The 123,080-nt window shown below is 33.2% G+C and overlaps 7 protein-coding genes, 2 long non-coding RNA genes and 1 pseudogene across 14 annotated transcripts; 8 read left to right on the forward strand and 2 right to left on the reverse strand.

Moving 5' to 3' along the window:
• Positions 1 to 47,902: 47,902 nt before the first annotated feature.
• On the forward strand, positions 47,903 to 50,741 carry AN3 (SSXT family protein). Its single transcript, XM_078303913.1, has 4 exons — positions 47,903 to 48,152; positions 49,537 to 49,613; positions 49,874 to 49,958; positions 50,086 to 50,741. The coding sequence occupies exons 1-4, from the start codon at positions 48,060 to 48,062 to the stop codon at positions 50,476 to 50,478; spliced, it is 648 nt and encodes a 215-aa protein (XP_078160039.1). The 5' UTR covers positions 47,903 to 48,059; the 3' UTR covers positions 50,479 to 50,741.
• A 107-nt stretch (positions 50,742 to 50,848) lies between these two features.
• On the reverse strand, positions 50,849 to 54,662 carry LOC144555413 (Galactose oxidase/kelch repeat superfamily protein). The gene is made up of 3 exons (XM_078303734.1): positions 54,007 to 54,662; positions 53,028 to 53,357; positions 50,849 to 51,431 (listed from the first exon to the last, which is right to left on the reverse strand). The coding sequence occupies exons 1-3, from the start codon at positions 54,600 to 54,602 to the stop codon at positions 51,146 to 51,148; spliced, it is 1,212 nt and encodes a 403-aa protein (XP_078159860.1). The 5' UTR covers positions 54,603 to 54,662; the 3' UTR covers positions 50,849 to 51,145.
• On the forward strand, positions 51,440 to 52,384 carry LOC144555415 (uncharacterized). The gene is made up of 2 exons (XR_013512041.1): positions 51,440 to 51,817; positions 51,871 to 52,384. It is a non-coding gene; the product is annotated as an uncharacterized LOC144555415 (long non-coding RNA).
• A 4,429-nt stretch (positions 54,663 to 59,091) lies between the features above and the next one.
• On the forward strand, positions 59,092 to 65,242 carry LOC144555412 (CwfJ-like family protein). 3 transcript variants are annotated; one of them, XM_078303731.1, is made up of 9 exons: positions 59,092 to 59,381; positions 60,211 to 60,421; positions 60,860 to 61,011; positions 61,094 to 61,294; positions 61,470 to 62,000; positions 62,283 to 62,368; positions 62,729 to 63,083; positions 63,273 to 63,485; positions 64,752 to 65,242. In XM_078303731.1, exons 1-9 carry the CDS (start codon positions 59,337 to 59,339, stop codon positions 65,076 to 65,078), a joined length of 2,121 nt encoding a protein of 706 aa, XP_078159857.1. In that variant the 5' UTR covers positions 59,092 to 59,336; the 3' UTR covers positions 65,079 to 65,242. The 3 variants fall into 3 exon arrangements, with proteins under 3 accessions (XP_078159857.1, XP_078159858.1, XP_078159859.1); XM_078303732.1 differs by lacking the exon at positions 59,092 to 59,381 and having other exon boundaries at positions 60,301 to 60,439; positions 60,866 to 61,011; XM_078303733.1 differs by lacking the exon at positions 59,092 to 59,381 and having other exon boundaries at positions 60,313 to 60,439; positions 60,869 to 61,011.
• Positions 65,131 to 66,095, reverse strand: LOC144555416 (uncharacterized). The gene is made up of 2 exons (XR_013512042.1): positions 65,305 to 66,095; positions 65,131 to 65,272 (listed from the first exon to the last, which is right to left on the reverse strand). It is a non-coding gene; the product is annotated as an uncharacterized LOC144555416 (long non-coding RNA).
• A 2,001-nt stretch (positions 66,096 to 68,096) lies between these two features.
• Positions 68,097 to 71,210, forward strand: LOC144556022 (DNA repair protein XRCC4-like). Of its 4 annotated transcripts, none has more exons than XM_078304499.1 (5): positions 68,097 to 68,461; positions 69,214 to 69,342; positions 69,581 to 69,703; positions 70,249 to 70,550; positions 71,001 to 71,210. In XM_078304499.1, exons 1-4 carry the CDS (start codon positions 68,171 to 68,173, stop codon positions 70,513 to 70,515), a joined length of 810 nt encoding a protein of 269 aa, XP_078160625.1. In that variant the 5' UTR covers positions 68,097 to 68,170; the 3' UTR covers positions 70,516 to 70,550; positions 71,001 to 71,210. The 4 variants fall into 4 exon arrangements, with proteins under 4 accessions (XP_078160625.1, XP_078160624.1, XP_078160623.1 ...); XM_078304498.1 differs by lacking the exon at positions 71,001 to 71,210 and adding an exon at positions 70,725 to 70,975; XM_078304497.1 differs by lacking the exon at positions 71,001 to 71,210 and adding an exon at positions 70,728 to 70,975.
• A 4,969-nt stretch (positions 71,211 to 76,179) lies between these two features.
• On the forward strand, positions 76,180 to 77,703 carry LOC144555709 (transcription factor BHLH148-like). Its single transcript, XM_078304114.1, has 3 exons — positions 76,180 to 76,627; positions 76,749 to 77,036; positions 77,497 to 77,703. The coding sequence occupies exons 1-3, from the start codon at positions 76,223 to 76,225 to the stop codon at positions 77,686 to 77,688; spliced, it is 885 nt and encodes a 294-aa protein (XP_078160240.1). The 5' UTR covers positions 76,180 to 76,222; the 3' UTR covers positions 77,689 to 77,703.
• A 9,654-nt stretch (positions 77,704 to 87,357) lies between these two features.
• LOC144555496 (transcription factor BHLH148-like) lies at positions 87,358 to 89,039 on the forward strand. The gene is made up of 3 exons (XM_078303849.1): positions 87,358 to 87,846; positions 87,954 to 88,241; positions 88,646 to 89,039. The coding sequence occupies exons 1-3, from the start codon at positions 87,442 to 87,444 to the stop codon at positions 88,772 to 88,774; spliced, it is 822 nt and encodes a 273-aa protein (XP_078159975.1). The 5' UTR covers positions 87,358 to 87,441; the 3' UTR covers positions 88,775 to 89,039.
• Positions 89,040 to 93,584: 4,545 nt separating this feature from the next.
• On the forward strand, positions 93,585 to 96,263 carry LOC144555664 (uncharacterized; annotated as a pseudogene).
• Positions 96,264 to 108,125: 11,862 nt separating this feature from the next.
• LOC144555453 (protein WRKY1-like) lies at positions 108,126 to 110,841 on the forward strand. The gene is made up of 4 exons (XM_078303790.1): positions 108,126 to 108,266; positions 108,648 to 109,369; positions 109,637 to 109,762; positions 110,387 to 110,841. Exons 2-4 carry the CDS (start codon positions 108,648 to 108,650, stop codon positions 110,523 to 110,525), a joined length of 987 nt encoding a protein of 328 aa, XP_078159916.1. The 5' UTR covers positions 108,126 to 108,266; the 3' UTR covers positions 110,526 to 110,841.
• Positions 110,842 to 123,080: the final 12,239 nt, after the last annotated feature.

Genomic DNA, 123,080 nt, shown 5'->3' on the forward strand with positions numbered 1-123,080 from the left:
TTTACTGCAATAAAGACTTTTAATCACTAGGAATTTTTATTTTTTAGTCAACTACCAACAAATGAATGCCACGTGTCAAGTTTGCTTTATGAAGCATAATCTCAAATGTCAATTCTACAAATTTATCCTTGTGAAGTTTGACTCTCATGAAAAAAAAACCAAAAATTCTCCAAACAACAGTAATAACAACGGTCAGAAAAAAATATATATATATATCATAAATTTTTGTCATGTTATTATAATTATTCATATCAACTATAAGATTAGTAGCTGTTGACTAGCTTACAAGTTCAAACTGCAATTAAATAAATAAATGAATTAAATTTACACCTTTCTCCGTTAACCTCATATTGGAGATTAACTAAAGGGAAAAGAAAAATAATTAATTAATGCTTATACACAGAATTCATTTACAAGAGAGAATAAAATGAGAATTAAGCACATGATGGGATGAGATCTCATGGGCAATTACCGTTGGGATTACTAGGGTTATTGGTACAATTAGAGGGTCCACCCAAGGAACTTAACAGTTGACTAAGCGCCGACGACCAGAGTTGGACTGTGCGATTCTTTAAATTTGAAGTACTGTGTGATTGTGTGAGTAGAGAGATGTAAGAAAGGTTAATTGGTTTGGGATGGAGAGGAGAGATGCATGGGGAGAGGTATATATAAGAAATAAAATTAAGTTGGTATGTATAACCGTGTGAGCCATAAACGGGTCTTTGGTCTGATAGTTTGAAGTGTTTACTGTAAAGAACGAATTGGTCTGCGGTCTACACACAAGGTTGAAAGAGAAACCCACAGTACGGTTCGCTGTTTACATGTGTGTACCAGTACCATGATAAGATTAAACTATACGGATCAGTAACACATCCAACCGAATTCATAATCTCAAATTTTGAGTTTTCAGCTCGACCGTCAGATCTGTTTTGGCACGAATATTAAAGGAGTCAACTGATCTAGATTCTGATCGGACGGTCCGGATTTAAATTCAAAATTTGAGTTACTTTAGAGAACCCGGGCCCCTCCTCCGATTTTTTTTTGTTAAATAAAATTAAATTTAATATTTTCAACGAAATAGGTATCATTAATTTTGATTTTACAAAAACAAACTTACACCGATTCTGAGGCACAAAGATGTTTGCCCCACTGATATGCTGGATCGGTGGAGCCATTTTATGACCTATATATATACAATCTGATCACAGAAATCAATTGTAAATAGCTTCACTGATTTTGCAAATCAGTGAAGCAAATATTTTTGTGCCACCACCGATCATGTTTTTTTGTAAAAACGAAATTAATAGTGCTTGTTCTATTAAAATATTTAAAATAAAAAAAAATCCATCCACCGCCACAGACACAAAATAAAATAAAATCAAAATATATATGGGTTGTTATCCCCTTTAATTTTGTTTTTAATGATGTTACAAACCATCATCATTACTCTGTGATATGTCTTAAAATAGAAAATGCTCCAGGGCCAAAACCAATTTGAACTGTTGAAATGAAAGTAGAACATGTTATTAGTCAACAAAAATTTAGCTTGTAAAAAATGTATTAATGTCGGTAATTTTTAGACATTAATTTTTCAACATATTGATTCACAATTTCATATAAAAACAAAATTGAATGTGATAAATTTTTATGAGCACATAAAGAAAATAAAATATATCACATCTAACGGTTTTATTTTGACATTTATGATATAACTTTTGAGTTATTAAAGTTTTTAAAAATAAAGGCACGATGAAGATACAAAAAATGAAGACATTTGAACCCTCCTCATTTCAAAAAAGGAAGAAAAAAAAATGATAATGGATATTTTTATTTACATAACATTGCTGTAACATTGATCATAATTCATAATCCTTGCGCATTGTTAATCATCATTTTTAGTTAAATAGAAAAATTCAACCGTTGTAAACTTTTGCAATTTAAATAATATGTTTATTTTTCAAGCATAGTGAGCAGCCGCATAAAACTACTGACAAAAGACAGGCAACATGGAATTCTTGCTAAATTGTCGGATAATTCTCGGATACGGATCTAGATACGGTTGGATTAATATCCGATCCCTTTGCACCCCTAGTTCCATTTCTTTCTTTCCAGGCATTCAGGGGACAATTCAAATTGCATGCATTTGAATTTGAAACATCGTAATGCCAAAAAAGTTGAATATTAGTAAATTCAGTTTTATTAAAATTTAAGCGTTGACTGCCATAGTTTTGACAAATGAACTCTTTTTATAGAACTGGACTTTTATTCTGTTCAATTTTTTGTTTTGTTTTTGACCTGAAAACCAGGGCAAAAAGTTTTTTTTTTTTTTTTTTTTGGTTCTATGTTTTGAATAAATTGCGTTTGAGATACGAATGAGAAGCACGTACCGGTCAGTTCAAATTGCCTATTTCACATATACCATGATCTTTATAAACCACCTACTAAAATATTCAACCTTTAACATTGACCATTCATAACTTGACTTTATTATGTTTGAGGAAAGTACTAATCCGTACAGTCTAAATCAGGTAATAATAATATATATACATATAGAGTGTGACTAATATATTTTTGGTAGCACGTCGGCCGAAGTTCTATCGGTCTAAATTTTAAATTTTAAAATTTAAAAAGTCGATCTGAACCGTTAGATGTGATCTCCATATTGACATGTACTTGGAGACCAAATTTTACATTTTTCTAAATGTTTTAACTATTTATTAAGCCACTTTGAAAATCGCTGATCCAACGGTGGCTTCTGATTTTACTGTTTTGTTAAGCCACCGTTGGATCAGCAATTTTCAAAGTGGCTTAATAAATAGTAAAAAAATTCAGAAAATTGTAAAATTTGGTCTTCAAGTACATTTCAATATAGAGATCACATCTAACGGTTTAGATCGACTTTTTGAATTTTGAAATTTGAAATTTAGACATGTAGCACTTCGGCCAAAGTGCTACCGAAAGCATATTAGTCTCTCTCTCTCTCTCTATATATATATATATATAGGAGTTCGCTACGGTGCTATGCGTAGCATAGATGGCATCCGTGCAACGGCTCAATATTTGAGTTTTCAAAATCCTAACGGTCAATTTGAACCACTCAACATATTCTCCATATGAATATGTACTTACAAACCAAATTTTACATTTTTTAGAATTTTTTTACTATTTTTTTAGATATGTAGAAAATCACTAGATCTAAATGGTGCAGAATTTTCAGATCAAGTAATTTTCTACCTATATGAACCGTTACATGAGCTACGGTGAGCCATGGAGTAAAATGCGTTTGTACTCCACGCCGTATTTCCATTTTGAAAGTCCAAACAACCGATCCGAGCCGTTAGATGTGATCTCCATATTGAAATGTACTTGGAGACCAAATTTTACATTTTTTGGAATTTTTTTATTATTTTTTAAGATAGGTACAAAATCACTGTTTTTGACGGTTTAAAAACTGTGATTTTGTATCCATCTTAAAAAATAGTAAAAAAATTTCAAAAATTATAAAATTTCATCCCTCACCATATTTTAGTATAAATATTATGTTGAACGGTTCGGATCGATAATTTGGACTTCAAAAATGAAGATATAAAACATGAGGTATGATGAGGTATAATGAAGATGAGGCATTGGAACCTTCCTCATATATGTATGTATGGACTGACTTAGTTCCGATTTTTTTATTTATATCCAAAAAATAAATTAAATTTTAAAAATTAACCGAACCGGTTCCTAAATTTGAAATCTACCCAAACCGGTTAACCGTTAACCGGACCAAATTTCCGGTTAACGATTAACCGGATTCGTTGGTTCGCTTAACCGTTAACCGAACCCAATTTTTTTTTTTTTTTTTTTTACTTTTTTTAAAACAGAAATTTTTTTATTTTTTTATTTTTCTATTGAAAATATACATGAAAATTCGTATTTCGATTTATCAAATTTACACCAAAAATTTTGTAAATCAAATATGAAATTTAAAATTATAGAAAAATACACATACACGTACACATACACATATACATATACATATACATAAATAATATACGGTTACCAAATTTTTTTTTTTTTTTTACTTTTTCTTAAAACAGAAAATTTTAATTTTTTTTATTTTTGTATTGAAAATATACATGAAAATTCGTATTTAGATTTATCAAATTTACACCAAAAAAATTTGTAAATCAAATATGAAATTTAAAATTATAGAAAAATACACATACACATATACATATACATATAAATATACATATACATATTATTTTAAATTTCATATATAATATGTATATGTATATGTATATGTGTATGTGTATTTTTCTATAATTTTAAATTTCATATTTGATTTACAAATTTTTTTGGTGTAAATTTGATAAATCTAAATACGAATTTTCATGTATATTTTCAATAGAAAAATTAAAAAATTAAAAATTTTCTGTTTTAAAAAAAAGTAAAAAAAAAGTAAAAATAAAAAATAAATATATATATATATATATATATATATATATATATATATATATATATATATATATATATATATATATATATATATATATATATATATATATTGGGTTCGGTTAACGGTTAAGCGAACCAACGAATCCGGTTAACCGTTAACCGGATCCATGGTTTGGGTCCGGTTAACGATTAACCGGAAATTTGGTCCGGTTAACGATTAACCGGAAATTTGGTCCGGTTAACGGTTAACCGGTTTGGGTAGATTTCAAATTTAGGAGCCGGTTCGGTTAATTTTTAAAATTTAATATATTTTTTGGATATAAATAAAAAAATCGGGACTTAGTTGATTATCAAGAGAAAAATGTATCTTCAAGATAATGTCGCAAAAAAAAATTGTAGATTTAAAATATAGTTAAAGGATTATTTATATTATTTGAGATTAAAATTTTAATTCAATTTTTATTTAAAAAACAGAAAATTTTGATTAGTCGCTTCTGAATATCAATTAGTGATAAAATACAGGTGCATAATTAAGTATATATAATATGTTCATGATCATATCGACTTTTTAAGAAAAATTAAAACTTAGCAGTCATTTTTAATATTTAATTTATTATAATAATAGTTTTCTTTAAGTATTGTACGTATATTTTAAATAAAGTTGCCTCTAATATGTAGCAGATAGTGTTTTTCTTTCTTATGCTTGATATTTGACTAGAAGAAAAGTCTTTTAGTCACTAGATAGGAATTTTTATTTTTTTAGTCAGCTTTCATCAAATGAATGCCACATGTCAATTTTGCCATACGAAGCGAAGTTTGACGCCCATGAAAAAACAAAAATTCTCCAAACAACAGTAATGGCAACGGTCAGGACAAAAAAAAAATGTATCATAATTTTTTTTTTCATGTTATTATTTATATCAACTATAAGATTAGTAGTTGTTGACTAGCTTAATTACAAGTTCAAACTGCAATTGAATAAATAAATGAATTAAATTTACACCTTTCTCCGTTAACCTCATATTGGAGATTAACTAAAGGGAAAAGAAAAATAATTAATTAATGCTTATACACAGAATTCATTTACAAGAGAGAATAAAATGAAAATTAAGCACATGATGGGATGAGATCTCATGGGCAATGACCGTTGGGATTACTAGGGTTATTGGTACAATTAGAGGGTCCACCCAAGGAACTTAACAGTTGATTAATTGCCGACGACCAGCTTCCGGCCGACGGCCAGCTTCCGGCCAAAGGTCTAGCGGCTTCAAGTTGCCATGCATTCGACAACATCAGCACTAGCCATAGCATCAGAACGATGCACATCCTCTGATTCTTACTTAGCGCCATCTCGAATAATTCTCGATCGATCGGAGTCGGACTGTGTGGTTCTTTAAATTTGAAGTACTTTGTGATTGTGTGAGTAGAGAGATGTAAGGAAGGTTAATTGGTTTGGGATGGAGAGGAGAGATGCATGGGGAGAGGTATATATAAGAAATTGAATAAAGTTGGTATGCATAACCGTGTGAGTCATGCTAAAACGGGTCTTTGGTCTAATTGTTTGAAGTGTTTACTGTAAAGAACGAATTGGTCTACGGTCTACACACAAGGTTGAAAGAGAAAACCACAGTACGGTTAGCTGTTTACATGTGTGTAACACATCCAACCGAATTCATAATCTCAAATTTTGGGTTTTCATCTCGACCGTCAGATCAGTTACAGCACGAATATTAAAGGAGACAACTAATCTAGATTCTGATCGGACGGTCCGGATTTAAATCCAAAATTTGAGTTACTTCAGAGAACCCGGACCCGCTCCTCCCCCGGATTTTTTTTGTTAAATAAAATCAAATTTAATATTTTTAACAAAATAAGTATCATTAATTTTGATTTTACAAAAAATAACTTCCACCAATTCTGAGGCACAAAGATGTTTGCTCCACTGATCCGCTAGATCGGTGGAGCCATTTTATGACCCATATATATATAATCTGATCACATAAATCAATTGTAAATAGCTTCACTGATTTTGTAAAGCAGTTAAGCAAATATGTTTATGCATCCACCGATCATTTTTTTTTGTTTGTAAAACAAAATTAATAGTGCTTGTTCTGTTAAAATATTTAAAATTAGTTCTATTTCAAGCATTCAGGAGACAATTCAAATTGCATTCAGGAGACAATTCCACCATTTCTTTCTTTCCAAGCATTCAGGAGACAATTCAAATTGCATGCATTTGAATTTGAAACACCGTAATGCCAAAAAAGTTGAATATTAGTAAATTTAGTTTTATTCAAATTTAAGCGTTGACTACCATAGCTTTGACTAATGAACTCTTTTTATAGAACTGGACTTTTATGTTCAATTTTTTATTTTGTTTTTGACCTGAAGAACCGGGCAAAAAGTTTTTTTTTTTGGTCCTATATATGTTTTGAATAAATTGCGTTTGAGATACGAATGAGGAGCATGTACTGGTCAGTTCAAATTAACTGTTTCACATCCTATGATCTTTATGACCAAGTCCACCTACTAAAATATTCAACCTTTAACACTGACCATTCATAACTATACTTTGTCATGTTTGAGGAAGGTACTGATCCGTACAGTCTAAATCAGTTAATAATCTTTCTTTCTTTTTTTGCTTACTGGTAATAATACTACAAAGTGCAAACAAAGCGTGACATACACACACACACTGACACACACACACACATATAGAGAGAGTGACTAATGTGCATTCGTATGCATACGGTTCAAATTGAAATTTTAAAATTCAAAATGTTGATCCGAACCGTTCATCTTGTTCTCCATATTAATATGTGCTTAGAGACCAAATTTTACATTTTTCTGAATTTTTTTACTATTTATTAAGCCACTTCGAAAATTACTGATCCAATGGTGGCTATTGATTTTACTGTTTTGTTAAGCCACCATTGGATCAACAATTTTCAAAATTGTTTAATAAGTAGTAAAAAAATTCAGAAAAATGTAAAATTTGGTCTCCAAGCACATATTAATATGGAGAACAAGATGAACGGTTCGGATCGACGTTTTGGATTTTGAAATTTCAAATTTGGACCGTATGGATATCAGGCCATATGCATACGAATGCACATTAGTCACTCTGTATATATATATATATAGAGTGGCTAATATGAAAACGTTTGCACCACGCCTCCCGTGCAACCAAGTCATTTTCCGATTTTTAAAGTCCAAATGATAAATCTAAACCGTTAGATGTGTTCTCCATATTAAAATGTGCTTGGAGACCAAATTTTACATTTTTTGGAATTTTTTTACTATTTATTAAGCCACTTTGAAAATCGCTGATCTAACAGTGGCTGTTTGGAACAGTAAAATCAGAAGCCACCATTAGATCAGCGATTTTCAAAGTGGCTTAATAAATAGTAAAAAAATTCCAAAAAATGTAAAATTTGGTCTCCAAGCACATTTTAATATGGAGAACACATCTAACGGTTTAGATTTATCATTTGGACTTTAAAAATCGAAAAATGACTTGGTTGCACGGGAGGCGTGGTGCAAACGTTTTCATATTAGCCACACTCTCTCTCTCTCTCTATATATATATATATATATATATATATATATATATGAGGAGGGTTCAAATGCACCCTATCTTTCAAATTATTTTTCTCCATTTTCAAAGTCCGAATAGTCAATCCGAACCGTTAGATGCAATCTATATATTAACATGTGCTTGGAGACCAAATTTTACATTTTTTGGAAATTTTTTACTATTTATTAAGCCACTTTGAAAATCGCTAATTTTACATTTTCTGGACCATTGGATCAGCGATGTTCAAAGTGATTTAATAAATAGTAAAAAAATTCCAAAAAATGTAAAATTTGGTCTCCAAGCACATGTTAATGTATAGATCGCATCTAACGGTTCGGATTGACTATTCGGACTTTGAAAATGGAGAAAAATAATTTGAAAGATAGGGTGCATTTGGGTGCACAAAAATTTGGGTGCATTTGAACCCTCCTCTATATATATATAGAGAGAGAGAGAGATAGGTTAATGTGCTTTCGGTAGCATATGGGCTGAAATACACACGGCCCAAATTTAAAATTTTAAAATCCAAAAAGTCGATCTGAACCGTTCATCTTGTTCTCCATATTAATATGTGCTTGGAGACCAAATTTTATATTTTTCAGAATTTTTTTACTATTTATTAAGCCACTTTGAAAATTGCTGATCCAACGGTGGCTTAACAAAATAGTAAAACCGTTGGATCAACGATTTTCAAAGTGGCTTAATAAATAGTAAAAAAATATAGAAAAATATAAAATTTGGTCTCCAAGCACATATTAATATGGAGAACAAGATGAACGGTTCAGATCGACTTTTTGGATTTTAAAATTTTAAATTTGGACCGTGTGTATTTCGGCCCATATGCTACCGAAAGCACATTAGCCTATCTATATATACAGGATTTGGCTACGGTGCTACGGCTCAATATTTGAGTTTTCAAAATCCTAACGGTCGATCTGATCCATTTATCTTGTTCTCCATATTAATATGTCTTTGGAGGCCAAATTTTACATTTTTTGGAAAAAAAATTTAGATTTATTGAAAATCGTTGTTTTTCAGACAAATCTAGATCATAAAAAATGGCGATATTCAATAAATCTAAAAAAATAGTAAAAAATTTCCAAAAAATGTAAGATTTGGTCTCCAAACACATATTAATATGGAGAACAAGATGAACAGTTCAGATCAATCGTTAGAATTTTGAAAACTTGAATATTGAGTCGTAGCACTGTAGCCCTCTAAGCACAATTTAATATGGAGAACAACTTGAACGGTTCAGATCGACGTTTTGAACTTTGAAAATTGAAAAACGAATTGGTAGCACCAAAGCTCAGGAACTACCACTTTGATCTTAGCCAACCTCTATATATATATAGAGAGAGAGAGAGAGAGAGAGAGAGAGTTAGGCTGGGGTGCTATGGATAGCATAGTGGCCTCTATGCTACGGCTCAATATTCGAGTTTTCAAAATCCAAACGGTCGATCCGAACCGTTCATCTTATTCTCCATATTAATATCTGCTTGGAGACCAAATTTTATAATTTTCTGAATTTTTTTACTATTTATTAAACCACTTTGAAAATCGCTAATCCAACGGTTTTACTGTTTTGTGCAGCCAATCAACAATTTTGTAAAATACTTAATAAATAGTAAAAAAATTTAGAAAAATGTAAAATTTGGTCTCCAAGCAGATATTAATATGGAGAATGAGATGAACGGTTCGGATCGACCGTTTGGATTTTGAAAACTCAAATATTGAGCCGTAGCATAGAGGCCACTATGCTATCCATAGCACCCCAGCCTAACTCTATATATATATATATATATATATATATATATATATATATCTCTGATACTATCAACTTAGTCTGGTGTAAAACTAGACCAAGTCATTATATTATATTCTATGCAACTTCGCAAGTAAAACATAACACCATAGTACTAAGAGTTCCAGAAAAAATTGACCCACGTACAACATGCAATGCAAAATAAATGACTTACACGGTTTATACCAACTGAACCAGTTTAATTTCTTGTCCTCTCCAATTATATACACTAGTGGAGAACATACAATTAGTGTCGCCTTAAAAAGCCGACACTAATACTTTAGTATCGGTCGTTTACAAAAAGCCGACACTAATAATATTAGTGTCGGCTGTTTATAAATAGGCGACACTAATAACTGAGAATTAGTGTCGGCTGATTGTAAATAGGCGACACTAATGTATTAGTGTCGGCTGTTTATAAATAGCCGACACTAATTGTTAAGTATTAGTGTCGGTTGTTTATAAACAGCCGACACTAATATATTAGTGTCGCCTTTTTATAAACAGCCGACACTAATTCTCAGTTATTAGTGTCGCCTCTTTATAAACAGCCGGCACTAAAGCTGAAAAAATTTCATTTTAAGTCCCGCGCACCTCTTTCAAACGCACGCCTAGGATTTAAAACACAGCCTTGACTTCGCTTCACGCTTCTCTCCGATCTGATCTTCTCAAACCTAGCCGCTTCTTCTAGGAGAATACTAGAAGATGGCGCTGTTTCATTTCGTCAACTGTGCTCTCTCGCTACACCACCTCTCTCTCGCGACACCAAGTGTTGCCTAGATGAAGTTGCCTCTGTGGACTCTGCAGCGAAGTAGCGAAGAGGTGAAAAGAACGCTCTGGTTCACACCAAAACCTCAAACATGGCAGCAGTAAGCTTACTTCAACAACAATGTATTTTCTTGCATAATCCATCTATAAGAGTGTTAAAGGTCACGACATCAGGTTCATACCCTTTCACTAGTGGAAAATATGGAATCAGGATCGGTTATATACGCATATCAATATCGGAATACAACCGATCCTGATGAAGGCGATACTGATACTATCAGGATCGGTTTTTTATTTTTTAAAGAACCGATCCAAATAGCAACTATTAAGATCGGTTGTTTATTATAACCGATCTTAATAGCAGTTATCTGGATCGGTTTTTCTTAACGAACCGATCCTAATAGTTATATTCTGGATCGGTTCTTTAAAATAACCGATCCAAATTAATACCTATTAGGATTGGTTCCTTAGGTTAACCGATACTATTTTTTTTATATACCAACTTTGAAAATAAATAGTATTAGGATCGGTTTTTTATAAAAAACCGATCCTGATACTATTTTTTTTTTTTTGCAGAACCAACTTTGAAAATAAATAGTATTAAGATCAGTTGTTTATAAAAAAATCGATCCTGATACTTTTTTTTTTCAAAGTTGGTTCTGCAGCAAAAAAAATAAATAAATAAAAAATAGTATCAAGGTCGGTTTTTTATAAAAAACCGATCCTAATAGTATTTTTTTTTTTTGGAATTAGGATCTGGAAAAAAAAACTTTTAGGATCGGTTATTAAAAAATAACCGATCCTAATGTTTTATTGAAGCTAAAATTTTTTTTTAATTTATTTGACCAGCTTCCATATATATTTTGCTGGCCAGCATCCTAAATTTTTATTTTTGCACAGTAAGAAGCAATAATCAAATATCATATACACATCCTAAATTAAATATCATACACATCTTAAATTATTACAAAAAATTCATGTTCATACAAAGTTTTGTGAAGCATTACATATTATAACAAGAAATTTAAATCCAAAAAAAATTAATTAACAAACATACAAGTGACAAATTGAGTTATTTCTTCAATTAACACACATTTATGCAATTAATGTAAAGCACAACAATAAAAAATCAATAATTACCTCTTTTGCAATCACATCGCTTGAGATTAAAAAAGATCCTAAAAATAAAAACAAAGGTAACAATTAGATGGAAAAACATTTTACAATAAAAAATACAAAAAAAATGTGTTTTTAAAGTATAATAATGAGAAAATTAGATAAAGCTAATACCGTGATAGTTGATCGGCCGGAAGATTAAGTAACTTGAGCGAGATGTCCTCAAGACTGTAAAACAATATACAAACACCATTAATTAATTTTTGAAACAATAAAAAAAATTAAAAACTGACACAATTGAGCCGGAGGTGCGAGAGACTCAGCTTTGAGAGGAAGAGACGGAGAGAAAGAAAGAGAGAGACACGGAGGAGAGGGAGAGACGGAGACAGAGAGAGAGACACAAAGAGTACTGAGGATTTGAGAGGGAGATACGGAGACACAGAGAGAGAGACGCTAAGTTGAAAATGAGAGGCGCGAAATGAAAATAAGAAGAACCCTAAGCAGGTTATATAGGGAGTTAAGTATTAGGATCGGTTGTTTATAAAAAACCGATCCTGATACTAATTTTTTTTTTTTGCAGAACCAACTTTGAAAATAAATAGTATTAGGATCAGTTGTTTATAAAAAACCGATCCTGATACTATTTTTTTTTTTGCAGAACAAACTTTGAAAATAAATAGTATTAGGATCGGTTTTTTATAAAAAACCGATCTTGATACTATTTTTTTTTCAAAGTTGGTTCTGCAGCAAAAAAAAATAAAAAAAATAAAAAAATAGTATCAATGTCGATTTTTTATAAAAAACAGATCCTAATAGTATTTTTTTTTTTTTTGGAATTAACTGGAAAAAAAAACTTTTAGGATCGGTTATTAAAAAATAACTGATCCTAATGTTTTATTGAAGCTAAATTTTTTTTTTTAATTTATTTGACCAGCTTCCATATATATTTTGCTGGCCAGCATCCTAATTTTTTTTTTGCACAGTAAGAAGCAATAATCAAATATCATATGCACATCCTAAATTAAATATCATACACATCTTAAATTATTACAAAAAATTCATGTTCATACAAAGTTTTGTGAAGCATTACATATTATAACAAGAAATTTAAATTAAAAAAAATTAATTAACAAACATACAAGTGACAAATTGAGCTATTTCTTCAATTAACACACATTTATGCAATTAATGTAAAGCACAACAATAAAAAATCAATAATTACCTCTTTTGCAATCACATCGCTTGAGATTAAAAAAGATCCTAAAAATAAAAACAAAGGTAACAATTAGATGGAAAAATATTTTACAATAAAAATACAAAAAAAATGTGTTTTTAAAGTATAATAATGAGAAAATTAGATAAAGCTAATACCGTGATAGTTGATCGGCCGGATGATTAAGTAACTTGAGCAAGATGTCCTCAAGACTGTAAAACAATATACAAACACCGTTAATTAATTTTTGAAACAATAAAAAAAATTAAAAACTGACACAATTGAGCCGGAGGTGCGAGAGGCTCAGCTTTGAGAGGAAGAGACGGAGAGAAAGAAAGAGAGAGACACGGAGACAGAGAGAGAGACACAAAGAGTACTGAGGATTTGAGAGGGAGATACGGAGACACAGAGAGAGAGACGCTAAGTTGAAAATGAGAGGCACGAAATGAAAATAAGAAGAACCCTAAGCAGGTTATATAGGGAGTTAAGTATTAGGATCGGTTGTTTATAAAAAACCGATCCTAATAGTATCAGGATCGGTTTTTTATAAAAAACCGATCCTGATACTATATATGAGAAAAATCACTCAGGTAATGTAAGGTTTTCGGATACCACTTTTGGAGTTTCGCGGTAACCAAAATCCGTTTAGGCTTAAGCTGCGGAAAGAACGTAAAACAAAAATTTTTACTTCTAACTCAAGCCGTGAATTAAAAGGGATATGCTGGAAAGACCAAAGCAGAGTTCCTTCTGAAGTCTTTCATTGCAAGGACCCTTTTAATCCTTTTTACAGATCTACTCCATGATTGATTTCTAAAGCTTTAATCTACTTACAAATTAAATAGATTAATATAACATGTTTATACCTTGTTTCCAAATCACAGTTGGAATGCAGACCGAGCGAGTAGAGCCTCACCAGGGAAGGAATCGACTCGGAGTATCACACGTGTGATACCTCTATCGGTTATCCACCAGGACTAACCGGAGAGCGGTTTATTTCTTCTGCCATAAATACCGTAAACTGCGGAATTCTGCAAAAACACTATTCACGGGAATAAGACGAAAACCTGTAAACACGAATTTTCGGTTGCTCAGTTTCATCAATATGCAAAACTGACATACCGCGAAATTCGATAAAACACTATTCATCAATCCCGTAAATATTCTCCACAACAACCCGCAAGATTATACGTCAACTACGTATAACTTTCTTTTCTCAACCGAAACACTATTTGGGAGAGAAACCGGGAAAGAGAGAAAATACCGATTCGTTTCTGCACGAAAAGATACATGTGAATGTGCATATGTATATATGTGAATATATATTTCTCTCTCTACCCCTCCACCCCTATTTATAGTGTTTAGATTCGGTTGCAAAAGACCAAAATGCCCTCCAAGTTCGGCCTATTTACAAGATATGCCATTGACACCTCATCCTTTTATATGTGAAATGACCAAAATACCCCTTCCACACCCTTCCACATTCTTCTCCATGCTTCTACACATGCAAGGTGGCATAGGTGTGAAATGACCATTTTGCCCTTGTGGATAGGATTGATGACATGTCATCTGGATAGGATCAATGACGTGTCATGCGGATAAGCACGAATCTGAAAAGACCCGAATGCCCTCGTCCCGAACACAAATAATATTCGTATAATTATTCTGAACAATTATATATATATTTTTCTTTCGGTTATTTGTTTCGGTATCGATGACGTGTCATCTGGATAGGATCGATGACATGTCATGCGGATAAGGATGAATCTGAAAAGACTCGAATGCCCTCGGCCCGAATACAAATAATATTCGTATAATTATTCTGAATAATTATATATATTTTTCTTGCGGTTGTTGTTTCGGCAATTTATACAATGTGTCCTGCACATTTATAAATTAACCGGTTAACTTTTATACAACGTGTCAAACACGTTTATAAATTAACCAATGTTTTTGCTTGTTATTTTTACATAACATTTATAATTTAATTATAACACGTATAATTAATTATAACCATCTTATCATTGATCATAACCAATTTATAATCAATCAAAATAAGATTCTCCGATTAACTCCTATATGGTGTGACCCAATAGGATCTGTGTTATGTTGGTAAATAGAGTTAAAACTATTTTAACTTCTATAATCATGAGCGGCATCTGGCAACACATCATGACCATCCAATTACACAGATGATGCTGTACTGTACAATATCACGATCCAGTAAACAATTTACTTGTGTCTGTTCTTCTGTCTCATAGCTATCAGATCAGTTTCAAGGTAGATGTGTGTCATCCTTGCTAACTGAATCTTTTCTTGATCTTGAGCAGATTATCAAATATGATTACTCTTGTAATCATACCGCGCGCTGATAATCTTACTCTATCAAGGGGCCCAGTGCTATTTTCTAATATATGGCATATGGTTGTGCCAACGGTTTTACTGTTTATGGTTCAAAAAAAAAGTATCAGGATCGGTTTAGGGCCCAGATTATCAAATATGATTACTCTTGTAACCAATCCAGATGCTATTTTCTAATATATTTTAATGAGTTAGGCTGGGGTGCTATGGATAGCATAGTGGCCTCTATGCTACGGCTCAATATTCGAGTTTTCAAAATCCAAACGGTCGATCCGAACCGTTCATCTTATTCTCCATATTAATATCTGCTTGGAGACCAAATTTTATATTTTTCTGAATTTTTTTACTATTTATTAAGTATTTTACAAAATTGTTGATCCAACGGTGGCTGCACAAAACAGTAAAACCGTTGGATTAGCGATTTTCAAAGTGGCTAAATAAATAGTAAAAAAATTCATAAAATTATAAAATTTGGTCTCCAAGCAGATATTAATATGGAGAATAAGATGAACGGTTCGGATCGACCGTTTGGATTTTGGAAACTCGAATATTGAGCCGTAGCATAGAGGCCACTATGTTATCCATAGCACCCCAGCCTAACTCTATTTTAATTTGTTAAATGTATTTAAGTTATCTGGATCGGTTATTATGTATAGACCCGACCCAGATGCTATTTTCTGATATATTTCAATTAATAAGATTTATTTGAGATAAAAATAATATATAAGATTTATTTGAGATATTTCAATTATCAGGATCGGTTTTTTGGTAGAACCGATCCTGATACTATCAGGATCGGGTTTTATAAACAACCGACCCTGATAGTTGAATTATTAAGATCGGTTATTTAGAATAACTGATCCTGATAGTATCAGGATCAGTTCTAACAAAAAACCGATCCTGATAGTTCATAAATCAGGATCGGTTGACAATAAAACCCGATCTGAATAGTTTTTAAGATCGGTTTTTTTAAGAAAACCGATTCAAATACCTGTTAGGATCGGTTGGCTCATATAACCGATCCAAATAGGCCGATCCTGATTCCAGTTTTTACACTAGTGTTTACACATCATGTCATGTAAAAAATCCACTGCTGTCTCAATTTCACCATTCTTGTATAATCCATCTATAAGAAAGTTATAGGTTACGACATCAGGCTGATGCCCTTTAGAAATCATGTCATGTAGATAATCCATTGCCTTCTCAATTTCAACTTTCTTGCACAAACCATTTATAAGAATAACGATAAATGATATATGAGCAATTTAGATAATATTTTATTTAGTGAGTGTTATTTGTAAATTATGATGAATTATTTGATATCTTTGTTTTATATATAGCTCAGCAAAAATATATGAGCATCCCAGAAAAAAAAATTTCATTTTTGGAATTTTCTATAATTTATAGTGAATTTTTTTAATTTATTTTTTTTTTAAAAAAAAAGCATTAGTATCGGTTTTTTATTAAAAAGCCAACACTAATAAATATTAGTGTCGGCTATTTACAAAGTATTAGTATCAGCCCGATTAGTGTCGCCTAATATCTTACACTAATACTCATAAATAGCCGACACTAATTCCAAGTTCTCCACTAGTGATATGTACCTCTCTCGATGCATGCATCTCCACTTCCACAATACGAGGAAAATTAATTTAATTGAGAGAACCTTAATTAGTTTTACTACTACTTGTAGAATCATTTAACTTCCATGCATGATGGTGCTACTGCTATTAGTGCTGTAATGATGAGAACAACCTCTTATTGATATTGACTTTCTGAAAATTATTCATGTAATTCTCCTCTTTAAAGTGTAGAAACAGTAAATTAACCTCTTATTCTATATACTCATAACGGTTTAGAAATTGTATTTAAATTAAATTATCATCGTGAAAGAAAATTGGACTTTATATCAAAAAAAAAAATCCATGATATTGTATCCATAAAATAATTGTATTTAAATAATAATCCATGTCTGTTCTCAAGCATGCATACTCAAACAAAACAAATAATGAATATATATATATATATATAGAGTTAGGCTGGGGTGCTATGGATAGCATAGTGGCCTCTATGCTACGGCTCAATATTCGAGTTTTCAAAATCCAAACGGTCGATCCGAACCGTTCATCTTATTCTCCATATTAATATCTGCTTGGAGACCAAATTTTATAATTTTCTGAATTTTTTTACTATTTATTAAGCCACTTTGAAAATCGCTAATCTAACGGTTTTACTGTTTTGTGCAGCCACCGTTGGATCAACAATTTCGTAAAATACTTAATAAATAGTAAAAAAATTCAGAAAAATGTAAAATTTGGTCTCCAAGCAGATATTAATATGGAGAATAAGATGAACGGTTCGGATCGACCGTTTGGATTTTGAAAACTCAAATATTGAGCCGTAGCATAGAGGCCACTATGCTATCCATAGCACCCCAGCCTAACTCATATATATATATATATATATATATATATATATATATAGGATTTGGCTAATATGCTATGGGTTGCATAGAGGCCTCCCATGCTACGGCTCAATATTCGAGTTTTCAAAATTCTAATGGTTGATCCGAACCGTTCATCTTGTTCTCCATATTAATATGTGTTTGGAGACCAAATTTTACATTTTTTGGAAAATTTTTACTATTTTTTTAGATTTATTGAATATCGCTGTTTTTTATGGTCCAGATTTGTCTGAAAAACAATGATTTTCAATAAATCTAAAAAAATAGTAAACAATTTCCAAAAAATGTAAAATTTGGTCTCCAAACACATATTAATATAGAGAATAAGATGAACGGTTCGGATTGACCGTAAGGATTTTGAAAACTCGAATATTGAGCCGTAGCATGGGAGACCTCTATGCAACCCATAGCACCGTAGCCAAATCCTATATATATATATATATATATTTCAAGAATTGACTAGACAACCTGCAATATTTTTATTAAAATTAGTTTGTGTTAACTAGTGGAGTTGCTAAATTCTAACATGCTGACTAATTCAATAAATGTCACAATGATATATCATCTGGCTGCACTGTTGAATTTGAACTCTATAATCTGAGAAAAAATAATATCATTGAAATTGTTATTTTAAAAAATTGATATTTCAAAAGAGGAGGGTTCAAATGCCTCTGAGACATTTTTTGTGCCTCCATCATATCTCTATAATTAACTACTTTAATAATTCAAAATTTCAAACTTAAAAGTCAAAATAAAACCGTTAGATATGTCAACATCATTTTATCTATACACATGTAAAAAATTACAATATGTCAACTTTGTTTTGGTTATCATCAAAAACTTGTAAAAAATATACTAATGCTGATAATTTCTAGACATTGATTTTCACTTATTGATTCATATAAAAACAAAATTGAATGTCATACTTTTCTATAAGCACATAGAGAAAATAAAATAGATCACGTCTAACGGTTTTATTTTGATATTTATGATTTAAATTTTGAGTTAATAAATTTTTTAAAAACAGAGGCATGATGAAAACACAAAAAATGAAGACATTTGAACCCTCCTTATTTCAAAAAAGGAAGAAAAAAAAAAGATAATGGATCTTTTTATTTATTGAACATTGCAGTAACATTGATCATAATTCAAAATCCTTGAGCATTGCTAATCATCATTTTTAGTTAAATAGAAAAATTCAACCGTTGTAAACTTTTGTAATTTAATTAATATGTTTCTTTTTCAAGCATAGTGAACAGCCGCATAAAATTACTACTGAGTACTGACAAAAGACAGGCAACAGGGAATTCTTACTAAATTGTCGGATAAAGAGAATATTAGACAGGAATTGGTGTTTCCTGTAAAATCCTAAATGCTACCATATCTCTCCATTTTTTAAAATTTGGAGTTTCGACGGAGCGGAAAATATAATCGTGGAAACTGGATGTATCCATTTTGAAATTACTGGAGAGAACCCAAAACATGGAAGTCGTTACTCGTTAGTTCTTATGATCTGACCAAATCAAAAGGTCTGAAAGTTCAAACTTCTTGACCAATTTATGAAAAGTAGACTTGCACCCGCACCTATATATATACACACACATCTCTATCTCTCCATGCATCCTTCATCTCTCTCTCTCTATATATATAATTGATCTCAATAACTCACAAGCTAATACTATTTGTTCTACGTAAAAAGAACTTACGTATTTGTACGATTTGTTTGTGATGGCAAGGTTCAGTACTAATTAAAGACCTCTTGTCAAGCTGTTGTTGTTGCTAGTACTGGTGTTATTCAATATACAGTATCTCGATGCCGCAAGATTACTCGAGGGAAGCTGGCCGAGTAGTAGTCTTCTAAGCTCTTTGCCGAAAGGTGGGTCCGGCTCAACGCCCTCGAATTGTAGTAGCAACCCGAGCAACCCTGGCGGTTCGTGTTGATCAATTTAGACAGAATTTTAATTGGTATCAAAGACTTTGGATATAGAAAAGAGACATTAATTGTACAGGAAATCCATGTTTGCCTTCTAAGTATGAGAATATATACACATTAATTAGTTTGTACAGTTTTTTTTTACTTTTTTTCTCTTGTAAATTTGTTCATTCTTTGTAACTGGAGAAACAATAAATTTGTTCATTCTTTTAATTGAATGTATTTGTGTGGACATATATATATATATAGAGAGAGAGTACGGCTAACGCGCTTCCTCTAGCATATGGGCCGAAATGCTTCCGGTGGAAATTTAAAATTTCAAAATCCAAAAAGTCGATCTGAACCGTTCATCTCCTTCTCCATGTTAATATCTGCTTGGAGACCAAATTTTACATTTTTCTGAAATTTTTTACTATTTATTAAGCCACTTTGAATATCGCTGATCCAACGGTAGCTTAAAAAAACAGTAAAACCATTGGATCAACGATTTTCAAAGTGGCTTAATAAATAGTAAAAAATTTCAGAAAAATGTAAAATTTGGTCTCCAAGCAGATATTAATATGGAGAAGAAGATGAACGGTTCAGATCGACTTTTTGGATTTTGAAATTTTAACTTTCGAGTACGGCTAACGCGCTTCCTCTAGCATATGGGCCGAAATGCTTCCGGTGGAAAGTTAAAATTTTAAAATCCAAAAAGTCAATCTGAACCGTTCATCTTCTTCTCCATATTAATATCTGCTTGGGGACCAAATTTTACATTTTTCTGAAATTTTTTACTATTTATTAAGCCATTTTGAAAATCACTGATCCAACGGTGGCTTACCAAACAGTAAAAATCAGAAGCTACCGTTGGATCAGCGATTTTCAAAATGGCTTAATAAATAGTAAAAACTTTCAGAAAAATGTAAAATTTGGTCTCCAAGCAGATATTAATATGGAGAAGAAGATGAACGGTTCAGATCGACTTTTTGGATTTTGAAATTTCAACTTTCCACCGGAAGCATTTCGGCCCATATGCTACAGGAAGCGCGTTAGCCGTACTCTCTCTCTCTCTCTCTCTCTCTCTATATATATATATATATATATATATAGATGAGGTGGGCTACGGTGAGTTGCGAAGTAAAACGCATTTCTACTTCACGCCGTATTTTTATTTTGAAAGTCCAAACGACCGATCCGAACCGTTAGATGTTTAATCCATATTGAAATGTGCTTGGAGACCAAACTTTATATTTTTTGAAATTTTTTTACTATTTATTAAGCATTTTTTAAAATTACTGTTTTGCTGTGAACAGTAAAAAACAGTAAAATTTTCTGGACCATCAGATCAGCGACTTTCAAAATTGCTTAATAAATAGTAAAAAAATTCCAAAAAATGTAAAATTTGGTCTCCAAGCACATTTCAATATGGAGAACAAGATGAACGGTTCGGATCGACGTTTTAAACTTAAAAATTGCAAAATATGAGCGTGAAGTAAAATAGTCGCTTTACTTCGCAACTCACCGTAGCCCACCTCATATATAGATATATAGATATATAGATATATATAGATATATAGATATATAGATATATATAGAGAGAAAGAGAGTAAGGCTACCATGCTTTGCAAATTAAAGTGGGTCTTTTAATTTACGTTCATATCTCTAGTTTGAAAGTTCAAAATGTCGATCCAAATCGTTCAAGTTGATATCCATATTAAATTGTGCTTGGAGACCAAATTTTATATTTTTTTGAAATAAATTTACTATTTTTTAAGAATTTTTCAAAATATATCTACAATACTAAAAGAAAACTATTATAATAATAAATTAAATATTAAAAATGGCTGCTAAGTTTTAATTTTTCTTAAGAAGTCAATATGATCATGAATATATTATATATACTTAATTATCCACCTAAATTTTTGTATTTGATCACTAATGGATAAAATACAAAAAGACTTTTAATCACTAGGAATAAAGACTTTTTAAAAAAAAAATGGAATTAAGATTTTACTGCTTGATATTTGACTGCAATAAAGACTTTTAATCACTAGGAATTTTTATTTTTTAGATGATCACTAATTGATATTAAGAAGCGACTAATCAAATTTTACTCTAAGTGACTAAAAAACAGAAAGAAAAAAAAAATTAATTCCTAGTGATCAAGCAGTAAAATCACTGTTTTTGATTCAAAATCACTGCTTGATAGCAGATAGTGTTTTTCTTTCTCATGCTTGATATTTGACTGCAGTAAAGACTTTTAATCACTAGGAATTTTTATTTTTTTAGTCAACTACCAACAAATGAATGCCACGTGTCAAGTTTGCTCTATGAAGCATAATCTCAGATGTCAATTCTACAAATTTACCCTTGTGAAGTTTGACGCTCATGAAAAAACAAAAATTCTCCAAATAAGAGTAATAACAACGGTCAGAAAAAAAATATATATATCATAAATTTTTTTCATGTTATTATTTATATCAACTATAAGATTAATAGTTGTTGACTAGCTTACAAGTTCAAACTGCAATTAAATAAATAAATGAATTAAATTTACATCTTTCCCCTTAACCTCATATTGGAGATTAACTAAAGGGAAAAGAGAAATAACTAATGCTTATACACTGGATTCATTTACAAGAGAAAACAAAATGAAAATTAAGCACATCATGAGATGAGATCTCATCAGCAATGACCGCCGGGATTACTAGGGTTTTTGGTACAATTAGAAGACCCAGGTCCACCCAAGGAACTTAACAGTTGACTAAGTGCCGACGACCAGCTTCCGACCGACGGCCAGCTTCCGGCCAAAGGCCTAGCGGCTTCAAGTTGACACGCATTCGACAACACCAACACTAACCATAGCATCAGAACGATGCACATCCTCTGATTCTTACTTAGCGCCATCTCGAATTAATAATTCTCGATCGATCAGAGTTGGACTGCGTGATTCTTTAAATTTGAAGTACTTTGTGATTGTGCGAGTGGAGAGATGTAAGAAAGGTTAATTGGTTTGGATGGAGAAGAGAGATGCATGGGGAGAGGTATATATAAGAAATTGAATAAAGTTGGTATGCATAACCGTGTGAGTCATGCTAAAACGGGTCTTTGGTCTAATAGTTTGAAGTGTTTACTATAAAGAACGAATTGGTCTACGGTCTACACACAAGGTTGAAAGAGAAAACCACACTACGGTTCGCTGTTTACATGTGTGTATTCAAATTGTACGGATGAGTAACACATCCAACCAACCGAATTCATAATTTCAAATTTTGAGTTCATCTCAACGGGCAGATATGTTTTGGCACAAATATTAAAGGAGACAATTGATCTGGATTCTAATCGAATGGTCCGGATTTAAATTAAAAATTTGAGTTACTTGAGAGAACTCAGACCCCCCCCCCCCCCGATTTTTTTTTTGTTAAATAGATCAAATTTAATATTTTTTACGAAACAAATACCATTAACTTTGATTTTACAAAAAATGAATCCACCAATCCTGTGATGTTTGCTCCATTGATTCGCTGGATCAATGCAGCCATTTTATGACTCATATATACAATATGACCACAGAAATCAATAATAAATAGCTTCACCGATCCTGCGAATCAGTGGAGCAAACATGTTTGTGTCTCCACATGTCATCTCTTTTTTTGTAAAAACGGAATCAATAGATAGTGCTTGTTCAGTTAAAATATTTAAACCTTGTTCTGTCTAAAAAAAAAATTCCCCACTCCCACACAGACACAAAATAAAATTAAATAAAGATATATATGGGTTGTTATACCCTTTAATTTTGTTTTTAATGAAGTTAAAAATCATCATCATTAATCTGTGCTATGTCTTAAAATATAGAAAAGGTTCCAGGGCCAACACCAATTTGAACTGTTGAAATGAGAGTAGAATAGAACATGTTATTAGTCAACAAAAATTTAGCTAAAATAGGAACGGTAGGCGAGGCGCGCAGCACCAATGTCAAAATTCTTGGGTTATTAATAAAAAGGTAAATGATTAATTTATCCAAATTTGAAAATTTATTCACATTAAATTCTTCTTTTTAAAATCCACTAAAAGATTTAATGTAAAAAAATCCATTAAGATATGAAACATATTATAGTACTAATTAAATTGTCCAAATTAGTATGACAATATACGTACATGAAGTAGAGAGTTGGAAGCTATGTTGCATGGATACGGGTACGGGTGTCGTGTCGGACACGACACGGGTACGGCGACACGACAATTCTAAAAAATAGAGGACACGACACGTCTATTATATATTTATTATTTTTAATTATTTTATATATTGTATTTAAGATAATCATAACATAAAATAAATTTGTATAAATGATTAAAGACTTAACCAAAGAATATAATAAATATTATAACTACTAGATGACAACACAAGTGAAGCACTAGTGGAGTGGTAAATTATTTTGACACTCCCCAGCAAACCCCAGTTCGATTCACGCAAGGAGCAAAAAAAATTTCAATTTCACTGGTGGTGTATGCGCGGTGCACGGGTGCAGGAGTGGTTCACGGTCGCGGTCCACAGGCACGGGCGCGGCTCATGGTCCCCATGTGCGTATCCCGCCGTGTCCCAATCGTATCGGACGTTTCGGGCCGTATCGGTACGTTTCAACGCGGTGTCGGAGACCGTATCAACATGGTTGGGACACGCCAGCTCACCTGACGCGCCAGCTGGCGTGTCTGACACGTATCGTGGCCGTGTCAGAGGCGTGTCGGTGTCGGATACGTGTCGGACACGGGTACGATAGGTTTCTAGGAGTGTCAGGGTAACATAGGTTGGAAGAGATACACAATATCTGCTGTATAACAAATTATCTTGCCTTTATGGTAATGTGGAAAATTAAATACAATATCTTAGTTGCGGATTCAACTCTGTTGTTCTTCAAATAGAATAACAGGACTCTATTATTCTCCATTGGTCCACGGTTAAACGTATTTTGCGTTACATCTGTGGCTCCATCCACCATATATGGCGTTACCATATACTCAAATTCTTCACCATATATGGCGTTACCACATATGTGGCTCACTTGATGACCGCCGCTCCACCTCGGTTTTTTGCATATACCTTGGCCAAAATCTTATCTCTTGGAGTGCTAAGAAACAACCTACCGTTTCTTGTTCTAACATCGAGGCCGAGTATAAAAGTCTAGCCGTCACATGTGCCGAGATTCTATGGCTCCAATTTTTGCTCCATGAGATTCATGTCTCTCTTGACTCTCCTCCTACCCTATGGTGTGACAACCTAGGAGCCACCTTTCTTGCCACAAACCCAATGTTCCATGCACGAGTGGAGATCGACTACTACTTTGTGCGTGAACGAGTGGTTTCAAAGGAACTCTTTGTTCAATTTCCATACTCCAAGAACCAATTTACTGATATCTTGACAAAGCCCTTGCCTACTCCATGGTTTGAGTATCTTCGTTCCAAGCTGGCTGTGACAGAACTCAGTTCCGCTTGAGGGGGTGTAATAAGATACAAATGGATGTGTCCATTTTACCTTCACTTGAGACAACACGTGCTGATCTTCTCCCTGAGAACAACAGAAAATATTCCTTCTGTTTCTTATAACACATCTATTTACATTTTAACTTTTAGTACAGCTCATTGCAATTAGAATGTAATAAACGCAGCTTATTTATTATAAGGCATGTAATCTCTCTGTTGAAATTAATCCAAAGAAAAAGATCAAATACAAAATACTAAAAATGTCTCTTCTTGAATACTGGTAAATACCCCTTTTTAGAGAAGAAAAATAAATTTGCATAAACCACGCCGGAATTATGGCGGTTGCCACCTGCTAGCATAGTGAAAAAATTCACGTATTATATCCGAATTATGGGTAAGGCTACGGTGCTATGGGTTGCATAGAGAACTAGAGTGCTAAGGCTCAATATTCAAGTTTTCAAAATCCTATCGGTCAATCCAAACCGTTCATCTTGTTCTCCATATTAATATGTGTTTGGAGACCAAATTTTACATTTTTTGAAAAAATTTTACATTTTTTGAAAAAAATTTACTATTTTTTTAGATAGGTAGAAAATCAAATATCTGAATGGTGTAGAATTTTTTTTTAGATCAAGTGATTTTCTACCTATCTAAAAAATTAGTAAAAAAATTTTCAAAAAATGTAAATTTTGGTCTCCAAACACATATTAATATGGAGAACAAGATGAACGGTTCGGATCGACCGTTAGGATTTTGAAAACTCGAATTGAGCCGTAGCACCATAGCCCTCTATGCAACCCATAGAACCGTAGCGTTACCCCCCAAATTATATTCGAATAATTTATTTTTTTGGTGATGCCGAACCGAACGCTGAATTATTCAGTTGACCGAACTTTGACCGAACTTTGACCGAATTAAACAAGAATGATTCGCGAATTTTACAAACTTTTCCCGAATTTTTCCCATAATATATTTTTTTCTCTCTCTCTTGCATTACTGAGATCTCTGATTCAAATAATTCCGAATTATTCCTGAATCACGAATTTTTGACCTCGCCTAGCCGAACCCGAATAATTTATTTGTCACTATGCCTGCTAGTACATTCAATTTGCCACACAATAGACAACACCAACACTAGACACAGCATTAGAGCAATGCACTTTCTCTAATTTTTACTCTCAACGTTCACATCATCAAGATTTTTCAGTTATTGAACGAATATTAGCTCATATTTTAATTTTGATTGGATGTTTAACTTTTACTTAATTTTTATAACATCTGTTTGACTATATGTATAGATCTAAGTTAATATCTTTCTATATATACTTAATTAATGTACGGAGGAGTCAAAGGAAATATAAAGAAAACTTCATTTAACAAAAATAAAGAGGATTTTAATTAATTGAATCAAGAGAAATATATAAAGAGGAATTTGACTGCAAGAAAAACTTTTATTCATGCTTGAAATATATAAAGAGAAATATATAATAGTTTTCTTTCTCATGCTTGATATTTGACTGCAAGAAAGACTTTAGTCATCAGAAATTTTTATTTTTTTAGTCAACTACCAACAAATGAATGCCATGTGTCAATTTTGCTATATGAAGCATATAATCTCAAATGTCAATTCTACAAATTTACCCTTGTGAAGTTTGACACTCATGAAAAAACAAAAATTCTCCAAACAACAGTAATAGCAACGGTCAGAAAAAAAAAAAAAAAAAAAAAAAAAAACCCAAGATATCATAAAAAATTTTGTCATGTTATTATATATATCAACTATAAGATTAGTAACTGTTGACTAGCTTACAAGTTCAAATTACAATTGAATAAATAAATGAATTAAATTTACACCTTTCCCCGTCAACCTCATATTGGAGATTAACTAAAGGGTAAAGAAAAATAATTAATGCTTATGCACAGGATTCATTTACAAGAGAGAATAAAATGAAAATTAAGCACATGATGAGATGAGATCTCATCGGCAATGACCGCCAGTATTACTAGAGTTATTGGTACAATTAGAGGACCCACTTTTTGACAAGGAGCTTAACAGTTGACTAAGTGCCGACGACCAGCTTCCGGTCGACAGCCAGCTTCCGGCCAAAGGCCTAGCGGCTTCAAGTTGCCACGCATTCGACAACACCAACACTAGCCATAGCATCAGAACGATGCACATCCTCTGATTCTTACTTAGCGCCATCTCGAATTAATAATTCTCGATCGATCAGAGTTGGACTGCGTGATTCTTTAAATTTGAAGTACTTTGTGATTGTGCGAGTGGAGAGATGTAAGAAAGGTTAATTGGTTTGGATGGAGAAGAGAGATGCATGGGGAGAGGTATATATAAGAAATTGAATAAAGTTGGTATGCATAACCGTGTGAGTCATGCTAAAACGGGTCTTTGGTCTAATAGTTTGAAGTGTTTACTATAAAGAACGAATTGGTCTACGGTCTACACACAAGGTTGAAAGAGAAAACCACAGCATGGTTTGCTGTTTACATGTGTGTACCAGTACCATGACAAGATCAAACTGTACGGATTAGTAACACATCTAACTTCATAATCTCAAATTTTGAGTTTTGATCTCGACCGTCTGATCTGTTTTGGCACAAATATTAAAGGAGTCCTAGGTATTCTATCTCAGTTCGAATTGATCTGGATTCTGATCGGACGGTCCGGATCTGAATTGAAAATTTGAGTTACTTCAGAGAACCCGGCCCCCCCCTAGAATCAAATTTAATATTTTTAACGAAACAAGTACCACTAATTTTGATTTTACAAAAAACGACTGTGGATCGGTGGAGGCACAAAGATGTTTGCTCCACTGATCCGCTGGTTCAGTGGAGCCATTTTATGACCCATATAAATCAATAGTAAATAGCTCCCTCAATCCTGTTTTTTGTAAAAACGAAATCAATAGTGCTTTTTCTGTTAAAATATTTAAAATTAGTTCTATTTAAAAAAAAAAAAAATCGCTCCACCCCCACACAGAGACAAAATAAAATCAAATAAAGATTTATATGGTTGTTGTACCCTTTTATTTTGTTTTTAATGAAGTTAAAAATCATCATCATTAATCTGTGATAGGTCTTAAAATATAGAAAAGGCTCCAGGGCCAACACTAATTTGAAATGTTGAAATGAAAGTAGAACATGTTATTAGTCAACAAAAATATAGCTAAAGTAGGAACGGTAGGCGCAGGCTCGCAGCACAAATGTCAACAATTTGATCTGTTTTGGTACATATTTGGGGATAAAATAGCAATGAAAAGATATATGAGATTTTGCTAAGAGAGAGGAGATGAATTGCATGGAGGCCCAAGCCCATTTGGTGACCAATCAAGTTTAGATTTTGCTAAGAGAGAGGAGATAAATTGCATGGAGGCCCAAGCCCATTTGGTGACCAATCAAGTTTTAGATTTTACTAAGAGAGAGGAGATGAATTGCATGGAGGCCCAAGCCCATTTGGTGAGCACCTAGGCTTAATCGGAAAAGATAGTAGTTAGTGTATGAATGAAGTTATGGTATAAGATGCACATTAAGTTATCTTATGAATTTATATCTTTATTTTTTTAAAGTGTGTTTTTGCAAAGATTGGAAGTTGAACTTATGGCTTTTTATATGGAGAGCATTCTCTTTGTCACTAAATCAAATATCGGTTCTCTTTATTTTTTTAAGTTTAAAAAGTTGATTTTCCCATGAAAGTGTACTTGGAAAACAAATCATATATTTTAATTTTATTTTACTATATTTTAAATAGACAGAAAAGTACTACTTTTACATGGTTCAGAATTTTTTGATCAAGTGAATTTTTATCAATTTAAAAATAGTAATTTTTTTTATAAAAATATAAAATTTAGTCTCAAATTTCATTTTAATATAAAATTCACGTTGAGCAATTTATATTAACTATTTGAACTTTGAACGCGAAGAAATAAGTCTACGACATGATTTGTGAATTGCAAAGTATCATAGTCACATTCTTAGAATATTTGATGGGATACTAGTACTTATACTGTTTGTATATTTTTTAAGTAGAAGTAATAATATAATTGTTAAGTACTATAGAGTTATAAACTAATATGTTTGGTAATAATGCAGTAATGTCTGTTTTGTTAGCTGTCATGTGCTCATGAGTAAGTCCACGTCATGTTTCCAATTTTAGCATATATATATATATATTGAGCCGTAGCACCGTAGCCAAATCCTGTATATATAGATAGGCTAATGTGCTTTCGGTAGCATATGGGCCGAAATACACACGGCCCAAATTTAAAATTTTAAAATCCAAAAAGTCGATCTGAACCGTTCATCTTGTTCTCCATATTAATATGTGCTTGGAGACCAAATTTTATATTTTTCTAAATTTTTTTACTATTTATTAAGCCACTTTGAAAATCGCTAATCCAACGGTGGCTTAACAAAACAGTAAAATCAGAAACCACCATTGGATCAGCGATTTTCAAAGTGACTTAATAAATAGTAAAAAAATTCAGAAAAATGTAAAATTTGACCTCCAAGCACATTTTAATATAAAGACCAACTTGAACGGTTTGGATCGACGTTAATAATAATTTGTGTTGAATTACTTCTTATTTACATTAATAATAACTTGCCTTTGCTTTGTTTTTTGTTTTTTATAAAGAAAATCAATATTAATTTTGTTTAATTATTTAGATTCTTTGGTGAAAATGAGGAATATATTTTCTATTTGGAAACGCCAATTCTCTGAATTCACACTTTAAAAATTGAATTAAAAAAGTTGCAAAAGACAAACTTTATATCTTGAAAACAAGTCCAGGATGAAAATTCAGGCCGTTATTTGATAAAACAGCCCAAAATTCTATCTAGCCAATTTTTTAAATAACTGCATGCGTTTAAAAAATTTATCCTCGGCCTCTTTTCAAATAATAGTTTTCGTTAACTATTTAATTTTTTTATATACTAATTGAGATAATTAGCATTTTAAGACATTTTTTAACTCGATCACTCAGCACATCAAATAGTTCCGGCTCCTCTCGAATTTTCTTTTATTTTAAATCGTTTTATTCAATTAGAGTATGAAAATTAGTTGATTTATATTTTTAGAATTTTATTGAGTAAAATGCTGATTTAATTATTTAAAGTCCACCATGATATTATTGGAAAATATTCTACAAAAAAAAATACATAAGGAATGAAAACTATTAATTTATTTTATGGGTAAAATGGGAAAAAATATACTCAGAGATGTGAGTGTGGAAGTTTTCCATTTTTTTAAACCATTGTTTTCTTTACTCCAAAAAAAAAAAAGAAACCATTGTTTTCAACATTACACTTTTATTAGAATTGTTTTTTAGAAACCATAAATAAAAAAATAAATTTTACCAAACCAACTTGATTGCTTCGTTTTTTACAAAAATCATAAGAACAGAGATATCATTTTAGTCCCTCTTTTTTGACCAAATTGTCATTTCAGTCCTAGCCGTTTTCACATATTTCGAGAAAAAATATGTTGAAAAATTCTAGAAATACTAGGAACCGAATTGCCATTTCTGTCCAAAAAAAAGTAATCATGTTGGTTTCATAAAAAAAAAATTCTAATTATGGTTTATAAAAAAAATTATTTTTGTTACCTCCGTCACATTATGGATATTAAAATATTATCTATATGATCAAACTGGTACATTATAATACTTGTTATGCCTGAAAAACACTCGAAAAATTGAATTTCTAATTTATGGTTGATTTGAACCAAATTAAACATAACATTTGTCGCCTGATTAAGTGACTATTATTGATTATATTATTGATTACTGGGTGAATTTAAGAATCTTTCCTTTATATATTAATATCATTCAAAATTGAATTTTGAACAAATCTAATCTGCTACAATTTTATGTTATTTGTTTGATCGGTAAAGAGTAGTATAAAATTAGTACTATTTTGATGAAGTTGTGAAAGTAGTGTTAAAAATATTGTTAATATGAAATGTATAGAAAGAGTTATATTGTTATTCCGAAAATTATGAATCTTTTATTTTAAAAAATATTAGATTAACGAAATAGTAATATAACTAAATACAAACCATGACTAGCACCTGTATACATCTTATAAGAGCTTCAACATTCCATTCAGCTAAAGTGTTTTGACTTCAGAAAACATGTATACATATCTGTATTCCGTAATGTAATTTATCATTTTTCAAAATTCAAACAACTCAATCTACTTCCATGGATGACTGTATTAATTTCTTAGCATATCATGTTTAAATAATATTATTTTATTTTCATGACAATTTATAAAATATATAAGTATCAATTTCCACTAACATCTTATATAAGATGATTAGCACCGACCATCTATATATTATTTTTAAGCAGGCAAATCTCTTATAAGAAATTAAAATGAGAAAATTCTGACTAGATCATATACATGATGTTCACGAATTGGATATATAACTCATGTTGTTTGCATTTTTGGTACATTCAAAATCAAGTTTTTTTTTTTCTTCTCTAAAAATATATCATATGTTTTGTATTATTAAATAAAACACTCAGAGTCTGTTCGGTAACAACATTTCCCTTGAGAATTCTTAGAAAAAATGACTATAAAGGTAATATTACCAATGTAGTGTTCGGAAAGATGGTTAAAATAGTTATTTTCAAAATTTCAAGGGTTTTTTTCCTATTTGTTATGTTGTTGTTTGAGGGAAAATAACAACCACCTCCAACTCTATTTTTTTTTTCCCAAAAGCTGGAGCTCACAAAGTTCTTTACTTTTACTTTTCTAATGTTTAGTTTAATATTTTACTTGCAATAATTGTTATAACTACGTGATATATGATACGTCATATCTATATAATATATATATATGAAATCTATATGTGATGTTTATATTTTACTAAACAAGCATAATTAAACAAACACAATTTAAATAAGCACAAGACTAAATAAAATTAATTAAAAAAACAACATAATAATAATAATATAAGAAATTAATTAAACTAGCAACACTTAATTTTAATAAATTAAGCTAATTCTAATAGATTTAGCTAGCAACATAATGTCCAATTAGACTAATCATAATTAGTGACTAGTTTCAATATATTTTTAATAAAGTTTAATTTTAGTATGAGGAGGGTTCAAATGCACTCAAATGCTCCCTATCCTTTTTCTCCATTTTCAAAGTTCAAATAGTCAATCCGAACCGTTAGATGCGATCTATATATTAAGATGTGCTTGGAGACCAAATTTTATATTTTTTGGAATTTTTGTACTATTTATTAAGCCACTTTGAAAAATCGCTGATCCAATGGTCCAGAAAATGTAAAATCAGCGATTTTCAAAGTGGCTTAATAAATAGTAAAAAAATTCTAAAAAATGTAAAATTTGGTCTCCAAGCACATCTTAATATATAGATCGCATCTAATGGTTCGCATTGACTATTCGGACTTTGAAAACGGAGAAAAAAGATTTAAAAGATAGAGTGCATTTGGGTGCACAAAAATTTGGGTGCATTTGAACCCTCCTCTTTTAGTATTACATCTTCTATAAAATAAAAGAAAAAGTAAAACAACATCATACCAAATTTCCTATGCATTTGCCGAACACCTATATTCTAGAATTTCTCAGGTTAAATGACTTTGGTATTCGGAAATTGAAATTTCCATTCCTATTTGTAAAAATACCTATTCCCATAAAAAAAAAAATTTGCCGAACAGGCCCTCAATGATTATATGGAGTGGGTTGATATGGGCAATTTAATTGTTTGTATGGTCTACGTTAAAATTTAGTTAGATTACTTATTTCCGAGCTCTTTTGGGCTTAATTAGTTTATTAAATCAAAATTCTTCGGTTATTAACAAAAAGGTAAATGATTTATCCAAATTTTGAACATGTATTCACATTAAATTCTTCTTTTTAAAATCCATTAAAAGATTTAATATAAAAAAAAATCCATTAAGAGATGGAACATATTATATCACCGGTGAAATTGTCCAAATTAATATGACAATATACATGAAGTACAGAGTTGGAAGAGACCAGTGGCGGAACCAGGAATGATCGGTAGGGGGGGCCTAACCAGAAAATCCACGGTGGGAACAGTGGCGTAGCTAGAATTTTTATCAGGGATAGGCAGAAAAAATATTATTAATTTATTATTAATATTATTAATTAATTTATTAATTTTTTGATTGAAGCTATGGTAATTTTTTTAATTGAACAAAGTGTTGCCATAAACTTGGTGTAAATCTAAACTTGGTGAAATCAATAATGTACACAATACTGAGCTCTTACAGTAGTGTAAATAAGTATATTAACCTGCTTTAAGTATAATATTAACATTCAAAAATTTATTTTTTAAATTAGGATGAAATATTTTACTAATAAAATATACTAATATAGTAATTACAATCATTAAAAAAATAATAAAAACCTCTTGCATTATAAACTATTTAAATTAAATAAATTAAAAAGCAAATTCAAATTTTAATTGAAACAAAAAAAACAGTAGTCAAACTATGGCTAAAATTTAAAATGAAAACGTAAATTAAATAGTAAATAAGAAAAGGCCCAATTATCAATTGCAAGCTTCAACAAAAAAAATATGAGATCTTAGCAAATTCGGCCCATTCAATTGAATTACAGATTTTTTTACTATTTTTTTTATTGTGGTCCCATCATGTCATACCTTTCTCCCCCACATCTCTTTTCGTTCTATTTTCAAAACAGCACTCCATAAAATAAAAACTCACAGCCAAGTAGCCAACACAAATGAACGTTCCAAATCTTACAAAACTCACGAAATTAGACTGCGCTTCGACAGGGGTAGCCTGTAGCTCCGCCCCTTGGCGTGGAGAGAGACGGAGTCGGGGGTGCCAAGGGGACAATACAACAGAATAAATAGGAAAATGCCAATGGGGCTCTGTATATTTTTCTAGGTCAAGGGGGGCCGGGGCCCAGGCTGGCCCAGGCCTTGGTTCCGCCCCTGGAAGAGACAATGTCTGTAGAACAAATTAACTTGCCTTTATGGTAACGTGGCAAATTAAACACAATATCTCAATTGCGAATCCAACTCTGCTATTCTTCAAATGGGATAACAGGACTCTGTTATTCTAAATCTAACCGTTTATTTGTATTAAGATTCGCGCATGAAAAAAATCTAACGGCTAGATTTGAAATAACAGAGTCCTGTTATCCCGTTTGAAGAACAGTAGAGTCGGATCCATCAGTTACACATAAATGCATAAATTCGGTACGCGTCAATGCCCCTTTAGAGGCAAGGCACTTGCAGCAACTTCTCCAAGGAATGCAACATCACAATATTATCAGCAGAGGTGATAGATGTGTTCAGAGTAGGTTTGATGCTCATCAGACCTACTTTGGTTCGATAGGTGCAATGATTATCTAATTACATCAAGATTCATGCTCTCTATATTAAAATCCATGTGTGTTTTTATTAATTTATGTGCGCACAGATTTTAATGCTAATCGTACTGTGTTAGAGCTAATTTAACCTAAAAGTAGGTCACATGCCCATCCGACCTACTCCTATCTCATGATAGATAGATGCCGCATAGTATTAATAACAAGATCATTACAAATCTACTTACATCTAATTACCGTTGCTAATTGGGTTTTAAGCTAACTAAATTACAAGTTGAAAGCCTGAAATTTCAGATTCTATAAGTGGGCTTGCTGAGGTCGGATTTAGACAGTAGGGTCTATTTGACATAATTTGGGCCTGGGTGCATTGCATAAAAGAATCCGTACCATATATTCAAAAATGACAAGTAATTTGAAATTAATAGAATGGTTTGGAGCCGTAGTTATATGTGTTCTCTGCAATTAAGCAATCTAATTCATGCATATTACCAGAAGCACCGGTTGTTTGAAGAAAGAGGCTCTGATTAAAATTTCACTGTTTTTCATGTGCTGCGGTACATTTGGTATAAATGATATGCTCAGTGTTTCAGATGATGTTTATTTTGGAGGATAGATTGGATGAGTCCGTGTAAGCCCCCCCGGGAGAGTATTCTCTGCGGAGCTTTTAATCTGATCCGTTCGTTTTGATCGGACGGACCAGATCAAAGGGGCTCAAATTTTGAGATCTGATATAGTCCGTCCGATCAAAACGAACGGATCAAATTAAAAATTCCGCAGAAGATAGCATCCCCCCGGAGGTACAATTTTAAAAAATGAACAGTTTAGATTAATTCCATCGATATTCAACTCAATCCGGTTCCTATTATGATTGTAGGGTCTGCTTTGAGATTTGTGTCAAGTTAAAAGAACAGTTCGGATTTTCTACTTGCACCTAGGAGTGTTCATTGGATCCGGTTGTAATCGTTTTTGAACCGAACCGAAGTAGTTTGGATCAGACGATTCGGTTTTTTCGATTTAACGGTTCGGTTAAGTTTGTTTTTTAAAACCAAATTATAACTTCAGTTCGGTTTGGTTTGGAATTTTCAAAACCGAAATAACTTAACCAACCGAACTTTTATATATTATGAATTTGATCCACACCATCCCGGTTTATTTCTTAATTAATTGCTTTAAATACTTCGGTTTACTTCTTAATATCCCAATTTATTTTTTAATAACCCGGTTTATTTCTTAATATACTTCGGTTTATTATAAATCAATTGCTTTAAATAAAAAATATATATATATATTTCGGTTTGAACCAAATAAACCGAACAAACCGAAATAAAACTTTGGTTCAGTTCGGTTCGGTTGCAATACTAAATCGGTTTAGTTCAGTTCTATTTTTAAAACCAAATTATAACTTTGATTTGCTTAGTTTGATAAACCGAACCGAACCGATGAACACCCCTACTTGCACCTCAGGTATCTGGGGTGATACAGATTCAGATTGGATAGGGTGGTAAATTAAATAACTACAGAAGTTAATATTTGTACGGTAGAGGATCAGTTGTTTTCTATTATAATAACCTCATTTTAGTTTTATATGGAACTAATGCAGTAGAGTAAGAGACACATATTCAATTTTTAAAATTAATATCTAAAAGATGTTCAAATATACTTTAATAAAAAAAATTATTTGAAAATACAAAGATCAATTTGCTAATAACTCGAGGAACAATGTGATAGAATAAATCCATGTCACCTGAGGTAACGTAAATTTTGAGTTTAGATATGGATCATCTAATCTACTTGGGTACAAGTATTAAAGAGGTCCATACAATCCACTATGATTAGGATTGGTCTGAATTCAAATCAAATGGTTCGAGTCTAAACTCAAATATTATGTTAGTTCAGGGAATGCGCACTCTTGAAAGAATCCCCTTTGAAGTCATTATCTTCAAACACTTGCGAATCTTCTCCGTATTTATATATTTATGAATAAAAATAAAGTAAAGGAAAAAAATGTTCAAGGGATTTTAATTTTATACGGAATTAATGCATTAATGTAAGAGATACATATTTCATTTTCAAAACTAATATATAAAATAATATTGGAATGTATTGCCTGAGGTAACGTAAATTTCGAGTTTAGATATGGATCATCTAATCTACTTGGACACAAGTATTAAAGAGGTCCATACAATCCACTATGATCAGGATTGGTCTGAATTCAAATCAGATGGTCTGATCAGTCTAAACTCAAATATTATGTTAGCTCATAGAATACGCACTCTTGAAAGAATCCCCTTTGAAGTCATCATCTCCAAACACTTGCGAATCTTCTCCCTATTTATATATTTATGGATAAAAACAAAGTAAAGGAAAAAAATGTTCAAGGGATTTTAATTTTATACGGAATTAATGCATTAATGTAAGAGATACATATTTCATTTTCAAAAATAATATATAAAAGAATATTGGAATGTATTGCCTGAGGTAACGTAAATTTTGAGTTTAGATATGGATCATCTAATCTACTTGGACACAAGTATTAAAGAGGTCCATACAATCTGCTATGATCAGGATTGGTCTAAATTCAAATCAGATGTCCGGATCTAAACTCAAATATTATGTTAGCTCAAAGAATGTGTACTCTTGAAAGAATCCCCTTTGAAGTCATTATCTCCAAACACTTGCGAATCTTCTCCGTATTTATATATTTATGGATAAAAAATAAAGTAAAGGAAAAAAATGTTCAAGGAATTTTAATTTTATACGAAATTAATACATTAATGTAAGAGATACATATTTAATTTTTGAAAATAATATTGGAATGTATTGCCTGAGGTAACGTAAATTTTGAGTTTAGATATGGATCATCTAATCTACTTGGACACAAGTATTAAACTGTGATTTGGAAACAAGGTATAAATATGTTATATTAATCTATTTAATTGGTAACTAGATTAAAGTTTTAGAAATCAATCATGAAGCAGATCTGTAAAAGGATTAAATTGGGTTTTGATGCCAAAGGAATACTGAAGGTGGACCGCCTTGGAAAGTTTCCTGACATACCCCGTTTAATTCCGAGCTTAAGTTGGCCGTAGAAACTTTTGTTCTACGGTCATTCCGCAGCTTAAGCCTAAACGGGTTTTGGTTACCCCGAAACCCAACAGCACGGGCACGGGCGGACCGGTCCGGATTGAGCCTGTAGGGTTTTTTGCAAAACACTAGACCGAATGACCATAGTAACAAGGTTCGCGTTTTATTCGCGAATAAAACGTTTTTTAGATATTACCAAATCAATTCGCGAATAAAACAGTTGACCGAACTTTTATCGATTTATTCGCGAATAAAACGCGAATAAAACATTTTTTACGAATTATTCGCGTTTTATTCAAAAATTCATTACTCTGTAATTTGTGCTGTTGAGTTTTGAGACTCACGCTGAGGCACCACGTGGGTCATTGGGTGAGGCTGAGGCAGATTTTTTGAATTTTGAGACATGGACCCACCATGTGGCTTATACTTACTTTTGATTTTACGTGTCAACTACTTTATGTACCGTAATTTGTTTTTTTTTTTTTTTTGCAATTCTTGTAAATCAAGATTTCTGATTCAGATTCAACGTACGATCCCGAATCATTCCCGAATTATATCTGAATTATACCCGAATCATGAATTTTTGATCGTGCCAAACCTTTCCCGTATTATTGAGTTGTCACTATGCGAATGACTATAAAATATGTTTAAAAAATAGCTAAAAATATTTCTAATTTTGACCATGTCGGTCCCTGATGTCATCTTGCAGTCAAAACATCTAATCCTTTCAATTTGAACATAACAAGAGTCATTTGTTAAGTCAAACATATCGTACCAAATAAGGACCATTCCGGCATTAATGCTAGTAAGTAATCTATATAGTATAATGGTTGGAACCAAGTGTATAATTTGGAATATGGAAGAAATGGGAATTTTGGAACTTTAGAGACCAAAACCAAAAATGTGTTATAGTGAAATTGTTGTCCATACTTGTATTGAGTTCACCATTAGCTATTAAGCTAAGAAGATAGTCTGACATACCTTGACACTCTTCCACCTTTTATGATGCTGCCCAGTATTGTAGCCAAAGCCCTCGCGGAGAAAGATCCTAGAAAAAATAAAATGAATTCCACATTCGAACAACTATTGGTTCTCTAAAACAAATCCAAATCTCTGAGTAAGTAAGCAAATTCCATCCAGAGAAAGGAGGGTTTTGATACAAGCCATAGCAATACCATTGGATAAACTGTCGTCAACAAAGCAAAAAACATAACATTCAGAAATATAGATTGAATTCAATATTCCCCTAAAACTAGCATGAATAGTAGGAATAAGAACTTTTATAAGCAGCAACGAAACATAATCATATAGATACGATACCGGATAAAGTGCACCCGAGTAATGCAAAGTGGGGCCGCCTTCCTTCGGGATGAAACTCTAGGATGGTACTTATATCTTTGCTCACAAGCGTAAGGTCTGAAAAAGTGGGCTACCAAACTTTTCGCCAGCTATTATTAACTTTAATTCTTAAGAAAATATAGCTTCTATTAACTTTTATTCATAAAATAAAAATGGTTCATTAAAATCTGGACACTGAACATACGATCTCTCAATTCCTTTCACATGCCGAGAAACCAAAGATATTAGTAGCCTTTTGTTTTCTTCTAAAAACCAATAAGTAATTTATTAACTACACTGAGGCAAATTAATCGAATTCTTTTTAGTGGATATGATTATAGGAGTGGCAATGAGTTGGCTCAGACCGAGTTAGGCACTAGCTCAGTGTGTTAATTTTGGACCGAGCTACAGCCGAGCGAGCTAGATCTAAGACATCTGAGTTAAAATCTCAGTTTGAAATCATGACAATGTTAATTATGGACTGAGCTACAACCGAACGAGCTGAACCTATGACATCCGAGCTAAAATCTCAACTTGAAATCGTGACAAGCTAGTTCAAGCTAGCTCGCGAGCTAACGAGCTGGACCGAACTGAACCGAGTTAAACAGTATAAAATAAACACAAGTTCATATAAATTTACAAATTGATACATAACCGTGTTAGTTCACAAGCTGACGTGCAAGTTACATCCCAACTTAAACTTGTTAATTTTGAATCAAATTAGTATTAAATTGATTCGTTAAAAAGCTCAATCTAGTAACGAGCAAATGAGTTAACTACGAATCACGATTGAGCCGTGAGTTATGACCTTTTTTTTGCTACCCATACAGATAAGGACTTTTTTCATAAACCATAATTAATAAAACGTTTTTTAGGGAATCAATATGATTGATTTTTTTTTTTCAAAAACCATAAGGACCGTGGGGTTCCCACGGTCTCAAATTGATTTTTTTTTTTTTTTTTTTTTAAAACAGATTTTTTTTTCAGACCGTGGGGTTCCCACGGTCTCAATTTTTTTTTTTTTTTATAAAACAGATTTTTTTTAATTTTTTAATTTTTGTATTAAAATATTAGAAATGTTGAATATATTTCTTTGAAAATAGATGATATACAATATAATTTGATTTATTAGAAATACTGCAATAAATAACTCGGATCAATATTTTTCAGGTCGGGTTTTTCGCGGCTGTAAGAAAAATTAATATATTTCTTTATGTGTTATTAGAAAAAAAATAAAAATGCTTAGATTCTGAGTTATTGATCCCGGTTCAAAAGTCACTTCTAGGTAATCCAGAAAATATTGTGATCTTTCTAGTAAATTTAATTTATGAAAAGTTGTATCTATTTAAAAAAAAAACAATAACTTTTAAGTTATTTAATAATTATTATTCAAAAAGAATTCTCAAAATAGATATAACTTTTTATAAATTAAATGTCCTAGAAGGATTACAATATTTTCTGGATTACCTAGAAGTGACTTTTGAACCGGTATCAATAACTCAGAATCTATGCATTTTTATTTTTTTTCTAATAACACATAAAGAAATATATTAATTTTTCTTACAGCCGCGAAAAACCCGACCTGAAAAATATTGATCCAGGTTATTTATTGCAGTATTTCTAATAAATCAAATTATATTGTATTTCATCTATTTTCAAAGAAATATATTCAACATTTCTAATATTTTAATACAAAAATTAAAAAAAATTCTGTTTTATAAAAAAAAAAAAAATTGAGACCGTGGGAACCCCACGGTCTGAAAAAAAAAAATCAATTTGAGACCGTTGGAATCCCACAGTCCTTATGATTTTTGAAAAAAAAAAATCAATCATATTGATTTCTTAAAAAACATTTTATTAATTATGGTTTATGAAAAAAATTCTACAGATAAAGAAGAAAGAGAGAGAGAGAGAGTCGATTGCATTCCCCATCAATGACATGTGCTACAGGTACCTAAATGACAGCACCTTGATTTTTGTACCCAATTACAACTCCACATACTTTCTTTCTTTGTACCTCTATCAACAAATTCATTAATGGAATTGGAATGGATCATTATATTTTCTCCGCTGTTTTTCATGATTTCATCCCCTGTAATTGCATTTGCAGCCAGTACTGGACTACTGGTACAGTGAGTCAGTGAGAACAGCATATATGATACAAGGACCACTTTTGAACTATAGTCTGTTTATTCAACAACCATTAACTAAATTAAGGTCAAGATTATACAACACAAAATTCAGAATTGCTGAGCCAGCCAGCCTGAGCCTCCAATTGAACAGAGCTAAGAAATAACATGTTATAAAAAGAAGAAGAATCAAAAGACATGCCAAACAAGTCTCATCCATCCAACCCATATACATCCCAACATCCCATCATGTTCGAATAACCGGGAGCACCCTCTCTGTCTCTCTCTCTCTCTCTCTCTCTCTCTCTGAGTCGTTTTTAATGGCTCATGCACTAGTGTACTATATCAAATTTATATCATGCAAATTAAGATAGATCTCATGTGGTATTCAGAAAGCCACCGCACGCATATGAACGCATATACGAATTTTTAGGCAGACTTAAATATGCAAATTTTAAATGAGAATTTATATATATATAAACAAGTATACGGTAATATGTAGTATAAACTAATGTTAAAATACTCTAAAACAGTATTTTTATCACTGTTAATATACTCTAAACCATTAATATAATATAAATCAGTCTGTTAATATATTCTAAACCGATAATATGCTCTAAACCGCATATTTGTACCGAATATAGATTTCTATTCGGATTGCAACTGAATAAGAATATTTGACCGAATAGATCGAATATTACAGTTGGTGTACATATAGATAATTAAAAAACCAGTCGGTCATTTTTCTTTTTATGCATGAATGAAATAAATTTTTACACAAATATTGGTATGGCCTGAATTGCAGAGAATCCATGACTGATATCTGGCCCGCCTTGAAAAAGTTAATGTTGAGAGAGAGCTGAGATACTAGCTAGCTAGACTCTAGCTCTAGCTCCAGCTCTACTACAACCGCAGTAGCAGTAGCAATAGCAATAACCATAACCATAGTCAAATATTATTTTGATTTGGGGGTTCATGTCATGGTCATGCGCCCCTATCAATCAACTTCAGATGACCTATGCTACTCCTATCATGAGTTCAGACCTTACTGAGAAAGCTTCAGACTGAGGGGGGGGGGGGGGACCTTATAATGCTTGCACAGTTACTGTTAGTAATAGCTAGCCTCTACACTGTTGGTCAAAGATTCGGTCATTCTGTTCGCTTAATTGTCATTACAGATCTTCTGTGCCATCATCTACTCTACTTACCAATCATATAGTAGATGATGCCACAGAGGATCTGAAATAGGACGTCTCTTAGCTGGACCCTCACTTTGGGGCTTTGGGCTCTATTGGATTTATTAGGCTCCGCTCTTATGTCAGAAATTATTTTCTGGACCGGGTCTATACGTACGTCTTATTTCTCTTCTCTACCTCGTATTCTTTCTAGAATGTAGCATTTCATGCGGCGGGTCGGTCATTCTGCAATTTCATAGGTTCTTTATTTCTGGCACCATTAGTTGGGGTCCAGTGGTGCACTGGCTCCATGCGTGATTTTAGTACTGTCAATTGTCGTTGTGCATGTCATGCTATAACAGTTTCTCTGTTTATAAATTATTAAATATATCCTCGTTCAATTTTATGTTACTATATATCTATATATACTTTAGAGAGATTAGACTAGTTGTTATTTGGACTAGGTGTGATGTGACTGTTCGGGTCAATATAAAACATAGCGTATGTCAAATCGGATCGGAATACGAAATCCGAGGTATTATGGGCTTGTTGGGCCGACATTAATTTTGAATTATCCAATGAGAAAGAGAAATGAAATCTGATTGAATGATAGGACTCTAATGGCAGTACTTGCTTCTGCTCATTAACTAAAGTTTGAAGTGGTCAGCCTCTTTCATTGGCCGTTGTCGGATGCAATGTACGATGTCGGATCTAACCACTGTATACACAAACATGCAACTATTCAAGGGGGAATAAACAGGAATATAACTTGACACCATACATCAGAGCAAAAGCCCCTAATTGGAGTAGAACTAGGGTGTTCTTAAGCTCACCAAAGTGTTTGGTGAGCTTGACTCAAAAACCCGTCAAATCGGTTTCAAATGACAAATCCGAACCGTTGGAATCCGTCTATTTTACGTGTGATGCGTCTACATATTAAATTTTTAAACTTTCGAATTAGTTTAGTATAAAGTCAATTGGTCAAAATTATAAGGTTAATAAATTAATTTTAGTGCATTCATTTTTTGAACATGTTTTGACCGCTTGACTTTATACTAAACTAATTCAAAAATTTAAAAATTTCACATGTAGACGCATCACACGTAAAATAGGCGGGTTCCAACGGTTCGGATTCGTCATTTGAAATCGATTTAACGGATTTTTGAGTCAAGCTCACCAAACACTTTGGTGAGCTTAAGAACACCCTAGTTCTACTCCCCTAATTGTAATGATTTAAGTTATAGAGATAAGGCTATGTCAAGGTCCATAAGAAGAGGATGGTGCCATTTGTAACTAGTTGTAGGAGAATATGAGAGATCGTAACAAATTACATAAAACCAAAGTTTTAAGAGATATTTTTAGATAATATTTCTTAAAGTTTTCAAATATTTATATTCTAAAATGGCTGCCTAGATAATAATCTCACAGGTTGTTCGACAGCTAGAATTAAGGCTTAATCCGCTTTCTTTAGCTTCTTTAACTGCTTAATCCTGTCGAACACCGGTTTCCTAGTGCGGATTAAGAATACTTTATTTAGCCTCATTTTGTCCGGATTTTAATTATTTGTCCGAACCTTAAGACACCTCTACCCCTTCCTTTAGCTTCCCTGACTTTTTATCCACGGATTAAGACAACCGACCATCGGTTCCTTAGCGCTCTTAATCCTTTGTCACCGAACTGCCCCAGATAATCAAACCACTTAAAGAAAAGTCATGGCGATCCAAAATCCTCCCTCCTGCCCCATACATACCTCCTTATCCATTTCGTTTCGGTGTTTTTGTTTGGTGGATCTAGCTATCGTTTTTTGTGCTTTTGCCTAGTGAATTTGGGCACCGCTCATTGTTTCGCTGTCGTTTGAGTCGATGCTTCCTACTAGCGGATCTGACCATCGTTTCTTGATACTTCTGCTTTGTAGATCTGGTCATCTATCTTCGCATTTTCCTTAATAGGAGTTTTTATTCTCCAAGATAAGCGGTTCATTTTCTATTATCTTCTCTCGAGCTCTTCTTCCCTTTTTTGGCAATGAAAGAGTGGGTGGAACGAGTTGTACATAAAGTTACTCACTTTATATGTTTTTGTGCTAGGGTTTGTTTATGTGCTCTGGTTTATTTATGTGCTATCTTTCTTCTCCTCCTCTAATCCCTCCTCCCTTTTATGTTTTTCACACCGGTGGCTCTTCATTGGGACCTATGAGTGGTGACTGTCCCAGTCTGGTTGATTCATTGCCTTCATTGAGAATTCTTAGTGGTGATTGTCCTAATCCGGTTGATTTGGTTTCCGATCTGGTTTGATTAAGTTTCTTCTACAATAAAATCTGTCAACATGACAACTATGCACACATAGGAAACCATCGCTAGGCTCTTATCATTTTCATCAAGCAAGGATGATCAAATTGTGTCCACACGATGCACATAACGCTGTGCATTTTTAGTTTGTTTACAACTAAGTGCTTTTTAAGACATTGTTCGTCTAATCTTATGTATCAGTTGATTTGTAACTCTTTAAATTAATAAAATCACCTACAATTTTTACTGCTAAAAAAAATAGTTGTCTAGGTATCCTTTATATATAATTTAAGATATAGTATAACATTTAAATAGCAAACTTTTACTGCGTCGCTGGGTAATTTGAAATTTAAAAAGATTAAATCCCAGTTATATTAATTAGTTTGAGGTTTTGTAGTCTCGACTCGAGTAGAGTATCCTGGATGACACTACACTACACTACACAACACAATATTTTTTATTCAAATTTTTATCTCAGCAGGAGTATAAGCATCTTTTTTGAAAACTTTTAATCAGTTAGTAAAAATACAACTGTCTCTGTGAGAGATTGTGAGTTTGAAATTCTGATTATCATCCTTGTGCACAATAAATTTCAAAAGATATACCACCATTTTTCTCTAAAAATGAAAACAAATCATTGATAAATTACAATGTGGAACTGACTTTTGAAGTTACAATAGGTGAATATGAGAAACTTAAAATAAAAGTAAAAATAAAAAACCAAAAATGTATATATATATATTTCTCAGCATGAACAAAAAGTTCAAAGTCAGTGGCCTAGAGTCAAAAGAAGAAATCATTTGAACAGTTGCACATTTATGTTGTTTGTTCCTATCTTGTATAAATTTGTACTGTGTTGTCGCTGGTTGTTATCTATATTGGAATATCTGAGCAAGAGAATCAACAGTCAATAGACATGACATTTAATAATGAACCAATAATGTTTATATTATTAAGCTCATGACTTTGACTGGTTTACCACATTAACATTTACTTTCTAGAAAATATTAAATGGTTAGATATTCTGATTGCCTTATTTTTTTTCATTATTCACCTGTAGCTGGTAATTAAACATCTCTCCTGGAATTAATTTTTATTGCACTAAGTCCATTTAATCAATTAAGTTTTCTATTTATTTGATCAATTTTGAAAATTATTTATATCTACAATTAACACTTACGTTATCAATTTAAGTAATAGCGTAACGATACTAAATAATGATGTATGAGTGAGGCCATGGCACTTTGCAATGCGTGAATTGTTCTGTGCATTGAATTTATATCTCTGTCTGCTAAGTCCAAATAGTTGATTCGAACAGCGCAGACATTATTATTTTTTGAGACAATTAAGAAATCACTTGATCTAATAATTTGGATTCCGAAAGTAGTGATTTTCTACCTACAAAAAAGAATTAGTAAAAATATTTCAAAAAATATAAAATTTGATCTCTAAGTATATTTTCATACGATAATAATGCTGAACAGTTCATATCAATTATATAAACTATAAAGACAAAAATATAAATATAATGCACAAAACAAAACGATGCGTCACATTACAAATTACATAGCCTCACTCGTGATGTATCATGTAACAGTTGAAATGCACCATTCTTTACCTCATCCAAATCCAAAGGCACCACAAAAATATTAGCTAAAAGCAAAAGCAAAAGAAGTCCGGAGGTAGACTAAGACTAAGACTAGACAGACACGTTTCTAGAGCCACCCTAGCTAGCTAGAGGTCTATTACTTACCACGGCATGACTCATGAGGGATGAGGCTGTGGGCTGTGGCGCTGTGCTCGGCTAGCAAAAAATGTTTTACCGTTTTACCATGCAGGTAAAGGTAAAGGTAAAGGTAAAAGTGAAGATTTTTACAATTTAACCCTAGGCAAGTGGGTGAGTTCAAAATTGAGGCCAGGGGCAAGGCAAGAGAACATTTAGACCATAGAGCCCCTACACGCTACACAGATGGTTTTTGGCCTCTTTGTGGCTAATTAAATATAACGACAAATTTAAATTTCCCAACTCTTACAAACTCTCTGGATTCTCTGTAACAAATTCTGTATAGCTCTGCATTTGAACACAAGTGCCATTGTGGGTGGGACCTGTAAGTCAGTTACATACAACAGTTTACTTCAGAAATGTAACAGTTTTGGCGTAATAATCCTGGAAACATCATTCTGCCACGTTTCATCTTTAGCCGGTTCATACCGTACATTGTAGACAGAGAAAAATGAACAAGAAGATTACAACCCTTTTTTCATTTTCTGTTGAAGAAACCTAGTCCAGGTCTCCTGGGGTATGGATGCGGTGTTAGATGTACGGTATGAACCATATGTAATTGGAATATTTGGAGCTGAAACACCACACCGCCATAGACACGTGACTTTGGCTGTCCTTGAGGCACGACAAAAACCAAAGTAGAAGAGGATGTGAATACAGTCACACTTTGGTATGCTTACCTCCATTTTTAACTCTTCTTGCCTCCCCTTTTGAAACTTGTACACTTCCCAATACACCCCTCTAAATAACTAAATTTTCCATAAAAATATGTTTTAATGTTCTTCTTTGTGTTTTAGTTTTCATTGTATTTTTTTTTCTGAGGTTAGACCTCATCTTGATGTTGTTAACAATTGTATTAAATGATAATTTTTATTATAAAGATAATATGCTAAACACTTTTAGTAATTCTAGAAGCACGCGGTATATTTTAGGGTAGAGCCAGATTTTCAAATTATGGAGTTAGACGAGAATAGGGATCAAATATATAAAAAAATTCTACCGCGAGTAGAGGTCAAATGTACATTGTCTAAAGTATTTTACTCTTAACTATATATAAAATAGGATATAAATACAAATATTTTTTAAAATAAATGGAGGTCAATTGACCTCCCATTGCTTGAGGGTGGCTCCGCCCCTGATATATTCAAAAGAGTAATTCTATTTGCAAAGTTTGAGTCAATCAAAATTTTCATAAATATCTGTTCGTTTACATTTTATATTTGTCTTTGATATGTTGTAGACACTAGACAATGATCAATAAATATTTTTTAGATATTATTAGAATTTCTCACAAATCATATCATAGTACGTGGGCCATCTTATGTATGTGTTTATTTTAAAAAATTAGGAACCGACAATAATGAATATTTTGACGACTATGACATAGAAAATAACGATGAATTAATTACTTGCATTTAGCATATAAATCAACTAGAAAAAAAATATGAACCAAAAAGCTCGTTTAAAAAAGTACCAATTTATTATTTCATCTTGTTAGAGGGCTAGAATACAAAAAGAAAGATAGGAAGGAAATAGAGAACTAGAGAGAGTTGGCTTTTGTCTCTCTAAAACCCAAAACCCCAGCGAAGCTCAAAGGTGGCACCTTTTAAAGGCTTCTCTTCCCTCTTACCAACCCCTCAAGCAAAGACACACACAAACGCCCCCATAAAAGGAGAAAAGAGAAAGATAGAACAGAGAGAAACAGAGAATATATAAGACTAATCACACTACTAGAGAAGAGCTTTTAGAGAGAGAATGCAGGGACAGCATCTCATGCAACAGATGAACCAGAGTCTGATGGGAGGCTATGCCTCCCCTACTTCTGTCACCACTGATCTCATACAACAGGTCTCTATCTCTCTCTCTTTCTGCTTTCTCTCTCTCTTCACCTCTGTTTAAATCCAAAGTTTGTTCTTTTTTGAACTTTTTTCTATTCTATTTTGTTAGTTCTTGTGACTATGTTCCTGTTCATCCCATAGCTTTGTGTTGTTTATTCACCTACAGTTATAACTTATAAGAGAGGAGGGATAGGGATCATAAAGACTAGAGGCTGTAGCATTTTTAGATATTTTTAGATTAAAAGGTGCTATTTTGTCTTCCTTTTCTGCAATGATTTCACTTGTTGATGCAAATGAGACAATGGGACCTTCTTCAGATCATATCCAACATATTTTGTTTCCCTATATATATTTTTTATTTTTTATTTTTTTTTCCCATTCTTTTTTCATTTCATTGTTGGTCTTATGTGCAATGGAAGGAAAGTTCATATTTTTATGTTTGTAATATTTAATTCATTCATTCATGCATGATTATATATTTGGTTAATATAGTTACTAAACAGATTTAGTTTCAGATTAGGATTTTCTTTCAAGAACCAAATAAAGAAATCTGCTTTTTCCCCAAAATATTCAAGTCATTTTGTTAGAATCATGCCTTCCTCTAGAAATCACACCTAAACATTTTGCTTCAGATTTAAAACCAGCTGTTTGATCTCTAGTAGAAAAGAAGGGGCAGTTCAAAATTCAGAAGGATTTTCATTGATTTTTCAATAATCTTTCAGTTATTTTTTTTTCTACATAACCTCGAGTCCTTGACCAAACTAAAAACCTATTTTTCATATATATTGAAATAATATTATTTTTCTTAAATAGCATTTGTGTACATATGGAATTTTGAAAATATTCAGCACTAAATTGAGAGAAACCTTTGCATTGTACCATGAACTACTGTGACTTAATTTCAATATGGAATTCATTGGCAAGTAAATTGTCATTAAATTCACATGTATATTTGTGATGATAATTTGCACTGGCTCAGTTCATGGTATAATTTAATTGCTAATTAATAGCTTGATAATTACTTTAACAACTTCATTATTGGGTCCAATATCGCTAGTAAAAACATAATAGAAAATTTAACAGATAATCCATCTGTGGAACGATTAAATATGTAAAAATGTGAATGCCGCTCAGTTAATAAGCTACGGTCACTCAAAAACTAAAATCTTAGAATGAAAATATGTAGCCAAAAGTTGCTTGTAAGCACTCAAGAAAGTATTATTATTCTTGTGCCAGTACCTCAACAAACCCGATTGACTTGGTACCAGACTGGTACAGCATTGGAATAGTATATTTTTTTTCTTGCAATGTTGTGTAGCCATTTGGTTATAAATGTATGAGTAGCATAAGAAGAGCATCGTACTTTGTAATGAACCGTATTGCATAAATTGCAGTATTTAGATGAGAACAAACAGCTAATCCTGGCAATTCTAGACAATCAGAATAATGGTAAAGTCGAAGAATGTGCTCGGTACGTATCTATCTCTCTCTTATTTTTTCTCACAAGAAGATATTCTAGCATCAATAGAACTCTTAAAACAGTAAAATAAAATCAGTGTAAATAGACTGCTGGTATAGTCCACAGATTGTATATGTACTGGCCAGTTTATAAATGAACTGTAGCAAAACAGGGCATGGATAAAAGAATAATTAAATTGATTGACATATATAATAAAACAATTTGTAGGTTTGAAATAGTTTATTGTTTTATTTTACTTTTGATATCTTCAGGAATCAAGCAAAACTTCAACATAATCTCATGTATCTCGCGGCAATTGCCGATAGCCAGCCTCCGCAAGCTTCTTCACTTGCTCAGGTGCACCTTTTGTCACCATAATACATAATACCCTTCTTTTTTGTTTCTGTTTTTGCCCTCGTACATTTTTTTACAAGAAAAATTTAGTACATAAAATGACCATTTCTGATACCCTCTATTGGTACAGTACCCCCCAAATATGATGATGCAATCGGGAGGTTCACGATACATGCAGGCCCAACAATCTCAGTTAGTAGGCCAGGGAGCTCCGCAATCCCTCATGTCTGCACGAAACCCAATGCTGTACGGTCAATCCGGTTCTTCTATGTCCCCTCTTTCAGGCCAACCCTCTGGAATGAACCCAGGAATGACAGCTGGTCCCACCGGTGGTTTCAATCTTCTCCATGGAGACTCGAGCATGGGTGCCAGTGGCAGTGGTCTCCTTGGTTCTGGTATGTTCGCTGACTTTACCCGTGGTGGTACCAGCAGTACCGGACATGGCAAGCATGAAATTGGATCTGAGAAGAGCGGAGATGGTACCGATCCAATGTATCTCAAAGGGAATGAAGATGAGAGTTAAGTTGGGGTTCGGTTTAAGTTTAGGTTTGTAGCTCAAAGATTAAGTAGGGTTTAGGTTTCGTTAGGTTTTTATGGTTGTAGTTTTTTTCTTATAATTTGTTCTGGAACTTGACAAGGAATGTGACTATCTTCTCTCCTTACTAAGTTTTAAACTTAGGATTTTGGTTAAATATGAGAGAAGGTGGCTAATATATAAATCCAAAATGATGCTGCTCTTTTATGTTTAATGAATTCAATATGTTAGCTATTTTACAACTAAACTTATATTATGCCTACTCATTTATCTTGTAAATGCTAGATGTCAGTTATCTTGTCAGCAATTAAACTAAAAGAATATGGAACAACCCAAAAATATATATATGGAAATAAGTAACCCAATACATCAATATACAGAGACACTGTACTGGATACATCTGATGTAGCAAAGTAAAAAAAAAATAGTCTGCAATATAATACAACATTTACATGATCATTCACCAAATCTAGAAGAGGATATTTCATATTCTATGAACTGCTATATACATAGGCTAAAACTAAAATTGACTCCGATGTACCTCAATGCTCTCTCATTCATCACCCTTTTTACCATTTTTACACAAATGCAACTAGTAAGCAATCAAGGGATATAAGGTTTTGAAATTTTACAAGGGGCAGAGTAAAGATGCAGCCTAAATCTGAATAGTGCAAAGAATTGTCGATTTGAATTCGACTTGACGGTGCAAGGGAGGGTGAGCAGTGAAGAGTCTCCATTTCTTCTTATTCGGGCTGTACACCTGCACCTCCAAAGTAGGTCGCCTCTTGTATGCCCGCCTGAATTCTGAGCTTTCAGATTTAAGCATTGATGTCAGCACATAAAGATCACCGTTCATTGCTGCAAAGCCACATGATTCATCGTGCGCAATCTTTTTCTTCAGGCTCGTTTCCTTCAACCAGGTGTTAGAATCAAAATCATACCTGCAGGAAAATAAATAAATAATAAAACCTTATCATAATATACAAATGTAGAACTTGACCAGCAAGGCAGTAAGGTAACCCATTGTGACAGTGATGTGCATTATTATATTGAGTCTGTGTGCGGGGGGGTTATGTTGGTGGGGCCTCACAATTCCCATAAAGCATGTGGTTTCATGGATATGCTCACAACTCACAAGCATAGAGAATATCACATATATCCTCATAGAATATGATTATTATCCTATATGCACCTCTCAAGTCTGGTTTACTGTAAAAGATGCCGCCCCCTCCTCTGTAAGTTCCAGAGAGGACTGATTTTCAGCCATTTACTTGGGGACGCCAAAATAGGTTGGCCACTATATGATGAGCAGATTTTAACTACAGTAGTTGCAATACCAGTACAAAGTACAACTCCATTAACATTATAATTTAGAGACAGTAGACTTTCTTTTTCTTTCTTTGAACTGTAGAAACAGTTAGATTGGGACATGAGAAAACTCTAATAAATAATTTTCCTCAAACTACACCGTACTTTCGATATTTATTTTGTGTCCCCTGTAATGGTAAATTACCAATAAATCAAGAAAAATAATGTACAGACAACTACTTTGACTGTTTCAAGTACAAACAAAAATATATATGATAACTTGATTGAACAAGAAAGGGACCAAATTTCATTAAGCTTACACGAAATTGAGGTCAAATAGACTGAATTGGGAAAGGAATAGTGGATATTACATCAAAATTGGAAATAAGGACAGACCAATCTCAGAAATATCAATAAAAAAGTAATAGGATGGAAAAAGAGATGGGGGCAAGGAAAAGAAATGTGAATCTAAGGATCTAATCAGACATAGGTGAGTTATTATTTAATAATAAAATCAACCAGAAGTGTAAAAGAAGGGAATAAAGAAGATAACAAAAGGCAGACAGTGGAAAATAAAGAAACTAAATTTTTTTTTTTTCTGAAAGGTCTATGGATAGAACCGGAAGGGATCAACTGGAGAGAAGAATGACATGAGGTAACTTGGTTTCTAACTATCCACTTACCACATTACCCCTAAATCTTGGATGGGCACTGTGAATATCATTTTACAATTAACAATATAACAATCAAGAACAATCAATGCACCAAGTATTAAAAATAAGAAAAGAGTGAGGCTATGGTACTATGCATAGCGCGGATTGGTCCATACTATGGATCAATATCTTCGTTTTCGAGATTCAAATAATAGATCTGAACAGTTCAACATGATCTCCATATGAAATGTGCTTGCAGACTAAATTTTATATTATTTAGAATTTTTTTGCTATTTCATAGATAGGTAGAGAGAATCACTACTTTTGAATGGTCTAGAAATTTTTAGATCCAAGTGATTCTAACTATCTAAATAATAAAAAGAAATTGTAAAAAATGTAAAATTTAATCTAAAAACATATTCATATGGAGATCATGTTGAACGGTTTGATTGTTGGAACTTTGAAAACGGAGATATTGATCCATACAAACCAATCCGCGCTATGCATAATATCGTAGCCTCACTCATAAAAAAAAATATAAGAACCTCTAACCAGTAAGCAAAGCAGAATAATTACCTGAAGATCTCATTACTATCCAACATGAACACGGCCTCAGCCTTCCCATCGCTTCCCTCAGCCACTGCCAGTGGGCCCATGCGCGCCCTCTCTCCTTCCATCCACATATCCCCTACCACCTTCCACATACCGCTCTTCATCCCCAAAACCACAGCATCACTGTAATACACATCTGCTGGTACAACACCTGACAGAGTTTTGTAGTCACCGTACCCACCCATGACCCAGAACTCATCCTCCTTTGCACCCGTTCGTATAAACCCTGCACACCCAGCCCGGTACCCCGGAAGCGCCTCTAGATTGGTCCACTTTCCAGATGCCACGTCATACCTGCGGGTTTACATACTATACATGTTAGGTTTGAGTGTTTCTTTATAAACCATGGCTTTCAAGATTAAATTGGCAGTTTATATCTTTGTAACTATTTTATTTGAAGTACCTAACTTCTTTTGGACAGCAAACTTATGAACAGTAAGGTAAGTTAAAAGAACAACAAAATTGCACCCGACTTTTGCACCTCGACCCAACCAAAATGCTTGCCAACTATTGCAAACCAACTCCAATCCAGGAGACTGATCTTCTTGCTTGATTTAGCAAGATTTGGATTCAGGAAAAGTACAAGTGGCAAATTTATGAACAATTGATCATATTGCATGAATGTTGGTAGAGTTGTGAACATTATTTGCGAATCTAAATAGTTTTTGACTGCAACGGAATTAACTATGTTATGCCAATATCACTGCATGATGAGTGTAATATGCATAAACACCCTTAAAAAATGCCTGGTAAACAGAGAAATAATATGATTTCCATATCTGTACCGATTATGTTATGTAGTGCAAAATGAAATTATGATGGTTTATACCAACCAGTAACCAAGCAAGACATCCCATTTATCCATGTTTGATTATATTGTAATAAAAAGTTTTATAAGGATCAAGCCTCAATTGTGGCCTAAACAGCAAACAGAGATACTTACTTCTCAACAGAGCTAATCCGACTGCCATGAGATGGATAGACTGAATGGCGGGACCCACCGCCAGCCACCACAATCCCACCATTTCCAGTGATTGCACATGCGAAACTCCCCCTTGGCGAATTCATATCCTCAACCCGCTTCCACTGGATTGAATGGGGATTTCCAAGGGCTGATAGATCAAGCCTGAAGACAGCACCGGAAGGGGAGGGTTGGCCGAGAGGATAGGAGTGGGTGTCAAAGAGGGAACCGCCAATCAGGTAGAGAAATGGGGAGAGGAAGATGGGACTGAAGCGAGTTAGGTTATAGGAGAAAGGGGAGCACGGGAGAGGCGGGAGGATACGCCAGGAGAAGGAGAGAGGGTCAAAGAGGAGGGGAGGGATGATAGAAGGATCGGAAGGGAAGAGGCAGAGGAGTGGAAGGGAGGGGAGACGGAGAGCACGGCGAAGAGGGAAGGAGGAAGGTGGATAGAGGAGGCGTGACCAACGGCGACAAGTCTGGCGGAGGCGGAGTTGATGGGGAAGAGGGAGAGAGAGGAGGATCTGCGTGGAGACGTCGTCGGTGAGACCTGGTATTAGGGTTTCGGAGGAGGCAGCCATGGGATGTACAGAGAAACAGAGGAGAGTGAGAACAGAGAGATGGTGCGAGATAAATGTGGAAAGTGCCGATCACGAGAGAGAGGAATTCGCATCCTCTGAGATATCTCATAATTTGCGTGACTTTTTGGAAAATCTCAACCGTTCAAATACGTTCTGCACGAATCTTTAAGATCAAATAATACTGGTCCCTTGCGCAGTTGCGCTGTCCCCGAATAGAGACACGTCGGTCACTCAAAATATGAGATATCTCAGAGAGTACTTCCACACGAAATGGATGTAAGGAATTTCTGTGGATGAGCTATGTGCAATCGAGTATATTACATTAGTCGAACAATGTTGACTTGGGATATGGCGGTAATATTAACTTGGGATATGGCGGTAATATTAGTGCTATGATCAGTACGATCTGTGATGAAGGTGATTTTGTGATATGGCGGTGATATTAGTCAAAAATGTTGAAATATTTACTATAAACTTCCCAAAGTTAATTAGGAGTGTGACTAAATTGCTGTCGGCAACATTTCAGCCAAGTGTTGTCGAGACTATATTTTTATTATGTGATGTTCAAACAACAAATCCAAACCGTTAGATGTTCAATCTATATTAAAATCTATTTGGAGACCAAATTTTACATTTTTTGAATTTTTTTTATTATTTATTAAGCTGGTTTGAAAACCGCTGTTTTCAATGCTGCAGAAATTTATTGAAAATAACGGTTTTCAAACCAGCTTAATAAATAGTAAAAAAATTCCAAAAAATGTAAAATTTGGTCTCTAAGTAGATTTTAATATAGATTGAACATCTAATGGATTTGTTGTTTGAACATCACATAATAAAATATAGCCCCGGCAGCACTTGGCTGAAATACTGCTGGCAACAATTTAGCCACACTCTAGTAATTAGACTATATCTATGTAAGTGAATGTAACTGAGTGTTGCATTCAGGATATTTATTACTTGATAATTAATTATTTGTTGTTTTAATACAGCGGATGTTGTAATTAGTATGGAGCTGTTCGACAACAAAGGAATTCTTTAGCCGTTTAATTATGTCGAACACTGATTTTTTTAGTACGAATTAAGATCATATTTTTTAACATCCTTTTACTTGAATTTTAATTTTCTACTCGAACTTCAAGACACCTCTACTTCTACGTGTGTGCTATTAGCGCTCCTTAAGTGGTGTTGTCGAACAACCCCGTACATCTTTATAATTATAACTAGCATCGTACCCGTGCGTTGCAACGGAAACATATTATTTCATTATAAAATATTATAAAATGAAGAAGATTAAGCGTTTCATTATTTCATTATTTGCGTGACCTTTTTGAAAATCAACCGTTCAAATACGTGCTGCACAAATCTCAAAGCAATAATAATACTGATACGATACGATATGGATACGGTGATACGGCAATTTTCAAAAATGAAGGATACGATACGGCTATTAATATATATATATATATATATATATATATATATATAGAGTAAGGCTTGGGTGCTATGGATAGCATAGAGGCCTCTATGCTACGGCTCAATATTCGAGTTTTCAAAATCCAAACGGTCGATCCGAACCGTTCATCTTATTCTCCATATTAATATCTGCTTGGAGACCAAATTTTACATTTTTCTGAATTTTTCTACTATTTATTAAGTATTTTACAAAATTATTGATCCAACGGTGGCTGCACAAAACAGTAAAATCGTTGGATTAGCGATTTTCAAAGTGGCTTAATAAATAGTAAAAAAATTCAGAAAATTATAAAATTTGATCTCCAAGCAGATATTAATATGGAGAATAAGATGAATGGTTCGGATCGACCGTTTGGATTTTGAAAACTCGAATATTGAGCCGTAGCATAGAGGCCTCTATGCTATCCATAGCACCCAAGCCTTACTCTATATATATATATATATATATATATATATATATATATAGGACTTGGCTACGGTGCTATGGGTAGCTAAGAGGCCTCCCGTGCTACGGCTCAATATTCAACTTTTGAAAATCCTAATGGTCGATCCGAACCGCTCATCTTGTTCTCCATATTAATATGTGCTTGGAGACCAAATTTTACATTTTTTGGAAATTTTTTACTATTTTTTTAGATTTATTGAAAATCGCTGTTTTTTAGACAAATCTGGACCATAAAAAACAGCGATATTCAATAAATCTAAAAAAATAGTAAAAAATTTCCAAAAAATGTAAAATTTGGTCTCCAAACACATATTAATATGAAGAACAAGATGAACGGTTCGGATCGACCGTTAGAATTTTGAAAAGTCGAATATTGAGCCGTAGCACAGGAGACCTCTTAGCTACCCATAGCATATTAGCCAAATCCTATATATATATATATATATATATATATATATATATATTTTATTATTTTATATATGATATTTATATAATTATAATTTAAATCAAATTTGTAGAGAAAAATAGTTAAATACTATATTTATCTACAAGATAACACATGTGAACTCTAGTGTAGTGATAAGAATTTTGGCATCAACAGAACCCAACTGGGTTTGAATCCCGCTTTCAGCAGAAAAAAGGGTGCGCGGTGCACAGGCTTGGTTCGCAGGCGCCGTGCGTTGTTCAGAGGCGCGGTCCACGGGTGCGGCGTGCGGTCTACGGGTGCTGGGATCATATGCGGCGCGACCAGTGCATGCTTAAGTGTTGAAGCGCATAATTTGAAAAATTCATCTATGTGTGATCTGGAAATTCAAGGGCTGAGCATCCTCCAAAAAATAATCAGTAAATCAGGACCCTTGCAGAATCTAGACATTAAGCTCCTTAATAAGAAGGAGAAATATGATGAAGATGCTCTTAGCACACACTCATATTAATCAAGCTACATAATTTGTATGTCATATGATGTGTTTCTTTTTAGTTAAAAATTAATGTCAAGGTATATCACAGTGTTATAAATAACGGTATGTATTCGTCGGACGAACAGGGTACCGCTAAGTAATTAATCGATCATAATTGAAAATAATTGATCGATTAGTAAAAAAAAATTCATAATAGTTTGATCAATGCCAACAACTAATTGGCCTAAACGGTCTTTTTTTACAACACTGGTATGTCACGCAAACTGACTCTGTCATATGGTGCTACGTGATTACTTTTTTTCAGAATAATTTCTTTATTTAAATTTATTTTACATATTTTCTTATTTTTCTGTAAACTAACTTAAAATCAGAAAAAAAAAATTAAGTGTGATTACAGTGTAAGTACACAGAATATAATTATTTTATAATTTTAATCATGTGATGAATATAGAATTTTAGTTACCATATGTAGTCATGATATTTTAATCATGTTCCGTGACAATTTTTCTTTACTAATCTCCCCCGACATTTTTAAAAATATCTATTTTATAAAATATTTTAATAAAAATAACCATAATTGAGCTAAATTTATAAAAATACCCAAACTGTGGAATTTTTCCACAGCTTAGAATTTTAATTCCAAACCGTGAAAAATTTCAACGGTTTGAGTTTCTTTTTTTTTAATTCCAAACTCTTATCACTGCATTTTTATATTCAAACTCTTATCACTTATTACATGCATGGAGCCACATGGCTTGAATGCCACGGTTTTTTTCTTTATATATAGTTTTGCATTTTTACAATTTAGACATTCATATTATTCAATATCATAAATGAGTCCAAATAAATTTCATATAAATAAATAAGATTATCGGGTATTACAAAAATAGTACAAATTGCAGCAGAGATTATTGTCAAAGATCATAGAACATATTGTGCTCTTCTGAATTTGGGTATATGCAAATTTCCATCAAGGTTGGATAACTAATTAACTGTGCCCAAAAGGTGCATCTTTGATCAGCATCGCTGGTCTAAAATAAATTATTTTAGAATAATTTATTTATTTTAGAATAACTGTGCCCAAGAGGAGTTTGAAATAATTTATTTTAGATCAGCGCTACTGATCAAAGATGCACCTCTTGGGCACAGTTAATTAGTTATCAAACCTTGTTGGAAATTCGCATATACCCAAATTCAGAAGAGCACAATATGTTCTATGATCTCTGGCAATAATCTCTCCTGCGATTTTTACCATTTTTGTAATACCCGATAATCTTATTTATTTATATAAAATTTATTTGGACTTATTTATGATATTGAATAATATGAATGTCTAAATTGTAAAAATGCAAAACTATATATAAAGAAAAAAAAAACCGTGGCATTCAAGCCATTGGCTCCATGCATGTAATAAGTGATAAGAGTTTGAATATAAAAATGTAGTGATAAGAGTTTGGAATTAAAAAAAGAAATAAATCCAAATCTTGGAAATTTTTCACGGTTTGCAATTAAAATTTCAAGCCGCGAAAAAATTTCATAGTTTAGATATTTTTATAAATTCAGCTCAATTCTGATTATTTTTATTAAAATATTTTATAAAATGAGTATTTTTAAAAATGTCGGAATCTCCCCTCATGTAGTCGTGTTACCGAAGAGTTAGACAGAATCTGAATTCTCTGCATTACCTCAGCGTTTGAGTTTGTATACAGACCGTCCGATCAAAATCCGGACAATATGATCAAAATAAATTTGCATTCTCTGCGCCAAGTCCGGTTCTTTCCCGACACCTGAGACCTGACCTGACCTGACCGTCCTCTCTTTTCTCCTGTTTCTTCGCTATCTGAACTCGACGTCGGCTGTTCTCTCTGGTTTTCGAACCCCGTCGACCTCATTACCATGCTCTCTGGAATCAAGTTCGTTCCGAGAGATAGGCTTCAAAAGGTAACAAAACCTAACCAATTCTACTTGTTTCCCTCTTTTATTTGGTTGAATTGGGTGATTTGGTCAAATATTATTAACCAATAACGAAGAGAATCAGACAGAGAAATAAAGGTATAAGTACTGGTAATTTGGTTAACAAAACCTAACCAATTATACTTGTTTCCCTCTTTTATCTGGTTGAATTGGGTGATTTGGTGAAACATTATCAACCAATTATGAAGAGAATCAGACAGAGAAATAAAGGTATAAGTACTGGTAATTTTGGTTAACAAAACCCAACCAATTATACTTGTTTCCCTCTTTTATCTGGTTGAATTGGGTGATTTGGTAAACATTATTAATCAATTATGAAGAGAATCAGACAGAGAAATAAAGGTATAAGTACTGCTAATTTGGTTAACAAAACCTAACCAATTATACTTGTTTCCCTCTTTTATCTGGTTGAATTGGGTGATTTGGTGAAACATTATTAACCAATTATGAAGAGAATCAGACAGAGAAATAAAGGTATAAGTACTGGTAATTTTGGTTAACAAAACCCAACCAATTATACTTGTTTCCCTCTTTTATCTGGTTGAATTGGGTGATTTGGTAAACATTATTAACCAATTATGAAGAGAATCAGACAGAGAAATAAAGGTATAAGTACTGCTAATTTGGTTAACAAAACCTAACCAATTCTACTTGTTTCCCTCTTTTATCCGGTTGAATTGGGTGATTTGGTGAAACATTATTAACCAATTATGAAGTGAATCAGACAGAGAAATAACGGTATAAGTACTGGTAATTTGGTTTATTTCATTTTAATGGATTGTTTGAACTGGAACAGGGAGGAAGTGCTGATTCTGACTCGGATGGATCAGATGATAAGAGGAAGAAGGATCTGAAGAGAAAGAAAGAGAAGAGGAGAGGTAAGAAGAGGTACAGCTCAGATGAGGAATCTAGCAGTAGTGATGAAGAAGAGAAGATATCCAAGAGAAGAAGGGGAAGAGATAAGAGGGACAAGAGGAAGAAAAGGAAGCATTCTTCTGATGACTCTGGTATGATTTTTGGAACTTGTAATTTTTTTTCTTTTGAAGATCTACTGGATATGTAGTTAGCGCTTAGTTCAGTTCTGTTTTGGAAATCAAAATCTAGTATTTCTGACATTTGTTTGATGATAAAGTTTGTAATTTTGTGATGTGTTGAACTGTTGCTGTTTTTTTACAAAAAAGTAGTTGTAATAGGCTTAGTTGGTTGATGACTTTAGGGCTTAATTAGTCGGTTGAACTTTTGCTTATGCGTAGCTGATTGTAATAACTGTAGGGCTTGGTACATGGTCTGAAACTCTTTTAATTTCAATAAGAAATCGGTGGGGGTTACCCACTTTTGTCAAAAAAGAAGAAGATAGTACTCCGTGGATTTCTTCTAAGAAATTGAATCTAATTGGGGAATCTGTAATTTCATTGCTAATGTGTCTAATTTGTTGATTGGCCAAGATGAAGAAGAAGGGAAGGATTTGTCGGAGAAGACTAGCAATGATGTAGTGAGAAAAGAGATGGGTTTGGAATGGATGCTCAAGGCGGCAAGCAAAAGAGAGAACAATCCACTTAATGAGGAGAAGAAAGAAGAGGAACCTAAGGGTGAAGAGGTAATTTTTCATGATAAATTTTGTAATTTTGATATGCGAGTTTAAATAGGCAATTTTCAAGATTTTTTATTTTTGCTAATAGGTAAATAGGTCAAATCCAAGGGAGCTGAATCCTTATCTGAAAGATAATGGGAGTGGCTACCCTGAAGAAGAGAAATCGTCTCGGGAAGGTGACACATTCGTCGCACCACTGGCAGTTGGAGATGGGGGTGCAAGTTGGAGACTGAAAGCATTGAAGCGTGCAAAAGAGCAAGCGGTCCGTGAAGGACGCAAACTTGAGGAGGTATATATCATATGTCTTTTACATGCTTGGTTAAGTAGAAATATGAGTGCTGGTATGTAGAAATACAAATCTAAGTACCTTAATTTTACACAGTTTGTGCCTGGTTAGTACAGTAATTAGAACTTTTACTCATTATTCTGTTGGAGATTTTGAAAGGTGTTTGTATTTTATGTAGGTTGTCGGAGAGAGGTGGAGCTCTATAGGTGACCTAGCAGCATCAGTTGCAAACGCCCGGGCTGCTCCTTCTCATGCACACTTACGCGCAATCCGAGGGAGGAGAGCGGGCCAATCTGAAAACCCCGATGAAGTGTCCAAGAAGCACGAAAGGCGAGACTACTTGCGAGATGTTTCCTCTAGGCAGTCTGAAATGAGACGACCCCGACAGGAGAGCAACTTGAGCTGGAGAAGGGATAAGGGGCATAACAGTAAATTGTCATCTGAGAATAAAGTGCTTGTGTCTGAAGCCATAGCTGAGATCAATAAGTTCAACAATGATGGTAGTTTTCTGGAGAAGATTAGAAGTATGGAGTCTAATGTAACTGAGGTGTCTGGTGGGTCCCATGCAAGCGGAGATGACAGTGAAGAGAAGCAAAACGAGTTACCTGCTTTGGATCCTCGTGTAGAAGGGATGAGTGCAAATCAAATTGCAGCTGAGGTTCTAAAGCTACGATTGAAGGGGAAGCACGAAGAAGCTGATAAACTATCTGTGAGTATCTCTGTTATTATGCTTGGTAAATTATTGCATTTCAAATAGAACATTTGCAGCCAATATTGGTTTTGAATTATTTGGGATCCAGTTCTTAGTTTTGTGATGGATTTTTTTTTTTGTTGGGGACCATATTTGGCCTTACATTGAGTGATGGCATTTAAAGCCTTTTGTTTAGCTTATGATTAAGGGGTACCTTAAGTAATTTACTTGGCTGAAAGTACATTCAATATAGGGTGGTATTTGAAAAGAATCATTAGTTCTGTGATTTTTATTTTCCAGAAACAAATAGAAGTGATGGCAGGGAAAACAGAATCTCATGCTAATTCTGTAGTGCCCAGAGAAATATCTCAAGGACAGTCAGCCCGGTAAGTGTGCCGACAAAATTTAGTATTATGAATATTCAGTTCTTCATATTCAATTCAGTTCTACATTCTGATAAAAATGCTTGGAGATTTTATTAATGTGTGTATCTGTTGCTTTTTGGCGCAACAGGACACGTAGCATTTGCTATTTTGTCTGTTTCTTTTAGTTTTTTTAATTCTGTTTGGTCTTTCTATTCAAGTTAAATATTGTATCCAAAGGTAAGTTTTCTTTTGGTTGTTCTATCCACCTTTTTATGAAAATGTCAGAGAAGTCTGATATACAAAAAATTGAAAGCGAATGAGCTTTAGAATTTCTCTTTCAATGTTTATCTCGTCTAACTTAATTTTCCTCTTGTGTACAAGGGTTCTACCAGGAGAAAAGAAAAGAAGGGAAGACGACTCAGACATGCACCTTGCAAGAGGTATAATGCAAAACAAAAAATACAGCACTGCAGGAAGCATTGAGGATGAATACGATTATGATGGAGTTGCCCCTAGCAAGAAAAAGGGAAAAAGGAGGGGCGACGAAGGGGAGGCGGCAGAAAGGAGGGGCATAATGAGAAGGCCAATGATGACTCAGAAAGAGCGATGCATCTTTTGCTTTGAGAACCCTTCTCGGCCAAAGCACCTTGTGGTATCAATTGCGAATTTTACGTATCTGATGCTACCCCAGTGGCAGCCCGCTGTATCCGGGCACTGCATCATCCTTCCATTGCAGGTTAGTTTGGTCAAAACTTGTGTACCTGCCATCATGGACTCTGGTATCATGCTACTATTTTTTATTTCTTGATGTTCTGGTTTCCAATTTCTTACTGTTAATTGAGTCTTAGATGCCAAATTCTGGCCAAAATTAATTACTTCAATTAAAAGCCCTTTTTTTATTGTTTCTTTCTTTTAAAAAAAACAGCATGAAGCAGCAACGAGAAACGTAGACAACAACATATGGGAGGAGATACGCAACTTCAAAAAATGTCTCGTGAGGATGTTTGCAAAACAAGAAAAGGATGTGGTGTTTCTAGAGACTGTGATTGGCCTGTCAAAGCAGCGAAGACACTGTCTGATCGAGTGCATCCCAATTCCTTCTCATCTCTCCAATACTGCTCCTATGTACTTCAAAAAGGTTAATTTCTTCACCTTTTGATTCATTTTCTGTGCCTACACGGTTGAAAATGTTATATTTACACACCTTAATGAGCAGAATTATGTTGCTTCTCTCTTTAAAATGTGGTAAATGGAAAACAGAAGTCATGCTTTCCTACAAATTTTAGTAAAAAGGACTAGAATATGAGGGATTTTTTTTATTTAGAAAAGGTCAAATCAGTTCAAATGGAAGAAGCAATCTTTGGAGTGAAATTTGGAAAAACATCCCGACCATATCAATGATACGGAGGAAGATGGAAGGCCTCATTTATTTGTATGCTTCAATGAAATTTGGAAAAGAGGCCTTCCATCTTCCACCGTATCATTGATATGGTGGTGATGTTTTTCCAAATTTCACTCCACGGGTTGCTTCTTCCATTTGAACCGATTTGACCTTCTCTAAATAATAAAAAAAAATCGAATATGAGCGAGGCTATGGTACTATGTATAGCGCAGATTGGTCTGTACTATGGATCAATATTTTCGTTCCCAAAGTCCAAATTGTCAATCTGCACTGTTCAATGTGACCTCCATATGAAAATAAATGCAGACTAAATTTTACATTTTTTATAATTTTTTTACTATTTTTTTAGATAGGTAGAAAATCACTACTTCTGAATGGTCTAGAATTTTTAGATCAAGTGATTTTCTACCTAACTATAAAGATAGTAAAATAATTGTAAAAATGTAAAATTTGATCTACAAGTACATTTTATGTGGAGATCATGTTGAACAGTGCAGCTTTATTGTTTGGACTTTCAAAAAATGGAGATATTGATCGATATTCCTGACCATTATGTGCTTGAATAGTACCAGAGCCAAACTCACTAGAATATTATCAATTTTATTTTTCTTCAAATTGTGTGTGCTTTTGGGGTGGGGGTATCTGACATCTATTCTTTGAGTGCATGCACAAGGATACTGTTAAGTCCATGTATTTTAATGGACATAAATTACAAGGAGTACAAGATATTTTGAAAGGTTGTCTGCTTCTTGCAAAGTTAATATATTTCTCCATGTCAGCATTCATTTATTCACTGAGACCCCGTAATATCCCTGCTCTAATTATCACCCCAACATCACCTGGTTTTGTTTCACAAATTGTTAAGGTTGTATACAGATATATCATGTGAAAATTATCTGGACTATAGTACGTACACAAAATCTTCAAGCTATTATTACAAAATTAGAATACTAGCAGATTTCCAATGGAAGATTAAAAAATCATTATATTATTTTATTATAGGCAATTGATGAAGCAGAGGATGAGTGGGCCCAGCACGACGCAAAGAAACTGATACCAACAACTGGTAACCTGCGCCAGGTCATCCCAGCCAACTTTGCGTACTTTCATGTGGAGTTTGGCATGGATCGTGGGTTTGTCCATGTCATCGATGATGAGGCTAACTTCAGTAGCGGTTTTGGCCTCAATGTTATACGCGGCATGCTGCAGTTGCCAGAGGAGGACATGCACCGCAAGAGACAATATGAAACTGTCGAGAAACAAAAACAGGCTGTGGCGAGTTTTGCAAAAGACTGGGAGCCGTTCGATTGGACTCGGCAGCTTGATTAGTTTTTATATGGTGATCCTGTTGTTATTTTGGAGAAGTTTAATTGTAATCCTCTTTTATATATATATATTTGTAAGATATGATATTTCCTAGATCAATATTTTGTTAATCTTAAAAAAGTTTCTGGGATTACCCTTCTGACCAAATTAATAAATCATTTTTGAAAGAGATAAGCTCTATGCCCACCTGGTTGTATCTGCTGTTACTGGTTAAATCTATTATTAATACCAGTTGTGAGATGTTCCTGTTGTTGAAAGCTCTCAAACGAAAAAAGGAAGAAAAAAAAAATGCGAACTCCTCTCATAATGACATTTGCATCCTCAAAACCTCAGTTAGAAAATGATAATACATTATATATGGAGATCTGATTGCTTTGCAAATGATAAGCTGTTACAGACCAGTAGAACAGAACCTGGTGCTGAATTTTGCATTGGGGTAGGGGTTGGAGGTGAGGTTCGTTTGTTCTTGGAAAGAATTTTTATGTTCCTGATAGAAAAAAAAGCACAATTTGATTGCATTTTTCGATAACTTTTATAGAGTTATGCCAACATAATTTAAAATTTATTATTAGAATCATGATAAACTGCGCCAAAAGGACGCCAAATTGATGTAGCTTTCTGCTTAAAAACTTTGGACTGAAGGATTAGTGTGGGAAATAAAAAACCATGATTTGATAGCATATAAAACTTACCTTCTCCAATGGTGAAGCCTTAGTGAGAGACCATGCATATTCTCTAATTATTTGAGAAAATTATACAAAAATTATACACTTACTAGAGCCAAGCAGAGATGCATTTTGAAGGTGTAGGAAGACTTTAAGTATTTCATGAGACAAGGGGAATGAAGCCTGGTCCGAACTCATTCATGTCAGGCGCAATCAAACGGGTTCGAACCAGACTTCACACTCCTCAGCAATCATGAAAAGGTACGCTAGCTAGCTAGTTGTGTCATGCATAAAGCACATGAAATGAGAAGGCACTGATCGAGTACTAACAGTAGTTCACCTTTGTGTGTGTGTATGTGTGTGTGTGTGTGTTGTGTTTGTGGGCTTCATTGCTTCAAGTTATAAGCATGGGAAAAGCTCTTTGGAGGTGTCTCCCATTTGAGGGTTATATGTAACCTCATGTTTATAGTATATAGGTTTTGGATAGTCAAAGCTAGTGCTTAAAGTAGATACCTAATTAAGGTATTAATTAACTATTCTGAACACCTAGATGATTTCCACCTTTATTCACTAATCTATGCATTTACTTTAAATAAAATACTATTTGTTTTGTAGTCAACCCTTGCTCTAGAATCTTAGCCTGGCACTTATCAGTTGATTATTGGAAAATCTTTTTTATGCTGCCACCAACATAAATTTGTATATTTTTTTTACTATTAATATTCTTTTGTATATTTTTCTGATAAGAATAGAACCAGTATTTTTAATTTTTCTCAGTGCAGAATTCTTATTCCTTTTCTCCCTACCGCTTAAAATTAAAGTCGAAACGACAATTATGATATCGCAACAACGAAAAATATGATGACATATTCTTAGCTATGATTAAGATTTGGGTATTGAGATATATTCTTTACACTATGACATAATGAGAGGGGATATATCCTATGAAGAAAAAGGGGCTTCTCTTTTGCTCTCCACTTGACAAAAGAGAAGAGAGAACCTTACCAAATGGCAAAAACACTTGTTATTCCAAGCTTCAGAAGAAAGCAAAACAAAATCTCAAAATCTATCTTGCCACCCCAATCTCTCCTTTAAATGCAGTAAAGACTAAAGCATTGCCACATTTTACTGATATGCTGGTATCATTGCCATCGCAAGCAAGCGTACCTTCCTTTTTTGTTGTTGAAATTTCAGAGAATATGTTCCAACTGTTCTTATTCCAAAATTATTCCAAGCTTCATTTACCAATAACCTAGTTCATGGTGTGATTATTTATTTTTTTCTATTTGGTATATAACATTGTTATTTTTTTCTATTTGTTCATCCATTTACTTAATTTGGGAAAAAAAATATATCATTTATATTTTATAGCCATGTTATGTACTCATTTCTTGAGCAATTTAAAATCCATTTGGAAATGATAAGATGTTTTATACAATTTTATTCTGGTAAAAAAGCAAAAGCAGAGCACCATCATCAGATACCAGTGTTGTAACTTGTAAAAGCAATCGTTAAGGCTGACTATTTTATTGAATATGAATAGTTGTATATATATTCGCTTTAAATCTTACAAAGCAATGTGGCATTCTATCGCTTTTCTTTCTTTGAAGAATAATTTTGGAATATATTATATCTGAATTTCGGGCTTGCGTTGGGCTTTTCTAGTTCTCAATTTTTAGACAGGCCTTAAAAAGCCCATCCTTGCCTCTGTCCTAATTTATTAATAAACCTAGCACTTGTCAAATCAGGCCTATATTGGGCTCTATAATATACATCGTCTAAACCCGACCCAAAACAGAATCCGTATCAGTACCTGAGGTACAAGTGTCAAATCTGAACCGTTCTTTTTACATCACACGAATCTCAAAACAGACCCTATAGTTCTTAACTTCGGGTATCGGATCGAATTTGGCCCAGATGAGATTAATGTGGATCGTCCGTTTTGTTAGATTGTACCTCAGGTACCTAAGGGGACACGGACTCTCAAAAACAGGAATCAAATTACTTGAGCAGTGTTGTAAAAAACTTTTGTTCGATTAGTCGTTGAGTGATCAAATTGTAATGTATTTTTTTGATTAATCGGTTGATTATTTTCGATTATGGCCGATTTTTTCTGATTATTCCTGATTAATTGCTTGGCGGTGCTCTATCCGTCCGAAAACCGCATACCGTTATTTACAACAATGCACCTGAGTTAACTCAAATTTTTAGTTTAGATCTGGACCGTCAAATCTCCTCTGCACGAATATTAAGGGACCCCGTGCACTACACCTTTCGGCCCGAATTGTGATCGGACTGTCAGAAGATAAACTTAAAATTTGCGTTACTTTAAAGGATCCGGACTTCACAAAACATCCGGGGTTCAAAAAAAGAAACGAGATCGCCTAGTCAGCGCCACCGCCTCTCTCTCTCTCTCTCTCTTTCTCTGCCATGGCAGTGCGCCACAGTTGTGCAAAGGTAGAGCTAGCTGTAGAAGATCCGAAGGAAGAAACGGGAACCATCTTCGTGAAGGCCACGTGGTATCCCACGAAGTTCTCCCTTGCTTTGACCGATGGACAGGACGCCTGGTTCTGTCATGCGTCGGACGGAGAGGTGAAGCTCCGTGCTGAGCAGTGGGACCAACCTGTCAGTGAATACCTCGATCTCGTTGAGAGATACCTTGGCCTACAGCAGCCTGGCTCGAACTACTCCTTTGAAGATGCTGGCAATGGCCAGAGAAGGGTTTGCTATTTTCCTTTAATAATTTCAAGTAGGTTTTGTGCTCAATTGCACTTAGGGGTGTTCAAACGGTCGGTTCGGTTGAAACAGAACTAAAATAATCAAACCAAATTTTTCTTAGGTTTTCAAAAATAAAACTGAAACTATTAAACTTATAAACCGATTAAGAACCGAACCGAATAAACCAAAATAAATTTCGGTTTATTCGGTTCAAACCTAAGTAAACCTATTGATTTTATTATTAACGAAAATTACACATGTTCATACATAAGTTGTTCAATTCCATACAAAATATGTAGATGTTCTAAAAAATTTAACGAAAATGAAAGAAATGAAGCAATGATTGAACCAAACGAAATATAAACCATACTAGAACCAATATAATTCAGTTGGTTCGGTTAAATCGGTTTTGAAAGTCTAAACCGAACCGATCCATTTAAAACCGAAATTGTTCGGTTCGGTTGAAAACCGAACAAACCGAACCGTTTGAACACCCCTAATTACACTACTAACTATAGAAAATAGAAATATATTTGGCTCAAATTGCTGCAAGATTGGATAAAGTTTAGGCATAATTGTGCAGAGAATGCTTATTTGGGGCTTAATTGAGGCTAAATTAATTAATTCAGGCTGAAATTTGCTTTCTACTATGCATAAAGAGGAAGTATTTTTCTTTTCTGATATTTATATATATTGAGATAGAGGTCTTGAATATTTGTTTTTCTTCTTATTTCAATAACTTAACATTGTTGTAGCTCTCATGGACATTTGAAAGAAAAGGGACTAAATTGGAATGGCGCTGGAAGTTGCAACCTTCACCAAACAAAAAGAAAACCACGGCCGAAGTATTGGATTTTCTCTTGGATGCAAATATAAGATTGAGTGTATGGCTTTCTCTTTTTCCTTTTCCATATTTGGTGGCATTTTCAATTTTCATTCAAATATACCTCTATGTAGCATACGTATGAGATGCTTCTCTTGTATATTGTAAGGCTTTTTTTTATTTTTTTATTTTGGGACACATAAAAAGGTTTTGCATACATGCCAAGAGAAACATAGCTAAACTAGAAGCATGCTCTCCAAATTTTGCAAATTTATTCTTCCTTTGATTTAATTACACAGGACGAAGTTGTGAGAAAAACCCAAGCATTTGAAAAATTAAAGCAAGAAGCAGAGAGATGCTTACAGCAAAGTGAGAGATTTCAGAGTGAAAAGACCGAGTTTGAATCTGCCGTTTATTCCAAGGTAATCCTGCTATACCTGAGTGCATCTTTGTCTTGTACATTCTTTCTAAATTCACATTTAAAAAAAAATACAATTGTGTATTCTTGAACAATTGAAGAACTTGTAGACCTTGTTTAGATGGTGAAATTTTTGTTAGTATAGGAAATTAGTCACGCTGTGACCGGTTCCGTCATAGCATGTCACAGGTACGTCACATGATGTGACTCGCATGTCGCGTGATGTGTCTCCCTTCGATCGAAAATGACATGTCAGGCGTGTCAGGTTACTGATTTTTACAACATTGTTTCTTTGTTTTTTTAATTGTTTTGCAATATTTTCTTATTTGTTAACATTTTTTTTTCTTTCTATGAACTAACTTAAAATCTAAAAAAAAAGTGATTATTCTCATGACGTGATAATTAAACGTGGTCACGGCATGTTAGTCGCGTCATGTCATGATTTTCCTCCACTAATTTTAGTGTTAGGATACAGTACAAGATGTTGGGTATGGCAAAAAAATAAAATAAAAATATATATATATATACTTATCGCTCTCTACTTGTTAGTTTGTGGCAGTACTGAACTCGAAGAAATCCAAGCTAAGAGATTTAAGAGACCGAATTGCCAAGATAGAGTCCAAAGGCAAATCTCCAGTTAAGGCCGAAGAAGAAGAGGATCTCGACAGGTCCAGTGAAAACACAGAGCTATACGAAGGCACTGATGAAGAGGCTATGCAAATAGATCCCGAAGAAAAAGAAGAAACGAGTGATGCAGTAACATCAAGAAAAGGTGCCACCTCACATGGGCGCGGTCGTAAAAAAGCACGCTCTTAAGCAAGCTACGAGAGTGATTGCCCTGCAATATATGGGTAATCTGCTTGAATTTGATCTCTCAGACTTTCACTTTCTGCAATGACACCCCTGAACTTTAAAATTTTCCAGCACTCTTTCAGGCGATCAATTAGGTCCCTGAATTGTTCAAAAATATTATATAGTCCTTTAGTTTCATATTATCAGTTTTGAGTTTTGACTGCCCATTTTAGCAGGAACTTGCACCATGCAATCAGTTTGAATTTAGTCAAAACGGCCACCTCGACACTCTTTTTAATATTTAACAAACGGTGAAATTGTTTTCTCTTGAGATAGCTCAGGAACGTTGCTTTTGTTTTAAATTGTTCAAGTAAAATACACTTTAGTCTTCTCTCAAGTTTTGCTGGTAACTGTTTAGTTTCAGAATACTACATGTGCAATTATATCCTGAATGTGGTTTCCATAGACCGGGGTTCTTTTTTTTTTTTTTTGGTACTACTTGATGAAAGAGTTGGTGGATGGTGGATAGCAAAAAGTTTCGAAGTTTGGTGGTGTTTTCAAAATTAGAAGGTTGGTCATGAGCTTCAAACCTGGACAACATGGTGATTTCTTGTTAGTTGTAACTATTATAAATTTATAATCAACAATTTTGTATATGTTTGGGACAAGTGTATTTCTCATGTTAATATTCGAGATTTCTTTCAGTGATAGTCTTGTGCCTTGTGATCTCAACATCAACAGCAAAAAACTTTTGAAACAAAAACCTGAATAGATTTCAATCCATCACTTGGTTTGGAAGCTGCTTTTTTATTTTTTTGAGAAACATGTAGTCTAGAAACTTGTATAATTAAATTTTTAGGAAATAAGATAGAGTAAAGTGCACAGCTTATTTCTAATCTTTTGCATATTTTAGTGTTTGTAGCTTCCTGCTTTAAAAAGGAGAATATATATATAGAGAGAGGGGTTGGCTACTCTACTTCCATAAGCATATGAGGGTATCTGTTTATAAGTCATTTTTTTGTTTTCAAAATTCAAAAGGTCAATTTGAATCGTTAGATGTGATCTCTATATTGAAATGTGTTTGGAGACCAAAGTTTACATTTTTCTAAATTTTTATTTATTAAACCACTTTGAAAATCGCTGATCTAACGGTGGCTTTTGATTTTACTGTTTTGTTAAGCCACCGTTGGATCAGCGATTTTCAAAGTGGCTTAATTAATAGTAAAAAAAATTCAGAAAAATATAAAATTTGGTCTCCAAGTACATTTCAATATAGAGATCACATCTAACGGTTCAGATCGACTTTTTGGATTTTGAAAACGAAAAAATGACTTATAAGCATATACCCTCATATGCTTATGAAAGTAGAGTAGTCAACCTCTCTCTCTCTCTCTATATATATATATATATATCTCTCTCTCTCTATATATATATAAATTTGGTTTGCAAGTACATATTCATATATAGATCACGTTGAACGGTTCGGATCGAACGTTAGGATTTTGAAAACTCAAATATTGAGCTATTGCACGGAGGCCCTTTATGCTACGTGTAGCATATTAGCATTTTCCATATATATATATATGAAACTTCAACACACTCCATTTGTATAGTGTCAAATACTAAAAAAAATTGAATAGGTCGCTAGAGTAAAATATATATATATCCTCTAATCTTTTTTTGTCAGCTTGGGAAGTATTTTTTTCAAGCTGATTTTCCCAAAAAGAGAAAAAAAGATGTGGATATATATATGGTTTAATTCTTTGACTGGAGATTCAGGTCAGTGATATAAATTTTGAGGCAATTGTGATTGAGACTGATAAGTACACCATACAATGCTCTAAATGAAAACACACAAATGAAAGCAACTAAGAACAGAAGGTACCAAAAATATACGGAAATGTACGGAAAGAAAAGCAAAGAGCTACAACAATTGTGCCTCTATCACCTGTTGAGGTTCCAGCTATGTTGCATGGATACGGATACGGGTATCGTATCGGATACGATACGGTAATTTTCAAATATCTAGGATACGATACGTCTATTATATATATATTATTTTTTATTAATTTATATATTACATTTGATCTAATTATTTAAAGAACCACAAAAGTCTAATTAATAAGTGAATATATTACAAAAATCTAATTTGCTAAATGAAGCTATAATTTATAAGAATACGTTAAGTATTATAGTTACTCAGATATAACATGAAACAAATTTTGGTGGAGTGGTAAAGTGTTTTGCGCAGGATGAGCCTTCCCAAGATCGAATCCCGCTACCCGCAGAGAAAAAACTCAATTTCCTCTGGGCGGTGTTTGCGCGGTGCACAGGGTCGAAGTCGCGGCTCACGGCTGCGGGGTCGCGGTTCACGGGTACGGGCGCGGTTCATGGGCGCTGATGGCCGTATTCAGCCGTATCCAGACGTGTCAACGGAGTATCGGAGACCGTATCGACTGAGTAAGGATACGCCACGTCAGCCGATACGCCAGCTGGCATATCGGATACGTATCGTGGCCGTATCGGACGCGTATCGGTATCCGATACGTATCCGATACGGGTACGGCGCCTAAACTGAAGTATCGGAGTAACATAGGGTTCCAGATATGTCAAGTGGTTTCAAGCTTTCAATGAATATTCATTAAACGAATGGCCTTGTGTCAAGATGGAGGATAATCATTTATTGAGAAAAGCAAGTGTTCTTCTTTGTTTGTATTCATGATACATGCAATTATCCAATTACGTCCTTAGTATAATATAAATTCTTTAAACTTTGGAGAGGATTTGAAACAGTAATACTATATACTTAACAATGTTACTCAGACGACCTATTCAAAAAGTTAAAAACTTCATGACAACAGAATTCTCAGGCCCGGCCCTAACCCAGGGCTACCAGGGCGATGGCCCTGGGCCCCAACAACCAAAAGGGCCCCCAAAAAAATTATATATGTTAAAAACCAACAGGGCCCAAACAATTGTTGTTCATGTCGCTGGCCCATGAAGATTGGTCCTTCATTAAACCTGATACAGAGATCCCACGTCAAGCGATTGAGGGAATTGAGAATCAAATAACATTCAACAGGGCCCAACGGTTCACATTCAACAGGGTCCAAACAAAAAAAAAGCCATTTTTCTCTGTAAAACGACAAACGAGAAGGAAGAAAAAATATTCAAAAACCTAGTTTGCCGTTTCTAAGAAAGAAATTAGGAGAGATTGAGGGAAATTAAAAAAAAATTAGAAAACGAGGAATCCAGGGATTGAGAGAAATTAGAAATCTAGTCTGTCGTTTCTAAGAAATAAATTAAAAAACGGTTTCTTCTATGTAAATCAACAAACGATAGATTGAGGAAGAAAGAAATTAAAAAACTTAGATCTTCTAACGAGTCATAATTTTGTTCTGTGATAGTGAGTGCGAGGCGGAGACGGCATCTGGTTAGAGTGAGGCCGACACAGTGACACATCAATACAGACTAGGTGAGACGAGGTGTCGATCGCAGCCTCTGGATTTGACTACCGGCAGCTCAGCGATGCATCTAGTCATCTGCTTCAGGTTTTATCCTTCTATTACTTTGTTTTATTTTTAATTTAAAACAATATTTCCTTAAAATATGCATTAGGTAGCAAAAAAATAAACAAAAAAAGAGAGGAAGAAAAAAAAACATCAAAAAAGTTATATTCAAAAGCTTTGGAAAAAAATTGAAATACAAAATGAGTATTTGGAAAACCAAGTTAAAAGTGAAATGCATGAAGAAATAAAAAATAATATATCTGAAAACTAAAATGAGAAAAATGAAGATGAGATAAATCAATAAACAACAAATATGTCTGAAAATAAAAAAAAACTTTGAGAGATATTGGTTTTATGTCCCCCTATTTTGTATGATCTATTGACATATTAAAAAAATGTACATAAAAGATGCAAAAAAATTTCCCGCCCCGGGCCTCAAAATCTTCAGGACCGGCCCTGAGAATTCTGTCTCTGTTTTATCAGAACATCATTTGAGAAAATAAATATCAAAGGATTTGTTCGGCAAGCATGAAAAAGAGGATTAGAGGATCTATTCCCCTCGAACAAGAAGAGAAGTGGAATTGTGGAATTGAGAAATAAAGTAGAATCGGTTTTGAATTTTTAAAATCAAATTCCTACTTTTTACACTTTGATCCCCTCTATTCCTATTCCATGAAAATTGTACGAAATATAAATCTATTCCAAATTTCATTTTTCCTCCATTCTTTCACTATTTCATTTTTCCAAACTCAAATTTTGAGTTACTTTAGGTGATATGACTTCTGTTATATGTTACCTAGAAGGCTAGAAGTCTAGAACCGCTGTTTGAACTTTGAACTGCTACGTCTCAGTATCAGTTATCACTATAGTCACAAGATTCGTGAATAATTCATTTTTTTTGTAATGTCGAACTAAACGTCGAATTATTCGAGAATAATTCACAAATTTTACAAATTTTTTCTGAATTTTACAAATTATTCACATATTTTTTCCAAATTTTTCCTATATATATATATTTTGCTTCCTTGTAGGACTGAGATATTTGGTTCGAATAATTTCTGAATTATACCCAAATTATTTCCGAATCACGAATTTTTATCCTCACCGAACCAAACCAAATAATTCATTTGTCACTATGGTTATCACAATTACAGCAACACAAGGATTAATTAAGGTACCATAAGAAGAACACTTGCTGGATCTGTTTGCTTATCTTTTCGTACATTACCGTATCTTTTTTGGTACCTGGGGTGATACGGATTCCTGTTCTTAGTTGCTTTCATTTGTGTGTTTTCATTTGAACATTGTATGGTCTGCTTATCAGTCTCAGTCATAATTGCCTCAAAAATTATATCACTGACCTGAATCTCCAGTCAAAGAATTAAACCAGACACACACACACACACATCTACATCTTTAGTGTTTTTTATTTTTCTCTTTTTGGGAAATTAAATCAGCTTGAAAAAAGTCTCTTTTTAGGACCTACGTACAGATCATCCAATAAAAGAATTAAGTGCTTTGTTTGTTTGCTTAAAATAAAATTACGTACAGAGGCTTGTTCTTTATTTGTGCCCACTTCATAGATTGAATTGACAGAAACGATATGGTCAAGAAATAATGCACATCTCCAGTTTCCATTGACCAAAGAACGGACCTAATAAGAAAGTCTTAGTCTCGTCGCGTCTTATATAGCTAGCTACTTTATTATATAAAAGCCACCTATCAAATATTCAAATTACATATTATAATATGTTATATATATATAAGATAAGAGTTCAAATCTCTTTGTTTGTAATATAATATGTATATTGCACCTTCCAGGCAGCTTCTATATATATCCGGGTGGGTCCTTTTTGATGGCATCTGACGCCTTAGATCGCTTGACCTGGTCGGATCTAACGGCCCAGATTAATTTACCCGTTGCTATTGCGACGTAACGCGTATTATATATATCCGATGTATCGTGGACCGTAGAACACTCGGTCTCGGAGAATTTGCCCACTTAAAACATGTTAAAATTTAAAATAACTCACCCATTTAAAACATGTGTTTTCTTTCATTATCTTGAAATTTTGACCGTTCACGGAATACTCGTTAATTATTATATTATTATTGCGTCACCAAAACAAACTATAAATTGGATGCGATCATTTATACATACAACCTCTTACATAGAGAGAAGAAAAGGAATTGAGACTGAGGCAATTAAGAGAGATACAAAGATGTTAATGGACCCCTCCAGTTCTTTCTCCTTCCAAGACGATATCTTTGCCGGAGAAATGACACCGATGCCTATGTGGTCGCTTTCTCCGGAGGTGAATTTCGATCTAACCGGGTTTGAATTCTTACCCGACCCAGTTGAGCCGCCTCATGTGGTTCCTCATAGTGCATTTGAGAACTATGTCAGACCGAGCGGGGGTGTTCAACCGGTTTCGAGCAATACATGCGGAAATAATATACATATACGTGTTATTGCAATGTTGAGAAACATGAAGAAAGATAGGAAGGAGAGTCAAGCGGCCGAGTCGAGCTGCGGGTTTAGGCATATGATTAGAGAGAGACAGAGGAGAGAGAAACTAAGTCAGAGCTATGCTGATTTGTATGATACTCTCTCATGCAGATCAAAGGTGAGTTCTTGATTAATTCTAGATTATACCCCCCCCCCCCCCCCCCCCAAAAAAAAAAAACTTGATTGATGAATTACATTCAATTAATTGTTGGATTTCTTTTTATTTTTAATTTTGATAGGGAGATAAGAACTCGATTGTGCAATCCGCCGCAATATACATTTGCGAACTAAAAGGAGTAAAGGATGAATTGCAACGAAAAAACGAAGAGCTAAAGGCGAAGATACTCGGCATTGATGGCTGCACCGATGGGATCAAGGTCAAATTCGAGGTAGCAAATCCCGACTCAGGTCTGGATTCCATGATTGCTGCGCTTCGACGCTTGAAAAACATTGATGTGAAGGCGAAAGCAATCAGGTCCGATCTTTCGCACAGCGGTTTGTCGACCACCATGACCATTCAAACGAAGGTGCGTGTGTGTGTGTAATCAACAACTTATTTATCCTCTTCTTGCATCTTTAATGAACTCTAGGTTGATGTACTTTTATATTTTTAATCAAACGAATTTCACTTCTTCTTTTTTAAAAAACATATTCGATGTGAAGGCATACAAGGAACAATAATTTGAAAATTTTCCATGCGTTTCCTAAAAGAAATTTTAATTTTATTATATAGTTAGTCGTCAAATGGAGCTTATTGGTATAATTTGGTTTAAGTTGATTCTGGTCAAATTAAATCACAATTGGCCACATAAAAAGATTCACTTTTAGATACCAAAAGAATTTATTATTTTAGTATCTGCCTTTAACTTTGACCTTCATAAACCCAAAATGTGTGGTTTTTAATCATCAAGTCAAAAAATTTAAATCATGATCAAATGAAGAAGATTATCTAATCATTTTCTTTTGTTTGTTTTTTTTTTTTTATAGATGGCGGCTTGTGAAGTAGAGAGAGAGATAGAAGAAGCATTGAATGCTGGCATAGAAAGAGACTCTCATTCCCTCTTTCCTAGAAACAACACCTGGTCTCACAATTCCCACATGGGAAATGTTTTTCAAAGTGAAAGACTGCCATGCATGAAGAATTTGGAGCACTCGACAGAAAAAAGGCATAGGAGATAGTGCCACTACCAGCAAGAAAGAAGGTTGTTGGGGTGCAAGTGGATCTTCATAGTAAAGCAAAATTCAGACGGAAAGGTTGAGTGATACAAGGGACGACTGGTGGCAGAAGGTTATAGTTAGACTTATGACATCGATTATGACAAGACCTTTGCACCACTGGCGAAGATGAGCACAGTCAGGACACTGATATCTCTTGCAGCGAATGATGGATGAAAACTACACTAGTTTGATGTGAAAAATGTATTCCTTCATGGAGATTTGTTGGAGGAAGTGTATATGGAGATATCACCAGGTTTTGGTACATACCAGACAGTGGACAAGGTGTACAGAATGATAAAGTAGGATAGAGTAATTAAATTTTAGGAAATAAGATGAAGTGCACAGCTTATTTATAAACTTTTGCATATTTTAGTGTTTGTAGCTTCCTACTTCAAAAAGGAAAAATAAAATATATATGAAACTTCAATACACTCCATTTGTACAGTGTAAGTACTAAAAAAAATTAAGTAGGTCTAGAGTAACATTGTTAAGTATTTAAAGATAGTTCCCCTCTCGTTTTCTAGCTCTCCCTAGAGTAGGAAAAATGGCACGGCGGAGCTGGCTCTGTCACAGAATGGCATGGTTATGGTACAGAACTACACGATATGTGTGTCGGTTACGTGCCCTGACCATTTTTAGAAAATTTAACACAGAACACCACATCACACGAAAGATTTAGGCATGGCACGACACGTGGTCATGCGAGTCACGTGTAATTAGAATCGTTAGATCTTGATCAAATAGAATGGTGAATCTTGAAGAAACTAACATAAATTTATGATTAAATGGTCACAGCACGTTTAGGCACGGCGTGACTCATGTAGCGTGACCATCGTGTGTCGTGACCACCCCTTGTCATTTTGATCAAGACACGTCAAGTGAAAAATTAACTTGATCATGGCATAGTACGGCACGAGACCAAAATCACGACACAACACGTTTTTTCCACTCTAGATCTCCCTCAAAATTTCTGTTTCTAAAACGAGTAAACATATTTGGTCAGAACTAGTCACCCCACCATTTCCTTCTGTTGAGAAATAGAAGATTTGCCTCAGAGAATCATCATAGGCATTTTAAAGAACAAAATCAATCTAGCATCATGCAATAGCTGTCAAGCTAAATATAGTACCTAGCAAGATTTGAGTATTTGCATATTCAGAAATTGTAATTTCGGCAAGTAGGCAACAGTTAGAGGAATTGTAATTTAGGCAACTAGGCAACGGCTACATGACCTCTCCTCAATTATAAAGAGGCATGATATGCATTGTAAAATCAGAACAATTTATATAATTCATTCTTCATTTCAAAAATCTTCATGGTATCATAGCCACAAAATCTGTACCAGTAATCGGTACAGAACAATATTCCGCAACAACAAACCAATAACAACAACAGAGCAATCATGACAGAATCAGCAACCAAAGAAGTATCAACCATGATTGATGCCAATACCTCCCTGAAGCTAACTCCCATGCTACTCAAAGGTAAAAATTACCAGTTATGGTCCAAAGGGGCAACAGTTTCTCTCAAAGGCAAAGGCAAATACGGGCACATCACAGGCGACAAGAAAAAACCAGCAACAAATCTAGCAGAATGGGAGATTCATGACAACCTGATAATGTCATGGCTCCTAAACTCCATGGAGCCCCAAATCAGCGAACTTTTCATGATTGGTGCCGAAACCTCAGCAAAGCTGTGGACCGAGATCCAGAAAATGTACGGTAAACAAAACAATTTTGCCCATATTTTTCAAATCAAACACGATACTACTCAAATTAAACAGAATCAGAGATCAATCACACAATATTTTGGGGCAATGAAAGCAAAATGAGATGAATTAGACATCCACCAACTAAATACCATAGATCCAGAAAAAATCAGAGAAAGAAAAAACCAAGATAGAACCTTTCAGTTTTTGGCAAACCTGGACCCGAGCTATGAACAAGTATGAACCCAAATCCTCTTTGGAACCAACCTTCCCCCTCTTGAATCCATTGTTGCAACCCTAGAACAAGAAGAATCAAGGAGAAGCGCCATGAACACTGATACTCAATCCGGCGACCAACCAGAGGGCCAAGTGTTTGGCGCGTTCACCAAGAATCAAAACCCTAACTTGCACAAGGGCAAGAACCAACAGCCAAACAGTAACAAGAAATGTGATAACTGCAAGAAAATGGGGCATACAAGGGAGAGATGCTGGTTTCTACACCCGCATCTTTGGCCGAAGAAGTGGAAAGGGGGAGGCGGTGATCGGACCGAAGAAAGAAGAAAGGGGAAGAACGAAAAAGGATTCGCTGGTTCAGAGGGATGCACTGGTTCAACAGCTCAAGGACTCTCTAGCGCTTCACAGACAAAAACCAGTTGGATGCAAATGGGTGTACAAAACAAAATATAATAGTGATGGTACCATAGAAAGATATAAAGCTAGATTGGTAGCCAAATGATATACACAAACATATGGTATTGCCAAATTTTTTATTTATATCCAAAAAAATAACCAAACCTCTTGTTTATTTCTAAAACTACCCAAACCAGAAAAAAAATTTCGATTTCAACACCAATTTCCGAAAAAAAAAATTTTGGTAAATGGATATTAAAACCGGAATAATTTTTTGCGGTTTTAGGATTTTTTTTTTTAGGAAATTTTTTCTTCCGAATTTTTTTTTTCATTTTTTATAATTTATTTATTTTTTGTATTGAAGTATTACAAATATTTAATATTTTTTAAAATAGATGGAATACTATATAATTTGATTTATTCGAAAGACTACTACAAATAATCCGGATCAACATTTTTCATGCCGGATTTGAAAATAATTTGAAAATACCGATCATTGAATGCCCACCGTTGAACGAAAACTTAAACTGAATTTTTGAGGCACTAAACGACGTTTTTTTGAATGATCTACATGCTGGTGTAATCACTTTTGCAGTTTGATCCTTGTATCAGTCCAGATTTGCTGATTTACCAGCAGATGTCAAATTTGATATATATACACATATATATATAGAGGAGGGTTCAAATGCCTCCATTTTTTGTGCCTCCATCATGCCTCCATTTTTAAAAACTTAAATAACTCAAAGTTTAAAACTTAAACGTCAAAATAAAACCGTTAGATGTGATCTATGTAATTTTCTCTATATGCCCATAAAAAATTATCACATTTTGATTTTTCTTTTATATGAATCAATAAGTTGAAAAATCGACGTCTAAAAATTATCCACATTTGTATATATTTTTATAAGCTCAAGATGACAATCAAAACAAAGTTGAAATGCCATAATTTTTTAAATGTGCATAGATAAAATGATATAGTTCATATCCAACAGTTTTATTTTAAATTTTAAGATTTAAATTTTGAGTTATTAAAGTTTTTAAAAATGGAGGCATGATGGAGGCACAAAAAATGGAGGCATTTGAACCCTCCTCATATATATATATATACATCTATTATATTATATATACATATATATACATATATTATATTATATATACATATATATACATATATTATATTATATATACATAGAGGAGGATTCCAATGCCTCATTTTTTTCATACCTCATCATATCTCATATTTTATATTTTCGTTTTCAATGTCCAAATTGTCGATCCGAACCGTTCAACAAAATATTTATACTAAAATATGCATGGACATGAAATTTTATATTTTTTGGAATTGTTTTGCTATTTTTTAAGATAGGTACAAAATCACTGTTTTTGAACCGTTCAAAAAACAGTGATTTTCTACCCATCTTAAAAAATAGTAAAAAAATTTCAAAACTTATAATATTGGAACCCTCGTTTAGTGCCTCAAAAATTCAGTTTAAGTTTTCGTTCTACGGTAGGCATTCAACGATCGGTATTTTCAAAGTTTTCAAAGTCCAAACAGTCGATCCAAACAGTTCAACATGATGGATATAAAATTTGATATGCAAACGCATTTTAACATATATATTATATTATATTATATATACATGTATTATATTATATTATATATACATGTATTATATTATATTATATATACATGTATTATATTATATTATATATACATGTATTATATTATATTATATATACATATATTATATTATATTATATTATATATACATATATTATATATACATACACATATACATATATTATATTATATTAATTTTTCTTACGGCCATAAAAAATCCGGCATCAAAAATGTTTATCCGGATTATTTGTAGCAGTCTTTCGAATAAATCAAATTATATAGTATTCCATCTATTTTAAAAAATATATATTAAATATTTGTAATACTTCAATACAAAAAAATAAATAAATTATAAAAACTGAAAAATGAAAAAAAAATCCTAAAACCGGAAAAAATTATTCCGGTTTTAATATCCATTTACCGGAAATTTTTTTTTCCGGAAATTGGTGTTGAAATCGGAAATTTTTTTCCGATTTGGGTAGTTTTCGAAATAAACAAGAGGTTTGGTTAGTTTTTTTAATTTATATTTTTTTTGGATATAAATAAAAAAATCGGGGTATTGATTATCATGAAACCTTTGCTCCAGTTGCAAAAATGAACACTGTTAGGATTTTATTCTCAGTAGCAAAAAATAATGGTTGGAACCTTTACCAAATGGACGTGAAAAAAGATTTTCTTCAAGGAACACTTGAAGAAGAAGTTTATGTGAACCCACCACCCGGTCATGAGAGAGAGACAGATTCTAATCTTGTTTGTAGGTTAAAAAAAATCCATATATGGTTTGAAGCAATCTCTAAGAGCGGTATGGAAAACTCAGTTTTTTTCTTAAATCATGTGGTTTTACAATTAGCAGCGCTGATAATTCTGTTTTCACCAAACACGGTAATGGCAATATTGTTATTGTATTAGTTTATATAGATGACATAATTATTACAGGAAATAATCAAACAGAGATTAACATGATTAAATGTCACTTGAAGAAAAATTTTGATATAAAAGATTTAGGAATATTGAAATATTTTCTAGGCATTGAAGTAGCTCATTCAATCAAAGGTTTATTTATCTCTCAAAGAAAATATGCACTAGACCTTCTTAAAGAAACAGGTAAGATAGGATCAAAACCTGCTTCAACACCTATTGAATATAAATGCAAATTAAATATCGAGGATGGAGAACCATTAGAAGATATAAATCAATTTCAAAGACTTGTAGGAAAATTGATATATTTAACACTAACTAGACCTGACATCTCATTTGCTGTTAGTCAAATTAGTAAGTTCATGCATTCACCAAGAACACCACATTTAGAAGCAATAAATAGAATTCTAAGATACATAAAAGGATCACCTGGAAAGGGAATATGGATGAAAAATAATAATTCTAACAAATTGTGTGGCTATTCCGATGCAGATTGGGCAGGAAGCTTCGATAGAAAATCAACTACTGGCTTTTGCACATTTGTAGGTGGAAATCTAGTTACTGTTGTTCGTACAATAATCTTTTACGTCTATTTGACTAATTTGCAAAAACATACAATTATTGAATTTTACGATTTCTTCTATTTTGAGATTATGTAGGTTCAAGAAGAGTAAGAACTGCAGTATAATATGCTTGGATTGAAGAAATCACGAAGACTTTTATCAAGAATACAAATTGTAAAATCAGAAACTTGGTAAAGTATGTGTGAGGTTGATTAAATTGGGATAAAACGTTGGTAACGTTTTCAAAACGTTGTAACGTTTTATATTGGTAAGAAACAATAAACTGATCAAAAGAAGAATCAAGTTATAACATTATAACGTTATACAACCGTTGTGACGTTTTACAAACGTCATAACGTTAAACAAACGTTGTAACGTTTAATAGCTACAGAACTACTGAAGCACAGCTGTACTGTACCAACATGAAACGTTGTAACGTTTATAAAACGTTGTAACGTTTCAAGTATATTTAAGCTTCAAATAACTTCTATTTTGATCAAGTTTTTACAGGTTAAAACGTCATAACGTTTTGCAAACGTTATAACGTTTTGCTAAGCTGTCAGAAAATTAAAACCCTAAAATCGCATTTGAATTAAACGTTATAACGTTTTATATAACGTTGGTAACGGTTTATGTCAAACAACTCATTTTTGAGCTGACACTATAAATAGAGTGATGGGATCTCTTCCCAAATTATCTCAGCCGACCCTAATCAGTTTAAAAGCGATTTTCTGAGAGCTTAGCCTACTCCATTGTTGTGAGAGCTTAAAACTTCAAAATCCCTTAAGCAACCTCAAACCTACTTCACTAATCTTGATATAGATTATATTAGAGTGATCTATTGAGTGTTTCTCTTGTGTTTCTAGACAATCGAGACCTTGTTCTCATCTCTTTGAGTTGGCCGTTTGACTTCCCGTTTGGTGTGTAAGGGCTTAAAGGTTCACAAGTTGTAATCCTTTCGTATTGGGTAATAGAAAGGCGCACCATATAAGGTTGCGAAGCCCCGGAGACGTAGGCCTTTGTTTTGCCGAACTCCGTTATCATCTCGCGTGTCAAATTTCTCTAAACTCATCTACTTACTTTCAATTGCAATTTAATTTCAGTTTTTGAGCAATTAGAGGTGCCCCTAAGTTCAACAGTTACATGGAAGAGTAAGAAGCAAAATGTCGTAGCAAGATCAAGTGTTGAGGCAGAATATCGAGCTATGGTATCAACCGCTAGCGAACTAACTTGGGTTAGACAAGTGCTAACCGATTACAAATCATGAACCTATAAAAATGTTTTGTGATAATCAAGCGGCTAGACACATTGCATCTAATCCAGTTTTTCATGAAAGAACCAAGCACATTGAAGTCGATTGTCATTTTGTGCGAGAAAAAACTCAAGCAAAAGAGATCGAAACACCATATGTGAAGAGTCAAGACCAACTTGCTGATATCTTCACAAAAGGGCTAGAACCAGGACCATTTTATAAAATTACAATCAAGTTAGGATTGATTGATATTTACAATCCTAACTTGAGAGGAAGTGTTGAGAATAGAAGATTTGCCTCAGAGAATCATCATAGGCATTTTAAGGAACAAAATCAAGCTAGCATCATGCAATAGCTGTCAAGCTAAATATAGTACCTAGCAAGATTTGAGTATTTGCATATTCAGAAATTGTAATTTAGGCAAATAGGCAACAGTTAGAGAAATTGTAATTTAGACAACTAGACAACGGCTACATGACCTCTCCTCAATTATAAAGAGGCATGATATGCATTGTAAAATCAGAACAATTTATATAATTCATTCTTCATTTCAAAAATCTTTACCTTCCCTCTCCTTCCTTTCTTTCAATGTACCACTTCTAGAGCACACTCTAACTATGCTATACATCGGTTTTAAATTAAAACTTCATATAACAAAAGAATTCTGCGTTTCTGTTTAATCAGAACATCATTTGAGAAAATTAAAAAGAAAGATTGCTTATGACTCTAGGTATGTACCTTTTGTTATATGTGAATCCGGATAGTATGAGATAACTCAAGTTTTGAGTTTGGATCCGAACCGTCTGATTTAGGGGTGTCAATGGGTATGGTACGGGTCGGGTGAAGACATTTTCATATCCATACCCATTAAAATGACTTTATCCATACCCATTAAAAATTGATCTTATCTTACCCTATCCTTACCCGTTAATATAATCGGGTAACGAAACGGTAGCGGATGAATAACGGATAATACTAGTATAATAATTCGTTTTATTATATTTTACAAATTAAACATCAAAAACTCATTCATTTCACATATACATAATTGCATTTCTAATAAAAAAAATAAAAAAAATATGCAATCAATTCCAACTATATTATTTTTTATAAAGAATAAAAATTCAAAAACACGAATATACATTTAAGTGGGTTGGAAATTGAATTGAATATACATTTAAGTGGGTTGAAAATTGAATTGAATATATATTTAGACACTACAACAAAGTAGACACTTTTTGCGAGAGAAAAATCGTTTTTACGACGGTCTTTCATCGCTAAAAGTACCGTCGCAAAAAGAAAAAGCTGAACAATGAGAGTAGTCCGTCGCAAAAAGTCATTTTTTTATCCTCGCGAAAAGTGTCTCATTCTTGTTGTGTAGATTTTATAATTACCCATACCCTTACTCATTTATTTAATGAAAAAAAATTCTTACCCATAACCATACCCAATAAGCTAACAAAAAAAAATCTTACTCATACCCGCTTTATCGAATACAATACAGGTCGGGTAAACAACTTAAAATGTACCATTGACACCCGTAGTCTGATTATAACTCAAACAAATCCGGTCCGAAATGGAATGCATGGGGTCCTTTAATATTCATACCAAAGCAGATCCGACGGTTGGAATCCAAACTCAAATTTTGAGTTACTTGGATGATATGACTTCTGGTATATGTTACCTAGAACCTCTGTTAGAAGTTAGAACTGCTACATCTCAGTATCAGTTATCAGTTATCAGTTATAACCATTTCAGCTAAAAAAGTATTACGGTACCGTATACAAGAAGGGCACTTCTTGTTGTTTGCTTATCTTTCCGTACGTACCTTTCCGTATATATTTTTGGTGCCTTGTGTTCTTACTTCTTAGTTGCTTTCATTTGTGTGTTTTCATTTAGAGCATTGTATGGTGTACTTATCAGTCTCAATCACAATTGCCTCAAAAATTATATCACTGACCTGAATCTCCAGTCAAAGAATTAAACTGATGTATTTTTTTTCTTTCTCTTTTTGGGAAATTAAATCAGCTTGAAAAAAAGTCTCTTTTTAGGACCTACGTACAGATCATCCAATAAAAGAATTAAGTGCTTAATTAATTTGTTTGTTTGCTTAAAATAAAATTACAAAGGCTTGTTCTTTATTTGTTCCCATGCACTTACTCCATAGATTCACAGATATGACCAAAGAATGGACCTAAGAAACAAAGTCTTAGTCTCGTCGCGTTTGTTGTGACTTTATTTGTTCCCACTTACTCCATAGATTCACAGATATGACCAAAATAAAATCTCTTTGTTTGTTGTGACTTCATTATATCTTTATTTTTCGAACTGTAATAATCTTTATATATGATCTATAAGTAAATTTTCTATGTATATTCTGAACTTTGATGTTCCTATTTATTCATTAATATAAAATTAAAATTGAAAAGTGATAATTTTTTATGTCCATGCAGCGAAACACATATAACGAGTATTTAAAAATATTATTATTAAAATATTGAAATGTACATGTAGGTCAGATGAAGGTATTTAAATCCAACTCTATATGTAATATAATATGTATATTTCACCTTCCAGGCAGCTTCTATAACCGGGTGGGTCCTTTTTGATGGCATCTGACGCTTTAGATAGCTTGACCTGGTCAGATCTAACGGCCCAGATTAATTAACCCGTTGCTATTGCCCCGTAACGCGTATTATATATATATATCCGTTGTATTGTTGACCGTAGAACACTCGGTCTCAAAGAATTTGAGCACTATTATAACACGTGATATATTAAAATTTGAAATAACTCACCCATTTAAAACATGTGTTTTTTTCTTTCATTATCTTGAAATTTTGACCATTCACATCCAAAGCGGAATACTCGTTAATTATTATATTATTATTGCGTCACCAAAACAAACTATAAATTGGATGCGATCATTTATACAGCGGATAGATTCATAGCTAGAGAGAGAGAGAGACAGAGATTGAGACGAAAAGGGTTTGAGACTGAGGCAATTAAGAGAGATACAAAGATGTTAATGGACCCCTCCAGTTCTTTCTCCTTCCAAGACGATATCTTTGCCGGAGAAATCTCGCCGATGCCTATGTGGTCGCTTTCCCCGGAGGTGAATTTCGATCTAACCGGGTTTGAATTCTTACCCGACCCGGTTGAGCCACCTCGTGTGGTTCGTCGTAGTGCATTTGAGAACTATGTCAGACCGAATGGAGGCGTCCAACCGGTTTCGAGCAGTACATGCGGAAATAATATACATATGCGTGTTATTGCAGTGCTGAGAAACATGAAGAAAGATACGAAGGAGAGTCGAGCAGCCGAGTCGAGCCGCGGGTTTAGACATATGATTAGAGAGAGACAGAGGAGAGAGAAACTAAGTCAGAGCTATGCTGATTTGTATGATGCTCTCTCATGCAGATCAAAGGTGAGTTCTTGCTCAATTCTAGATTATATATACCCAAAAAAAAAAAAAAAAACTTGATTGATGAATTACATTCAATTAATATTTCTTTTCATTTTTAATTTTGATAGGGAGATAAGAACTCGATTGTGCAATCCGCCGCAATATACATTCGCGAACTGAAAGGAGTAAAGGATGAACTGCAACGAAAGAACGAAGATCTAAAGGGGAAGATACTCGGCATTGATGGTTGCACCGACGGGATCAAGGTCAAATTCGAGGTAGCGAATCCCGACTCAAGTCTGGATTCCATGATTGCTGCGCTTCGGTGCTTGAAAAACATGGATGTGAAGGCGAAAGCAATCAGGTCCGATCTTTCGCGCAGCGGTTTGTCGACCACCATGACCATTCAAACAAAGGTATATATATCATCTTCTTGTATCTTTAATGAACTCTAGCTTGATGTACTTTTAATTTTAAATCAAACGAATTTCACTTCTTTTTTTAAAAAAAATTTGATGTGAAGCCATACAAGGAACAGTAATTTGGAAATTTTAATGGAGCTTATTGGTTTAATTTGGTTTAAAGTTGTTTCTGATCAAATTAAATCACAATTGGTCACATAAAAAGATTCATTTTCAGTAACCAAAAGAACTTATTATTTTAGTATATGCTTTGATTAATTAATAATAATAAAAAATTAACTTTGACCTTGATAAACCCAAAATGTGTGGTTTTTAATAATAATGTCAAAAAATTCAAATCATGATAAAATGAAGAAGACTATCTAATCATTTTCTTTTGTTTGTTTGTTTTTTTATAGATGGCGGCTTGTGAAGTAGAGAAAGAGATAGAAGAAGCATTAAATGCTGGCATAGAAAGAGACTCTCATTCCCTCTTTCCTAGAAACAACGCCTGGTCTAACAATTCCCACATGGAAAATGTTTTTTAACAATTAGTGGGGCCCACTTGTCATTCTCAGCCTATTAGGAAAATAGTATATTTTGTTCATTTTTTTTTTCTTTTTGGCCACGTGTTTTTTTTGTGTTTTTAGGTTTTTTTCCTTCCCAAAAATTGAGAAATTCAATTGACCAGCCTCCAAAAATAGAAGTCATTGACCACCATTGATTTTCATTCATGGATAATTTTTTTTGGGTCAATTTGCAAAAGCGCACGTGAGCTTTATAATTGGTTATCCATTTTTTTTTTGGTAAAATATAAAATTCATTGTAGAACTTCATGGTCAAATATATATATATATATATATATATATAGAGTACGGCTAACGCGCTTCCTCTAGCATATGGGCCGAAATGCTTCCGGTGAAAAGTTGAAATTGCAAAATCCAAAAAGTCGATCTGAACCGTTCATCTTCTTCTCCATATTAATATCTGCTTGGAGACCAAATTTTACATTTTTCTGAAATTTTTTACTATTTATTAAGCCATTTTGAAAATCGCTGATCCAACGGTAGCTTCTGATTTTTACTGTTTGGTAAGCCACCGTTGGATCAATGATTTTCAAAATGGCTTAATAAATAGTAAAAAATTTCAGAAAAATGTAAAATTTGGTCTCTAAGCAGATATTAATATGGAGAAGAAGATGAACGGTTCAGATCGACTTTTTGGATTTTGCAATTTTAACTTTCCACCGGAAGCATTTCGGCCCATATGCTAGAGGAAGCGCGTTAGCCGTACTCTATATATATATATATATATATATATATATAGAGAGAGAGAGAGAGAGAGAGAGAGAGAGTTAGGCTGGGGTGCTGTGGATAGCATAGAGACCTCTATGCTACGGCTCAATATTCGAGTTTTCAAAATCCAAACGGTCGATCCGAACCGTTCATCTTATTCTCCATATTAATATCTGCTTGGAGACCAAATTTTACATTTTTCTGAATTTTTTTACTATTTATTAAGTATTTTACAAAATTGTTGATCCAACGGTGGCTGCACAAAACAGTAAAACCTTTGGATTAGCGATTTTCAAAGTGGCTTAATAAATAGTAAAAAAATTCATAAAATTATAAAACTTGGTCTCCAAGCAGATATTAATATGGAGAATAAGATGAACGGTTCGGATCGACCGTTTGGATTTTGAAAACTCGAATATTGAGCCGTAGCATAGAGGCCTCTATGCTATCCATAGCACCCCAGCCTAACTCTATATATATATATATATATGAGATGGGCTATGGTGCATTGCAATGCATAGACCATGGTGTGCATTGGACCATAAATTACCGATTCAAAGTTCAAATGACCGATCCAAACTGTTCATCTTGTTCCCCATATTAATATGTGCTTGGAGGCCAAATTTTATATTTTTTGGAATTTTTTTACTATTTATTAAGCCACTTTGAAAATCGCTGATCCAACGGTGGCTTCTGATTTTACTGTTCCAAACAGTCACCGTTGGATCAGCAATTTTCAAAGTGGCTTAATAAATAGTAAAAAAATTCGAAAAAATATAAAATTTGGCCTCCAAGCACATATTAATATGGAGAACAAGATGAACGGTTCGGATCGGTCATTTGGACTTTGAATCGGTGATTTATGGTCCAATACACACCATGGCCTATGCATTGCAATGCACCATAGCCCATCTCATATATATATTTAACACGTTTTCAAAGTGTTTCTTGTTTGGTTCATGTATTTGCTCTTTTAAAATATGTCAATTATTGTTCCATTAGTCAAAGACAGATTGGTATAGATATCTAAATAAGTTCATTTTTTATACAAACGAATACCCATTATTTATTTATTTATTGTCTTTATATTATCGATCCATGTCATGAATAAATTTATTAAATTTCAAGTGGTGCACCCCCATCATTATAAATTATAATAAAACTCATCCAAACCTGCAGAAATAATCAAAAAAACAAATTAAGTCGATTAAATGGTTAATTTAAATTTTGGATCTCTGGTATTAAGTTTTTGTTAAAAAGGTTTAATGAATTTGGACAGTGAACTGAATTAAGCGTCGAAAACCATTATTTTAACAGTGTTTTTTATAGATTTTTTTTTAATTATCCAGGAATTAAGATTGCAAGGTCTACATTAATTGAAAAGTTATTTTGTAAACTGATTTGTATCCAGAATTGATATATATTTTTTATGTTATTAAGAATAATGTGTTGCTTGTAACTTAGACTTTATAAAATTAAAAAAAGAGTATAAAATGATTTTTAATTTCTCCCCCTGAAAGAGAAAAAAAATATTAGAGGAATTTAATTTTTAAATTGAAATAATTATGCAACATCAAATAATATATAAAAACTTTTATAGATAATCACAAGGTAAAATAATTATTTTGTACATTAAATTAAGTTTACCCCACACATTGACATATATATTTATTATTGAATAAATATATATTTTAAGCGAGAAAATTTAATTTGACAATAATTAATAATTAATATATTATTGCAAATACTTGATGAATTGGTACATTTGTGAAAGGCTCGATAGAATTGAAAATAGATTTTGAGTTGTTCATGATATTATTGTAAAACGAGTCCATTTCTAAAGGTCCAATTTGAGAATAATAAACTGAAAATATTGGGCCGTATTGATAAATTGCATATAACATAACTGAAGTACAAGCAAAGGTTGGTCTTTTAATTTATTCCTTGGGCTTTAAATTTGTTCCTGGACTTTTAACTTATTTATGGGCTTTTAATTATTTATTGGGCCTTTAATTAGCTCCTTGGGCTTTTAATCAGAATCAAGATCAAGCATGGCAGAATTACAATTTGATTGATGCAGTTCTACAATGAAGTCTGCTAAGACAAATTTTGTGCACAGAGACAACAATCAGACTCCTATCATTTTTATCAAGCAAGATGATTAAATTTGTATTCACATAATGCATATATTTTTGTGCATTTTTTAGTTTGTTTACAGCTATATGTTTTCTAAGACATTTTTTGTCTAATGTTATGCAACAGCTGCTCTGTAACTTTTCAAATAAATAGAATTGCCTATGAACTTTACACCAATTTTTTTTTTTTTTGTCTTTTCTCCTCCCAGAACTTTGATGGAAATCTGGTAATTCCAATCTAAAATAAAATAACTACTGAGTGCTAACTATTAAGACTTGGTCAAGATTGCTATGGATCGTCCGATCCGAATTCAACGAACAAGATTGAAGTGTAAACATATGACGAATGCGCACTATAAAAAGGGCATAGAAGGAAATTGGTTTTTGATGAATTGAGTGCTCTCTGGTGCTGGTCTGAGATCTTATCATGATTCATGATCTGATCCTTCAAGTGGAGAACACACCATAAAAAGGAGCTATATTTATATATATTTTATTTACAACACACCATATAGCATGTATGTAGCATTACATTCAGTCAAGCACTAAAGAATAAATTATTCTCTCCAGTTATTGGCAATGGATGTATCCTTTTCATTGGTCATTGTCAGATGACTTGTCAAGTAAATGGCCTTTAAGAGGTCATTTTCAACTTTTTACATTAAATAAGAAGCAGTGGAGCTTCACCTTTTAAGTTAAAGGGAAAATTATGTCTTATCTCTAAACAATTCACAGTCTGAATTAATTAATTCACAGTAATTCGTAACCCTTTAGTCATATATGTAAAACTTAATTACTGCATACCCTGCTAAAAATACTGACTATGCCTCTAATAATCTTAATAATATTTTTTAAGCTCATACAAAATAACATTAATCCAAAATTTTAAGATATGTCATTAAATATTAACATGTTAATAGTATGTATATAAACTTTAATTTCATCCAGGTTAATAATATTTGTTAATATATTAAGGTCGGAAAATTTATTTTAAATTAATAAATAGAAAAACATTCATCGTATCGCTCGCTAATATCGATATGTTATTTGACCTATTTGTTGGAACAACAAATTAGCTATTTTAGTACTATTTCAATCTTGTCTTTTAAAATAAAAAAAAATATCAATTTTGTCCTTTATTTTTTTCTTTTTTAAAAAAAAATATTATTATCTACCTCATAAAATAAAATTATATAACACTTATACATTTATCTCTATCTCAATTTTCTGATTTCACCCAGCAAACGTGTTTTTTATATTTTTGTTGTGATGGTTATTATATTAGTAATGTTTAAATATTGTAAATATTTCTCTCTTTTTTTAATTATGATAATGATAGAAATAATTTGTTAAAAATCGAGAACTTTAATGATCAAAATGATAAATGAGTGATACTCAGGGCCGGCCCTGACCCAGGGCACCCAGGGCACCCAGGGCGATGGCCCCGGGCCCCAAAAGCCAGGGGACCCAAAAAAAAAAGTATGTATAGGGTTAAAAAAAAAAATTATGTCTTGTCTTCCAAGTTCACACCTCCGTCCTCCGGATATCTGGTGCCAAATTATCGCCTCTTTACTTATTTGTTCTATCTCCCTGACTCCGCAAAACGAGAAAAAAAATAAAGTAAAACCTAACTTTAGCCCCGCCTCCTCTGTGAAACGAGAAAAAAAATATATAATCTAATTAACTCAACTGTGTTCTCTGTGTGAAACGACAAAAAAGAAGAAATCTAAATACTAAAGTAAGGCACTAACTCTTCTAAGCATCATTTGGGATTTACATCTGTTAATGAAACGATAATTTTTGTTTTCTTTTCTTTTCTCAATCTATATACTAACTCTTTCAAACTATGCAGCGGCAGCGACGCAGCGACATCGACGCAGCAGCATCGACTCTGCCTCCTTACCTAGGTGTTATCCTTCTATTATTTTATTTTATTTTTTAATTTAAAACAATGTTTCCTAGAAAACATGCATCAGGTAGTGAAAAAAGAAACAGAAAAAGAGAGGAAGAAGAAAAACTAAAACCTCAAAAAGGTTCTATTCAAAAACTTTGGAAGAAAATTAAACCGCAAGATGAGTCCTTGGAAAACCAAGTTGAAAGTGAGGTGTGTGAGGAAACAAAAAATGTATCTGAAAATGAAAATGAGGTAAATCAAGAAACAACAAATGTGTCTGAAAATGAAAATGAAAATGAAAATGAAGTAAATGAAGAAATAACAAATGTGTTTGAAAATGAGACTAGTGGAAATAATGAAGAAATAAATCACATGTCTGAGTGCTTAGATTCTTCGTTATCTATAAATATATATGATCCTAGAGTGTGGGATGGCTTAGATTCAAAATTGAGAGATTTGCTTGTTGAGAATGGTCCTATTAGAGATTCTAATATTATTTTTCCTAAGGATAATTACAATAGGGGGTTCTCTACATATTATTTTGATCAAAAATTAAGAAATGGAGAAGTTATTGATAGAAAATGGTTGGTTTACTCAAAAGATTTAAATAAAGTGTTTTGTTTTTGTTGTAAAGTTGTAAGACATGTTTGTTTTAAAAGTCAAATAGCAACTACAGGTGTTGATGATTGGAAACATCTAAGTGAAAAAATTAAACTACATGAAGATAGTAGTGAACATTTTACTAATCTTAGAGCTTGGGTTGAACTAAGAGTTAGATTAAGAACAAATCAAACTATTGATAAAGAATTACAAGAACAAATCAAGAAAGATACAAAACATTGGAAACAAGTTATGATTAGAATAGTTTCTGTTGTTAAACGTCTTGCAATGAATAATTTGGCATTTCGTGGAACGAATAAAAAAATTAATGAGGATTCTAATGGAAATTTTTTAGGCTTTCTAGAATCTATTGCCGAGTTTGATCAAACAATGAAACATCATTTTCGACTTATTCAAGATAAAGAGATTCATCATCATTATCTTAGTCACAAAATACAAAATGAATTAATTGCCATGTTGGCATCAAGTGTCAGGAATGCAATAATAAATAAAATTAAGGAAGCTAAATATTTTTCTGTGATTCTTGATTGCACTCCTGATGCTAGTCACATAAAACAAATAACTTTGATAATTAGATGTGTTGATGTTGCAAGCTGCCCAATAAAAATAGAAGAGTATTTTTTAGAGTTTTTAAATGTAGAAAACACATCTGGGTTGGGTCTTTTTGGTGAATTACAAACTGCTCTTAATTCTCTTGATTTAGATATTAATGATGTAAGGGGACAAGGGTATGATAATGGTTCTAATATGAGAGGAAAACATCAAGGTGTCCAAAAAAGATTGCTTGACATAAATCCTAGAGCTTTTTATATGCCATGTGGTTGTTATTATCTTAATTTAGTACTTTCTGATATGGCAAATTCTTGTTTGAAAGCAAAATCTTTTTTTGGAGCATGTTAGGCTTTGTATAATGTGTTTGCTAATTCAACAAAACAATGGAACATTTTACTTCAATATGTGGATGATTTAACTTTGAAGTCTTTGTGTGTAACAAGATGGGAAAGTCGTATAGAAAGTGTAAAAGCAATAAAAAATCAAGTTCCCAAAATAAAAAAGGCTTTAACAAAATTAGCTGAAGTTTCTGATGATCCAAAGATAAGTTGGGATGCTGATAAATTAGTATCAAGTGAATTGTCAAGCTTTGAATTTATTTTGAGTTTGGTTATTTGGCATGAAATATTGTTCAAAATAAACTTAGTGAGCAAAAACTTACAATCTAAAGATATGCATCTTGATGTAGCCATCGAAAGTTTGAAAGAGTTAGTTTCTTTTTTTTAAAAAATATAGAGAAAATGGGTTTACTTCTGCTATGATTGATGCTAAAGATATTGCTGATGAAATGGAAATTGAATCGGTGTTTCAGGTAAAACGTAGGGTTATAAGAAAGAAACATTTTTGATGAAAATCCTGATACAGATAGAGAGCAACAATCTGCTCAAGAAAATTTTAGAACAGACTATTTTCTTGTTTTAGTTGATATGGCAATTTCTCAATTGAAAATTAGATTTGAACAAATTGAACTTTTTGAATCTATATTTGGTTTCTTGTTTGATGCATCACGATTAATTTCATTAGATGATGAAGAAATGAAAAATCATTGTTTGAAACTTGAAAATGCTTTGACACATGGTGAGAACTGTGATATTGATGCACAACGTTTATTTTCAGAATTACAAATATTACAGGTAATGTTACCCGATGAAGCGTGTCAATATGGAAATGCATGGAACTCCATTAAAGTTATGGAGTTTGTAAAAAAGATGGACATGTTTCCAAATGTTTTGATTGCTTATAGAGTTTTATTAACTGTACCTATTACTGTGGCATCTGCAGAAAGAAGCTTTTCAAAATTAAAGTTGATAAAATCTTATTTACGAACAACTATGACTCAAGATAGGTTGAATGGATTAACAATATTAAGTATTGAAAAAAAATATGTTAAAAACTATTGATGTTGAACATATAATTGATGATTTTGCTTCTAAAAATGCAAGGAGGGGTCATTTCAGATGACATGTGGTTTATACGTGTTTTTTGTGCAGGTACATCATACAAAGAAAATTTGAGAATTGGTTTATCAAGAAGCAAGAAGCAAGAAGCATGAAGAATGAAGCATGACGTGAGTATGTTAGTCATTTACTCAACTGTATATGTTTTATTTTAAGAGGTATTGGTTTCATGTCCCCCCTATTTTGATCTATTAACATATTAATAAAAAAATTATGTATATTAAGGTCTCAAACTTTTTTCTCGCCCTGGGCCTCAAAATCTTCAAGACCGGTCCTGGTGATACTTCAATAAACCAAAATTGATATTTTTGAAATTTTAATTATTAAAATGATAAATAAGTGATGCATTAACTACCAATATAATAGTTTCAAAATTTTAAAGATTAAAATATTAAAAGTATACGTTAAAGGACTATTTATGACATCCTATTCCTCGTATACCCTCTCAGCCTCTCACAGGAGAGAGTAGAGTGGCAACGAGCTGGGCTCAGCTTGAACTTGTTATGAACTGGTTCGTTCGAGTCACGAGCGAGCTGATTTTAAGAGTCTGAGTTGAAATCTTAACTTGAAATCATCACGAGCAGGACCGAGCTAACTCGTGAGCAGTCGAACTGACTTGCTAAGTCTGACTAGAATTTGTTTTAAGAAAAAAATAATTTTACAAACTTTTTGAACGGAGCTGGACGGAGCTGAATAGTATAAAATGCACACAAATTCATACAAATTCACAAATTAATACCTAGCCAGTAGCCACACTAGCTCGCAAGCTGACGAGCAAATTAGGTCCTAACTTGAACTTGTTAATTTTGATTTGAACTAGTAACGAATTAACTCGTTAACAATTCAGTGCAATAACGAACGAACTATCAATGAACGAATCAAGTGTGAGTCACGCTCAAACCACGAACTACCTCTAAGAGGGGCAATAAAGTATATAACGAAGCAGACAACAAAAATGCATTCGTGCTTCTCCTAAGAAATAAAATCGGCTGAAATTCTTGAGGATTTCAGGACCTGAAATTCTAAATCCAACCATTTAAGTTTTTTCCATATACGAATTTCAAAACAGACATAATTTTATGTACAAATCACGAAATATATAGATGGTTGGATTGAGAGGATCCCTGAAATCCCCATAAATTTCAGCAGATTTGTTTCCGTCCCCTAAGAGAGGGGCAATAAAGAATATTAAAATTTGTTTCCTATTCCAAATGGAAAAATTTTCTTATCTATATACAAAGATTAATGGTAATCAATCAAGGCCCAAAAATGCATAGAAAAGGTTTGATAATGACATGGATGAAATTTTTTGCCACCATGACTTCATTAAGAACCTCAATTTAAATTGAGGCCCCATATTTTTGGACTTTATTGTATGATGTTGCTTTTATGCAAGGGTGTATTATTAACCAAACAAAATCTATGACAAATTGTTTGGTGTATGATTTAGCTTGGAATGATTGAGACCTCGAATTTAGAATTAATGAAGTATACATAACATAACATTATAAAATTTGAAGGATGATTAAACGAAAAGAGACGCATGTATGTGGATTATTGTCTGTTTCATTTGGAATTTGCATGGATTATCAAATTTTGTTGAAGATAGAACGCAATCAGGGGCGGACCCAGCATGTAACGGAGGGGGAGGGGGAGGGGGGTGGATTTTGAGTTTTATTGATGATCTATCGGTATTGATTGATTTTATTCCTTTGAAAAAAAATTTGCTCCCCTCTGGATATTTGATTTATAATTCTGATTATATTTAGTATTAAAATCAAAATAAATTTCTTGAATTATGATTAGTAATTAGAATTATAAGTTAAAACATCAGAAATTACAAGTCAGAGCATTGTTTATTTATCGAGTACCCAATTAGTTAATGGATTTAAATCCGATTAGTTATTTAAACTCGATTCAATATTTTTTTGTCCTCCCCTGACGAAAATCCTAAATCCGCCCCTGATTATTCATATTTACATGTCTACATAATTTTATTATTTTTTTAGAAAAAACAATTAAATTTCAAAGATTTCATGTAGGTTATTCTTGATAATTTCTAATTAGTCAATATCGATCAGACATCAAGGATAGTAGTTTTCTTTCACCGCATAAAATACTAATGCATGTAATAATGTACATATTACTTTTATTAGTTCTACTTCTTAATTTTAAATATCTACAAGATAAAGGAACCGTATACAGAGCTCGTTGTATGTAGATCGTACGATCAAAATTCAATGGTCAAACGATGTGCTATGGCCGTCTTTATGTTGTCCATTGGGAATCATAAAAACTCGTTAATAATCATTTTCTTTAAGAAATTACAAACTACTTGTTGATGCTTAATTGGTAACAAAATTCTGACTCAAGAAGTCCTCAAATTTAGAGGATACCCGAGACAACCGGGGTGCCAATTATGCTCAACAAATATAGTGGAAATAAGATACCATATTATGTGAGATGTGAAACTTCGATAATGCGACAAGATTCTGGAGAAAATTAATGGCGCAATACAACTTCTCAATTTAAGATAGAGATAACATACTATAATTATTAAGTTTGAAGTTGTGGACAGATTATTTTTTTTGTTAGTTGAAATTCATTAATTATGAGATTTATGACAAAATCAGTTACTTAAAATATTACAACTGAAACCTCTTTACAAATGTAGACAAGAAAAATAAAATAGAACCAAAAGTTACTACGTTCAAATTATGTAGATAGTGAGTCTGCAGAATTTTCTGTGCTCGTGCTCAGATTGGTAGGTTGTGAGCCTACATAATTTCTTGTCGTTACCACAAAGCAGTGTTGTTGTAATCAATGCAATGTAGGAGTATCCAGGAGAACCTTCGTGCTCAGATGAGTTTGTGCTTGAGTTATTTAAAGGAAACACAGAGGAAGGAAATAGGAAGAATAAAGATGAAGAAGAGAGGAAGGATAGTGCATTGTCGTCATTATTAATCTTAAACATAACTTATTTATACATAGATATAGTACATATAACTTATTTATATGTAGGAGTATCCAGAAAACCTTTGTGCTCAGATGAGTTTGTGCTTGAGTTAATTGGTTACATTTATATTTTAACCTTACTTGTTTTTAGCTTTTAAATTAATTATGTCTTCTCAATTATATAAAGAGTGCGGATGAGATACAGTTAATTAGAGTTTGTAATTATTTTATTTTGTTATCAATACATTTGTTGATAATTTACCAACCATCATCAATAAAAAAAAAACAAAGAAACTACAAACTACTAATTTGTTAAAATCTTTTACAATAAAAATATTTGGATGGACTAAGAGAAAATATATATCTTTTCTCCCAGAAATTTTTTTAGAAACCATAAATAAAAATAATAATTATCAAACCAACTTGATTGCTTTATTTTTTTACAAAAATCATAAGAACTAAGATGTTATTTCGATCCGAAGTATTTTTTTTTTTTGACCGAGATGTTATTTTGGTCCGAGCCATTTTCACATATTTCAAAACAAAAATTGTATAATTGTTGGGGTAAAACTTGTGAAAACACCTCAGACCGAAATGACATCTCGGTCCCGGAAAAAAAAACACTTTGGATCGAAATGACATCTCGATTCTTAGAATTTTTTGTAAAAACTAAAGCAATCAACTTAATTGATTTGGTAAAAAATATCTCCATTCTTATATTATGCACGTAGTTGTCCTGATCCGCCAACGGCTGAGATTGAAAGATGAATTTTCAAATTGAATATCAACCCTTCAATTACGTAATTTGTCTTCTTTTGATTAAATACATATATTTTATGTGTAGAAATCTAAATTTAGTTAAAGCATACCCGCCACATATATTACTACATTGTTTATCACTTTATCATATTAAAATTGAATAGATCTTTAGCGATCTGTTTCCTTATTTTTCCTTACAACTATTTTTAATTGTTGCAATTAAATTATTTCCTTATTTTTTTCATTTCCTCCTTTCATTTCTCCTCTTCCTCTATAGTTGTAACAACAAAGATAGAAACAATTATATTTGTTTAAATCTATTGTATCTTTGTGGAGAGCAGTTGGTCCGAAGCTATTGGGACCATCTCAGTCTAAAAAAATTGTTAAACCAGGCGATGTAATTATTTGAACTGGGATTTACTGAACGTGCATATAGAAAAAGAATACTTCTTGCTATTTCTGCTATTACAAATCTAATTAACAATATTCTTTTCAAATCTCCAATAACTTTATAAATGGAGATCTCCAATACCTCTTCTATTAGTTTAAACTTTAAATCGTAGCAAATGCCGATGAATACTAATTGACAAACTAAGTTCATTAAATTATTTATTGTTAAAATTCTATAAACACTTCCGTATATATATGACTCTTTACTTAAATCTAAATGAAACATATATCATTATAAGTTAGAAATATAAAAAAAAAAAGCACCAAAGGAGTCTTAATTTGTCATCCAAATGAAACTTAACAAATTCGGATGAAAAGGAGATTAAAAAGTATGCTTTGGAATTGTTCTATTAACTTTTATGATCATAAATTACTATTATAAATTACTTAATGAACAGTGGAAGGAACTGGAAGGTTCCGGTTTTTGTTATTAAATTTAACTAATAAATATGATCCGAATATTTTCATTTTAATTAAAACAAAAGTCCAAGCATCGTCTTTGTTAATTAAAACAAAGTTAAATTGGACGGTTCAGTAATCTCTTTGGACAGCGATGCTCTGAAGAGCTTCAGACCTAGAAACAATCATATCTTTCTGATTTGGAAAGATAATGAAGAATACTTAGAACTCATGTAGAAAAATTTTCATCAAGAATATATATATGTAGAGAAAAATCTTATTTGAATCATTTAATCATATATTTTTCTAATTTTGTTTCTTTACATATTATTTCTTCTCTAAATCGTTTAATGAGCGGTCTTGCTTGTGGAAAGAATTAGATAATAAATCGCAATGTTACTTCAAGAAATTTTTTCATGTTATACTTGATCCCTTTTTATTAATTTGTTGTTGTTTCTTTTATTGTCATTTATTATTTGAATTTCTGTTTTTTTTTTCATTTGTCTTTTATTTTCTTTATATATTTTTTTTTGTTTTGTTTTGCATGAATGTCAAACAAAAAAAATCTCTTCATATTCTATTCAATCTTATAATATGTCTCCGTGGCAACGCACGGGCACAATACTAGTATATATATATATATATAGGACTTGGCTACGGTGCTATGGGTAGCTAAGAGGCCTCCCGTGCTACGGCTCAATATTCGACTTTTCAAAATTCTAACGGTCGATCCGAACCGTTCATCTTGTTCTCCATATTAATATGTGCTTGGAGACCAAATTTTACATTTTTTGGAAATTTTTTACTATTTTTTTAGATTTATTGAAAATCTCTGTTTTTCAGACAAATCTGGACCATAAAAAACAGTGATATTCAATAAATCTAAAAAAATAGTAAAAAATTTCCAAAAAATGTAAAATTTGGTCTCCAAACACATATTAATATGGAGAACAAGATGAACGGTTCGGATCGACCGTTATAATTTTGAAAAGTCAAATATTGAGCCGTAGCACGGGAGGTCTCTTAGCTACCCATAGCATATTAGCCAAATCCTATATATATATATATATAGTTTTAAAAAAGAAATCTTTCTCCCAGGCTGGATGCCTAGATCCTATCTATATTGGCCAGCACATATAGAGGCGAATAAATGGAATAATGGCCATTGCCATGTGCTATTATTAGCTACTTTATTTGCACCATCCCCAATTTCTTCATATATTACGGTCCAGCTCAACAACAACAACAACAACAATATTTATTAATACTTTTATTATAATTGTAATTATATTAAGTGCGGAAACAAATCTGATATCTCGGCCACCCGATTTAATTAATAATAATAATATCGACTTACGTAGCAATGTAGCATATTAAAATAAAGAGTTAATATTCTGTCGCGACTTATATAAAATTATATTGGTTTATATATAGTATGTTGGATGTCTAGAATCCGCTCTGTTATTATTATTTTTTTTCTTTGAGAGAAAAAATTAGTCTAAGCCCTCAAGTTCTATTAATAATTGACACAAAAAGTGTCCAGTTACATAGTTTTTGAGAAAACTAAAAAATGATATAAATAAAAGATGAGGAGGGTTCAAATGCCACCATGTTTTTGTGCCTCCATCATGCCTCCATCTCTCTCCATCATTTTCAAAGTTCAAATAGTTGATCCGAACCGCTCAACCTAACCTCCATACTAAAATATGTTTGGAGACCAAATTTTATATTTTTAGGAATTTTTTTACTATTTTTTTAGATATGTACAAAATCAGTAAATCTGAACCATCTAAAAACAGTATTTTTGTACCTATCTAAAAAAATAGTAAACAAATTCCTAAAAATATAAAATTTGGTCTCCAAACATATTTTAGTATGGAGGTTAGGTTGAGCGGTTCGGATCGACTGTTTAAATTTTGAAAATGATGGAGAGAGATGGAAGCATGATGGAGGTACAAAAACATGGAGGCATTTGAACCCTCCTCATAAAATATACTACATGTAGCTACTAATTGAAATTTTATTTGAAATGTAAACTAGATATCTCATCTTCATGTTTGTAATTCCGTCTGATGGGAATAGAGAGTGACACTTCTTGTTAATACTCTTACAGCTCTCTTTTTAATATTACAACTCTACTGCTCAATTATCTAACATCCAAGATTACTGTTCTACTAATAATATCCTACACCTCCAAATTACTACAACACTCTTCTTCTCGATTTGCTCTCTTATTTTGGTTGGATTGTTTTTTTGCTTGAATGAATCAAAATGAGAAACACGGTATCCCGACATTTTTATTTTTACCCATTTTTTAATATATTTTATTAAAAACAACCAAGATTTTGAAAATAAAAAATAAAAATGCCCAAGTCGTAGGATTTTCCTGCGACTTGGGATTTAATTTTTTTTTTTTTTTGCACTATAAAAATGCCCAAGGCCTTTGAATTTTGAAAATAATAATAATAATTATCGTGTTAAGAACATATATTGAACAATCATAGATATAGTGCCTTGTGACATATATAGGAAAAATAGATATAAATAAAAATGTCGGCAAGGTATCTTATTTATAGTTGCCATAAAAACCTCTAGAACGCCATTAAAATATCTAAAATTATATAGGTTTCCAACTCACTAGTAAATTCACTAACCTTCATGTACTAACTTGATTACTCTAGAACTTTCCTATCAATTCTAGTTATATATTTTGGGTTTGGGTTGGGCTTGACAGCGTTGCCACTCTCAATATACCGTCTCTTGCCTTGTGACATATAGTGATATTGTCCAAAGAAGTATTCCATTGTTTCTTCTTTTCTCTTACTCATCTGACATCTAGCTACATTTGGATGAAACAAGGAATAGAGTAAGAATAGAGCTAATTCTAAGTTTGATAATAGTTGTTAATTTAACTTTTGCTTGAGTTAGTAGAATAGTGAGCTAACTCATATAAAACAAACAAAAAATAATAAATTAGTGCTATTATTGCTCCATTCAAACATCGAAGCTCAAAAGAATAATGATATGCTCAAAAGAGTACTATTCTTGCTCCATTCAAACGCAATCTTAATAATTTGCATCTTGGTAGTCACTACAAAAGATTTTTTTTTTTTTTTTTTTAAAAAACATCTGTTGATTAGGTGCCAACTTCTTTTTCTTAGGTTGTGTACTGTCAGAATTCTGTTCTTGAGCATCAATCAAATGAAAATAACCACGTACCCTTGTTGGCGATTTGATTTTCCATATGGTCCTTGTTAGTTGTTATGTTTGTAAAGGTTGGTCCCATTACCATAGCATCGTATGCAAATTAATTTGACCGTGTACTATCCCGTTAGTCGTCCAATTTCATCTTATCTCGTGCGGTGTGTTTGTCTCAATTATTACATTTATCAGAGCATCTACAAGAATAGAACAGTATTCGCAAGAGATATTATTAGTATATAAGAGTATCAATGACACCTGTATATTCATTTACTATACTCGTATCGTATTTGATAAGATGGGTATGGATAAGATTTTTTTTCGTTAACTTATTAGATATGGGTATGGGTAAGGATTTTTTTCGTTAAATAAACGGGTATGGGTACGCGTAAAGATTATTTCGTACCCGTTGGATAATGGATAGTTATATAAAATAAATTATATCATAAGAAGAATATTATGCTAAATATTTTACTTTTTTTATTTGAATGTTAATTTATTATTTAGTTAAGGAATTGAATTTGTTAGAAGAGATATTTGTAAATTTATATTTTTTGCTTAATAAAAAACTATTACTTATAACTAATTGCATATTTATATTTTAATTTTATATTAATAATTGTTATTGCATATGTATGACATTATACGTTTTGATGGTTTATTTGTAAAAATAATAAAACTATTATATTTGTATTATTCATTATTCGCTCACTACCGTTTCGTTACCCGCTAATCTTAACAGGTATGGGTAGGGTAGGGTAAGAAAAATTATTAACGGGTATGGATAGGGTATAGATAAGGTCAATTCTTAGTGGGTATGGGTATGAAAATGGTTCCACCCTACCCGTATCGTACCCATTGACACCCCTATCGGTATACCCTCGCAGATACTTTCATCACAAATAGAAAAAGCACTTTTATATCAGTGTACCCTCGCACATAATTACTTTTTTTCCTCGCGGATATCGCGGATATTGTTCCATTCTTGTAGCCAGTGTAAATATGTGTTGTCTAGGATTTAGATTTAGGGTTATATTTAAAACAGATACAAAACATCTAGCCGACTCATTTCTAATTAACTATTTAGATAGTTTGAGAAGTTAATTTGATTCAACAGAACACCGACTTTTTCTAAAAAGGAAAAATTAAGAACAATCATTTTTTTTTTTTGCAATTTAAATTATGAATTTGAAACATTAAGCTCGTGCTTATCTACGAGTAATCGATCTGTGTAAAAGTAATATAATTTTGTGTGTTTATTGATAGAAAGGTGAGATTATTTGACAATGATTATTTTGATAATTTTAAAATACCATACATGCAAATGTTAACAAGTATGCACATCATCAATAAAATCATTCATCTTACCAAATTGCTAATAAAATATAATTGAATTATTTGTAAAAAAAAAAAAATGGCTACATAGCAAATTTAATTCTGTTCATAAAATTTAAATCTGACCCACAAAAAAACTGAATTTTTTTTATAAACCATAATTAAAAAAAAAAAAAGATTTTTATGAAACCAACATGATTACTTTATTTTTTTACAAATCATAAGAACTAAAATGTCATTTCTGTCCCGTCTTTTTTTTTGGGACTGAAATGGCATTTCGGTCCCAACCATTTTCACAAATTTCGAGAAAAAAATACGTTGAAAAATTGTAAAAATATTTGAGACCAAATTGCCACTTCGGTCCCAAAAAAAAAATATTCGGGATCGAAATGACATTTCGGTTCTTATGGTTTTTAAAAAAAAGAAATAATCATGTTGGTTTTATAAAAATCTTTTTTCTAATTATGGTTTATAAAAAAAATTCAAAAAAACTTGCTAATGATTTCACCAATTGTAATTTAATCATCATGATTAAAGTAGCAAAGAATCAGCATAATTTTTCTCAAAAAAAAAAAAATCAGCATAATCATAATTACATGGTATGAATACAATCCCTAGAGCCTAAGACCCGTACCTGTTCTTAGTTCTTTAATCAATACTCGTGCAATAATAATATTACACTGTCGAACGAATCAAAACCACATGATGACCCAATTAACCTACTCATTAGATAACCAAGGTTTTTTACATGCACACATCACGACACAAAAAAAAACCAGACCGGGAAAGAAAACAGTGGTCTAAACAGTCAACCTAAATGTTGACTGCTAGGGGGCCCACACGTACCCCAAAAGCAGAGCTCTTTCCCTCCACGTGGCGTCTCACCAATGGCTGTCTCAGCAACGGCTTCTCGAGCCACAGCACGCGTCCCCCCGTGACGGATCTCCTATTCTTTATTCGTGTAATAAATCGTGTGGCGGGTTAAAATGGTTGATTAAAAGCTCGTTTTAAAATTAGATATAGGAGGAGATATTCAACGAATGATTGTGATGTGAGAGGAGCGCGGTAACCGATGCGGGGCCCACGTGTCTGACAAGCACCTTTGACGAACCGGGCGGAGAAAAAAAGAGTAAACAAATCAGTATATAAGTGTAATTAAAGCGGGATCAGAGAATAACGAGGTCTATGCGTGGGACCCACTGTCTGATGTACGACAAGAACAAATGGCCCCGCGCTTAGCTGCGCACCCGACCCACTTTCTAGCCTGGTAATCTCTTTTTAACCGTCCGATTGAGGGACCAATTCTTTTTGTCAAATAATCAACGGTTCTGACGAGAGAAGTACAGCGACAGAGTTGAGATTTGAACGTACCGAACAGATTTTGATTTTCTTTTGGAGTTTTCTTATTTGACCCTCTGTAGAAGAATATGTTTATGCTTGTACACCCGTACTAGTTTGGTTTTTACCAAGTACACTAGCAAAGTAGGTTTGTTTAGAATATTGTAAATAACGACTTTTATTCCAATCAAGTCCTTTCTCTCACAAAATCCAAATTAGTTCTTTTTTAATATAATTTGAGTTTTAGAACAATATTAATTAAATATATTGATGACAATTAATAAATAACAATGGTAGTATTATTTTTAGGGAAATAAAAGCAATATTGATAGCAACTACAATAACAACAACAACAACAACAATTTTAACAGTAATAATGATAAATTACTTTGAACATCTCAAATTTAGAATTCTTGATTTTGTGTTGAAATAGCGAGGTTATTTTACAATTTTTTTACTCTAGCAGTTGTTAAATGAGCCAAAGAACTTGTCATAATAATATTAAGAGTAAGGCTTGAGTGCTATGAATTGCATAAGGACTTCTGTACTACGGCCTCAAAAATCTATCGTATAAACTTCAAACTTCAATTTAAGTAGTTCAATAAATTAGTTATATAATAAGCTTGTAGAATACTAATTTTTTCTATTTTTAAATTTTTTTTTACTATTTTTTATGATTTATGAAAGATGGTAAAAAATAGCCTAAAATATTGACAATTTTCTTTTATTTTTAGGCCATCTTTCATAAATCATAAAAAATAGTAAAAATTAGTAACTTACAAGCTTATTATGTAACCAATTTATTGAGCTACTTAAATCAAAGTTTGAAGTTTATACAATAAATTTTTGAGACCATAGCACGGATGACCTTATGCTATCCATAGCACCCAGGCCTTACTCTAATATTAATATTTTGGCGACCATTAAAAATTTACCTAATTAAAAATACAAGAAATTAAAATGCACCTCTTTGACAAAATAAATATGAAAATATGTTTAAACCAGTATAAAAAAATGTAATATTCAAAACTCGTACCACAAACTAAAAATTTACCCTTACTCTAATGGAGCTGTTCAGCAACACATGGGGATTAAATATTAATCTGTTCTAAGGAGGGGTTGTTCAGTAAGCTAAAGAAAGAGACAAGGAATTAAGATAGCTAAAAGAAACTAAAGGAGGGGGATGTGCCTTAAGAAAGGGACATGAGATTAAGATCCGGACAAAAGAATATTAAAGGAGGTGATCTTGATTCTCGCTAAGGAACCGGTGTTCGATAAGATTAAGCGGCTAAAAAAATTAAAGAAGGCTTAAGGAGACTCTTGCCGAACAACACAAGTTTCAATAATTTTTTGCAACTCAGTAGAAAACATTCTCTTTTCGTTGAAGTAAAACATTTTTTCAATATAATAAATTGAAGGGGGCAGACCGATTAAAGTTCCTCACTTTCTAGGTTTGACTCATATATAGATTTAAGCAGGGTATGATTGTAAATTGGTTTTCCTTAAAGGATTATTTCCTCATAATAGTTTGGTGTTTCTTCTCATTCACACTCACTCGATTGCACACACAAGCACACCAGCACACACGGGCGCTATAGTTTCTCGGCCATTTTCGTGTGCTTCTTCTCGCCCTTCTAGGGTTTCCTAAGGTTCGTCTCTCTCTCTCTCTCTCTCTCTCTCTCTCTCTAGCACTGTCTGATCAGATAGATATTCATCGATTCGCTGGATTATCTTCATTTCTGTTTGGATCATAAATTATGGCGTATATTACAATATCTTTTTGTTTTCCCCTCATTTGATTAATTGATGGAGATTTCCGATCTCTTATACAGATTTGATTTTTTTTTTACTTTTTTTTAAATCAAGTTGTATCAAAAATAATTTCCTTTTTGGATAGTTGATCCTGACATAACTGGTAAGGTATATTTATTTTACCAACTAGATCTCAAAATCTGAAAGTGACTGACATCTTTCTCCAAATAGAAATCAATTACAAAGGTAAATTTAGTTTGTGTGTGTGTTAATTTCAGATGGAAGTAGAAGAAGCAAATAGAGAAGCTGTGGAGAACTGTCATAAGGTGTTAAACATTCTCTCTTTTCCCCCAAAGGAGAAAGAACCATTCCCATACCAAGACCTCCTTGCTGCAACTGGAGACTCCATTTCCAAATTCAAACGGGTTATCTCGGCTCTAGAAAACCGCAAAGGCCATGCCCGGATCCGGCGCATGCGGAAACCCCTTTCTAATTTCGATCAGAAATTGTTTCTAGATTGTCCTGCGGCCTCTTCTCCCCCTCCCTCACTATCTCTCCAATTGCTAACCAGAAGCCAACCCGATAACCCATTAAGGGATTTGACATCAGGTGTGAGAATCCCTAATCAGATGGCACACACTGCACATTTCCAGTTCTTGCAACAACAGCAGAGCTATCAGAGATTCCAGATGATGCAGCAGATAAAGATGCAAAATGAAATGGCGAACAAGAGAAGCGACAATTGTATTAACCTGAAATTTGAGAATTCAAGCTGCACTGGAGCCTCCAGTTCGAGGTCTTTTATGTCAACTCTAAGCATGGATGGTAGTGTGGCAAATTTGGACAATAAACCGCCATTTCAGCTGATAAGTGGGTCCCACTCTTCTAGCACCATGGATGCAAGGTTTCACCATAGGAGAAGGTGCATGAGTAGAGGCGAGGATGGCAGTGTCAGATGCAGTAGTGGTGCTGGTACCAAGTGCCATTGCTCTAAAAAGAGGTTATATATATATATCTTGTTGGAATTTAATTATTTGCATTACATTTATGGCCATTTCAGGATGTATAAAAGACAAAGTCCATTATTTAATAATGAAAGTATGAAAAACAAGAAAATTACAGAATCATTTGACTTTTTGCTTAATGGAGAGAATCATCTCTCTATTCTTTTGATAGTATGATATCGTCAGATGTTGTGACAGTACTGAAATATTGTCAAAATTTGGTGCATTGCATCTTTTCTAAATTTCTTATGTGGTTTTGATAGGAAGCTGAGAATAAGGAGGTCTATTAAGGTACCAGCAGTGAGTAATAAGGTGGCTGATATACCAGCTGATGAATATTCGTGGAGAAAATATGGTCAGAAGCCAATCAAAGGCTCCCCGCATCCAAGGTATTATTACAGTATATTTTTCTTTGCTATTGTAGCAACATTTGTTTGCATTTTTATCTCTTTTTACTTGTATCAGATAGCTGTTGTATTTAAGTTGAAAGTTTCAGAAATAATGACCACAGAAGCAACAAATGTTCATTCTAGGACTTTTTTTTATATAAATAAAATAAAACTGGATTTTTGGTATACCGTTGTCTTTAGAATTACATGAAATTGTCTCCCAAAATGCATGAAGACCAATGAATTGTAAACTATAGTGTTTTTTTTAGAAGTATTTACGCAAGATGTTGTGTTTTAAAAGTACGCTCAAAGCTTAATGTGTCGAAAATTAGGAAAAAAAACAAAAACCTGTTGATATGGCTACCAATATCAAAGTACCATGTTTTTACACTTGGCCCATGCGAAAGATAGAAATTTGTAATGTTTGCAACTGTTTGCGCTCGTATTGCATTTATTTCCTTTACAAATATATTTTTTTTATTTGTTTGTTCTTTTGTGGCTCAATAGAATCCGCAGCGTAAATCTATTGCCCAAGATCAAAGAAAGGATTTTGGTGTTGGATGCATAATTAAGTGGTACATGCAAGATTTGAATTTCTATTTTTTGTTTGTTTGTAAATTACAGGGGATACTACAAGTGTAGTAGCATAAAAGGATGCCCCGCAAGGAAGCATGTGGAGAGGTGCTTAGACGACCCATCCATGTTAATCGTCACTTATGAAGGAGAGCACACTCACGCTCGCTCCGCCATCACTCCTTCCTAATTTTACCTTTTTATCTAATTTTTACACCAAATTAATTTGAACTTTCTTAATCCGTCCTTGAGCCATGGAGGTTGTTGCTCCTGTTGTTGTACATAATTGCATGAAACATTTTGAGAGAGGGAGGTGTTCTCTTGATAGATTCTAATTTGCGTAGACATGTTAGATGGAGTAGCGGTAGTGGTGACATGAGAAATTTTATGTTTTGGTAAAATTAAAACAATTTAGCTAATTTTGTGCAAGTACATTGTAGTCTTTGTTCTGTTTGAAAGGGATGCTTTCATTAAGTTTTGAATTTTTCTGTAGCTATGTATTTGAATTTGCATTTCTGGATATTGCTACTGCTGGGTGAATGGTGATGCATACATTTAGAAACATCAGAACTTCCATAATAGAAACCTCAAAGATTTTCTCCTCTCTGTCTGGTTGTCCATCTCCACAATAAGAGAAATAAAGGAGTGTTACTAATGTTTCTAGAATCTAGACTAGTAGTAGATGAAATTGAGGGTAGAATGATTGTTCGTTATTCGATTGGAACCGTCAAATCTGCAAAACGAATCACTTCTTAATATGGATGCGTCGTCAATGGATGGATTCAAAGGTAGGGTTTGGTACATCCTCCTTAGAGCTTCTTAAGGAGTCTTAAGCTTGTTTCTTTGCAAAGCTTAAAATCACTTATTTAAGTTCACTTTTTCAAGCTTGTCTCAATTTTGAAGCCACCATTCTATATGACGTATGCAATTGAATCTCTTTAAGAGAGTTAAAGATTCACTTTTTTAAATTTCTCTTGCTGAACATCTCTTATTTAGTAAGAGCTTAAATTTTAAGTCTACCTACTGAACACCCTCTTCAAGATTTATACAGAATCGTATGTCTTTGACTGGGTATCGGACCGTCCCCAACTTCATTTTCAGAATATATCTCCCATGAGATATGGACCGAAATCTATATTGGGCCTCCAAATATCTCTTTACCATTTATCCTAAGTTCTGAGCCCATTGAAGTCAAATACTGTTAATTTTGGGCTTTATAAGGCTTAATACCACATTTCAGATTCATCTTTCAGCCCTGTTAAGTGTTGGGTGTTCACGCCCTTTAACTCTGCTCAGTATAAACATGGTTAAGTTTCATTTTTTTTTTTTTCTCCTTACAAATTATAATAGGATGGCAACAAAATTTAACCATTTTCCTTCTCATTTAGGCTCATTTAAGATATAACATGTGTTTTTATATCAACTTTATATGGTTAATCGCGTTGTTGAATTTTTTTTTATTAATCTCGAGAATTACTCAAAATTATCATTGTAAAAATTAAACTATTCTGAAAAAAAAAACCGAGGAACAAATCCCATAAAATTACTCAAGTATTTAAAATACAAACCAAAAATGTGCTAACCATTTCCGACATATAGTATATAAGGACAAAAAAAAATTCAGGTGAGAATCAACCGCATCCTTTTACATAATAAAAAAAGGTCAATAGAACAAGGAAAATTGTTTTGAGGGCTTCCATTTATCTACCAATATATATTAAAACATTTTTCTCTCCATTCCAACAACTGAATTTCAAGATACAAAAGACTTGATTTTTCTTTTTTGGTATTTCTTGTAACACCCCGATATACATTTTTAATTATTTTGTACCTATTTATAATATTAGAAAATTATAAGGTTTCAATTGCAAAATTTTCAAAGTTAAATAATGCCATCGTGGCATTTTTGCTGCAGGCTGCCATGCATACCCCCTTGTTCTTTTGACGACCATTTTTATTGATACTCTACAAAAAAAAAAAAGTTAATTTTAAAAATGCTCCTGCCATCTTATTTTTTTAAACTGTCCTGACTGTCAGGTCCACGGGAGGCCCAAAAAACCCACCAGACCCCCCCCCCCCCCCCCCCCCCCCACGGGTGGTTCCCTCTTTTTTTTTTTTTTTTTTTTTTTAGAGAGAGTGATCTTAGTATTTTGATTTAAATAATTTTGCGAAGAAAAAGTTTTATTTGTTTAGAGTGTATGCCAAAAAATGAGACATTTGATATATTTATGAAGTGATGTCAGAACTATTTATAACTTTGATTTTATTTGTCAGTTAGATATCACAAATCTAAATATAACACTAATTAAGAACTTAGCCTTTATTCAAAAATTTCCAAGCTCTCACAGCTTGTTGATCTTCTTCTCTTTTTATGATTTTTCTAATATATGAATAATATATACATATACATATATACATACATATACACATATACACATATACATATACACATATACATATACACATATACACATACACATACATTATACATACATATACACATATATACATATACATATATACATACATATACGCATATACACATACACATACACATACACATACACATACACACATATACATATATAAATATATACAATTTTTTTATAAACTCATTTTTTTATAATATATGTATATATGTGTTGGGTTTTGACGGTTGAAACCCATTTATTTGCTTAAGCTGCGGAAAGAGTAAAACAAAAATTTTTGCATCTAACTTAAGCTACGGATTAAATGAATCAAGAAGATCCGTTTAATCTTATTTACAGATCTACTCCATAATTAATTTTCTAAAGCTTTAATCTATTTACCAATTAAATAGATTAATACAACAATTTATACCTTGTTTCCAAATCACAGTTGGAATGCAGACCAAGCGAGAAGAGCTACATCGGGAATGACTCGTCTCGGAGCATCAGACGTCTGATGCCTCTATCGGTTATCCACCAGGACTAACCGGAAAGCGGTTTATTTCTTTTGCCAGAAATGCTATAAACCGCGGAATTCTGTAAAAACACTATTCACAGAGAAAAGACGAAAACCCGTAAACACGAATTGTCAGTTACTCAGTTTCACAAATAAGCAAAACTGACATACTGCGAAATTCGGGAAAACACTATTCATCGATCCCGTAAATATACTTCACAACAACCCGCAAGATTATACGTCAACTACGTATAAGTTTCTTTTCTCAACCGAAACACTATTTGGGAGAGAAACCGAGAAAGAGAGAAAATACCGATTCGTTTCGACACGAAACGGTACGAGTGAATTAGTATTTTTTTCTCTCCATGCACCCCTCTATTTATAGCCTCTAAAATGGTGTGAAAAGACCAAAATACCCTATGACAAGGCATGCCACCTAGGGGGTGAGGTGTCATGTGGATAGGATTGATGACGTGTCATCTGGATAGGATCGATAACGTGTCATGCGGATAAGAACGAATCTGAAAAGACCCGAATGCCCTCGGCCCGAATACAAATAATATTCGTATAATTATTCTGAACAATTATATTTCTTGCAGTTGTTGTTTCGGTAACTTTTATACAACGTAACATGTACGTTTATAAATTAACCGTTGTTTCTGCTTGTCATTTTTGGATGACATTTATAATTTAATTATATCACGTATAATTAATTATAACCATCTTACTATTGATCATAACCAATTTATAATCAATCACAATAAGATTCTCCGATTAACTCCTATATGGTGTGACCCAATAGGATCTGTGTTATCTTGGTAAATAGAATTAAAACTGTTTTAACTTCTATAATCATGAGCGACATCTGGCAGAATACATCATGACCATCCAATTACACAGATAATGCTGTACTGTACAATATCACGATCCAGTAAACAATTTACTTGTGTCAGTTCTTCTGTCTCATAGCTATCATATCAGTTTCAAGGTAGATGTGTGTCATCCTTGCTAACTGAATATTTTATTGATCTTGAGCATATTATCAAATATAATTACTCTTGTAATTATACCGCATGCAGATAATCTAACTCTACCAAGGGGCCCAGTGATGCTATAGCTCGTACAAAAATACGAGGGACAATAGTACTTTTGGTAAACCATCACTTCCTTAGCTAAGCTATATATATGGAAGTGCTACCGTTATGACTGTTTTTTACGGACATCGTTAGATAACACTCACACATACACATCTCTTAGCTGGAATGATGAATACCTCATACTGTAGAACTTTACACTGAATGAAAACATTAATGACACGAACACAATTCTATTCAATGTTTCATTCGAGGTCTGTCAAATACCATGTTCCCAGAACATGTATCTATGTGATTAAAATGACATCTCGTGTCAATGGTTTGTAAAACTTAACCATCTTTTAATCCACATACTAACCTAGTAACGATTAATTAGTGTTCCTGCTAATTACCTTGGTCAGTGACTTTTTAAGAGTATATATCATCTTAATTATGGAGTTTCACAATTCCAGTCATGAACTCGAAATGATCCATAATACAATAATACTCAAGGCAAAAAATGATATATAATTAAACATCCAATTCATGAACAAAGCTTTATGATAATTTATCGTATTATTGACTTCTAGATTATTACACTAACAATATGTATATATTTATATATAATATACATATAGATACATATATTATATTATATATACATATATATACATGTAGAGTAAGGCTACGCTACTTCGTGAATTAAACGGGGTGTTTTAATTCGCGCTCATATCTCTAGTTTCGAAGTCCAAATAGCCAATCCAAACCGTTAGATGTTTAATCTATATTAACATGTGCTTGGAGACCAAATTTTACATTATTTTGAATTTTTTTACCATTTATTAAGATGATTTGAAAATCGCTGTTTTTAATTCCTACCGTCGAACGAAAACTTAAATTGGATTTTTGAGGCCCTAAACGACTTTTTTTTTAAATTATGATAAGTTAAATATATGAGGATGTTCCCCAGGATTATATTTGGATCCGTTTCGTCCCCCCCTTTTCGAAAAGTCGTCATACGCACAAATCTGACTTTCCAAGCCAAAGTTATGGCTGTTTAAAGTTTTTTCGAAAGCTAAACTTTGGAAATTCATAACTAACTGTACAAAAATCCAAATAAATTGAAATTTGTGTCAATTATGTGTATTTTTGAATGCTCTACATGTTGGTAAATCTCTTTTACAGTTTGGTCCCTGTATCAGTCCAGACTTGCTGATTTACCAACAAAGGTCAAATTTGATGTTTTTAGTGCATTGCACTATACCAGCGGCCTTTGCCTAGTGCTTGGCTGCTAAGTTTGGACTTGATACCATACCAGAGGTCAGTCTAGGGTGAAAGAGATCTGAAAACGCTATTGCGCCGCTATTGAGTGTGGAATTGAGATCCTAGATACCTGAGGTTCAATTATAAAATCTAAACCATTTTTTAACTTGGCACACATCTTGAAACATAATCTTTTTCTTAAGACATTGAATTTATTTCGGCTGAGAATTAATCTGGACTGTCTATATAAATTGCACCTCGGGTCCCATAAGATATGGATTCTTTGAGTGTGGTGTTCCGATTTGCTCTTTTATTTTTTTGAGTGGTGATTTGACGAAAGTAAAACGTTGATTTGACAAAAGTTAAAACAATGCATGTGAGTTGTAGATTTGATTCCCATGCGCGTATCCTGTATAAATCGTAGTAAAGAGTTACGACATCACTTCATAAATATATCAAATGTCTTATTTTTTGGCATACACTCTAAACAAAGAAAACTTTTTCTTCACAAAATTATTTAAATCAAAATACTAAGATCTATTTTAAAAAAAAACAGAGAGAGAGGACCGCCCGTGGGGAGGGGGATCTAGTGGGCTTTTTGGGCCGCCCGTGGGCCTGACATTTAAAAAATATATATATATGACAGGGATATTTTTAAAATTAACTTTTTTTGTAGGGTATTAATAAAAATGGCCGCCATTTTGATGTAAGAGATGAAATAAAAATGAAAATGAAAGAGAAAATCCAAGGAAAAATAAAAGAAATATTATGATAAATATATTGATATTTGATTTCATATCCAATTAGAATTCCGACTACGTCGCGTTGATCCCGAACAAGTGTTGTATCTCGAATTGGATTTCTGAACTGATCGCTAACAAGTAACCAAACTTCTCTATAATTTGAGTTTTCAATTTGTATGATTGATTCGGTATTGAATTGGGTAATCGGATTATGATGGTATGTTTAACTGGAATAATGGGGTCTAGATATTGAAACTATTTTTATTGAACTGGAATACTGGGAATCGTCTGTTTCAGGGATTCCAACTGGAATGGAACTGTTGTTATTGAAAACCTGGACTCAAGTGATATTATCAGTTAAATATGCATGCATAATTTGATTTTTTAATTGTCTGGATTAATTCAGTTCTATTGAAATAGTTGTTTACTGTTATTAAGCTAATTATAGAGAAGCTGCGTCGTTAAATTACTGGTTTACTCTGCTTTATAGCTGATTCTGTATTGTTTTTGTTTCTTTCTGTTGTGACGTAAGTTGACAGGACAGTGGACAGATGCGAGAGTACCGTTCTGTCGTGTCGCGTGCCCAGCCCAGCCGGCCGGGGCCTGACATTTCTATACTATTCTCATACAAAAAAAAATCTTCTGAGGACGCTAAAGAGAGCTCTCGCTTTATTTGGGTCAAAGTCTCATTTTTTTTTCCTTTGCGTTCGACATACCTTGAGGGGGAAAAAATAAAATATGTTTGAACGCAACTTTAGAATAATCAGGTCTTCATTTTTCTTGTTAGAATAGTCAAATATCACTTTTTTTAGGAATAGTTAGTTTGAATTTTCTATTCTAGTTATTTAAACTCAATTAAACATACAACAATAGGGGTATTAACGAGCTGGCTTGGTCCGAGCTAAGTTCTAACTCAGGTTGTTAATTCTGGACCGAGCTACAGCTGAGCGAGCTGAACTTAGGGCATCCGAGCGAAAACCTCAGCTTGAACTCGTGACAAGTTAGTCCGAGCTAGCTCGCAAGCTGGCTCGCTGGGTCTGGCTGAATCTTGTTTTTAAAAAAAAAAATTCTACAAACTTTTTAGATCGAACTTAACCGAGCTAGACAGTATAAAACGCACACATATTCATACAAATTCACAAATTGATGCCTAGCCGAGCTGGCGAGTAAGTTACGCCCCAGCTTGAACTCATTAATTCTGAACCAAGCTAGTGGCGAACTGTTAGCAAACGAGTCAGGTGCGAGTCACGATCGAGCCATAAGCTACGAGCTTTTTTGCCACCCCTAATAACAAGTTATTTTAAATAGCCTAATCCAAAAATAGCCAATTCTCACTCCATCCAAACACACTCCAGAGTTGCTACCACAGATAGGATCCGTTCAAGTCTTTTTTGGAACTTATAATCAAGATAATCAAGTTGTATTCCTTTCTAAGGTTATAAAACAAAATATCATAATTTTTTTTAAGAAAACGAAAAGACTATAGTCAAAGAAAATGGATATAGCAAGAGCATGTACATCATATGTCTTAATTTTTTTTTAAAATTCTTGAAGTTTCCTTTTTTATAAAAAATGATATAGTCCCCTATTTAATTTGTATTAAGTAATAAAAAAAAAGTAATAAAAAAGTAATTAAAAAAGTAGTGCACAATCAGACAAGGAATGTTTTGAATGTTTAATTTAGGTTTAAATCTTTTCATAATTGAACGATATAAATTTAGGTTTTTTTTTTTAAACTGGAGACAGCCTTTCTCTCTTCTCTTATTTCTTTCTCCTTTCCTCCTCTTTTCTTTCCACCCGAACCAACTCTTTTATTTTTCAACTCTCAAATTTCCATTATTATTTATAAGCAAACCTAAAAAAAAAATAGTTCAGACAGAAATGCCATTTCGGTCTGGGCTTAAAAGGTATTGAACTGAAATGGCATCTCCGTCCATGGGTATTACATCGAAGACTACATATGTTTTTCTGAAAAGCTGTGAAACCACCTCGGACTAAATTACCCTTTCGGTTCAGACAAAAAAAAAGTTCAAACCGAAATAACTTTTCAGTTCTTAAAATTTTTGTAAAAAAAAAAAAGGGTAGTGTTGTTGATTTTATATATTTTTTTTTATTTTGGTTTATAAAAAAAATTTCCTAAGGCCGCGAATCGTAATTTTTTTTGTTTTTTAGGAAAAGCCTGTAGGCTCTAGGCTGAGAATCTTTTTTTTTTTGACGATAACCCTAAGCTGAGAATCAATCAATAAGTCCTGAAACGGATAATACGCCAGTAAACAGTATCGTCGTACAACAATAAATATCTCCAGTGCTGCAGATAACGACACATATTTTAGCACGGAATACAGAATTTAATCTCCGACAAAATCTCACTTAAACCTCTAAAATATCGACACGCAGTAACATAGGTTTTAGTAGGATTAATCATCTATTATAGCCTACGCGCTACGCGGCTACGCCTGAACGCCTGAACACCTGCACGTCAGCACGTGATTCAACTCACCTAACCTCCATGTTCTACTATGACAATTACCGTGTAATCAATGCTGTGTTCATCGTGTCTTTGTCTCTTTGTTATGACTTATGACTTATGAAGATAGCAGAAACCAAGGTATCCGTTGCATTGAGATTTGGATAAAACATACAAAAACCAGTGATGATTTTCTAATTACCGGACCAGGCGCGATCAACATACAGTTCACTGAAGAAGTAGCGCCACAGAATAAAATGCCAGCTCACAGCAAGCCGCAGAAATAGTGGACCCGTTACTAATCAGAAAAATCCTACCATCGTTCGTTTCCAATTCAACGGTCAAGATCAACTCACCACAACTGTCGGAATTTTTCCGGCAGCGAATTCTCCCCCGCTTTGCCTTCTTCTCACGTCCTTTGCGCATTTATTTACCACGTGAAAGTCCAGTGAAAGCGCAGAACAAACAAATGAGGCGGTGAGCGACCACGATTAAGCGCGAGTCCACCACACCGTCATTTGACAGCTGTTGATTCTTCCACGTGTCAGAGAGGGACCTGGTGCGGGGATCTGTTCAATACGCAATATATTTTGACTGTATTACTAGTTTGATAATCTTCTACGGCGAATACAAGCAGCGGCTCGTGTTCTGGATCATCAGAGATCAAATTAGTATGCACTGACTGATAATATACATAGTTTGAGTTGTCACAGAAAATCAGAAGTTTGATTTGTGGGGCGCGATGCATCGTATGGCGCAGATGTGTGAGATTCTCACGGCTAGTGATAGGAGTGAGGACTGAGAAGGACTCGGTCTATGACACCTTTCAAAAATCTACCCTTAAAATGTCAAATTTTGTTTCCTGCTACTTTATAAGAGAAATATATGAAGTTTCTATAAAAAAAACATTATGGTCCATGTCGCTCTTGTCTATTTTGATACTTATTCTACGATTTTATTTTATTTTATAAAATAAGAAGTTGAAATATATAATACAAATACAAAAAGTTTTTTCAGAAAAAAATTGAATTATGTATATTTCTTTAGTATTTTTTATTCTAAAAAAAAATTATGAAATCATGAACAAGAGGTTGAGAAAAAAATATTTATTTTTTATGATTACAGTACTAGTTCTTCAAAGTTCAAGAATTAACTTATGTTTGAATATTGAATAACCAGTTCGCAATCCATTCTTTTTTTAGCTATTATTTCAAATGAATATAATGAACTAAAATAAATAAACATCTTATTTTTCTTAGTTATTGTATGCCTTATTTTTTGTTGTTGTATGAAATACATAAAATAAGAGAAAAATATATGCAATTATGCTTCCATTTTAATATCAACAAATTTGCTTTGATTCCTACTAATTAAACGTCACACGTGCATGATTTTTCCTAAATAAGAATTTAAACAAGCTAGACAAATTTGACACCTTGGAATAACAAAATAATAAACATTTTGATGGAAATTAAAAATATATATAATTTTCTATTTGTAATTCTCATTTCCCAAAAAAGTTGATATTTTTTTTTAAAGAAACTCTATTTATTAAAATCCACAATATGATAGACATATTAATATTTGCATAAATTTTTCCCTAAAAAATTCAATCTAATTCAAATCAAAGAAGCACAACACTTTTTCTTCAAAACAAAAGTATATGCAACGCATACAAAACGTTCGGCCATTTTTATTATTATCCTAAAAAAAAAGAAATTTTAAAAATAACCTTTATTTTTTTCTATTATTTATGCCCTAAGTGCCTGGGCTTGGGGCGGCCCAGAATTCCCAGTGAGGCGCCCCAGGGACGGGCGGCCCACTACCCAATTTTTTTTTAAAATTTTTTAAAATTATTTTCAATTAGCCATGTTATTATATACTCATAAAATTGTTTTTTAAATGTAGTTTGTTAAAAATAAAATATGTTAGTTTTTTATTATGTAATACTCATAAAATTACGATTTGTTAAAAAAAAGATGTTAGTTTCAAGTCCTGACCGCCTGGGCCACGGGCGGTCCACTGCGGATGCCTATTTATTCGTTTTTTCTCTCTCTTCTCACTCCAACATCAGTCTACCTCCCGTCTCAAAGGCAGAGAGAAAGGAGAAAGAACTGAAGGCGATCTCGGGCGATTTTCTGGGCGACTACAGCTACAGGTAATATTTAAATATTTTTTAATTATTTTTTTAAAAAAATAAATATTTTTTAAATTTTCTAATTAATTTCTAATTAGCCGTTGATTCCTGTACAATTAGTCTTTAATTAAGATAATTAGCTTTCCTAATCAATTACTGTCAGTTGAAACCCTAGTTACAATGGCACCCAAAGTTGGGAAAAATAGAGGAAGAACTGAAACCGAACGCGAAGAAAAAAGAACACTTATTAATAAATTTTGGACGGCGGAAGCCTACGCGATGAGAAATTGGGAAAGATTGTTTTCACCCAAAAATAATGAAGAATTCTTAAGCACTCTTGATCCATCAATTAGAAAAATACTGATGGAAGGTTGGGTAGACAAGGTCCCTCCACCTGGATGGGGACAGTGCTGCTTATGTGAGCTGAAGAGAGATATGGTGGATATGTTCTTATGTTATAAATGTGGCAAAGCTGTTCACCCCAATTGCATGGACCCGTATGCAGATCCGCTAAATGGCGCTCGGCTCACTACGTGGGAGTGTCCTGCGTGCGTCCGTCGGGCTGAGGAAAAGAAGGGAGCAAGCTCCTCAACTCGTAAAGCTTAGACCCCAATTGTATGTTGTTGTAGTATTTTATGTTTGAACTGGTTGTTGTTGTATGAATTTTATGTTACTTTATTTTATGGACTTGACGGTACTGTTTTATTTAGTAATGTATCTGGATTTTATGTTGCCATATGAATCCTTCCAACTACCGAAGATTATGCAAATCGCAAGTTCACGACCTCTCCACAGCCTGTTGTATTTTGGGATTACATATTTGTATTTGTGTCTGACGGTCATAGCCACCGCCTTGATGCTCATCGATGGATCCAACTTAATGTCCTCCTCAATTGCATCGGCAATTACTGATGCCGTCAGCTGCGCATGGTCTGTCCTTGTGGACGCAGACTTGCATGTATGAGGTGGTTCACACTTCTTAATCATCCATGCTTCCCCTGAACTCGCAGGGGTTGCAAAAAGGCGGAACTCGCAGCGCGGGTGAGTTTTACATAGCAGAACTAACCTTCTTCGGTCTCTTTTGTGTATTATACATTCCCAGTTGCCGTGAACATGAGTCTCATTTATTTTCTTTATAAGTTCGTCTATGTTGGCATAAATTTGCCCTGCGGCAAGTTCTTTATTATATTCAACACGAGGACCAAAGAAACTAATGTCTGCCTCTTCGAAAGCTGTGGTGTCGTTGAATGTGGTAACTGGATGCTTATTCCCCCGACCTCTAATCAGGAATTTTTCTGCCCTGGACAACCCTGGTACATTTGCATCACCATCTGATAAGTCATCAGCTTTCCAAACCCCTTGGTATTCATCCCCCGTTTCCATTTCCCTTTCTGGTATGGCATCAATATCAATATCAGTTCGATTAACGGGTATCGGTCCTGACTCTGGCATAGTTGGAAATCTACGGATTATGGGTGTCTGTCTCGGTGGTGGTGGTAACTCTTTAGTATTTTCTGGGGAGTTATGGTATCCCTGGTTGTCATAACCGGGGCTGTGGTACCCCTGGTTGTTTTAAGGGGAATGTTGGTGGTACCCCTGGTTGTCATAAGGGGATTGCTGATGGCACCCCTGGTTGTCATAAGGGGATTGCTGATGGCACCCCTGGTTGTCATAAGGGGAGTGCTGGTGGTACCCCTGGTTGTCATAACCCGAAAGTCCATCCCCAGCCGAACTTGAAGGTCCAGCCCTATTCCGGGGAACCCTCTTTGAATATATGTCCATTACCGGGACCCCACTAGCCACAAATTGAGTGTACACAACTCTCCACAAATTCGCATCTGTTATTGGAAACCTAACAAAGTAAGGTCTACCCCCCCCCACCTGAGTTGTCAATCCGTGTATTCAATTCTATTTCATACCTGTTGGGGTTTACAACAGTCTTTTCGTATATTAGCTGCTTAAGTCATTGAAATGTGGTATTTTCATTAACCTCGAAGCCAAATGCGGCTTCTTTCGTGTACTGCACACCGTCTGCACCCTTTTGTAGCTTGCCGCCCGTGTACAGTGCAACTACATTACAGTAAACTGCTATAGTAATTGTACAGTGCGCTACAGTACGTGCAATAGTTACAGTAAA

The sequence above is a fragment of the Carex rostrata genome, chromosome 6 (genome assembly GCF_964058835.1).
Source record: "Carex rostrata chromosome 6, lpCarRost1.2, whole genome shotgun sequence".
NCBI lineage: Eukaryota > Viridiplantae > Streptophyta > Magnoliopsida > Poales > Cyperaceae > Carex > Carex rostrata.

What these genes read in the sequence shown, in the direction of transcription:
- LOC144555413 (XM_078303734.1), bottom strand. Translation starts at nt 54,602, where the DNA reads ATGGCTGCCTCCTCCGAAACCCTAATACCAGGTCTCACCGACGACGTC. An exon ending in CGGATTAGCTCTGTTGAGAA is followed by an intron (nt 53,358 to 54,006) that starts GTAAGTATCTCT and finishes GTAAACCCGCAG; the next exon opens with GTATGACGTGGCATCTGGAA. An exon ending in GATAGTAATGAGATCTTCAG is followed by an intron (nt 51,432 to 53,027) that starts GTAATTATTCTG and finishes ATTTTCCTGCAG; the next exon opens with GTATGATTTTGATTCTAACA.
- LOC144555496 (XM_078303849.1), top strand. Translation starts at nt 87,442, where the DNA reads ATGTTAATGGACCCCTCCAGTTCTTTCTCCTTCCAAGACGATATCTTT. An exon ending in CTCTCTCATGCAGATCAAAG is followed by an intron (nt 87,847 to 87,953) that starts GTGAGTTCTTGC and finishes TAATTTTGATAG; the next exon opens with GGAGATAAGAACTCGATTGT. An exon ending in CCATGACCATTCAAACAAAG is followed by an intron (nt 88,242 to 88,645) that starts GTATATATATCA and finishes GTTTTTTTATAG; the next exon opens with ATGGCGGCTTGTGAAGTAGA.
- LOC144555412 (XM_078303731.1), top strand. Translation starts at nt 59,337, where the DNA reads ATGCTCTCTGGAATCAAGTTCGTTCCGAGAGATAGGCTTCAAAAG. An exon ending in GCATTCTTCTGATGACTCTG is followed by an intron (nt 60,422 to 60,859) that starts GTATGATTTTTG and finishes TGATTGGCCAAG; the next exon opens with ATGAAGAAGAAGGGAAGGAT. An exon ending in AGGAACCTAAGGGTGAAGAG is followed by an intron (nt 61,012 to 61,093) that starts GTAATTTTTCAT and finishes TTTTGCTAATAG; the next exon opens with GTAAATAGGTCAAATCCAAG.
- LOC144555709 (XM_078304114.1), top strand. Translation starts at nt 76,223, where the DNA reads ATGTTAATGGACCCCTCCAGTTCTTTCTCCTTCCAAGACGATATCTTT. An exon ending in CTCTCTCATGCAGATCAAAG is followed by an intron (nt 76,628 to 76,748) that starts GTGAGTTCTTGA and finishes TAATTTTGATAG; the next exon opens with GGAGATAAGAACTCGATTGT. An exon ending in CCATGACCATTCAAACGAAG is followed by an intron (nt 77,037 to 77,496) that starts GTGCGTGTGTGT and finishes TTTTTTTTATAG; the next exon opens with ATGGCGGCTTGTGAAGTAGA.
- LOC144556022 (XM_078304499.1), top strand. Translation starts at nt 68,171, where the DNA reads ATGGCAGTGCGCCACAGTTGTGCAAAGGTAGAGCTAGCTGTAGAAGAT. An exon ending in CTGGCAATGGCCAGAGAAGG is followed by an intron (nt 68,462 to 69,213) that starts GTTTGCTATTTT and finishes ACATTGTTGTAG; the next exon opens with CTCTCATGGACATTTGAAAG. An exon ending in ATGCAAATATAAGATTGAGT is followed by an intron (nt 69,343 to 69,580) that starts GTATGGCTTTCT and finishes TTAATTACACAG; the next exon opens with GACGAAGTTGTGAGAAAAAC.
- LOC144555453 (XM_078303790.1), top strand. Translation starts at nt 108,648, where the DNA reads ATGGAAGTAGAAGAAGCAAATAGAGAAGCTGTGGAGAACTGTCATAAG. An exon ending in TGCCATTGCTCTAAAAAGAG is followed by an intron (nt 109,370 to 109,636) that starts GTTATATATATA and finishes TGGTTTTGATAG; the next exon opens with GAAGCTGAGAATAAGGAGGT. An exon ending in AAAGGCTCCCCGCATCCAAG is followed by an intron (nt 109,763 to 110,386) that starts GTATTATTACAG and finishes TGTAAATTACAG; the next exon opens with GGGATACTACAAGTGTAGTA.
- AN3 (XM_078303913.1), top strand. Translation starts at nt 48,060, where the DNA reads ATGCAGGGACAGCATCTCATGCAACAGATGAACCAGAGTCTGATGGGA. An exon ending in AAAGTCGAAGAATGTGCTCG is followed by an intron (nt 49,614 to 49,873) that starts GTACGTATCTAT and finishes TGATATCTTCAG; the next exon opens with GAATCAAGCAAAACTTCAAC. An exon ending in AAGCTTCTTCACTTGCTCAG is followed by an intron (nt 49,959 to 50,085) that starts GTGCACCTTTTG and finishes CTATTGGTACAG; the next exon opens with TACCCCCCAAATATGATGAT.